A 141,238-nucleotide genomic window follows, 5' to 3' on the forward strand; every position below is an offset into this window, starting at 1 on the left:
GGCCCTTCTCCCTGGCCCTAAAGCCCAATCACTCCATCCTTGGCTAACAGTTTTCATGAGTCATTGTGACCAAACCAACCTTCCATCCCAGAGTGCCCCATAATGAGCCATCCCACCTCGGTAGGACCCACTTGGGTAGGCTGCCCTGGTCCAGTCTCCTAGAGTGCCCTCCCTCCACACTGCCATGTTACTGTAGGAGCTGTGGCCCAGTCAACACTTCATGGGAACTTGTAGGACACTGCGGGATGAACACAAGACGATTGTGGAACTCTGTATTTCACAACAAGGAGGGTGGAGGTGGACAGAAAATACATTTGTTGCATTATTGTAGGAACATGGCTACATCCCAGGGATACCAGAGTACAAGGATTTGTGTCTCAACACAGGGTTTCTTTACAGTGCTCAACTGTCCCTTCTAAGCACCCCAGAATACCATGGACCTGACTGGCTGAGGCTGGGTTCTAGGCCTGTGGCTGGCTGGGGTTGGGGCTGGGTTCTAGGTCTGTGGCTGGCTTGGGCAGGTGGCTGGGCTCTAGCTGACCAACACATGCAGGCACTGGCTGTGCTTCCTTGGGTTGGGATGTGCACGTGCATGTGGCTGGAAAGAAGGAAAAGGTCATCTTCTGATTCATTTATGCCAAGCTCCCCTGGACCAGTGGTGGCCAAGGCCGACATCAGGCTGTCCCTCCTGAGAACCAGGCCAGGCCACAGAGGGGCTCAGGCCAGGGGAGGGGAACGCCCACCTTTTACTAGGTGGGCTTGTCTTGCCCCATCATACCCCTATCCAGCACAACTCTGGGCAGATGATGCTTAGGACAGAAATGAGCAAAGGGAAGAAAGTATTGGGCCTTATACACAGAGGCAGGGCCCAATCCCTGGCAGGAAAGCGGGGCGAGGAGCTGACTCTCAGAACCAGTATTCAGAGACAAAGATGTGGACATTGACCACGTTGCGATGAGAGACCATCCCACCCACCACATAGTTCATTTCCAGCTTGAGCGTGGCATAGAAGGGGCCCACGATGGGACGGACCTGGCGCACCACACCTGCCAAGAAACCAGAACAGCCAGGTCAGCCAAGATACCTGCCCCACCCCCACGCCCCAATGCCCAGTGCCTGGGCAGGATGCTGAGAACACAAGGAAAAAGTCATTCCTGTTCTGGGGATCTGACATCTCCTGGCTTTCCTGCCTCCATGGGGCAGGGGTGTGCTTTTATTGACTGAGCAGAGGGTTTGACAGGCAGCTGGCCTCAAATCCAGAAGGAACTGAGTTCAAATCCTGCCCATGATGCCTCTCAGCCAAGGGGACTATAAACTGCAGAGGGCACTGACCTGCTGCCATGGAAGGACTTTCCTCCTTCAAAAGTTCCCTTTGCTAAAGAAATCAGTCCCAGGTTAGGTCTCCCCCCACCCCAGGTTTGGAGGTTGGATTAATTCATTCAAAAGGAAGTGCCCCTGGACTCAGGACAGTGGTACCATGGGGACCATGAAGGGGGCAGGGGGATTCCCTCAAGGGTATCCTCCTGTACTTGGGCTCTGGGGTCGCCCCCTGGGCTGTGATGGGCACCTAGGCCCAGCCCTTCCAAAGTATCTCCTGAAAGTGCCTTTGGGGGTGCATTCCCTGGTAGCTCGCCACCTGGGCCCTTGAGCCAAGGTGGGCCTGTTGGGTGAGTCAGCCCTGAAACTGATAGCCTTTCCCTGAGTATCATCCCAAAGAGTAATAATTGACTGTGGACACCATCAAAGGCCACTAAAGCAGGTAATGGTAGGCTGGAGGCCCAGTGCCTCAGCAGACCCTTCCCCCTGGGGAAGACCTTTGGTCTGGAAAGCTGGGGGTGCCTCCTCTGGGCCATCAGTAAACTGGCCTCTACTGGTGATCGGGCTTGGGGTCTGGGCAGGTGGGGCATCTAGGGGGCTGGCTTCATGGGAAGTGGGAAGAATTGTGGGTATGGAGTCAGAGGGTTGGGCTTCAAATCCTGGCTCTGCTCATTACCATCTGTGTGACTTCAGGCTTTCCCTTGCCCTCTCTCCGCCCTGGGTTCTGTCCAGGGAAGGGTGTGGCTCTGAGGCCCCATCTAGCTCTCAGTCTGGGACCCTGTGGTCCTCTGAACCCACAGTCCATGGTTTCCATGTTCTTTCCCAACAGCTGCCCTGGGAAGAAGACCAAGTGTCTCTTTTTACAAGGGAGGCACAAGCTGAGGACTGGCCCAAGGTCACCTCTCTGGGGGTCAGCAGGTCCTTCTTGGATCAGATGAGCACCCTTCCATAATCCTCCAGCTCCATCTTGGGGGAAGAAGAGAGCCCTAGGCCTTGCTGCCTTGAGGGATGTGTTCCATGGAAACCCCTCCCTCTTGGCCTGGCTTTGGGTCCCAGAACTCCAGATTCTCAGAGCAGTAAGGGCAGTTTGTCTGAGCCCTCCAGTAGCAGGAAAAGTCCCTCCACACTAGACCAGAGAGGTTGTTGTTATTCAGACTCTGCCTCCATGATACCTTTCAAGAAAGCTCCTTCCACGGAGGGCAACTTTGGCTGCCATCTGCCTGCCTAGAACCTCCCCCAATGTTGCTTCTTCTGCCTCTGAGACCAAGCAGCAAGAGGTTGACCCCTCATCCACATAGCCTGCCTGGTGGGTGGGGGTGGGTGGCAGACAGTGGCCATACCAGCCCTGACCTCTTCTCCAGGCTGACCATGCCCAGCCCCTTCCAATGGTCTTCCCAGGGCATGGCCTCTTTCACCCTGCTTCTCATCTTCTCTGGAAAACTCCAGGCTGCTCAAGTCCTTTAAACAGATCACCCACCAGATGGGAGCTGGCCAGGACTGAAGGGCCTGCCTGCTTCTGGGAGGGCAGGACGCTAGACCAGCCCACCTAAACTTGGCACAGGAGGATTGGCAGGGGTGGGTGGTGGTGGGGAGCCTATCTCCCACTGTGGGTCCAGCTCCTCTCCCTCTGTGACACTGACCCTCCCCTGGGGCAGGCCCTGGTAGCTGACTTGGCAGCCAGCCGTGGAGAACTGCTCCCCCGTGACTGGTCGGAGAAAGCTCTCGCCTAATCCTGAGGATTTGGCGTGAAAGCCTCACAGAGCCAATCCATCAGCACCGGGAGGATGGCTTGGCGGCTGTTTTCAGGGGGAATTTCTGAATCAGGAAGTGAGCACCGGAGTAATGGAGCCTAATCCTTGGCCAAACTTTCGGAATAAGGTGGGAGGAAAGGGTCACAATGGCATCTTTGACCCCTTTCAGGGTCCTGATTTTCCAAAGCCTGAGGTTGGGCCCAGGAAGATTGATTATGGACAGCAGCCCGAGGTAAGCAGGAGTCCCAGCAGAGCCCCACAGGGTGGCCCAGGCAGCCGGCCTCTCCCCTGCAAGTCTGGCTGGCTGGCCCGCAGCCTCCCTTTTCGTGGCCCTCTTGAGAGCACCGCTGTCCATTCGGCCCTGGCTCTCTTCACGCCCTCTGAAGGGGCCTAACCACAGAAGCCTTGGGGCTCAGGGTCCAGACTCCAGGAGAGTGGCCCTGCCCACTTCCAAGCCAATCCAGAGGCTTGCAATTGGTGGGCCCTTCTCCAGGTCCCCAGCACCTGGGGAGGCTTCATGGCCCAGGGCTGGGGCCTGGGGCCTGGCCCTGAATCCTGTTCCCCCATTATCTCCAGTTGGAGCAACCCCACTGCTGCCTCCTTATCTTCTACGGCACCTGGGGGCTCTACCCCGAAGGGAACAAATTCCCTTTCCCACATCACTCAGTGTCTCATCTTCCCAGGGATCCTCAGGATCATGTGACCCAAGAGGATCTAGTTCATGAAGCCCCATCAGCATGAAGGGGCAGAATCTGAATTTGAACCTGGACCCTGGGACGCCCAAACCAGGAATCTTCCTCCTGCAGAATGCTGGTTGGAAGGGACTGTCCAGGTCATCTGGCCCAACGAGGAAACCTCTAGACAGCCTGGCTGGTGGTCAGCGGCCTCTGCTTGGGCTCTGGAGTCACAGGAGCTCCCTTTGCTCTGCTACTTACTGGCCCCAGCTTCCTCCCCTGTAAAACCGAAAGGCCTTGTTCCAGCCCCAGAACCACAGGGTACCTGAGCAGGAAGGGACCCTGACTGGTGGCCTGCCAGGCCTCTCCAGCTCTAAATCCACGGTCCCATGCTCTGTGTTGGCAGGACTCTGGGAATGGAAAGCTCCCTGACTTCGGAAGAAATCCCCAAAGTCTGGATGCCATGAGTGAGAAGCAAGGACCCACAGTGCTTGGAGGTCCACGGAGCTGGCTCTGATGCTGGCCCTGCTGCCTTGGGAAGGCTCTTCCTCTCTCTCTGGCCCTGAGGTCTCCCTTTGCTGGTAAAACCAGCTCGCCAAGGGTGATTTCAGCTGCAAATCTCCCTGTCCAATTTGTAATGAAGTCCCTTGATCTTCCTTCCCATAAGGGCTGCCCCTGGGCCGACCCCATGGAGTTCTGCCCTCTGGGCCAGTCCAAATGCAAGGCAACCAGGATTCCCAGAGGAGGAGGTGAGGTCAGAGAGTCTTACGGGCATGGGCAAAGGCCCTGAGGCAGGAGATGGAGAGTTGTGCCTGGGGAAATTACTGGGTTTTGACTCTGCTACGTATTTGCCCACCAGAGGTAAGGCCCTCCGAGGTGGGACTCCCCAGAACTGCTCTGGAGGAAATGGCGGGGTGAGCTTCTCTCCCAGGGTTGCCTGAGGCCAGTGTTGAGGGCTGGGAGGCCATGAGTGGATGGGCAGGGACGGAGCAGGGAGAGCAGCCTAGGAGCGGCAGCGGCTCACAGACAGCATGAATGGGCTGCAATTTAGCCAAACGTTTGGAGGCTGGGGCAAGGAAGTCATTTGTGCCGGGAGAAAGAGGTAATTAGAACTTTAACAAATGAAAAGAAACGTTGGTCTCATTCTGCATTCTCGATCACTTCAGGAAAAGCCCCGGGGTCTGAGAGTGAGGTGGAGGCACATATACTTGCACATGCGGTGTTCCGACTTCTTTGGAATATGATACTTGCTTACTGAGGGAGGAGCAGGGCAGCTTCAGGATGGCGTTTGGGGAGCTCTCCTCTGTACACAGATCTCTCGCTTCGGTGCCTTTGCCCCAGCTGTTGCCTATGCCTACAGCGCCATACCTCCTCACCTCCTCTTGCTGGAATCCCTAGCTGCCTTCACGACAGGGACCACCTTCCAGACGAGATTTCCTGGGCACTGATCACTGAGTAGCCTTGAGCTCATGGGGCTGGTGAGCAGGGATTCGCTGCAAGACAGTGAGAATGGATTCCTGCTTCAGGTAGGCACCAGACTCATCCCTTCCAGCTCGGTAATCCTTGGCAATCTCCTTGTAGGAGTCATGTCGAGGAAAGGAGGTAATAATGGGACAGGCGTTCTCATGAGGCAGCGGCCGTGAGGGGACGAGGCTGGCGGGGTGAACGAGGAGCAAAGGTCTCACTGCCGTCCACACTGGTCAGAGTGCGCCTGGGCACCTCAGGGCTGTAGAAGGGATGAGGGTCCTGAGGAGGGCAGTGACCAGCCTGGGGGAGAGTCCCCAGCTCTGGTAGAGCAGCTGGAGAAGGCTCAGGTCAAGCCTAGGAGCTGGATGGTGACCAAGATTGTCCTGGGGAAGACGCATGAGGCCCACTTAGACTGAGATGGAAGCATGTCCCCAGGTGGAAGGGCAGCCCTGGGAGGCGGCCAGCTCCCTCTCCCGTGGGCTGCTGCTCAGCTTCAGTGGAGGTGGGGGCTTTTCCAGGTCTGTGGTGGGCCAGCACACCCCGGAGGTTCCTTCCAGCTCTGGGATTCTGGGGCATGCTGGCTTAGATTTAGATCACGGCCCTGTCACTCAAGAACTGTGTGACCTCGGCCTTAGCCTTGCCTCATGGATAATGAGGATATGAGGAGCTTGGACCAGAAGACTTCTGGGGTCCCTCCCAGATCTAAATCTTTTGACTATGATGACTGTTCCCTGTGTGGTCACAGTTTGGGGTGGGGGTGATGGAGGGAGCTGCTGATCATGTAATGGTCAGTCCAGCCTGGCTCTATACCTCTCTGACAAATGGGTCTGAAGGAGGGTGCTGCTGGTCACTGTGACCTCTGTCTTCTAAGACCCCACCCTCTCTGACATTTCCTCTCTCTCCCCAGAACCTGAGCCATTGAGGAATTCTGCCCAGTGAGTGAGAGGGACGCTTTGTGATAGCCCGATAACACCAAGGCCACAAGCTGGATGCTGTGCTCAGGCTGGGGCCAAGATGGCATCCAGCAGAGCATCTGGCTGGGGCGGGAGGCCTCAGGACTCAGAGTGGTCAGGCCTCAACAAACTCATTCACTTCCCACTCTGTGGACCTCACTTCCCTCAGCTGAAAAATGAAGGTTTGGGAGTAAATGACTTCTAAGGTCCCTTCTGGATCTGCCATTCCATATTCTATGTTCTAAGGTCACAGGAAAAAAAGGATTTTGCATGTACAGCTTGCAGGAGCATTAAAGGTCATTACTCCAAACCAAGCCCTTTATAGAAGAGGAGACTGAAGTCTAATGGGGACATCTTGGCCAAGAAGACAGAGGTGGTCAATGGAGAGCCAAGGTCTAGGCCGAGCACCTCTGAATCCAAGACTGTGCTCTGACATCCCCTGTTCTAAGCTCAGCTCTGACATTCCATGTCTCCAAGATTCTTTTTAAACTAAGTATCGCTCCAAGGCAAAATATGGACTTTCAATAAACTGAGTATCGCTGCAGAGAACTCCGTGCTGAGGAATTCATTTCTAATTATTATGTCCTAATTAACTCTTAATTCTTTCTCCATGACCTAGGATGGCCATGGGGGGTGGGGTGGGTTTGGAGTCAGCAATGGATCAATGGTACCTTGGTCTTCTATTTATAACAAGGAGACCCATTTGCAAACTTGTAAAGTTGCTGCAAATGAACCTTTGGCCAAGGCTGGAGACCCATTTCCTTCCACCTCCAAAGCCAAGTTAGCAGTAGCAGGTTTTACAGGCAGAAGAATGAAGCCTTTTCCAGTGAAGGGCCAACGTTCCCAATGCCACTGTATGGACGGGAAGGTGGGGATTTAGTGGTCCAACAACACCCCCTCGTGGCCACATTCCAAAATTGTACCAGAGGGTGGATGGCAGATTTTCACGGAATTCTGATTCTGCTCTCAATCCCCTCCGGCTCTGCCATCCTCTGTTCTAAGGCCCCTCCCAGCTCTCACATCCCCTGTTCTAAGGCCCCCTCCCAGCTCTCACATCCCTAGTTCTAAGGCCCCTCCAGCTCTGACATCCCCTGTTCTGTCCTTCTGCGTTCTATGTTCTAAAATCCCTCTAGGTTTTAACAGTTTATGTTCAGAACCTTCCCAGCTTCGACATCACACTCTACACTAGGAAATAATCAGGACAGTTTTTTCTCTTATGAAAACAGATTTTCTATCAATTTTACAAGTGTTTCCCAAACATTTCTACTCCTTTCAATGCAGCATCCCTAGGACTGGGAGCTGGAAGGAGATGGAATTCCTGCCCCCACAGAGCTGACAGTCCAGAAGCACTGACTTGTATAACAAGAAACCTTTTCAATAAGAGGACAAAGCTGTTGAGACTTGAGTCGGACCATGAAGGGCAGCTTGTTGTAATCAGGCTCCTGGAGGAGCCTGCCCATGCTGCCTGGCAGCTTGGCATGGTCAGGATTTGACAGAGCTGGACAGATCCTGGGGAGGCACGAGGAAACCTGGAAAATGTACTCACCCACAGTCATGCCATCCAGATACCGCTTAATGATGTCAAAGGAGTCCCTGAGGTTCCCTTCAGTGATGTCAAAGATGATGTCAGCGTGGTTGGCCGGGTATGCGGGCGTAACAGCCCGAAGGAAGATGATTTCTGTGGGTGAGAGCACATGTCAGGGGCAGGCAGAGACTTTGAGCAGAGAGGAAGAGAGAGGAGACAGGAGCAGAAGCTGATGGCACATGCTTTGCAAGGAAGAACTCATGGTAAATGGCCCTGATTTTCTCAGTAAAATAAGAGGCAAGGTCCTCATGTGGGAGGGAAGGCAAGGAGAGCTGTGGGGAGTTACAGAATGGAGAAGAAAGTTTGAAATGGCTTCAGTGGGGAGTGAGATAAGGAACTAACGAGGGAGGACTAAAAGAGTGAGGACCCAGGTGAGATTAGATGAAACACCTCTGCAGTGAAGCCAGGCTGCCCAGCCACGGCGTGACTTCCTCCCTCAGCCACATGCAGTAGCTCATGAGAAGGAGCAAAAGAAACAGGTTGGGGCTGAGGCCAGACAAGGGATGGAGAAGGGAAGTGAGGGCATAGGATCTTGTGGATTTGAAGTGACCGCTACAAGGTCAACACTGGGTGGATCTGAAGTCCAAGTGGGGAGGATGCCTGACAGAGCACTGAGGCGGAGAACAAGGGGTGGAAAGCTACAGTCGCCAAGTGTTCACGAATGAAGGAACACTGAAGCAGCATTTAGAATGTGCCGGATAGTATGCTCAGCCCCAGGCTACAAATGCGAAAGCAAAGACAACCCCTGCTCTCCAGCAGCGGGAGACAACCCTCCAAAGGGAATGGTGGCCAGAGGGGCTTCAGGGTCTAGAAAGGAGCAGAGATGGCAAGTGAGCCATAGGGGAACAGACTGACACACCCCCTTCCAGGACTCTGATTATGATGCCAGCCACAGAAAGAGGGTGTGGGGGTTGGGGAAGGCTGGCACATACCCTTCCCAGGCGAGGCAGCTAGCTGGGATGGCCAGAGTCAAACGAATATGGATGTGGCTGGTGTGATAAAGGCTGCCATGGGAAGCACTCACTCCCTGAGGAGGGCAGGGGAAGGGATGGAGGGCTGGGCTGGGCTGGGCTGGGGTCAGGAGGTCAGGAGGTCAGGAGGGAGATCCAGCCCTAAAGGACTAGCCATGGAAACAAAACTTGTGGGTAAGGAATGGTGAGATCCAGGGTGTGCCCATCCCTGAGTGTTGCTGAGGCTGAGTGAGGACATCCTTGGACTTTGGGGAGGTTTGGCAGTGGGAGCAGCATGTGGATGCCCTGGTAGAAGAGTGGGAGTGGTAGGGGAGAAGAAGATGGTGAGCCAGGGAAGGAAGCCCTTGACTTAGTGCCAATGCACCCAGATCTCCTGACATTCCTTCCTGTGCTCTTTGGTGCAGTAGGAAGAACCTGGGAGAAGGAATCAGGAGATCTGACCTCAGAACCCCAGCCTTCACACTCCCCACCCCTGCCACCTCCATCAGGCTATAGTCTGCCCAGGAGCAATGCTAAATGGTCCTAGTGGTCAAGCCCCCAAGGGCCCAATCCCATGACTTACCTTCAGGGCGAGTAAACTCTCGGAAGGTGGGCAAGGAGATCACCGTGTGGGAGATAGTGTGGACAGGGTCCAGAACACAGGTGACATCATTGGGCCGACAAGACTTGATACAACGCACGGTGTCTGTCTTCTCGTTTCCGATCCTGGGAGAGACAATAGCAGAGAACATGTTAGGTTGGCAGAAGTAGCCAGGGGAGGGACGGGAGAGGGGTGAAGGCTAGGACTGAACTTACAGTCAACAGATCTGGGTTCAAATCCTGATTCTAACAAATTGACAGTGAGTTGGGTCCACAACTGAGCAGGAAGAAAGGGGTGGGCTGGAAGAAATTGCAAAGCTCCTTTAATGACTCCAAAATTCTCCCCGAATCAAACTTTGCCCATCTCTTTAATACCAGTGTCCTACAAGCATTGTGGTATGTCTGCGACTCATGAAACATCCCAGTCTCTGAAGAGCTGAGAGTAATCCTCACTCAGAGGGCATCAGAGAGGGGCATGGTGGGCATGAGCAGGCTGCAACACAAAGCAAATGGGTATCTATGAAGTTAAGGATGACACCCAAAAAGTGTACGATGCAAAGAGGATCATGTGTGCCATGTCAAGAGCAGGGAGTCATTAGTGGAAATTGTCTGTGTTCTCTCCTGTCCTCATAACAGGAGAGGGTGAGAAAGGGCCCCCAAGACAACCTCATGGAAGGGCATAGCCTGGGATTGGCCCTCATGGATGGAGTGGGAGCTGCATCCTCACTGTCTACATCCACAGCAATGGTACCAGAGATCCAGCTGAGGGTCTAAAGAAAGAGGCAGCAGGATCTCAAAGATTAAAACAATTGAGAATATTGGACCAAGGGGATGGAAAGGTCTCAAGAATAAAATTCCAACATGAGCAATTCTGACAGCTAAGAGAATCAGCCTCCAGAGACCAGTGGGGCTAAGCAGGGATCAGTCTACTGGATTTTTGAGGAGTCATTTGTCCATCCCAGGATTTCTTAGATAGATATAACCTGAGGGTGACTGCTAAAACAGCATGTCCTTGAACAAGAGTCCACTCCACACCATCCCTGATGAGATTTCACTAAATGATCTCCTGTGATGGGGAGCTCATTACCACTTGGAACAGCCAATGGTATTTTAGCCTAATTCTTGCTGCTAGGAAGTTTTCCCTTGAGTCCGAATCTGTGCCCTCTGAACTTCTATCCTTGCTCTGAGTTCTACACTCTGGGGACAAGCAGGTTAAGTCCCGTCTCCCTTTCATGAGATGGCCCTTCAGATTTGGACATGGGTCTCAATTATATATCCCCAATTCCCTCAAGGAGTCCTGGTCAGGCACAGTCTCCAAGCCTTGCCTTCCAGGTGCACCTCCTCTGGATACAGTTCCATTCTTCATTGTCCCTCTTAAAGTGCAGCACCTGGAACCAACCACAGTCCTCCGGCCATCAGCTGAGCCAGACAGTGGCATTGCCCCCTCCCTTCTTGGACACTACGTGTTTGTTGAAAAGGAAGATGCCATGTTCTTGTTCAGGAATTGTAGGTGCCTCACTGTTTGGAGAACTCCTCTGATATCATAATGTCTCCAAGCTATATCAAGTTTGTCCAGTGACATAATCCTGAGTTGTTTAAAAATATTTCTGCCTGATCTACCTTATTTTAACCACTGTGTGGACACCACAACATTTGCCATCATCATTGCAGAATACAGCCAGCCTTGGTAGACACACTCAGTCTGCCCCCAAAGAGTCTATCAGGCTGATTCTGCTGGCCAGAAGAAGCTTGGAAAGGGGGAGGGGTTGCCTTTTCTATTGGGGATGCCTATACTTTGAGTCTTCTTCAAGAGGCTCCAGTGGAATGTCTGTCTACCAGGGGACTCCCAAGGGAAGCTCAGTTTCCTGCATGAAGCCTGCCTCATAAACACTGTAGTGTCTGCATGTCTCATTGGGAGCCAGGAAACATTATTGTTACTTCTTACATCACAGAAATCCATGTGGACAGACCAGATGGTCCACATCAGTGATTATGGTCTAGTACCTAGCATACAGTTGGCTCTCAGTCAATGCTTGTTAATCGCTTGGTTGATAGCCTGTCAAACCTTCCATAGAGTATCTACTCAATGCCCTGGGTGCAGGGGGGTTGGGGTTGGACTGGAGGCAGTGAGAGGGGTTCTTTTGATTATTTTATTACTCCATGGATCACACTCTGCCTCTGTTGTCCTTCCCACTTGCTGCATGACCCCACACCATCTTTTCCAGTTGTCCGTGCCCTGCAGAACATCAGGCATCTTTGGTATAACCGACAGTCATTAACAGAACAGAAGCTCCCTGAGGGGAGGGGCTGTCTCACTTTTGTGCTTGCATCCACCGCACCTAGCACAGTGCTGGGCATGGAATACACACAGCCATGAGTGCTTGGCCTGGGCACACATGATCTATCCTCCCCCTCCCCCACTGTTGGTCCTATCCTATCCCCAGAATTCTGACTTCAGGGCAACAACTGTCCATAGCATCACCGGAGGAATCATGCTGCCATTTGTCATGTATGATAGTGAAGCTACGTTCAAACTTCTCCATGCCTATGCCTCCCCAAGCAACCTGCTCCAGCATCTGAGGAGGCTCTTTACGCTTTATTTACCAAAGCAGGTGCTGATCAGCACTGGTATACAGAATTCCCTCTCCTGGGAGTTCCACTTACCAATGACATCACAGGTCTGGCCCAAGAAAATGATGTGGACATGGTGACTGATGGAAGGGTTCCTGGTAGCTAGAGGCAGGCCATCTCCTATCACCAATCACAACTTTTGTAAAGTAACTGTCAGGACAGTAGGTGCCAAAAAATGAGCTGGGTCAGACCCAGACCAAGAAGGAAAATTGAGAGCAGGTGATGGAGGCTGGCTACCCAGGCATGTCCCAGTCCTGTTGCAAACACCTGGAAGACACCTCAAACTGGACCCGAGAGCATCACTAATGGCCTACCTGGCCACTTCCCCACCTGTCAAAAGCCTTTAGGAGAGTCACCTCTCTTTGCCCAGATGGAGGAAGCCATCAGGGATGGTCACCAACAGCCTCCATCTCTCCCATCTCACCATTAACTGAAACAAGTAGGGCAAAGCAGATCCCACTGGGCCATGGCTCTGACAGGGATGACCTCTGTTCTTGGGCCCTTCAAAGCTCCTGATTCTAAAATGCCCAACTTCTTCACCCTCTTCCTGAGGACACATTGTTCTAGGGTCAGCCTGTCTCTGCAATGAAGCCCAGAACTTGAGGCTGAGCCTGACTGAATCCTGCATAAAGAACCACAGTGAGGTGGGGGGGGCGATAATGTCTGCCCCACCCCATCACTGCTGCTGCCCAGGACAGTAACCATCTCACTCAGGGACTAGAGAGGTTGGTCTGGCTTGGATGATGCCAGTGAAGGGACATCTGGGGTCAATCGTTCCATTCCTGACAGAAGGATAATTAATGTCCTTTCACCGGCTGTGCTCCCATAAAGACAATCAGCAGCTGGCTACCACACCATACTCTGAGTAGTCCTGGAGAGTGGGTCACTCTAGACCTCAGGTCCTCATCTTGCCTATGCAATCAAACCACTATGGTTGGGTTTTTTTTTAAATAACTTTAAAGGCTCACTGGAAAACAAAGTAAATGTCCATCAGTCTGGGAATGGCTAAATAAAATGTGGTATGTGGATGGAACAGAGTATGACTGTGCTGTAACAAGTGATGTGTTTGATGAACACAGAGAAGCATGGGAAGAGTGACATGAACTGATGCAGAGGGAAGCCAGCAGAACCAAGAAAACAATAGACACAATAATGATATGAATTTATGCTATGAAATTATAATGACCAGTAAGGAACTTCCCCGGGAGGGCCACACACTCCCGGCTGGTGATTGCCCCCACCCAAACAATGTTTCTAGAGAGTACCAAACATCGCTTGGCTCCTCGGCTCCACCGACCTCCTCCAAGGCCTCCTTGCCAATCACCCGGCTAATAGTACCATCCTTCCCCTTTCTTCCCCTCTCCACTACAGTTCTGGAACCATGAACTAAGAAATTAACTGCCATTGTTCCTGGACCGATAGTGTTAATCTATTGCCCTTTGGTTCCACTCACCCTTTCGGTAATTTTCCATACTAAAGTCCCTCACTTTGGTCACCATTCCCCATGTGTGGTTCCTCCCCCCACCCCCATCCCCTACCCCATTAGAATGTAAGTTCCTTCATTACTGTGTCTGTTCTGGGAAGATGGGAGGGGGCCTGTTTTATACCTTGCTCCACTTTCTCCTCACTTCATCCATCTTTCCAACTAAGCAAAAGAGAAGTGAAAGTGAAATCTCCCTTCCCTCCCTAGGATCAATTGGGTCCCATTTTGTAACAGTTCTTCTTGGATTTTTTCCTTTAACTGGCCGATCAGAGTCTGCCTGGTCTCCTTCAGCCCAAAAGAAAAAAAAAGTGCTCTGGTTGATAAGTCTGAATAGTTCTAATTGAGCATCCCTTAGAGAAATCAATTAGAATAAACTTCTCTTCACCTGGGCCTATTCATTTCCCTTTTCATATTGAAAGGACTTGGCTTGAGGATGGGGGTGGGGGGATGTTTTGGACAATGAGTCGAGAGCAAAACAGAAGAAGCAAAAGTCATTGTGTGAAAAATGACCTAAAAATGCTCCTTTTATAATTCTGACTTTGTTTCCCTGGATATCAGTGATTGAAGAAATACATACATTCCTCATAAGAAATAAATGAAAGTTCCTGTATTGTTAGACAACGAACGCGTGTGCACACACATGCATACACGCACAAAGGAAAGAAAGCATGTAAGCTCCTCGAGGGCAGCAGGTGCTATATTTGTGTTTATATCTCCATCACTGAGCATAGATTTGGCTTAATAATTGTTTTTTTTTCATTTGTCCATTCCATTTGGCCCCAAAGAAAAGAAATGAGAAGTGGGCAGGGGGGCGGGAGTTGGGTCTGAAACACTATAGATAACATCAGACTTGTGTGATATGTTGCTTAATTTTGCGAAACTGTTTCCCCCTCTCTTTTTAATTTTTTGTTATAAAGAATGGCTCTCTGGGAGGGAGAGGAGATCAGTGGTGGGGGACAGATACATTGGGAAATGCAGGTGTTGCAACACAAGTTAGCAATAGAAAATCGTTTTTAGCAAAAAGGCAGGATTACACATCAGACTCACTTTTAGCACATGTTCCACTGTGGCCTCTGGATTTTCCTCCCCCAACCCATTCCCTGGTTCTAGAAACAGGAGACATGAATCTAGCTAGATTCTGTCGGTAGGCAGATACCCACATCACGAAGATGAGAGTTTCTTGAGAGCAGGGATTTGAGTCAGCTAAACTACAGTGTAAGCAGAGTGCTTCTTTAAGTCTTCAAGGGTCACATTAGTGGCAGCTGTCATCCTCTATGTTGTTACCATTCCCCAGGTAGGATGCTTGACACACAGTAAGAACTGGCCACAAATATGGGCTGAAGTAAATGGAACCATCCCCATTATCTCCTGCCAAGAGCAGCCCTAGTGTGGGACAATGCCGGACGTTGGAGATGTTTATTCACAGAGATGATGTCTCTGGAGTAACCACTGGCCATGTCCCTCTTTGTTCTGCTCGAGCAGAGCTTCAGCCACTCTGAGCAGCAATTCAATCCAAGCTTTTCTTAAGCACCTACTGTGTGCCAGGAGGCAGTAAGGATGCAGAGAGATATTTACATTCTACCAAGGAGAACATTCGAATGGGCCAAGTGCCCAGTCCAGGAGGAGTGGGATTAGCGATGCTTCTGCTGCCCTCCATTCTCTTGGGGAAACAGGTCAGCTAGCGACAAAGTGCCTTTCGTGCTGAGAGTGAAAAAGGGTCTCCATTTCAAATTATCTTTTTCTAAAAGAGAAGGTGAGGAAATGAGAGCCCAGCCTAATCTGATCCTCAGGAGGAGGAAAAGGTTTATTGATGGGACCACAGAAGTCACCACAGAGAATAAGCACAAAACCCCAGACTGTCCAAAGCACCCACATTGACCTTTTCTTCAATGAATCATCGATCACACAAGCTGTGGAACAACAGTTCACCTAATGGCTGAGGAAACGAAGGCTAATGATCCTAATAACAAAATACAGACATTACATTTTGAAAGTGTCAAGATAGAGCCCCCAGGGATCCCTCCATACAGATAAGCAGCCACAATTCCATCTCAGTTGGACACCACTGCTGTATGCCATCCTGCCTCGCCTCCCCTCTACACACGTTCTTTATATTTTTCTGAGTGACAGTATATGTAGTGGTAAAAAGGCAAGACTAGGAGTTAGGAAGACTCGGGTTTGAATCTCATTTAATACCATGGCTGTGAAACTTGGGGTGAACCTCAATCTTAAAATAAGGGGGTTGGACCAAATGGCTTCTAGAAGTCACTTCTAGCTGTGGCAAGACTTGGAGTCAGCAACACCTGAGTTCAAACCCTGCCTGTGTGACCCTAAGCTAGTCTGTGTGCCTCAGTTTCCTTGTCTGTAAGATGAGGGGCTGGCCCAGATGAGTCCCTTCCAACTCTAGAATGAGTCAGTCTCCCATTATCTCTCTAGACCCGCTCCTCACATGGAACATGAGAGTGAAATGAGGAGGTGGTCTCTGGAGCTGTGCCCAGGTTTAAAACGCTGTCATTTTTATTAGGAAGAACAACAGATTCTGAGCTCAGAAAGGATTCACCCAGAGCCCCTTCTGATCGTTCCGTTAGTAAGCCCCACCTTTGGTCACCTCTTGGCCCTTGGGCCTCTGCTGTTTTCTTGATCTAAGCCCCCGTGGGACCTGGGCCTGCACCTCCTTAAGTCAGCCACATGACATTAATTATTATTTAATGTAATGTAGCTCTGTAAGGTTTACACGCAGCATCCCCTCGGCCCCTCAAACAAGCCAAGGAGCTAGCTGCTGGAATGATGCACATTTTACAGGTGAGGAACCGACTGGTTCAGGATCACACAGCAAGGAAGCATCAGAGCCGGGATTTGACCCCGCTTCCAGAGCTCCAGCCCTCTCTCTCCCCAGGGCTCCCACCCCACCCCCAGCACGGAGATGAGCTGCCCTTCGGCAGGCTCTGCCTGATAGGCGCACGCTCTGGGCTACCCTGGGCAACTAGAAAGGCTCGACTTGACCACGGGTCCGGGACTGGACTGGATCTCGAACCTCTCAGCCCTAACCTGGCTCCGCCGGCACCTACGGGTGAACAGGGCATCTCCCCAAGGCCGCCCCTACAGGGGGGACCCGCGCCAGTGGAGTCCCAGCCTATCCAAGGAGGCAAGGCTGGAGGGGAGAGGGGAAGAGCTTAAGGCCGCGACTCCAGGTCCAACTCTGCGAGCCGCTGGATGGCCTTTGGGGCAAGATGCTATAGCTTCTCTGAGCCTCGGCTTCCTCAGAATCCTCGGCCTGCCTCGTCCCAGGGCTAGTGTGAAGAGGGTTCTGTAGACCTTCACCCTAATTCCGATTGGCGATGAGAGTTCCAGGGGCAGGACGGGGCCAAAGGGCCACACGGGGGATGGGGTTTGGGGGAGGACGGGGCACTTTATTAATCCAGAGGCGGAGGGCGCGGGGGGGGGGGGCAGAGGTGGGGGGAGGTGCCTGTGCCTGCCAGCTCAGCGCTCAGCAGTCACAAAGATATGAAGCTTGGCCACAAAAGTGTTCACGGCGCCGTGCCGGAACAGCTCCATCTGCACCGTGAGGAGCAGGTCCCGCGGCTCGGGGATCGGCCTCTGCACGGCCACCACGCCACTGTGCGCGGCCACTTTGTGCGTGGTGAAAAAACCCTCCTCGTTCCCACCGGTGATGGTGAAGAAGACGCGGTCCCCAGGGACGGCGCTCGAGGGGCCCATGCGGAAAATCACAGCCGGCACTTGGATGGTGGTGGGGAAAGAGAGGTGGTAGTGGGTTATTCTCAAGGGCAGCCTCGGGCATTCCTGATTCTCATTACAAGGTAAGCGCTCGCAGCGACTGCAAGAAAAGGAAGAAGACAAAGAAACAGGAGGGTTAGCGCTGGAGGAGCAAGCGAGGCAGGCGGGGGAGGTGGGGCACAGGTTGGGGGCCGCGGCTCAGGGTAGCATCCAGAAGAGGCAGGGGCCGGAGAGCGGGCTTAGGGGCCTAGCCTCCCTGGCTTCTGGCACTGCGGGGAAGACGCCAGACGGCCAGTGAGAGGAACTGGCTTCCTAACTGCACCTGGACGAGGACAAGGCCAAGGCTCCTAAATAGTACGTGGGGCTGGGCTAGATGCCACCCGAGGTCTCTTCCAGAAAGAAATCTAGGACCCCAGTTCCTCTGAGCCTGTTCCGCTGGTGACGGAGGACTGCCAACACTCTCAGTACCTGCTGAGGGCTCTTATGAGAGGGAAGGGACCTGGGGAACTGGGGCCTTGTAACCATCAAAACAACACCGAAGTGGGTGCGGCTTCAGAAACTTAGAGCAAGGAACGTCAGAGCTAGAGGGGCCTTAGGACAGAGAATGCCAGAGTGGGGAGGAGCCTTTGCACCCAGAATGTCAGAACAGGGAGGGGCCTTAGAAGAGGGAAGGTCAGAGTTGGGAGGGGCCTTAGAACAGGGGATGTCAGGGCTGGGAGGGGCCTTAGAACAAGGAAGATCAAAGCTGGGAGGGACCTTAGAACAGGGAAGGTAAGAGCTGGGAGGGAAATTAGAACAGGGAAGGTCAGAGATGAGAGGGGCAGGGTTAGAACAGAGAATGTCAGAGTTAGGAAGGCCCTTAGAACAGGGGATATCAGAGTTGGGAGGGTGCCTCAGAACAGAGAATGTCAGAACTGGGAGGGGGCTTAGAACAGGGGATGTCAGAGCTGGGAGGGCTTTAGAATAGGGAATGGCAGAGCTGAGAGGGACCTTAAAATTCATTGCTGTAATTAGGAAGGACTCCAAAGATCACCTCTCCTAATGTCTCCCTTGTTTTACAGATCAGTAAAAGAGGAAAAATGACTTCCTGGAGATTCCACAACAAATGAATAGCAGGGTCAGGACAAGAACCCAGCTCTCCTGATGCCACTCCCCCAGTGTGCCTCCCAAGTGGCCCATGCTGCCTCTGAGGAAGAGTTAGGAAGTCAGGAGCTTCCCCACAGAGTGGGGGACCAGCCCTTGTTAGCTGTGCCAAGAGAGGTCAGGCTGCTTTACAAAGGAGCTCTTTTAGAAGGCCCCAGTTCCCCAAGTGGTAGTGTATGAAAGGGGCACAGAGCAAGAAATACGGAAAGGCAATAGGTCTGATCACTGTCCTAGAACACGGGCTCCTAGAGGACCCCAGAGAGCACTTGCCCCCCATTGAAGGCCAGCCCCACACCCCCTCCCTTAATAACCAGGGTCTGCTTCAGGCCATATCCTTTGGGTCTGGGAGCAAACTCTAGCTAGAGAAAGGGACAGGAGAAAATGGAAAGAGAAAAGGGGGAAGGAGAGAGACCAGAGCCCTGCAGGATTCAGTGGATACTATGGGGTCCCCAGACCTGGTCACCATAGACCACTCATTCACCGAGCATTTATTAAGCACCTACTGTAGACAGGACTCTGTGGAAGACACAGATAAGAAGCTGCCAGCCCCCCCCCCCCCCCCCCCCCCCCGCCGCCTCTGAGACTCTTACGGTCCAGAAGAGAAGGTGCAAACAAGGATTGTAATCAGGACCGAGACACATCATCTTTCACTGCCATTGAAAGTTTATCAAACATTCCCCACAACAATCCTGTGAGGTAAGGAGGGAAGGCTGTATTGTACCCACTTCACTAATAAGGAAACTAAGGCTCTGAGAGGGAAGGGACCTGCCCAAGGTCCCGAACAAGAACAAAAGTGAGATTCAAATCCAGGACTTTCCCATTGACCCCTGCCCAGCGCCTCTCAGTGAGCGAGCTCTCCCAAGATTTTGCCAGGGGCCTCACTGGGTACTGGGGCCACAGAGACAGCAGCAAGGTGGTGCCCCCAGGGAACTGACATTCCCAGCAGGTGGGGCCCAGAAACACCAGGGGTAGCTGGGAATCAGGGACCCCTGGGGCATCTCTGGTGTTTCAGGTGCAGGAGCTAAGACCTGGGAGCATGGCTGGAAGGGAGAGGATGCAGTGGGTATGAGACCCTCTTGAAGGGAGGATTGACAGGGCTTGGTGGTGGATGGGACGGCCCCCCCCCCACTGGCCTCGGGGAGGGGGAGGGGAAAGGACGTTGCCAGGCCCCAGAAACTCAGTTGGAGGGAAAGGAGGAAGTGACTTTGGCTTTAGATATGCCAAGTTCAAGGGGCTAGCAGAAGAGACAGGTGGGAGAAGCTCACTGGTAGTTAGGCAGGTCAGGAGCTGGGGAGCCAAATGGGGGCTGAGTTGAAGGTCCTGGAAATCCAGGTATGAGAGGCCCCACCCTCACTCAAACACTAGTTAAACACCTGTTGTGGGCTATTCACCAGGCTTCCCTCCTTAATTCTTTTCCTACAAAAAGCTATTTCAAAGATGCCCTTAAGGGGCAGATCCAGGAACACGGAAGGGCCATTGTGGAGCATCCAAGCTTAATTGAAAATAAGAAAAGCTTCTGGACTGGCCATTAGAACACTGGGCAGACATGTGGACTGAGCTGACAGGTAGTGAGATCCTCATCCCAGGAGGTGATCAGGCTCAGTGGAATGCTTGTCTTCCACTGAGGCTGGAGAGGCCTAGAGGACAGGTTGACTGGGCTGTCCTCTTCAGTCTTCATTAGCGCTAGAACTCCTGCTAACCACTGCTAGTGGTCAGAGGAGACCATAGATGAGAAGGAAGAACCATCTTCATAGCAGTGTAGAAGGAACTTGAATGTACCCCTTGGTACAATTACTCATGAGTGGTTATCAAGAAAGATACATTCACTAATTAGAGTCTCAGAATAGCAGAGCTGGGGGGTGGGGTGGGGGATGACTTCAGAATGAAGAGCAGAGTAGGGAGAAACCTTAGAAGGAGGGATGTCAGAGCTGGGAGGGGCCTTAGAACTGAGAATATCAGAGCTGGGAAGGCTGGCTGGGATGGGTTGGGGAGGCCCTGGGAGGCCTTGGAAAGCAGTGTGGCACACTTTATACAAAGCCATACTTTGGGTCAGAGGACCCCGGCTCTAAAGTAGAAGCGCTGTAAGAGGGCACCTTTTCCAACCCCCTCATTTAACATATGGGAAAACTAAGGCCAGGCACAGCAAGATGACATCATGGTTTCACAGGTGATAATTGTCAGAGATGAGATTTGAGCTACATGTTTGGACTGGGGAACTGGGGAATCAAGAGCTCTGGGTTTGAATCCCGACTTTCCCTCTGCTCAGCTGCACAACTGTGCACAGGTTGCTTAACATCTCTGGGACCCATTTTCTTCACCTAGAGAATGGGTTGGGAGAGTAGGGTTTGGACCCGAATGGTTCCTTCCAGCCCTTCATTTGTGATGCTACTGGGTGAGCACTCCGGGTTTCCTGCAGGCTCTGGGAGAGCAGCGCCAGAGGGCGGTGATGGACACCTAGCAGAGGCTGCCTAGGGGACCACTCCCTGGGGTCAGGGAAAGGAGCGATCCTACATGAAGTGTTCGAGCTCTCAGCACGTTTGGGGATAGTGTCAGGTCAGCCGGGCTGGTTCTCTGGTGCATCATTTCATCATCTGGCCAGTAAGTGGCGCTGCTGGCAAGAAAGCTCACGGTAGCGGGTGAGGCGGGGAGCAGGGAAATACGGGTTTGGGAAAGTGTAAGGATAGAAACAAAGTCTGGGAAGTTCCAGTCCGAAAAGACTTTGACAACTATGTAACGTGGAGGCTCGGACCCTATGAGGTCCATGGAGTATGAGACAGAATTGGAATAGGAAAGGAAGAAAGAAAGAGAGACAGAGAGGAGAGAGACAGAGACAGAGAGGGAAGGAGGGGAGAGAAGGAGGGAGGGAGGGAGAGAGAGAGAGAGAGAGATGGGGGGGGAGAAAGAAAGAGAGACAGAGAGGAGAGAGACAGAGACAGAGAGGGAAGGAGGGGAGAGAAGGAGGGAGGGAGAGAGAGAGAGAGATGGGGGGGAGAAAGAAAGAAAAGAGGGGGAAAGAGGAGAGAGAAAAGGGAGAAAATAGGAAAGAAAAGGAAGAGAAAGAGAAAGAAGGGGGGAGACCAACAAGCTGCTGTCCTTGTACTCTGGTTTCTTTAGCTGTAATATGGGGGCAGAAGCATTCTCGGACACCTACTAATCTGAGCCCCTTATCCTATCCCTCCCTGCTGGCTCTTCCTGCAGTTCACTCCTTCAGGGGCCACGGATCTTGGGGTTCCCCTTAGACTTCTCTTTGAGGTAAGGTAGAGGCTGTCCCAGCCCAGCCACCCTTCTGCCACGCCCTCGGGCAGAAGCTGGGTGCCCACAGTGAGGGGTCCGGAGGGCTGCTCACATTCCTACAGCACCTTCAGGCTTGCAAAAGCGCTTCACAGACTATAAAATGTGAACCTCCTGTGAGCTAAGTGCTACAGAGAGCCTCATCCTCATTGGACAGGTGAGGAAACTGAGGCTCGGAGGCTTGTCCCAGGTTACCCAGTAAGTGGCTGGGATGGGTACAAACCCCCTCCCCCACTATATCACACAGCAGCAGCAGCACACAGCCCAATGGAACCCAGAGCTAGAAGGTCCTTGGGTGTCACCTTGGGTCCGCTTGAGGAGTGATCTCCCGCAGGCCAGTACAGCAGAGCAGACCTGGATGTCTTCTGGCTAACACGGACGCCTGGTCCAGCCCCATTCCAGAGGTGCCAGGACTTCAGTGACCCCGTTAAAGCTCTCTGCCATCCTTCCAAATCCTCATTTCTCCCCTAGGTGGCACCCCGGGGGTTCGCGTTCTGCATAGTCCCAAGTTCAAACCCAGGCTCAGACACTTACTAGCTGTGACCCTGACCAAGTTCATTGTGCCTCAGTTTCCTCATCTGTAAAATGAGAATAAGAATAACCCTTCTCTCCTAAGGTTGTTGTGAGTATAAAATGAGATATTTGTGCAGTACTTTGGAAAGCTTCAGGTGCTTTATAAATACTGCTGCTGCTGACCGCGTCCACCACCAGCTGCTGGGAGGGTCTCGGGGTTCTTTGGGCCAGCCCCTTGGGGATTCTATTGGTTTTAACTATTCCTTAGTGCCAGGTACAAAGACAGAATTGGTTGGGGGTGTGTAGGGACAGGGGAGGTGCTGCTGAGAATTTCTGGTGTCCCATGAAACCCCAGAGCACAACAAGCCTCCTAGGAGGCATTAGACCTGGGAATGCCCTTTTTTTAGAGGACCCTCCCTCACTCCTTCACTCCCTCCCAGGGTTAGTAGGAAGAAAATGCTTAACAATCCTATTATAGTATATCAATACAAATTTGTTTTTCCTCATCTTTTCTTTGCTATTCATTCCTAGCATCGTTCTAATACGTCTTCCATGCAATTCCTCCCCTCCCCCACTGACAAGGGACAAACCCCCACCCATTCAGAGCTATGGGGCTAGTTTTAACGACCGCCAGCATGAAGGAAACCCTGGGGCTGGTTTTGGTGAGTTACCTTGTCTTCCCAGAGGCCAGGGGTGAAGGCAGAGGACCCCAGACCACTTCTGTGGCTACCTGCTTGCCATGTGGCCATGTTCTTGCACCGGCAGATAGAAGGCCACCAGCATTTGGGGCCAACTACCACCCACATAAGAGGTCTCTCCACAGAAAGAAGGGATCCTGGATGATGAAAGTCACCATGGGTAAATGGAAGAAGTCTGGGAGTCCTGGGGAGCCCAAGGCTCTCCCTCTGCATTGGCCTCATGGGGTTACCCAGGAGGGATGCTCTGTGAGACTATGTCTGCTCACTGTCTCCTCTCCTTCATCCCCCATCCTCCCACCAGGTGGCTGATAGTAAAAGGAAGCTGCATCAGGATAGCTTCTCTGAGTGGAGGCTTGCTGAGCTCTTCTCCAGCTTCAGGAGGGCACCAAGTACCTACCAGCCGGTGGCAGTATTACCGTCATTGTGCCCCAGAATACTGGAACCTCCATGAAAGTCATAGCCCCGCTCCAGACCAGGTTAACAATCCATACAGGACAAGCAAAGTGGATGAGGACTGTTGATGTGCTTTTCTATGGAGTTAGTTCATCAGTGGCCTTATCAAAGATGCACTGGTGGTTACAATTGTAGAGAAGGAAGAGGAAGAGGAGGAAGGAGGCCAGGGAATTTGGATCCTTGAGTTCATGGGGGGAGGATATGAGAAGGCAGAATGTAAGACTAGAAAGGGAGGAGGGACCAAGTTGGGAAGAGCTTTACATGCCAAAGGGAAGACTTTGTACTTGTTCCTTCCCATACTTTGCAGGGCAGCCTGTCCAGCCTTCTTGGCATTCCACGTCCACTACACTATTTCTCCCTCCTTCCTTTTGCATTAGCCAGCCCCGCTCCCATAAGAAGCCAGTGAGTCACATGGTCAGGCATCAGGAAAGTAATGTCTGCAGTTGTGTGTAGGAGAAATTAGAGGGGTTGGAGACCTGAGACAGGGAAACTCACTAGGGGACTGTTGGGTAGGGGTGATGAGATGTTGTAATGAAAGAAGTGACGTGGTTTGGCCACAGATCATAGGCGTGGGCTGAACAAGAGAACAGACCATTGGACGGACGGATGGCCCTAAGATTGAGAAGTTGGGTCCCTGGAAGAATGGTGGTGCCTGGGACAGCCAGCAGTCCTCCCTCAGTTTCCCTTTCTGTAAAGTGAATGACTTGGGCTACAAGGTCTCTAAATGCTTTGAGCCTGTGACCGGCAATACCAGAAAGGTGGCCTCAGGCAGCAGCCTGAGCTCTGGACCCCAGGTCATATGCAGACCTCAGAGTTGCAACCACAGCCAGACTACCTCTAGGCTTCATGGTGGTAAACAAGTCAGAGTCAGATGCCCTGGGAACAAAGCCTGATATTTTCAAACCCCCAAGCCCCAGAAAGACTGGTCCAAGATCAGCCTGCCAGTGAGGGAGCAACAGCAGTCATGAGGAAGGGGGAGAACAGCCCCTGACTCTTGACAGCTTGGGGAGAAAGCCTCTCCACCCACTGAGGGGTCCTAGGGCCCCAGCCAGCCCTGAAGGGGCTTCCTAGAGGGAGGGCCCAGACGGCAGAGAGGAATTGAGGTTAAGGCAGAAAGAAACAGTGAAGGGTGTTGAGAGGGAATGAACAGTGAGGAAAATGGGACACCCAGTGGAGACTCTGGCTACCTTCATCCATTGAGGGCCAGGCTGGTGGGGGCTGGGACCAGGAGCCAAGGCCTGTGGCTGCCCAGAGCAGTGTGGGAGCCCAGGAGCTGGGGACAGCAGCCTTGAGCAGTCACCTTGGCTCCTTCTCAGGCCCAGAAAACAGAAACATCGGCAGCTACTGTAGTGAACAAGGGAGAGGCATCCACCCTGCTCACTTTACAGGGGAGGGAACTGAAGCCTGGAGTGTGAAGGAACCAATCGGCATGGCCCAGATTCCGACAGTCTCCTGGCTGTGGGGCCGGAGCTCTTCTCATGAGCTTCCGATTGTAATTATCCCTTTGGTTCCCCTTAAAGTGTTTCTGAGAGCCATGCTGTGACTTCCCTGGGATTGGTTTCAATTCAGCTTGATGCATTTATGAAGTGCCTGCTGTGTACAAGACCCTGTGCTGGGGAGGTGGGGAGGGAATCAAAAATGAAATTGGACAGTCCCCCCACCAAAGATTCATGATCTAGTGGGGAGAGGACATTTACATAGACATATACAGTAAAGATTGGCTGAAAAAGGCAAATGAGACACAAAGGCTAGAAATATGAGGGAGAAAACCCTTTTAACTGGCTTTTGGTGGCAGGAGGGATCAGGGAAGACTCCATGGAGCAGGGGGCCTTTGACATGAGGTTTGATGGGCCAGCATCAGGACTGGCAATTTCTCTGGGGTAGACCAATGGCACCAAGCTCAAAGAGAACATTTCAATCTGATCCAGGTCCCATTGGACAGAGTCCGGCGCTTGCTGGGGCTTCCTGTTTGACTGCTCTGGGGCAGGGACGAAGCTTTCTCTGCCAATGTGAGATGGCACCTTCTATGAAATCTAAACATCTTCAGAAGTTGGCCAGAGCACTCAGGGGTTAAGGCCCAGCAGGAGCCCAAGTCAGCTTTCCATAAACTACACCATGCTGCCTGGCCTGCCTCTCATCTTTAAAGGATTGTCAGAAATTTACCAGGTGAAAGAGGAAGGGCATCTGAGCTAAGCAAAGGTGTGCAGTCTGGATAATTATGAGCACATATGTAGTCAAATGCATCTAAAACAGTGAATCTTCACCTCGTGTATGCCATCAACTCCTTTGGCAGCCCAGGGAAACCTGCAGCCCCCTTCTTAGAAGAATGTTTCTAAACACATGAGATGTACCAGATTGCAAAGGAAATCATTTCTATTTTTTAAAGATGTCATTTTTTCTTCATCGAAGTTAACAAGTCTCTGACATCTATCTGCAGACCCCTGCAGGGGGGCTGGGGTAGGGATCCCCAGTTAAGAACACACATGGAGTGAGTATTAGGAGATAAGACTGAAAGGTGCCAGTTTGTGCAGGGCTTTGAATACAAGGCTGAGGGGCTTGAAGTGGACCCAGCAGGCAACAGGGAGATTTTGAGAAGGGGCCTGCCAGGCCTGACCAGATCATCAGACCTTTCTGGGCATGTGCTATCCAAGGATGTCAGAGCTAGGAATCTCCCTGGTCACCACTAGGTCACCAACTGGTGCTTAAAACAAGCATTGGGGCCACTCTGAAAGTGTCTGGTCCCTTTGGGCATCAACCAACCAGAAAACACTCATAAAATACCTCCCACAAGCCAGGTACTTTGGGTCCAAAGGCAGGAAGGAAAGAGTGGCTGCCCTTGGGGGATAGAGCTGTGGGCCATTGTGGAATTAAAAAGGGAAATCAGGAGAAATTTGGACAACGTTTATCTCAAAGGGCCTGGGGGAGATGAGGCCCAGGCAGGCCCCAGAGACCCTCAGCTAGCCTGAGAAGGAGACATGGTCTTGTTGTCCCGGATTCACAGATCTAGACTGAGGCGAGGGACCTTCTAGGTCCGTGGAATCCAACCTGTCCAACTCAACACATTCAATCAGAACTCATTATCCTGGCCCCAAACCTTCCTTCTCCTCTTCTTTGGGCTCGGGCAGCCCCGCCCTCCCTGACAGCCAAGCTTGAATCCTCAGTGTCTCCCTACTCTACATGAGCACTGTCAGGTCTTGTTTCTGCTTTCCCATCCTCTCTCCCATCTTCTCCCTTCTCTCCATCCACACAGTGGACAGCCAGTGCAGGCCCCATCCCCTCCCACCTGGCCCACTGCAGTGGCTGCTGAGTGGGGTGTCTGCCCGTCTTGGTCTCTCCCCACCCCAGTCCATCCTCCATTCGCCCACTAACATGGTTTTCCTCAAGCCCCTGCTCAAGAAGCATCAATGGCTTCCTATCACCTCCAGGACTGAATAGAAAAGCCAAAGGAAAGCCAACCTGGCTTTTTCCTACCTTTCCAGAGTTCCTGCACTAGACTACCCTCCCCAGGCTGTGTCTACACTGGCCTCCTGGCTGTTGCTCCCGAATGACACACCATCTCCTGACTCCAGGCCTTCTAGGTACATCCCTCTTCGAGCCTGGAATGCCTTCTGGAATCCCTGGCTTCAAGCCTGGACTCCAACCCTGCCTTCTGCAAGGGTCCCTTTCCTGCTCTTCCCCAGGGCTAGTACCCTGCCCTGGGATCCTTCCCACGGACAGACACTCCCATTTACATCTCCGCTGCAGGGACTTGTTTCCAACTTGTTTCCCTATTAGACTATGACCTTCTTGAGGGCAGGGACCATGTAAGTTCTTTCTTTGTAGTCTCAGTAGCTCAAAGTAGGTGATTCCTATGTGTTTGTTGACTGACTGGCTGACTTGACAGAGAGGAGGTGATCTGCTCGAGGTCACAGAGTAAGTAAGGGGAAGAATTTAAACCCAGCTCCCCCCACTCAAGACCTGCCTTCTTTCGGTTACATCATACCGCTTTCTCCATATATTCACCGGGACCCCAAATTGAATATCCGAGCGAACTTTTCCACTGGGAGAAGAATGAGCTTCTCAGCCCAGACGGCGCAGGAAGGGATTACATGGGCTTTCTCACATCAGCCCATCCCTGGGGAGTCACCGGCCCTGAGCTGACACCACTCCACCACCACCACTACCCCCAGGAGTGCCCAGGTACTCACGTGTCGCCAGATCTGCGATAGTTTTCGGGGCAGTCGAAGGAGAGACAGCGGAAACCGCCTTGGATGTTGAAGCAAGTGGCATTGATGGAGCAGTTGTGGGTGCCTGCAGCACACTCGTCGATGTCTGTCGGGGGTACAAGAACATGAGCACAGGACGCCTTCCTGGGATATCCCACCTTCGGGGACCCTAATGTGCTCAGTGGCCCAAGCCCAGATCCCTGCGCTGCGCTACTGGTTGCAGCATCCTGCAAAGAACAGGGCTGGCACCCAGCCTGGCACAGAGTGAAGCAGCCACGGTGGGGCCTGGGAATCAGATAAGCCAGGCCTGCCTCCAGCACTGGCAGATCTAAGTAAAGCTTCCGATACCCTCTGTCTACAGGGTGACCCTGGTGTGGAGGCAGACAGACTCTCATAGTCCCTTCTGCACTTTAAGTGAGCTTCTTCTGAAGCCTGCTCAAAAAAACCTTCCTTTTACCCTGCATTCCAAAATAACGGCCAGTTGCCCTGCCTCCAGCCCAGCCCAGCCCAAAGGACCCCTCCCAGGACTCATTAAGCTGGTGCTGGTGCTGGGCAGGAACCCCCACATGGTTCCACCTCAAAGCAGTCCTTTCGTTCCCCAGGCCCTGAGGGGGTCTGAAGGAAGAAGTCTTATTCCTTGGAGTCACAGGGGGTATCTCTGAAGTTCCTTGACCAGCTGGGAGAGAGAACCTTGGAAGGTGTGGTAAAAAGGAGCTGGATGGCTTTAGGACAATGGTTCTCCAAGCAAGTGCCCATGTGCTACACAAAGCTAAGTGACTGTGGTTCTCTCTTTGATGGAGCAAACTGTTGACTGAGCTGTTATCTAACCTCTGGAACCTCCCTCAGTCTTGACTCTGAAATATTCTGCAATCAAGAATCCTACAAATTGTGACTTCCAAGTAGCTGGGCTAGGGCAGTGCACCCCGATGGCTTTTGTTCCTTGGACCTCTGCAACAAAAACAAATGTGGTGTGAACCCCCGGGGTACCTTAATACACAACTCATAATGTTTTGCAATTATTTACTGCTTAAGACACCATTAAGGAATTTTTAGCGCAAACCTCTTAGAGCTTCAGTCAAGAACCCCCTAAGGGATTCCCAAGTCACTGAATGGGACCCTCTGTGCTAGAGAGATGTCCAAGGGCATAAGGAGACTCTGTCAGGTTGGATATTTTTCCCTCTAAGCAGAAAAAATACTTAGGATAATATTGGTTAATAAAAACACTCATTCGATGCCTCCTTCTCAAGGACACTGGCTTAGCACAGTGAGAGCACATAGTGGGTGCTTCATAAATAGGGCTCCTCCTAAGGATTATTTTCTCCACTTTCATGGGACTTGGTCTGCTTCAGGACTATGTGGATCTGTGTGGGAGGGTGAACAAAGAGGAGGAAGACGCGACACCTGGAACAAAGGTCTGAGCCATCCCCAGGGCAGCTTCAGTAGTTAGAATGTTACAGTCACAGAATGAGTCCAGTGCCCCTTTAGGACACTAAGCCAGACTGAGAAAGAAATAGAAGCTGGAGCCTTTATTGGCTCCCACCTCATTATTGTACGCCCTCTCTGCGCCTCGGTTTCCCTGTCTTGCTCATTTCTACGGCCCCTGGAGTCACAGGGACCTTATTGGAGTCATGGAACATTTGAACTGAGGGGGTCCCTAGAGATCACAGAGCCCTACAACCCTCCCCAGCCCATGTTTTGTCAATGAGGAAACTGAAGCCCAGAGATATAGTGACATGCCCAAGTTCACACAGGTAGGAGGTGGCAGTGCCAGCACTTACCTGCCAGGCTCCAGACACTTAATTGAGTAGGTTTGAATGGGAGGGGCAAGAGGAAGAGGGGGAGGGGAGGTAAGGGGAGAGAGAGAGAGAGAGAGAGAGAGAGAGAGAGGAAGAGAAAGAGGAGGGGGAGAGACGAAGGAGGAGGAGGAGGAGGAAGGGAGGGAGGAGGGGGAGAGCACAAAGGGCCAAGGGACAGGAGGAAGAGCTGGGCTTAGAGGGTCCTTAAAACACTGGGTCAGCGTTCCTTGGCCGTCCTCTGGCTCCTTGCCAGTTCTCGCAGACATACCTTGACAGCTCCGCCCGTTGGCAGCCAGCCTGTAGCCGGTCGATGGGCAGTGGCACTGGAAGCTGCCAGGCACGTTGATGCAGCGGTAGGAACAGATGTGTCCTCCAGTGGGCAGAGCGCACTCATCGATATCTGCCGAGGACAAGCCTAGGATCATCTCTTTGTTAGGAGCAGAGGCTTCCTCATCATTGTTATTGTCATTCCCGAGGCAGCTTGCCAGGGTTGAGTACCAGGGGCAGGATTTGAACCCGGGTTTTTCACCTCCAATTCCAGTGATGTTTCCCCCAGCCCATCCTGCTTTGCAATAGAGGCTACAGGGAGGCAGATTTCATTTCAATATAAAGAGAAACTTCCTAGCAGTCATCACTACAGGTGACGCCAACCTCTCTGGACTTTGCCAAGAGCCTCCTTTTTTCCATTTTATGGTGGCATGGGAGAAGGGAGGGGAATGGTGGGAAACACAAGTGACATAAGAAAGGAAGACGATCAATCCAAATTTATTAAAAGTAAAAGAATGGGGGTGCTCCTTTGCCCCGCTCCCCTCCCCCCTCCCCACCCCTAGCTCCCAGCAGAGTGGGGGGCTCTGGAGCTCTGAGGGAGGGAGGATCTGGGCTTGGGGCAGGGATTAGGGGATAAGTGAAGCCCCTTCCAGCCGAAGGTCTGTTAACTTAAGGTAAGGACCAAGATGCCACTTCCCCAAGCCACCAAAGTGCCAGCGTCACCCTGGACCCTCCCTCAGACACATGTGCCACGGACTGCTGTGTATGCCATGGCCTGGGTCCAGGCCAGCCCACTCCCACACCTGGAGCTTCTGGGGGGGCAGGCCCTGGTCTGCTCCCTCAACATACAGCCTAGCACAGGCCCATCACCTCCTGACTAATCAGTGGGTTAGTGCAATGGATGAGGAAGGAATAAGAAACCTCTTGGGTAGAAATATGTCCCAGTGGATGTCCAGCAGGCCCTTTCCCACTGGCCCCTGGGCCAGGCAGCTTCCTACCTTCACATGTGACCCCATCCACATCACTGAGCTGGTAGCCCCGGCGGCAGTAACACTGGTAGGAGCCGTACACATTGGCACACTCCTGGCTACAGGGGCTGCTGCTGCATTCATTCAGGTCTGGAAGAGAAAGAGACCCTTCAGGATGTAGGGAACAAGGGGGAGCCCAAGCATTTAGACATCTGTCCTATGGGAAAATATGAACTAACAGCTGCCTCCACATCGTAGATAGTGACACCTGGGACAGAGCTTAGAACACAGAGCATCAGAGCTGGGGGGACCCCAGAATATAGAAAGTCAGGGGATGGGAAGAAGCTTAGAACATGGGAAGTCAAAACTGGAGGGAGCCTTAGAATACAGAATGTATAGTGTCAGAGCTGAGAAGAATCCTAGAATATGGAATGTTGAGAGCTTAGAACACAAAATATCCAGAACTGGGAGGGAGCTTAGCACCTGAAATGTCAAGAGTTGGAGTGGGGGGCTTAGAACAGGGGATGCAGAGCTGAAAGGAGCCTCGGGATTATCTGGCCAAACCCTCTCAGTTTTCAGAGGAAGAAACCAAGGTCTGGACAATAGAAGCCATTTGCCCCATCAGAGTGGAAGCTGAGGGTCTTGTCACGATCAGCAGCTGCACCTCCCGCCACCTGCCGGGCCTGTGCCTGGCTGTTCTCTGTTGCCTGCCAGCCCTGTCCCTGGTAGGGAGAGATCCTTTGTTTTGTACTTGGGAACATGACCCGGGTGCGGTGGTGGGCAGAACTGGCCCCAGAAGACGTGGTCAGGTCCTCCCCCTCTCACCTTCACATGATCTTCCATCAGAAGAAAGCTTGAAGCCCACCGTGCAGCTGCAGTGGTAGGAGCCGGGGGTGTTTTCACACTTGTGGCCACAGAGACGCCCAGGATAGCGTCTGCACTCATTGATATCTGGAAGGAGGGACAGGAAGTGGGACTGATGGCCTCTGCCATCATCCTGGGCACTATGGGATGACTCCCTGCCCTCGCTAAAGTGCCTGGCACCCTGGGCTAGGAATTGGGAGACCCGTTCCAGCCTGGAGTCCGTGAATCACAGGGTCTCAGCACCACACAGGTCCTCCTGTGGCTATCCAGTCCACTCCCCACCTGAGCAGCAATCCCTTCCACAACAAGTACCCCACTTGAGGCTTCCAGGGCTGGGGATGCCAGAGCTCTGGATCTCAGGAGCCTCATCTGGCAAATGCAGCCTGACTCTATCAGCCTAGCAAGGGTGTTGAGAGAGAAAAGTTTAGGGCAAGAAACACTACAAGAACTGGAGTTGAGATTAAATCCAGAAGCACTCATGCTGCAGATGGGTCCTCCTCCAATGGAGGCCAAGGGGCTGCCTTCTGCTTGGTGCATGAACCACTTCTACCCTACTTAGCGTGGCCTCCTCGGTCAATGTCAGAGGTCACAGATGTCCGAGCCACAAGGCGCCTCCAAGGTCATTTTAGGCTCTTTGTGTCCTCAGTAAGTCAATGGGCCTCTTGGACTTCATTTCCCTCTCTTTATAAGGTAAGTGGACATCTGAGAACCTCTGAAGTCCCTTCCAGGTCTGATGGATGATGTTATGGTCTAGTGCCATTGTGTACGATGAGGAAAGTGAAGACATGTCATGTCAAATAAAAATCCTTCCACTGAAACTTAGAATTAGCTCTCTGTTAACTAAGAACCACCTGGTCCACCCTCCTCCTGAGGAGACCGAGGCCCAGCTAAGTGACGCAGTGGAAATTCTCCCCCAGAGAAGGTCAGAGCTGGGAGGACCTCTAGAAGGTGTCTGGTGCATAGTAGGTGCTTCACAAATATTTGTTAATTATCTGTTGATGTGTGCCTGGCCCTATGCTGAGCTAAGGGCTGAGTAAATGAATGGAAAGCCAACTCTGGCCTCAGGGAGCTCTTGTCTCATCAGGGGAGACAACATGGACCGAGTGGGGGTAAGTGAAGACAGAATGTGTCCAGGATGAGCACTGGGGAGCGCAGGAAGGAGGGGCAGGGGACTCCGGCATCGGTCCAGGATCCTTGGCTCCCAAAGTGCCTGACATCTACCCCTTCACTGACTCCTTCACAGCTCAGTGAAAATGGCGATGGGGCCGTGTTTATCTTCCCCATTGCATAGATAGATGATAAACTGAGTCTCGGAGAAATCAAGGGACTTGCACAAGGTCACACAGCTCAGGCCAAAATGTGGACAAAGATCTTCCCATTTCAAGGCTAAGCTGCCTGTCCTCTGCCCCACCCCGTCCCCACCAGGTCTCTGGGGTCCTCTGCTTTCAGCCTTTCCCCTGACCAGTCACAAACACCAAAGTCCTTTACTGCCAGGCTCAAGGCCAGCTGGAGGCCAGCTGAGCACATACCTGCACAAGTCCTGCTGATTCCATCAAAATAGTAACCCGCCTTGCAGTCACAGCGGAAACTGCCCGGTGTGTTTATGCAGAGATGTCCGGCTCCACAGGGTTCTGAGGGCGGAGAGCACTCATCCACATCTGGCAAGAGAAGGTGGAGTGGAAAGTCTGGTGGTGTTGTTGGGCTCTTAAGGAGGGGAAGGGAGGGAGAGGGGAAGGGGGAAGGGGAGGGGGAAGGAGGAAGGAAAAGGGAAAGGGGAGGAAGAAGGGAGAAGAAAAGGTGGAGTGGAAAGTCTGGTGGAAAGTCTGGTGGTGTTGTTGGGCTCTTAAGGAGGGGAAGGAAGGGAGAGGGGAAGGGGGAAGGGGAGGGGGAAGGAGGAAGGAAAAGGGGAAGGGGAGGAAGAAAGGAGAAGAGAAGGTGGAATGGAAAGCCTGGTGGAAAGTCTGGTGGTGTTGTTGGGCTCTTAAGGAGGGGAAGGGAGGGAGAGGGGAAGGGGGACAGGGAGGGGGAAGGAGGAAGGAAAGGGGGAAGGGGAGGAGGAAGGGAGAAGAGAAGGTGGGAAAGAAGGGGGAAAGGGAAGAGGAAAAGAGGAGGGAAAGGAATGGAAGGAAGGCCTTTTGGAGCATGGCTTTGAAGCTCTGCTCCTGGTGGGAATTTCCCCCCTCCCAAGCAGTGGCCGGACCTGGGCAGAGCAGGCCGTGGACCACAGCGGCCCTCCTCATACCCACCTACACATCTCGTCCCTTCCTCATTGAGGTGGTAGCCACGGCCACAGTTGGGCACGTTTTTCTGGCAGGTGTAAGAGCCCTCGGTGTTGATACAAGTCTGCCCAATCGGACATGGAGCGTTGATGCTTAAACATTCATTGATGTCTAGGGTGGGGAAGAAGAAAGGGCAGCCTGAGTGGGGTCCAGGGAACCTCTCAGGGAAGGGCCCGTCTCTGCCTGTCTTTCACAGTCCCAAGCAGAGGAGGCCCCGAAGTGCAGGAGAAAGTGCGCTGGTCAGAAGCCCGGTTTCCAATATGGCCCGTGTGACCTCAGACCAGGGCCTCAGTTTTCCCTCTATAAAATTAGGGGACTGGGCTGGATGGTTCTGAAGTCTCTTCTGGCTCTAGATCCCACAGTCTCCCAAGCAAGACCCCAAATCCCTCAGAAAGTTCAGCCTCAGTAGCCCCACAGGACAGCCAAGTGAGTGAAAAATGCCCAGTCACATGCTAATTAATGGCAGAGCCTCGACTGGAACCCAGGTCCTTGGACTCTGAGGCATCCAAGATTCTCCAAGCCGGGACGGTCTCCCCAGAAAGATCGGAATCTAAATCAAGCAGAGAGAAACCACCGGCCGCAGAGACTTGAATAACTGGTGGCTCAGGGCAGAGGAGAGCCCTGGCTCAGCTTTGAGAACACCCCACCTTTTGTGGGCCTGTTTCCTCCAATCTGGAATGTGATATTGGACTAGATGGTGGCTAAGGCCAGTTTGAAGTCCCAAGATCCTGATGCAGCAAGAAACTTTGAAAAGACACCCAGCCCAGGGCAGCAAGGAGCCATCCCCAAGTCTGTTCAAGCGATCTCCCGTCACCTTCAGTCCTTCAGTGACCCAAGAGGGAGGAGCTCTGGGTGAGGGAGGGGTTTGATAATGGGCATTGCCAGTGTAGGACTTGATTACAAAAAGTCTCTAGCTACAAGGGAGCTTAGAACAGGGGATGTCAGGGCTGTGACAGCATCATGCAGTGTCTTCAGTCCTCCTTGACCTCCTCCTGAATGCCCCTCAGGCTCTTCCTTAGAGGTGTCTACATCCTCCATTTTCTCTATCTTCACTCCCCAGTCATCCTTACCCATCAGCCAGACCATGAGGCATGGTGGCCAGGCCTGACCCCCTCGAGCCCACCTGAGGTCAGAACAGGCTTGTGCAGGCTGGGCCATGGCAGGTCTTACCAATACAGTTGCCCAGTGCATCCTGGATGAATCCACTCCTGCACTGGAGTTTGGGTCTGCAGCGAAAAGATCCCGGAGTGTTCTGACAGATAAAGGTGGGGAGGCAGTTGTGAATTCCGGTATCACACTCATCAATGTCTGGGATGGCAGAAAAAACAGCAACAAATCAAGGGTCAGGAAGATGCTGCTGCCCCCTCCTCACCCTTCCTAAGATGCCTCCAACTGGCCGGCTGTCTTTGTTTATTCATTCAACAGTCACCAAGCACTCGGGGCATCTGTTTGGGGAGACCCGGAGACCAAGCCTCTCGTGTACAAAGTCGCAGCATCTTAAAGGATCTCAAAGGATCTTACCCGTCAATTGGCCAATGAGGAAACCGTGGCCAGAGAGATGGCCGGACTTCCCCACAGTCACAGAGCTGGATGGGAACTCATGCCCCCTGACTGGAAGCCAACCCCACCTTGCCCCAGATGCCCCTAAATGAAGCTTTCAGGTGATGGGTGGAGGAGGGCAGTGGGCAGGCAGAAACAGGGGCCAAGTTGCTCCTTCACCCCCTTTGAAATGACCATGGATTTTCTTTTTTTTTTCACCTCCTACATAATTCAGGCAATAATTTTTGCCAAGAAGAAAATTTCTTTGGAAAGTGTTTGCAGAAACCTATACAGAGAAAAAGGAGAAAGAAATAGGTTTCTGATGAAAGAAAAGCCATCTGACCTTTAAGGAAGCCAGAAGATCTGAGTTCAAATCTTGCCTCCATCCCTTGCTCTCTGAGTAACCACAGACAAGGGTCTCCACCTCAGCTTCCTCCTCTAGAAAGTGAGAGGGTCCCCCCACCCCCACCATGGCTTCTAGCATCCCCTCCAGCTCTATCTAAATGTCTTGTGCCAGGAAGGCCATTTTTGTCCTGTCTGGAAGCTCCCAAGGGAGAACCACACTCAGATAGTTCTTTTGTTATTATTGTTGGCACATTCAGTGCCTCAAATCTATCCCAGACCATTGGAGGTAATCGGGGCACCATGGGAGCAGCATCCATGACATAGCCAAGGACATCAAGCGTTGTGCTGGGTCCCGAGAGGACACAGTTAGGGAGAACTGCGGATGTGAACTGTCTAGTGTGTGCAAGAAGGGAGGGGGAGATGAACCCCAACCCGTGGAATGCTGCACCTTCAACTCTGCTGAGTCATATGACAGCCTGAGGGCTGGGAGAGGGAGAAGGGCTGAGCTGGGCACTAGACACAAGGAAGGCTTGCACTGAACCTCAGCTCATCAAACCTCAGCAAAGCCGTGGGAAGCATCTGTCCAAAGGATCCCCACTCCGACCTCCCCAACAAGGGCTCTCCTGGAGAGGGAGCTCCCGCCCTACAGAGGCTCCTGGTCCAAGCTGCCACGGGACAGTTTTCTTGTCAGGGAGCAGAACTGAGCCAGCCTCCAACTCCCTGCCAGCGGCACTAGCTTTGCTGTCTGGGGTCAGGCCAGACCCTCTTCCCAGCAGCACCCTCAGATGCTAAGAGACAGCGCTGCCAGCCTCCTTTGTGTCTAAACAGCCCCAGTTCCATTAAGCATGCCTGCCTCTGACCAGTCTGTGGGCTCTTCCCTGGGGACAGTGTGCGTCCCAAAATCAGGTAACCAGAGCCAAACAGCCTCCCCGACGTGCTGAACGGACCCCTCTGACCCCATGACTCTCCTATGGCACCCTGACATCCTGAGGCCACCCCTCTGGACTCTCATTGAGCTGGCAGACCCTGAAGGTCCCCCGCTCTTTCACAGAAGCCTTGTTGGAATCACACCTCCCCCCATGGAGGGCTGCTGTCTGCCCTGCTACGCCTTCCTGGGATCAGCTCATTTCCCAGCTCTCTCTTCCCTGGGTTAGCCATTCAGTCCCTGCCAACTTGGTGTCATCTGCAAGACTGACGCCTGCCTTGCGAGCCTGGAACATCTTGACCTTGTGTTATGAAGGGCTGCCCCCAGGGCTAGCCACTCAACCTCCCCACCCCTCCCCTCATCCACAAGGATCAATCAGTCCATCAACAATCATTAATTATGCCTCCCACTGGATGTGCCAGGTGTTAGATCTGGCAGCCATTGGGGCTGCAAAGACAAAGGATGAAAGAGTGATGATGGGGGAAACTGCTCCAGGCATGGTGGGCACACAGGCCCAGGGGACAGATACATCAGGGCAACATTGGCAAAGCCAAATCTGGCTGGAATAAAGAGAACATGTAGGACAGCAGGTGAGGGAAGTACCAAGCTACAGAGATCATTGAATGACAAGCTCATGGACCACGAGCCGTCAAAGCCTCCCTCTGCCCATGAGAAGGGCAGTCATTCTGACAGCATCTGAAGAAGGGACTGGAAGGGGACAGGCTGGGGACCTACGTGATTCTAGCCACTGTCCGAGGGGAAGAGAGGGAAAGGACAGGCAGGGTAGGAATGGGAAGGAGGGGGCCAAGGGGACCTTGTGGTAGAGGTCAGGAGGACCTGGCCCTGAGTCTCAGAGGTGCAGGGCTCAGCCCAAGCGGATTCTGAAACTTTGAGCCCAGGTCTTCTCCACAGACCCAGAAACACAAATGGAGCCAGCTCTGCCTTTCTAGGAGTCTGTGGTCACTGACATTAGTAGGCTCATCCTGTTACCAGTAAGAGGGTGGTCTCGTATTGTACAAGCAGTATCTGCTTGGCCCTTTCCAATGCGTTCCACAGGCTATTAGACGAAATGCCCTGGCACCCCTCGCCGTCACCTCCTGCTGATGATGCTGTCATTGGCGGGTACCAGGATCTGGCCCACAGTCACACAGCACAAAAAAACTTCACTGGGGGAGCACTCTGGCCTGCTCCCCCCCAAGCTGGTTGACTCCCCACTACTGCAGTCACCCCAAGGACGGGACCTACCTTTGCAAGTGTTGTCTTCCATGAGCTCATAGCCTGTCCCACAGCTACTCTCTCTTTGACAGCGAAATGATCCCACTGTATTGATGCAGATTTCCCCAATTCGACAATTGTGCGTTCCAGTAATGCACTCATTGGTATCTGGGAAGGACCAAGGAGCAGCAAGTGGTAAGACCATATAGGGATAACTTACAAAAACCAATGGAACTTTGGGAGATACTGGGAGGAAAGGCAAGAGGTCAGAGTGGACCTGTTCCTGGTGCCTTCCACTAGAATGGTCAGGACAAGCCACTTGGTGGCCATAAAATCCATGTTTTTTTTCCTCCTAGATTTCAATTGGCTATTGTTGGTCATGTGACTTCAGCGAAAGTCTTCCTGAGGAGCCTCCATGGGCCATGGCTGTGAGCATGGGGCCACAGGGTGAGAGGTGGAGGATCAGCTGTGATCATGTTTCAGGCACAGTGGCCATGCTGGGCCATGACAGTGTTGGCCGCCAGATCATGGATCTCCGGTTTTTAATAGAACAACTCCAGCAGATGGTCTAATGCCCAGTGAAGAGGCTGATTGGTGCAGCTGGAGAAAACATGAGACCAGGGACCCTTAAGTAGTAAGGAAGCTTGACTACTCTCTGGGGCAAAGGAAAACGGACAGTCCCAGGCAAGACAGGCCATGACACCAACAACCCCAAATCCTGGGCACCCACAGCTCTGGGGTGGATTACCTTCACAGGAGACCCCGTCAGGCAAGAGCTGATAGCCCACAAAGCAGGAGCAAACGACTGTGCTTCCCGTGTCTCGGCACTGCTGAGTGCAGGGACCCCCTCCTGAAACCCAAACAGAGGCGTTAGCAAACAAACCCATTTCCCTAGATCACACTGTCCACCATCTTGATTTTCTTTATTCATAACAATCATGATAACCCAACAGCCTTGTGAGGTCAAGTATCATTATCCCAATTCACAGATGAGGGAGCTGAGGCAGAAAAGGCCAAGTGACTTTCCCACAATCACATAACTACTACAGGTTATGCCTCAGGCTTGGATTTGGGTCTTTTTACTGGGAAACCACTCCCCTTAGCTTGTCTCTTATGATAGCATATATATATATTTAAAATATTAAGAAATAAATCTTTTTTCCCTAAAGCCCTTTCCAGACCTGGGAAAAGCCACTTGGAAAGGTAAATGATGGGTTGAGGACCAAAAGGCCTTTCATTAAGTCAGCAGACTGAATGGCCATCTCCTCTCCTGAGGCTGATCTATAAGATGAAAAGGTTGGATCATCCATGTCTGGGGAGGACAAGGTCACATTCTCACCACCAGCGTTGGAAGCTCCTTGGGGAAGGAGCCGTCTTTATCCATCTTTACCTCTCTCCAGCTCCCTAGCACAGGGTTTGGCACATAGGACAGTTAATATAAGAGCAGTTGAATAAATGAGTAAATGAGGGAATGAGTGAATGAATGGATAAATCCCTAGTCAACAGACGTGTGCTGAGTGCTGGAAATAATGGAACCTTCTTCTGGGGCTGAGATTCCAAGCGGCCTAAGATAGGGTCCCTGCCTTTCCTGGGCCTGGAAGGATGGCCCCCATACCTAAAAAGAGAACTCCCAGAGAGAGGGAGGTGAGAGAAGCCTGCCTGGAAGAAGAGGACCTGAGCTAGCCATGACAGCTGGGCCAGTGATGCGGGCCACAGGCATTCATTAAGTGCCTACTCTGTGCCAGGCACGGGATGGGGGGTTGGGCTTTCCCTAACCAGCCCTGAGGAGCCAGTGAGTTTATGGGTGTTGCCTGTGTCTCCTACACTCCCACCCTGGAAGCAATCAGAGAACCAGCCCTGCTCACACACATACAGTAGGCAGCAAATAAGTGCTTGCTGAATGAAGGGCTAGGAGGAATCTGCCACCTTCTCTCACCTCGGCATCTGTCATGCAGATAAGGGTCTTCCTGGTCCACAATATCCTCCTCAGGAATTTTAGCTGTAGAGGGAGAAAAAGAAAAAGAACCCCAGAAATTAAAGGCAGCTCTCCCCCACTGGACCCTTGTCTTCTGAGAACAGAGCCCAAGGATACCCTCTTTCTTAAAAAAAAAAAAAAAAAAAAAAGAATTTTAAAGATCTTGGGACCTGATCTCACTTGATCCAATCCCATCTCTTTAATTCAAGACAATTCAATAAATATTTTTAAGCACCTACTATGTGCTGGACAGCTGAGGTATGGTCGTGTTTAAATGACTTGTCTCAGGTCACCAGCATTGGAATCCAGGACCTCTGACTCTAAGACTGGGTGCCTCCCACGGCAATGAGGGGCTTCTCTTTAAAGATGGGGTTGGCGGGTGGATCGATGATGAGATCATTTTCAAACGTTAGTATTTCCTGCCTATAATGGGCTATGCCCTGCCCAGCCAGATCTTTCTATGCCTCAAGCCCTTCCTTTGATGCCAAGGTCACCTCTGCTCCAGCTCCAAATAGGAGGGATCTTGGCCTCCCAAACTGAATGAAAAGGCTGCTGGCCCTCACCTTCAAAGACGATTGTGAGGAGCAAACATTGGAAAGGCATTTCTAAGAGTCTCGCTGACCCCAGAGCACCAGGTAAATGTCAGTTTAGGCCCATCCTAGGCATATCATCCGCTACTGATTGTGGGGAGGGACCGTGGCATGGAAGGGCCCTGCCTCTACCACAAACCAGCTGTGTGACCCTGGGCAAGTCACTGAACTTGGTGTCCCCAGGCTGCTCTCGAAGATGCCAAGGTAAATAATGGTCATCAGTCCAGACAGCAGAGGCCACCACACCAATGGACTCATAGGGACAAGGGTGCCCCATCCAACCACACCGCCCATAAATAATGAAGTAAATGAATGAAAGAACTAATGAATGAAGAAACAGATAGACAGACAGTTGGACAGACAGATGGACAGACAGACAGACATTCAGACAGATAGACAAATAACTAGCGGGTTCATTGGGCATCATGCAGAGAGTTGAGGTCGGTCACACAGTGAGTCTGAGGGACTGAATGAGTCCCCCAGAGCTCGGGACAGGGCAGAGGCGGCCACGGCATGAGGAGAGAGCATTACCGGTGTCCGAAGGCACCGCGACGTCCCCAGGCGCCAGCTCGGGCGTCTCCTGGCCCTTGACGCAGCATGCCCGGTACACCAGGCCGCACTGGTAGCCGATCATGAGGTTGTACTCGCAGCTCTGGCCTTGGGCCTGGGCGGCCTTCCCCAGCAAGCAGCAATGACAGCATTTCTACCAACAACAAGGGAAAAGGTCGGCGGAGGCTTCCGGAAAAGAACACGGAGCGGCGTGGCCTGGGGGCGGGGGGGCTCCCGGGCTCCTCTGCAGGGTCCTGGGCCAGACCTAGGACTTGAGTCTGAGTCCAGGGCTCTATCTATCCACCAGCCTAGGCTGCCTCAGAGATTGGAGCACAGACCTTGGAGGAGGGAATGGGTTCGAATCCTGACCCTTCCATTTCCAGGTGTGCTACTTTGGGCAGGTCACTCCTGTCGGCTTATCTGTAGATCAAGACCGCTGGACTGGATGACCACGAGGGGCCTTCCAGCTCTAACCCTACGACCTAGAACTTTCTCTCCCAATAAAATGCCCAGAAGGCCCTGGGAAGAACAGACTGCACAGAGGAGAGAAGGGGGATCCAGGGGAAACAGCTGGAGACAGCGGGTAGGTGCTGGGTCGAGGGGATAATGGACACTGATGCTTTGTAATCACAAAGGACAGTTTCTCCTCCTTTCTTGTCCACAGAGTCTCCTCGGACGTCTCATCATCGTGGGCCCCGCCCCTCTAGCCACTGAGGGCAATCCTCGCCAGAAGGGAGCCACAGAATCCACCCAAAGCCTCTGCCCCTGGAGTCGGGGCCACACCGGCTGAGATGTTTGCTTGGGAAAAAGCATTTACTCAAACCATAATCGCTTCAAATGGGAAAATTGACTTCAGGAGAAATTGATTTCCCCATCCCACATTCCCAGGACTCAGCCAACTGGACTCAATCTAATTTTCCAAAACTTATTTCCTCTTGGTCCCAATTCATCTTGACCCACAGTAGGAGGTAAGGAGTAGCTGAAAACATTCGAATGTTGGTTTTCAAAAACAGGGATGAGGGCAGGCCCCATGGCTGAGGACACAGCTCCCAAGAGATGCCTTAACTGACCTCCCTGAGACCTACAAGCACAAACTCTGAGAGGATCTAACCTCCCATTCCCCAAAGGAGTCTCTTCTGCAGACTCCTGCACAGACAACTAGCCAGCCTCGTCCTCATCACCTGTATGATGTGGAGCTCACTACCTCCCAAAACATATAAATGTTAAACTTCGGGGAAAGGGGCAATTTGGCTTCAGCAGGGCAGAAGCAACGAGTTTAAAGTGACCTTGGTCTCAGGCTTGACTTCTGCCTTGCTGACCCTACGAATTCAGTCCTGGGTTGGAAGCGAGCTTGTTACCTCTGAAGGTTAAAGCTGTCCTAGCCAGAGAGAGCCTGAGAAAGAGCACCGAATGCCACCCCAAGAACTGGGCACCAGAGACAGCAAACAATGAACTTTTAGAACAAATTCAGGTAGAACGTGTTGGAATGACAAACTCAAAGGGGGACCCTCAGGATTTGGGGGAGGGTATAGGGCAGATATAGAACAGCAACATGTCCAGTTATCAGTGTTATTCCAGGTCGCTGTGCCCCTCACTACCTGAGAAGCAAATACCCATCCTCTCTGGGCCTCACTCACTTTCCTCGTCTGTGAAATGAGGAAAAGGAGACAGACAATCTGGTAGGCCCCTCCTAGCCCTGCCATCCCCTGTTCTCAGGCCCCTCCCAGCCCTGCCATCCCCTGTTCTCAGGCCCCTCCCAGCCCTGACATCCCCTGTTCTCAGGCCCCTCCCAGCCCTGACATCCCCTGTTCTCAGGCCCCTCCCAGCCCTGCCATCCCCTGTTCTCAGGCCCCTCCCAGCCCTGACATCCCCTGTTCTCAGGCCTCTCCCAGCCCTGCCATCCCCTGTTCTCAGGCCTCTCCCAGCCCTGCCATCCCCTGTTCTCAGGCCCCTCCCAGCCCTGCCATCCCCTGTTCTCAGGCCCCTCCCAACCCTGACATCCCCTGTTCTCAGGCCCCTCCCAGCCCTGACATCCCCTGTTCTCAGGCCCCTCCCAGCCCTGATATTCTATAATACAGAATCACCATCTCAGCATTTGATCAATCATCCTCGAGGTGGCCGTTTCTCTCTAGGTCCTTTCTCACTGACCTTTTCTGGAGAAGATTCAGCCCCCTATAAAGTCAAGACTTGGACATTAAGATGTCCTCAGCAGGATCTAGAGTGTGGTCTATCAGCACAATCCCAAGGGGAGCTGGATGAGTGTGGGGGCATCAGGCAACATGTGGGGTGTCTCCCCAGGAGCCAGGGATGCCAGAGAACCTGGAGTCCTGGAGCTGGAAAGGAGCTTGAGATCATGGCATGTGGCCGGTGTCCCCTGTTGAGAGTCCCAGATGTGACCATCCAGCCTCTCTTGGGGTGGCCTTTGGAAGCAAAGCCCTACAACCACTGGCCCACTGTGGGCAGGATTGGTGCCAACCCTCATGAAGCTCTTCTGGACAATGGGACAAGTGCCCCTGTACCTCTTCTCACCCAGCAGAGCCCAGAGAGGGAGACTCTTAGTTCCCTTCTACTCCACATTGGCAGAAACAAGAAAAGGGGTCTAAGGGATCTTTGGACCTTTGTGCTGGCAGCCTCCCTGCAGGGGACGTGGTCCTCCCCTCTCATCTTCCAGAGAAAGAAACCCCCCAGGAGGGGAAGGGATTTCACTGAAGTCACACAAGGGGTGTGACTTGAACCCAGTTCTTCTGATGCCAGAGTCACCAGGGCTCAGACTATCTCCCCCTGAATAACCCCTGACCCTCATGACTACAGATTCAGCTGGCTAGGGTCCCCTCCTTTTCCTAACCCTACATGTGTCTGGCAATAGCAGGACAGAGAACAAGACAGGAGGTGACAGTGGCCTGGCCTCAGCCGTTCCTACCTCTACGGGTCTAAGAGAATCATGGGTCTGAACCAATTTCCAGGAATACAGCTCAGGCCTCTTGACCTTGGCCAGCTCGGGCACTGGACACAGGAAAGAGAGAGAACTGTGGTCCCTGAGGCTGCCCCAGGACAGGGCAGGAAGGGAGAGAGAGAAAGGGGCTCAGGAAAGACGGAAGGAAGGAAGGAAGGAAGGAAGGAAGGAAGGAAGGAAGGAAGGAAGGAAGGAAGGAAGGAAGGAAGGAAGGAAAGAAGGAAAGAAGGAAGGAAAGAAGGGAGGGAGGGAGGGAGGGAGAGAGGGAAGCCTCACGGGCTGGCTCAGCAGCAGGGCAGCTAGAGGATGGCAGGGAGGGGAAGGGGCTGCTTACCTTGATAAACTTGGCTTCGAAGCTGGAATTGTCATGGTTGGCATCACAGCTGTCACCCTCATGGGCCACATTGATGCCCGTGGCACAGTGGAGCTCCTCCAGGTGACTCTGGCAGCACTGCTCCTGCACCATCCTGCCAAAGGAAATGAGGGGAGGGAGGGAGGGGGTGAGCACATTTATTAAGCACCTATTATGTACAGTAGTACATAGCACAGTGCTAAGTAATTTAAAATATTATCTCCTTTGATAGGAGATACCAGGAGGAGGGCACAGGTCATGTAGGCACAGCTACTATAGTCCCAGCTGAGCCTTAGAACAGGGGATGTCAGGGCTGGGAAGGAACCTAGAACATGGAATGTCAGAACTGAAACCGGCCTTAGAATAGGGAATGTCAGAGCTGGGACCAGGCTCACCCCTTTCCTCACTTCCCCCCGCCCTATGAGCTGAGGCTGTGGGACTAAATGACCTCCCCTTCCAATCTGAACATTCTATTGCCCTGTGATTTGGAAAAGCAGGATGATGACGCTGAGCTCTGAGCCTCAGCTCGTCCACTAGCCCGCTGCCAGCTCTTTGAGGGGCTGCCTCCCTGAGGCTAGGTTTTCTCACTTGTAAAATCTATAGCCAATTAACAAGCAACCATTAAGGGCCCATGTGCCAGGCACCAATCGAAGAGAAGGATCGGTAAAGGCAGCTAAAGTTCTAGTGTAGGTTGTTTATCTTCCCGATCATCTGTTAGTGATTAAACACATGTGCACACACAAGTGCACACTCACACACACTCACACACGTGCACACATCCTCGCATATGACCTCTCTCTGTATGTCTCTGTCTATGTCTCTCTCTCTCCCCTCTCTCTCTCTCTGTCTCTCCCTCTCTGTGTCTGTCTATGTCTCTCTCTCCCTCTATCTCTCTGTCTTTGTCTCTCTCTCTCACACACACACACATGCACACATCCTCACATATGCACTCTCTCTGTATGTCTCTGTCTCTCTCTGTCTCTCTGTCTCTCTCTCTCTCTCACACACACACACACATGCACACATCCTCACATATGCACTCTCTCTGTATGTCTCTGTCTCTCTGTCTCTCTGTCTCGCTCTCTCTCTCTCACACACACACACATGCACACATCCTCACATATGCACTCTCTCTGTATGTCTCTGTCTCTCTGTCTCTCTCTCTCTCTCTCACACACACACACACACATGCACACATCCTCACATATGCACTCTCTCTGTATGTCTCTGTCTCTCTGTCTCTCTCTCTCTCTCACACACACACACACACACACACACACACACACACACACGCACACGCACACACCACGTAGACCAGGGGCCCCTCTCAGATTCCTTGCTTGGAGCACAACAGTGCCCTTCAATCCACAATCCCAGCTGGCTCCCCTTATCTGATGGTCTTTGAATCATAAACATTCGATCTTCCAACATCCCAATAATCCGAGTTTCCTGTTTTTCTCGCCTTTGCTGGCCTGCCTCTCCTCTGACTCCTCAAGAATTTGCTACATTCGACTTTCAGTCTCCTTGATCAGGGCTGGGCCCCAGAAGATTGTCCTTAGTGCTGATACATGGTGGCAAAGGGTCCTGAGCAGGAATTCTCTCCAGCCCAGGGTCTCCTCTGGAGTACCAGGGAATTGGGGGGCTCATCCCTCTTTTTCTGGAGCAGGCGAGCAGGGGAGAAAGAAGGCTACCTGAGGAATCCCCCCTTTTCGCTAAGTTTTTCCCCTATAAACCTGTAATTACATTATATAATCATTGCTCACGACTATTACTGTGTTGCCTTATGTCCCTCGGTCAGTCAGGAAGCCTTTATGAAGCACCTGCATGTGCCGAGCACTGTCCTAGGTGCTGAGAACGCAGACAAAAGAGGGACATTCCCTGCCCTCCAGAAGTTTACCCTGTTCCAGGAAGACACACCCATCTAGGGCACTGGTGGCCCGGGGAGGAGCTTTGGTCTGGAGAGACACAGGAGAGAAGAGGGAGCCACAGGGCAGTGACCGTTACACCTGGTGGGGGCGGGGGGGGGGAGCATACCTGCATTCCTTGGATTCCGAAGCGTAGGGTACGGAGCAGTCTCGTTTCTGGGTGGCCAGCCTATGCCCATCTGCACAGCAATCTTCCATCAGAACACCTGCAGTCACTGCAGGGAGGGGGAAACGAGTGAGTTTGGTAGCATTTTGCTGCCTGTGTACATTCCCAGGGGACAAGCACAGGAATGGGGGCATCAACTTTTGGAGGACAGATGATGTCCTCAGCGCTGGGAGTCCCTCCACTGTCGCAGGCTGCTATCCCCTTATGACTCCTTACACTGTTTTCTAGAGCTACTTTAAAAGGTCCCTGCAACTATGCCCAAAGGGCTATAAAACTGTGCATACCCTTTGATCCAGCAATGCCACTGCTAGGTCTACATCTCAAAGACATCCCAAAAAGGGGGGAAAGACTGTACAAAAGCATTTATAGCCGCTTTTTCTGCGGCGACAAAGAATTGGAAATGGAGGGGAAGCCCGTGCATCGGGGAATGGCTGAACGAGCTGTGGTATATGACTATAACGGAATATTATCGTGCTCTAAGAAAGGGTGAGCAGCATGATTTCAGAACAACCTGGAAAGGCTTACAAGAACTGATGCATAGTGAAGTGAGGAGAACCAGGCAAATGCAGAGTAGCAGCAATATTATTGGAGGGAAGAATTGTAAATGACAGCTCTTGTCAGCATCACAGTGATCCGAAACAAACCCAAAGGACTCATGATGAAGCAAACTATCTGCCTCCAGAGAGAGAATTGACGTCCTCAGAATACAGACCAAAGCAGGCTATTTTTCACTTTCTTTCTTTCCTTTTTTTTTCTTTTATTCAAGTCTTCTTGTACAAAATAACAGTTATAGAAATGTTTTACATAATTGCACATGTATAAGCTATATTTGATTGCTTACTGTCTCGGGGAGGGGGGGAAGGCAAAGGAGGGAGGGATAGAATTTGGAACTCAAACTTTAACTAGAAATATTTTAAAAAATTTTAAGGTCCTTGCCCTCAAGGAGCTTCCATTCTCAGGCAGTGATGGAGACAGGTCAGTAAAGGCTGTTGAAGGTCACAGCAAAGGAGCTGAAAAGACAAAGTCTCTTTGGAAGCACATTCCACACTGAGGGGGATGTGCCAAGGTACGTGAGCAGAAGCCTCCACGACGTGCTGAGGAACATTGAGGAGGCATGTTAGCCTAGAATGGGGCACGCCCAGAGGGTCAGCAAGAAAATAAAATGGGAAAGGGTCGCAGAGGGAGAGCTTTCAATGTCAGCCCCTGCCTGGGTTCTGTATTTCATCCTAGGAGCCATAGGGAGCCCCTGTGGATGTTTGAGTCAGATCCGTGTTCTGCCTGGAAGCTGGTAGACCTCCACAGACTGGGGCCGGGGGTAGGGGAAATGCCCAAGCTACTACCCCTGAGAACCACACTGGGGACTGGAGTCTTGGGCTGCACTCATCACATGCTGGTTGCCTCTGCGACCTGAACACAGGACTGAATCCTGACGTATACTTGCTCCAATCAACAGTGAGACCAAATACCAGAGCTCCTGGCCACCCCAGAACCCCAGTTCCCTTCCAAACACGTGAATCCAGTTCTTGGAGCTCAGAGATCTACAGAAAGCCAATCCTGAGGATTCCAATGACTCCCCGACAAGGCTGAGTAAGGATGGCTCCCCATGCCCGTCATGAGCATAGCAACTGCCTTGGCTCTGAGGCCCCCAGGCCAGATCAACCGATTAAGGGGTCCTCATCTGTGCCACCCTATGCTCACCCCACTTCCCCAGCACTCATGGGACCAGTCAGGCTCGAGGCCATCTGCACCAGTCCCTCCTCTTGGCTGCAAACAATGCCCAATCTCCTCCTATGTGCTAAGTTCTGGGGCTGCAGAGGCAGAAGACAGTCCCTGCCCTCAAGGAGCTTAATGGGGGTGACAACATGCAGACAACTCTGTACAGACAAGCACCAGATTAGGTAAACAGGAGGAACCAGCATGAGGAGAGGCAGAAGGAGGGATTGGAGTGAGCATGAGAGGCCGGGCCTTTTCAGAGCCCCCTTTCTGGGGGCCCAAGAGGGGGAGTTCTGCCTGTCTTACTTCAGTTCAGCTATCTCCGGATTGTCTTCCCATTAGACTGGGAGGGCAGGGGCTGTCTTCGGCCTCTTTTTGTGTCCCCAAGGCTTAGCAGAGTGCCTCATGCTTCCTAAGGACCTTTTCAAACCAGCCCTATCTTTGTCCTGCTTGGGTAAGTGCCAAGGTGGCCCAGGCCAGCCCAGGTCCCTGCCTCCAAGCCTAGTGCTCCTGTCTGTCCTCGGCTACCAGCCCCTAACCCCCAAATCTGCCTTATTTACCCTTCTTCTTGGCACAGTTTCCCCAGACAGCTGATGTGGGAACCTGGAGAGTGTTCTCACAGGTTACTCGCCTGCTGGGGATTTCTGGAAACTGACCATTCCCTTCTCAGCGGGCCTTCCCAAGCTTGGAACAGAACCAGTGTGACATTTTCCAACTAATGAAGGACTCTTCAGGGGCCAAGTTGGGACAATCCCTGCATGGTTGTGGTTGGCAGCCTTCCTGGGGGGAGGGCTGGTCTTAGGCAGTACTCGTGGTGGGCATCTCAGGACAGAGGACAGCTCCCCAGGGAGCAGGGCACGGTTAGGTGGCTGTCTCCATCCAGGGAGGATCCCAGAGTTTTGCCTCCAAGCCCCACATTCCAAGCTATGCCCACTGTTGGTTGCTCATAGGGTGTCAGGGGTGGGGAGGTGAGAGAGTCACAGATGCTAGTGCTGGACCAACTGTCCCTGATCTTGGGGCTGTGACACCTGGTCTCCAAGCCCATCTCTGCTAACTCCTCTCTTCCCTCCTTGGGATTCAGTCTCCTTCTCTGTAAAGAGAAAGGTGTGGCCTAAGTGGCTTCCATATCCCTTAGAACTCTAACTTCCATGATCAAGGTCCCCTGCACCACTCCCTCCTCTTGGCAGCAAGCAATAACTGAGCAGCCTCCTTTTACAGAGGAAGAAGCCACAGTCCAGGGCGGGGAAGGAAGGCCACGGAGCGAGTCGGGGGCAGAGCAGGGTTTGGGCAGCGGGTCTCCTTCCTGCCAGTCTGCTCTGTGCAGGGTCCTGTGGCCATCTTCTGGAGCAGCAGAGATGTTTGAGGCAGAGGCCCAAGACAAGGAGCGAGACAAGAACCATCTTTAGTGAAGCAGGAGGGGGCCAGGTCGGGCCCTTCTCCTCACTGGGGGTTGGATGGGGCCCAGCCCTAGTCAAGGAGAGAGGAGGCATATGGTCACTCTCCCAGCCAGCAAAGCCAGAGCTGCTCTGGGCGTGGTGTTGTAGAAACATTAGAAAATGATTCAGGCACTTCACACTTGATCCCCAGTGGAACCACAAAAATTTGGGTCTCCCAGGGCATCGGGAGCCAGAGCCAGAGATGGATGGCAAAGACCCCCTAGCAGCAGCCGATGGCCTCTGCAAGGGAGCAGTCATGGCCAGAGGCCTCCATAGGGTGGCAGATGAGAGAATCAAGGCTCCATAAGTCAGCCTGAACAGAAAGAAGGCAGGACTAGGAGCCCAAGGGCCCGGGTTCAAAATCCTGGCTCTAGAGCCTTGAGCATGTCCCAAGCAAGATAGACGAGATGACCTAGGGAGCCTGTCCCAGCTGGAGCTAACCTCAGCTCTGCTCACTCATGCCCTGACTCTGACCCTCAGTCTCTTCTTCTCCAAAAGGAAAGGGCTCAGTGAGATAAGCTACCATCTCTGGGATTTTGTACAAAATGATCTGGTCAAGATTGGCTCCACTTTGGGTTTCACATCATAAAAAGCAGAGATGGGCCCTCTAGTGCAAACCCTCATTACTCATGCCTGGACTATCACTGTAGCTGCTTGTTACGGTGGGGGGGGGTCTGCCCACCTCAAGTCTCTCTCCCCTCCAGCCTATGCTTCATTCACCCACCACAGAGACTTTCCTAAAACACCAGTCCAACCATGTCACCCCCCTACTCCATAAACTACAGTGTCACCCTATTACCTCCAAGAGCCAATACAAGATGCTGTGCTTAGCATTCAAAGACCCTTCCTCCCCTTCCAGTCTTCTCACACTTCACTCCCCCAACATGTTCTCTTCGATCCAGTGACCCCCGCCTCCATCTTTCAGCTCCAGGCAATCTCCCTGGCTCTGTTCCATACCTGGAAAGCTCTCCCTCTTCCACTCTGAAGTCCTGGCATCTTTCAAGTCCCAACTAACCCTCACCCCCTCGCACCTTCAGGAAGCCTGCGCCAACTCTGCTTTCCCTCTTTTAATTATCTCCTATTTTTCCTGTATGCAGAGTACTTTGTATATTTTTGCACATTGTCCACCCCATTAGATTGTGAGCTCCTTGAGGTCAGTGACTGTCTTCTGCCTCTTTGCCTGGCAAATACTAGGTGCTAAGTAAATGTTTATTGATTGATGTTAGAATTTTGCCCATTTGGCTTAAAGAATATTAAGTGGCAAAGCTTTCCAAATGCTCCTAGTTAAGGATTGCTCCAGGCTGACTTCATCAGGTCCTGCCAACACATCAATCTAACCATCCACACTCGAAAAACAAAGTGGATGAAAAACACCCTACAGTACCAAGACTAGAGTAGCAGCTGGACAGGGAGGCTATTACATGAGTGCATAAGAACATCTCTGTGGAACAAATGCTGCAGATGAAGAACACAAGAAGAAACTAAACTGGATGAACACAGTGTTTGGAGTGATCCCAAGCTGCTCGTTACCACGGAAGTCCAACTGCTTAACTCCAGCACTCTCTAGCACCACATGGCCATGAGTCATGGAATTGCATAATGTCAAAAGAATAGAAACTATAAATTTACTCAAAGGATGAGTGAGAAGCACAGGCAGGGTTTAAAACAGCTGTCGTGGGGCACCTCCCATGATGACAATGGTGGGCCAGACATGGTAGGAGAGCCCAGGATAGACCTCCCTCAACTACCAAGAGAGCCAGAGGAAGACCTTCCTACTCCACTGCGTGACCCTGGGCAAGTCACTCAACCTACCCTTCTAGGCCTTGGTTCTTTATCTGTAAAATGGTGTTGCTTCCAGCACCAGACCTCAGCTCCTAGGAGCCTGTGTGGGGTAGATTCTCTATGCGGGGTTTATGGGAAAACATGGATGAAAATCCCCATATGGGCCACAGTCAGCCTGAGAGAAGGCAGGACCCCTGCCACCAAGATCGCCAGCCCAAAAGCCAGCTCCTTTTTAGTGACCCAACACAGGTCACTCCCCTCCTTAACAGTCTCTCGTGGCTACTCTGGCTTCAAGATTCTGATATCAATGCATCTTCCCCATCATCTTTTGGAAGCCCTGCCTCCCTCCTGGAGGCTGCCTGAGGGCCCCTGCGCCCCACCCTTGCCGAAATGACTTCGTATATATTTTGTAGCAATCCATCTCAGTGTGTATCGCCTCCCTTTTTTCATGGCTTCCATAGTAGGTCTAATTAGTCACCCTAATTCCAATGGGGAGGGGACGGGTTGCCCTGAAGAGAGAATAGATTTCATTTTTCCAAATATCAACAAATGCTGTGTGTGGGGGTGGGGGGACAGGTTGATTCCACCCTCAGTCATTGATTAAGAACAGATGTTGGTCCAGCACCGAGCTTTGTTTACTGGGTCCGAGGCCAAAGTCAACACAGAGACTAACCTTTGAGCAAATGCTCCTTGGACACAACGGATGAGACAAAGGAAGAGGCAAATGCCAGACTCTCCGTGGGATGGATCCCATTTCACTGCTGCATCTAACGTCAGCTGGAAAGTGACCAAAGCCCATGACTCCTTCACTGCTGCCCTCCTTGCTCACCCAACTTCAGTGCAGGTGGGACCCAAAGAGTCGTGTGAGACTGACAACCATAGGACGGAATTAGGGTTAGCACTGGACCCAAAGTCAGGAAGAGCTGAGTTCAAATCCACCATCAGATACTTCCTGGCCAGGTGATTTTGACTGAGTCACCAGTCTTTGCCTGCCTCAGTTCCCAATCCACGAATAAATAAATAATGATATCTACCTTCCTGGATTATTGTGCCTTCGAAGCCTTACAGCATGATATCAATGCATGCTACTGTTATGTTTGTGAATATCATTATATAAGACCCTAATTGAGACAGCCCCAACACACACAATTTCATGATAGGGGATCAAAAACTCCAGAACATACAGGAAGGCCAGAGTGGAGTGGCGCTGCCTCTCCAGGGAAGGGAGGCTTCACAGGAGAATGCCAATTGAGAGAAGGGAGAGGAAGGAGGGCAGGGAAGAGATAGCCAAAGAAAAGGTCACCCCCCCACCCCCTCCACCCCCGCGCCAAAGAAGAAAGAGAGAGAGGGAAAGGACCCAGCTGGACAACATCTCTATTGCAGTTCTTTGTTGTAGTTCGGGAGAACTAGAAATCAAGAGGTTACCCATCTGCCGGGGAGTGGTTAAGCCCGTTATGAAAGGTAGTAGAACACACCACCGCCATGTAAGCAATGATGAAAGGGAAGGAAGACTGAAGTTCACAGGATTGAGAGAACAGTTACACAATCAATTGTATAAACTTGGCTCAGTCACAGCCTTTCAGACATGGCCAATGGGGAAAATTTATTTTGTTTGATAACTTGCTGGAAAGGAGTATTGGGGAGGCAGGAAGAATTGGTATGAGACGGGGTGGGGGTAGTTATAGCGATGCCAAAAAAAGGGAAGACAGTATAAGGGAGACATTTAAGGAAGACAGAAGAGCTCAGGAGTTTTGGGGCCAATGCAAATAGTCAAGCTGGTTTGGGAAATAACACACTGAGTGGAATATGTGCATATATACATATATACACACACACACACACACACACACACACACACACATATACACACATATACACACATGCATGCATGTTCGTATATACACAATACATATATGTGTGTGTATGTGTGTTTGTGTGTGTGTACACAAGCTTTAGTGGACTGATGAATTTTTAGTGGAATGATGAAAATCGAAGCTTCATATACAATTCTCTTTTTCTGTTCTTTCTATATGGAAATGTCTGTTGGTTGGTATTTGTTGAATTTAGAATAGCAAAACAATATACTTTTTTAAATGTCCTTTACATTGAACTGAAGCCTGCTCCTCAGTAACACCTGGTCTGGATGTTGGACCCACTCCTTCCTTCTGCAGATACTGCCCCCTTCCAGAGAATGCTGGGGGTGGCTGTCATATCTCCCCAGCCTGCCCCTGCCCCAAGTCTTTTCTTGTTGGCATCATCTTCCAGGGACCTGGTACCAACACCCCCTCAGCCCAATCCTGGTCTCTCTCTTCCAGATGTGCTCAGCTGGTTGCTGTTTGTGCTAAAATGTGGCCCCCAGAATGGAGCCCAATACCACAGACGCTGTCTGACCAGGGCAAAGCAGAGTAGGACTCTCGCCTCCTTTGCTGAGAGCTATGCTTTTGTTAATGTGACCAAATATTTCATTAGCTTATTGGCAGCTGTACCACGGTGTTGGCTCATTCTGTGGCTGGAGCCATCACGTCCCCTCCCCTCCAGGCCTCTTTCCCATGGCCACATGTCCCTAGCCCTGCTCTCATCCTGCCCTTCTTAGTCATAGAAGTCTCAGTTGAGCTCATCTCTACAATGGCATTGGTGCCCTGGACTTTCTAATGGTCCCTTCTGGCAACCAATCCAATGGTCCTATTTCTCCTCTCCCAGGACCCTTTCTGCTCTCCTGAAGGGCTTCTCTGCAGATTGACTTGTGTAACCCAAGCAGAAGACTTTGTAATAATCTAATAATCCCTCCTAAATTCCAGCTTGTTAATGTTGGCCTGTCAAGAGCTCCGAATCTTGCCTCTATCCCACAGCCTATTACTTGGCCCTCTGGCTAAAGATGATGATGAGGCTCAGGCTGGGAGCCAATGCTATCAGGAGACCTGCCCTGAGAGGCAGCAGTGGGGCTGGGATCAGGGTGGAAGTCAGGGGTCACGGAAGGTGCAATCATGATTGTCAACAGCATTGGCACCACCCAAAAGCCAGAGCTATGTCCTCAGGGTTTGTGGCCCACACTCCACCGTCCACCACAGGGCCACCAGTGACCCTTTGCACCCCCTCCCCAGTCTAGACCATTCTCAAGTTCCATAAGTCAGCCCTCTATATCCTCCATCATAAAAATATATATGCATATGTGTACGTGTATACATGCATCTACATACAGACACACGTATGTGCATATGTGCGTGCATGTTTGGGTGTATATGGTTGGATAGATGGTTGGACAGATGGATGGATGGCCTAGGACAGGACCAAGGACAGGGACCATTGGCACAGATCTAAAGACGGGTGTGATCGTGATAATAATAGCTGACATTTCTCAAGCTTTTTATGGTTTGCAAAGCACTATCCATGTATGTGGTCTCACTGGATCCTGACAACAGCCCTGTGAAGTAGATGCTATTATCTTTACTTTACAGGTGAGGAAACTGAGGCATGGTGCAGTTAAGTGAGCTAGTGCAAAAGTGTCTGAGGCAGAAGGTGAAGAGAGGCCACTTGACTTCTCAGCGCCCCTCCCCCGGCCCCTCCCCTGACCTATCCAGGTAACAGTGACCGACCAGCCACTCGAGCTCTCGGGCCAGTGGGGACTTGAATGGCACAGATAAAGCATTGGGCCTGGAGTCAGGAGACCTGAGTTCAAATCCAGTCTTAGACACTTACTAGTTGTGTGACCCTGGGCAAGTCATTGAACCCTGTTTGCCTCAGTTTCCTCATCTGTAAAATGAGCTGGAGGAGGAAATGGCAAATCACTCCAGCGTCTGCCAAGAAAACCCCAAATGGGTCATGAAGAGTCAGGGAAAACGGAAACACTGAACAAAAAAGAGAAGATATGTCCCCCGCTGGGGTTGTTTTTCTGGCTTTCTCAGCGGGGTTGGTTGGAAGAGGAGGTAGGGAAGCAAAACCTTCATTGAAGAAAATTAAGCTCTCTCAGCCTCAGTTTCCTCACCTGTAAAGTGGGGAGAATGATGCCAGGGCTGTCAGGAGAGTTCAGTGAGATATTGTACATGAAGGGCAATGAAACTGGTGCTAGAAGAGGCTCTGGAGACCATTGAGCCCAATCACTCTACCCACTACAGCCAAGTAGAGCCAAGGCAGAGGATCCCAAAAGTGGGCTGGTTTAAGAGTCCCAAGTCCTGGGTGTGAATCCCAACTCCATTCCTCACCACATTGTTGGGGGTGTGGGAGAAGGAATTGATAAATTAGGCTAGGACCTCAGAGGCTCAATCAATAAGCATTTATTTAGTGCCTACTGTGTGCCAGGCACCCATGCCATATGCTATTGATGCAAAGACTTTCTTGGATCCCTCCCCACTCTCGCCTTCCCACCCTAAGGATGCCTCCACCTTCCACCCTAGCCCAGCCATTCTCACTGCACACTGGCCCCCATGGCCTCCTCTCCTGACTTCTCCATTGGCTTGCCAGAAGCTTGGCCCCTGTGTGGGCACCCTCCACATGCACATCGCACACACGTCACACACATCACCTATGCTACATCCGCCACACACATGCACATATACATGTACCACACAGCCACACAAGTGCACCGTATCACACACCACACTCACACTACACATGTCACAATGTGTGACACTCACATACATGCACATGCACATGTACCACACTCACATACATGCACACATTATACATCACATATCACATGCATATATTACATGCCACACACATACTACATATACACACCGCACATGCATATGGACACACCACGCTCGTATCACACAGTTCACACACATTCACACACACCTATTCCACATCACACAAGCTCCCCCCACACACACACCCTTTTCAGCTCCCTGTTGTATGTGTCTTCTGCCATTAGAATGTAAGCTCCCTAAGCATAGAAACTGTCTGTCTGTGTTTATCCCCAGTGCCTAGCATAGTGTCTGGCACCCAGTGAGTGCTTAATAGATGCTTTGTGACACCATCTAAGGTGGAACTGAATCCACCCCTGGCCTTGAGGCATTGCCACTTTACAAGGATTGTCAGACTTTTAGAGCAGGAGGGCCAACCTGGCCCACTGCCACAATTTTACAGATGAAGAAGCTGAGAAGCAATGACTTGGCAGTGGTCAGCCAGCCAGCCAGGAAATCTCTGAGAGGGATTTGAACCCAGGCCTCCTTGACCCGAAGTCCAGCAGTCCTCAGGAGCGCTGAGATCACTTGATCTCTGAAGGGCCTGACGCTCCTGTTCAGCATGATGAATGGCTGGGCAGTGCCCCAGGTCAGGACAGACACTGAGTGGCCCATCTGTTTGTTGGTGATTTGGCGTGTCTCTGTTCCACACAAAGACAGCTTAGTCAAATGGTAAACATCTGCAAAAAGAGCCCTCCCTCTCTCCATCCTGAGCCGGTGAATGCAGAGGTTCTGAAAAAGAAAAACGTCTCTTCCTGACCGATGGATCCTGAGGCTTTCCCAGGCTTGCAGACCAGGGTAGGCCCATGATTCCACCCTTAGAAGAAGTGACTAAGCTTGCACAAAGCCTGCCCTGGGCCCAGTGTGGGGCAAAGGAAGGAGCAGAGCCCCGGGGCCTGGAGGTACTGGCTCTGGACATCACCGGCCAAACAACATCCCCTCTTGAAGCTCCCAGGGTTCACTGAGCCCATCCAAAGGGAGGCTCTCCCTGTCCTCCTAAAGCTTGAAGTCGGATGAGGGTGACCTGACCTACATCAAAAGAGCAGGGCAGAAAGTGGGCCAAATACAGGACAGAAGTGCCCAGCAAAGTCCTGGGGAGGGAGCGCGGCAGGGCAGACAGAGGGAGGGCTGGCCATGGGTCAAGAAAGGAATCTCCTGGCTGGGGGACACCAGGATGCAGCTCAGGCATGATGCCCCGTTGGGCTTTCCCTGCGCCGATGATGTCATAGCTCTGCTCTCCTTACCCCTCCCCAAATTATTGTCTTATGAAGCTGAAATATGAAAAATGACCATTTTCTCAATCTTACGCAGGAAGAACTGCAAAGTTCTAAAAAAGTCCAGGTGGAAAATACAATATTGATGACACCTAGGAAGGCGGAGAGCTAAGGCAGAGAACAGATGGGCCTCCTACCTATTCTGCTGGGGGAAGGGCAGTGAAAGAGTATTTCTATAAACCTAGTGCGAGTGAAGCATGTACAAATCCTGTCTCATTGGATCCTCACAACAATCCCAGGAGGTGGGGGCTGTTATTATCCTCATTTTACACCTGAGGAAACTGAGGCAGAGGGTGAGTGACTCAGGCTCACTCAGCTAGGAAGTGCCTGGGGGAGGATTTGGACTTGGGTCTTTCTGTCTGGGGGCCCACCACTCTGGACACTTTGACACCCTCTAGTGGCCTTGGTGCCTATACACATGGGCTCCTCCTTCCTTAGAATGGAAGCTCCATGGAAGCAGGGACTTGTTCTTTTCCTTCAGAGCGAGGTGCCTGCACACAGTAGGCACTTGGTGAACACTTGGTGGGTCATTGATGGAGCTTAGAAGAAAAACTAGCTTCTATTTAATTCATCAAATTAAAAAAAAACACTTTGCAAAGGATTTTATAAATGCACATTCTCATTAGGTTTGGGCAAGTCACTGCTTTCTGGACCTCATTGGCCTCCTCTGGAGAAGAAGGGGATGGGAACAGATGGCCTCTGACGACCCTTTCCACTATGAGTCTATGATCATGTGATTGTATATGACAATCCCGCAAGAGAAGCAAACAAAATGCCATCAGACTGAGAGCTGGAAAGGACCACAGGATAGAACCAATCACCACCCACTAGTGAAGTCCCTACTAAGGGCCAGGCACTGGCTCGGTGCTGGGAATACAAGAGCAAAGAATGATGCCGTCCTCACATAAGGTCTTCTGAAGGCAGCTGAAGGCCCCTCTCTCTGGGAATTACTTCAAATAATTGAGGGTGATGAAGATGGGAGAAGGTCTGCCTTCCTGAAGCATCTGGTCCAAGGTCTGCATAAAATTTCAGCAGGTAGAAAGGGAGCTGGGCATCCCAGGAGAGAGGGAGGAAGGAAGGAAGGGAGGGAGGGAGGGAGGAAGAAAAAGTCTGGAGGTAGTGAAGTCCAGTACATGTACAAGAGACAGTGTGCAGTCAGAGAGAGCAGAGGCAGCTGGGAAATCTCTAGGAGGGCCTTGAGTGGCAGACCGAGGGCCTTTAGTGGCAGACCGAGAACCTTGGACTTCATTCTCTGGACAAGGAGATTAGGACCAGGGGAGGCACCTCCCCCATGCCTGGGCTGATTTTCAGAACTTCTCCAAGCACAGCTGAGGGCTTAGTTGGGGGTGGGGTAGGGGTGGCTGGGGGGCTCTGGCCACAGCAGCGTGGGTCAGGGTCGCAGGGCCAGCTGCTCAGCTGAAGGGAGGAGGTGCCACCCCAGTGAGAGAGGTGAGTGGCTCCTTCCTGGCTCCTTTATAAAGGATTCAGGTTCTTTGATCGTCTGCGGCTTCAGGCATAGCAAGGGAGGACCAACATCTGAGGAGAAGAAACCAAGCAGGAAGTTGGCTGTTCTCTTTCCTGGCTGCCCCCCAGAGCCAGGTGGTTGGTGAGGTCAGAGAAGAGCCACTAAAGACCCTGAGGAGATGACAGCCAGCTGCAGGGAAGGCAGATTTAGCAAAAGGGGCTCCTTCAGCCTAGCGGGAGGAGAAAACGAACAACTATCCACAAGCCTCAGTTCTTAGAAGGCAGGAGGCCATAGAGATTGTCCAGCCCGACTGCCCTAGGGCGAAGGAGGAAACTGAAGCCTGGAGATCGAGGCTGGTTCAAGGCCACACAGCTTCAGCTGTGCTGAGACTCTGCCCAGGCCCCCTGACTCCTCACGGATAAGAGCTCACCTCTGCAGAATGCCTCAGGTTGCGAGTGGATACATACACGCATGTATGTGCACATATATAGACACAGACACACATGTACATATGTGTGCATATACACATGTCCTCCCATCTGAACCCCACAATAGTCCTGTGAGGCAGGGGCTATTATTAGCTCCAATTTGCAGTTGAGAAAATGAGGCTTGCCCAGGGTCATGCAGCTGGGGAATATCAGAGGTAGGTTTTGAACCCAAGCCTTCCTTCCCCAAGCCTGGCACTCTACCACCACACCATCATGAAGGAGGAGAGAGGAGGAATTTGGACTTGGTCATTGACCCCCACTTGCTGGACCGAGGAGTGCCCCTGCAACTTTAAAGGCCCAACTTTAGAATCAAATAAACAGAAAGGGAAATCGCCCTCTTAGATTCATTGGAAGCTGCTGGGTCAGTCTTGTCACTCCCCCTTCCCCTGAGTGACCCCTCTGGGGGCACAGGGTTGCTCATGGGCTCTGGGCCCACCAAGGTGAAGGGGTTGGTCAAAGTGAACTCAAAGGTCCCTTCCAGCTCCAACCCATCATGCTAGCACATTACTTCAAGAAGGCTTTGGGTGAAGTCATCAGTGTCAGCAGGTGGCTAATGAAAAGCAACCTCCCATCACCCCCAATCTGTCCAGGGCTCTCAGACCTCCAGGCCTTGAGTGTTAGCTAAGCTCCAACAGCGTATCCCAAGGTGCACCACGCCATGGGGAGCAGCTGCCTCCACTCAGCCTGGGGATGGAGGAGCGGCTGAGCCAGAGAGTTCAGAAAAACACGCAGCCAGAGCCCCCTGGAACATGAGCATAGCCAGATACCCTTCCCCTTTGGCTGTGGCCCATCTGGGCCGACCCTCTGCTGGATTCATGCTTGGTCTGCTCCAAACAAAACCATTTGGAGCAACATCCAAGCCCTCTCTACTCCCCCTGCAGCACCCTAGGCCCTGGAGCTGGACCAAAAGCCCTCCCCTTTCTAGAGTGGCCAAGAAGGAGGAGACCCCCTCTGGCACTTGGACAGGGCCCCAAAGCCAGTTCTAGCCAGTGATAGTGGAGAATCTTCCAAGGGGCCCCCAGAACCACCTAGCCCAACCTCTTTCTTTCAGCTCAGTGGGCTGAGTGTGGGCTCTGGAACCAGAGCATCTGGGTTCAAATCCTGTTTCTGACATCCCCTGATGGCCCTGGCCAAAGCTCTGGCCTTCTCTGGGCCTCAGTTTCCCTGTCCTTAGCCCTTGATCTTCAGCATTTGGATCCAACCCTGGATGCAGAAAGCTGAGGCCCCAAGAGGGGTAGGGATTCATCTGGTGTCAGGAGCAGAGCCAAGTGCCTGGGGTCCTATAAATCAGGGCTGATGTGTACAGGCAGACCCCACTCAGCACCGTTAGTTGTTTCCATGACGTCTGGTGAGCGGATGTCACCAGGCTGTTGGATCCGGAGGCTGAGTGGGGTGTTCCAAGCTCTGAGTCTGGCTATCTAGCCACTATGCTGTCCTACCTCTCAGGAGAGGTGGGGCTGTAGCAGAGAGAAACGGAGCGCTGGCCTCAGGGTCAGAGTGTGAACACAGCCCTGAAGCCTGCCTGGCTAGGTGACCCTGGGGACACTTTATCTTTAAAATGGGGATAATGAGAGCCTCAAATGTTCTCTGAAGCTCTTTGCTAGATGAGGTCATGCGTATCAAACACTTCTGAAAGGTAGAGCCAAATGAATCGCAGAATGAAATCAGTATTAAGCATTAGCAATGCCCCTGGCACTGATGGCCCTGGTGCTAAGGAGCCACAGAATAAAGAATGAAAGCTCTTGGAGGGGAAGGTGCATTCACTTTTGTCTGTGTTCCAGAGCCCAGCAGGGTCTGCCACACTCAGACTCGATGAAGGTTTGTTCAATGAATGAATTACCTTCCAGTCCCCCTGCTGCCTTTCTTCTTGGGAAGCCCCTTATTAAGAACAACAAATATTGTCCCGTTCTCGGGGGAGTGGGTAAGCTGGAGGACTTTGTGGGTCCCCTCACTCTGTCAGACACTAGGATTCAAGGTGGAAAAGCACAAAGCTTGGTTCAAGGGGCAGAGTTATCCGGTTTAGCCAGAACATAGGGGTAGTAGAGAGGAATAACAGGAAAATAAGTCTGGAAAGTAGGGTGAGGCCAGCTTGTAGAAAGCCTTGAAAGCCATCCCAAGGAAGCTTCAGGGGCAGAGGAGTGGCATGAAGATGAATAGATAATACTTTGGCCCCATCTATACTATATGGCAAGGTTGGAAGTCATGGCCATGTCTGGCACATAGGAGGTGATCGACTGCTTGGTGAATTAATCAGTCATAAAACACCATTGTCCTCTCGTCCCCCACTGCCCTGATACTCCAGTTCAGCCTGACAACAAGGATTGCCTTGGCTGGGTATCTAGAGCTCAAGTATCCTTGAAGGCTGGGTCTTCTCAACAGGTTTTCAAAGCTGGAAGGAACCTGGAGACTTTCTGGGTTATTTACAATCTCTGGGTTTCTGCTGCCTTCACCACATAAACAGCTGTCTGGCATTCACAGAGTCTTTGAGATTATCTAGTCCAACTCCCCCTCTTGACAGATGGGGAAACTGAGGTCCAAAGTGAGGGAAATCTCAGTGCTGAGGAAAAGAGTTGGGATTTGACACCATCTCTGCATCCAGATTTGACGCTCTGCCTATCACATCGCACCATAGCCCGAGGACCACAAAAGAACTAAGCTCTGAGACTGATTCTATTCAGGGCTCCACACTGCTTCTCAATGATTTTTAAAAGGAAAAATCAAACTGCTGGGCACCTCTATCAGATTTATCACACATTTCTATCTGTCAGTTCCCCTTCTAGACTCTAGGATGAAGGGCCTGGAACCTTCTCTAAACCAACAACCCGGCTGTGTGAGCACCAGCCAGCCCCCAGCCCTGGGGTGGGGTTTGGGGCACTGAGTACATCTCACCATAGTGGGGAGGGTGGGCAGTGAGCATCACACACCAACCAGCCCCTCCACCAGACAGCTCACAGATCCCAGGCATTCAAAACCTTTTCTGCCCAGGGACCATCCACCCCAACTCATCGGCAAGCCTGGATGGTTAACGCAGAACCAACGGCATTTTTGAAGACCTGGAGGTGCTTGCAATGTGCCTTAGCAGGATTTCATGAAGCAGACTGGTTTCCCATCCTGGGATCACCAGACTTGGAGACCCGCCCCACCTCCAGCCTCACCCCCCAGGGGCAAGGTCCCACCTCAAACTACACAGACCCAAGCCAACAGATTGCCTGCACTCCATAAGCATTGATGGGGGTAGGGGGAGCACTCCAGCAATGTTGCCTCGAGGGCTGACAGCCACATGTTTCCCAGTAAAGTCCTCAGCCTTTGTTCTCTCTCCCACTTCCCTTTCCTGCTCTCTGTAATCACATCACTGAGCTGGGAGAACATCAGAAGCAGGAAGCCCCTAAACCCACAGAAGCTCCCCCCACCCCCATTTCTCCATGCTGCCTCTCAGGGACCCTCCCAGAGCCTCAGGGAGCCGGTGCTCACCTGGGGCATTCTTGCTGTTTCTGATAACTAGGGGCCCCCTCCCAGGCCTGACTGGCTGCCTAATGGGCATCTGAGTCCACTCCCACCCAACGTCATGATTCCAAAAACGAATGGTGTGTCAGTGCAAGAACCGGTTTCTACCCCCAACCATGACCCTTAGGAGCTAAAGTGAAGTGGGTAAGTCACTCCATTTTGGGGGCCTCAGTTTCCATGCCTATAAAATGGGGAGCAGGGAGCTCAGATGAGCTGACCTCCAAGGTCCCAGCCAGCTCTCCACCCAGCCTGTGATAGTATCATTCAGTCACCAGCTGCTTTCTCTCAGCCCTGATGCGCTCTGCCTTGCCCAGATCATGTTACCAAGCTTTCTCTGAGCCATAAATTCTTCTACCACAGCCAAAAGGAATGTGGCAGCCCAGAGACCCAGGCAGCCCTTGGCCACCCACTTTCCAAACACCCCCAGCCTGAACTGGGCCAAGCTATTCTCTCTTCACCAGGTTTCAAACAATTCCATTCCCAAGGGGACTGAACAGGAAACATACCAACAGGGGATGGTCTTACTGGAATATTTATTTTGTTGGAATTCTGCATGATGTGATTTCAGCTGGGCACTGAGCACTAGGAACAGGGTGCTAAGGTAAAATGTGGGGTGCTGAGCTGCACCTTGCTGCAAACTGTTTGGCCTGCAGGGACTTTAAAGCAGCCAGAAGGTCCCTGTGGTTTTAAGGCTCTTAAGACCCGAGACCCCACAACACAGAAAAAGATGGATGGAGGTCTGGGCATAGTTCAGCAGCCCTTCATTTTAGACATAAGGGGACTGGGGTCTGGGGAGATGAAGTGATGGCCAAGGTCACGGAGCATCAGAGATGTGATTCAGATCCAGGGCTTGTGACTCCCTCCAGAACCAGTCAGTTCTCTTTCCACAGGGTCAGGCTGCCTTCCAAGAAGGGCTTCCTGTGTGGCATAATGGGCTGCCTCCACAAGATGGAGAGTCACCTCCTATTGGGTGAAGGTTGACCAACCACTACTGGGGTAGGTTCCAGAGGGGACTGCTGCTCAGGTAGAGGTTGGTGTCTGGCTCTCAGCTCTCCCGAGGCACATGGGGAGACACCTTCTCAACACCTGGAATGGGGACGCCCTCCCTCCCCTCCCTGGCCTCTGACCCAACCTCTACCACCACCCCTTCTGGCAGGGTCCCCCCACCCTCCAGGCCACACCTTGACCTAGGAGGCTGCTTTTGGCACACTTCTAAGGCCCCATAATACCCACTGCTGGGTCTCCTAGTAGACTCTAAGCTCCATGAGGACAGCAGCTGCATAGTGCCTTGTACTTGCCCCATGCTGCCTAACATAGCCAACTAGACCTGAGAGGTCTTTTTATCAATGTCTGGCAGCAGCTGGGGGCCAGGGTCCAAGATCTGGAACCAGAAAGAAGCTTAGACTATGCCTGGATCACCTCCCCATAGGCTACAGAGGCCCAGGATAAGGAGATGACTTGGCCAAGGTCACGCAGGTAAGTGACAGAGCCCAGATTCAGCCCCTGGGCCTCAGACTCAGAGGGTGACGACTGATTTCCCTCTGTATCCACAGCACCTAGCCCAAAGCCCTTAATTAGAGCATATTGTCCACTGATACGCCAAGAACTGCTGCTGAGTCCAGGCAGGACAATGACCCGGCCAAGGCCACACAGGCAGTGGTGAGCATGAGAGATGGATTTTGAACCCAGGTCCTAGGCCTCCACCACCAGGGAGGCAGCATATGGTATGGAGCAGGAGGCTGGTGTTATGCCCCCTTCCCAGCAGTGAGGAAGCCTCTTTCCGGGATGTCAGTGGACTCAGTAGGTCCAGACACCTCCAAGAAAGGATTCCCAATTCAGAGGCTTCTTGAATTCTTTTGAAATGGAGGTATTAATACAGGGTCACTTGACGCTCTGGGCAGAACAGAGGAGGACCCAGGTCATCCCATCTCATTGTCTGGCCCACTACTGCCAGGCTCTGGGCTCCTCCATCATTCCTCCCTCCACTGAGATAGGTAGGACCCTCCTGGGACTCCCTTGGTCTCCATGAGGCACTAGGGCCAAAGGGGCCCACCCCATGGTGCCCAGCTTCCTGTCCCCCACTGGGCCAGGCCTGAAGTCATCCTACCCTGGCTAGACCTGGCAGAGCTTGGAAGTGCCTCAGCTCTACACTGAGGCTCTGGGGGCTGGGAGAGGAGGGGACTTTGACTGTCTCTGTCAGGGTTATGTAAATACCCGACAAAAATCAATTCCTAACAGTTCAGCTCTTTGGGACTCTTTGGGATCCCTGCTGTCCACTCTTCCAGGCTTGCCTAATAGCTTTCCTGGTAGTTTGGGGGCCCCACCAAGAGAAACATCCCCCAAGGCCATAAATGGAAGATGGGGGGGGAGACATGTCCTTGGGGTGAGCTACCAGTCTGCCCGGAGGTCAGGCCTCTGACTGGTGAGGAGAAAGCCTGGGATGGGGGAAGGGTACAGAACCTTCTCTATGACCCATTTCTCCAGTGGCCAGGCCCAGCAGCTTATGCCAGAGGGTGGAAGCCACTGCCCATTGCCAGGCGCCTAGCAAGGCCACCTCAGCTGCCCGGTCTACACAGCTCAATTTTTTTTAAATACGCGGTAGAGCTGAAAGGGACCTTAGAGACCAGGGAGTCCACTCCCTCATTTTACAGATGGGGAAACTGAGGCCAGAAAGGGGGAGGGACAGGGAGAACCACGGCAATTCTGAAATGGAAAGTGTCTCGATAGTCATCTAATCTCACCCTGTCTAAGCAAGAACCTTTTAACGAGTGGCTGGCCATCCAGCTCTGCCTGAAGACCTCCAGGGAGGCAAAGAATGGAGGCCGGGACCAGTCCTGGCTCTGGAGCCGGCCAAACCATGTCAAGGAGTGCCCGAGTGTGGGTGCTGCCCAGGCTATCCCGGAGAGCTGGGCTGGTGTCTCTTGGACGGACAGTTTCTCTCCCTAATCCTCCCTTCTTTCACAAGCCTTCTCTCAACCCCAAGTGCTGAAGGCAGGGCTGCAGGATTACACATAAGGAAAATGAGACTCTGGACAATGAAATCCCACCCATTTCCAAAGGCCACAGAAACAGGGGAAGAAGCCAGAGCCTCAGACTGAGCCCCGGGCAGCCCCCTTCCTACTCCTGCAGACCTGGACTCCCCCAATAAGGAAGGAGATTCTGCCAGGATGCCCACTGGGAGGAGAAGGAAAACACGTGCTCTGTCCCCCAGACTCTTGAGCCCCTCCCTTTTTCTCCCCACTCCCCACCCCGTCCCCAGGAATGGTTCTAGTCTCTGGCTTTAATTGCTTTAATAACCACGCTAGAGCTGGGGACACTGCAGGCAGGACCCCTGGAGAGGGGCTGCTCCCTCCCTCGCCGTGGATTTACAGCAGAGAAAAGGGAGGGTGAGCCAGAGGAGAAGGGGCCCCAACATCGTCTCTTCTGGCCACGGGACAGACACCCACATCGAATGGAACCCTGCGTTCTCAATTCCCAAGTCTTTTTTCACTCTGCCACAGTAACCTGGGCATTAGGATGAGTTAGTGAGGAGGTGGAAGAAGAAAATTTGGAAGACGGAATGGGGGTGGGGGTGGGCTGAAGTCACCTAGTCCAACTCCCTTTTTGACAGATGGGGAAACCGAGGCCGGGAACAGGGAAGCAATATGCCGAGGTCACATAGGTGAGAAGAATGTCTCTCTCTGAAAGAAAGCTCTAAGAAAAGTGAGGACTGCCGAGGGGTGAGAGTGGATGGCGAGCAATGCGATAGGAGGGAGGCAGGGAGGCAGAGACGAGGCCGGAAGCCCTTGGGCACCTGGGGTGCGGGGGGGTGGCGGTGTCGACGGTTTGTGCCAATGGCCTGAGATTCCTAAGGGACAGGGCAGGACTCCAGAATACAACAGGACCGATTACTGTAAGGAACAAGGGACCGGAGCTTAAGAGGGATCAGAAGCTCCCTAACTCTGTAGTGGCAGAGAGAAAGGGGGTGCGAGGGGAGCCCACAGAGGGGCTGTAAGAGGGAGAAGGGAGAGGCGAAGAGGCTGAACTCCCCGGCACCGCCTCGTGCCCGGCTCCCTCTCCCCACCAACTGCGCTCTGGGGGCGGCTCGCGCTCCCCCTTACCTGGCCCCCAGCCCCCCAGCCGGCCCCCGCTCCTTACCTCTGGCGGCCAGCAGCGTGACGAGGGCCAGCAGCCCCAGCGGCGGCGAGGTCCAGGCCGGCTTCATGGGGCCCAGGACACTGGGAAGGGGGTGAGCCCCCTGCGCGCACAAAGGGCTGGCTGCACAGGGGCAGCGGCTTCTCCTCCTCCTCCGGCCGGCGGCCCGGCTCCCGCTTCTTCCTTCTGGACGTGGGGGGCCGCGGAGGGCCAGCGGCAGGGACCGAGTGGGAGTGAGTAGGTCACTTGTGTGTGTGCGTGAGTGGGTCACTTGTGTATGGGAGTGTGAGGACGTAGGGGTGCCCAGAGGTCCCCGGGCCGCCCGCCTGCTTCTGTCCTGAAGAACGACTTGCCCCGCTCCTTTTAATTATCCCGCCTGGAAGCGCTCTGGCCGGAGCCCAGACTGGGCTGGGGGGAGCCGGAGATAGAGAGGGGGAGGGCAGGGCAGGCGGGGGGCGGGGCGGGGGCGGGCTCAGAGCTGGAGTAATTGCAGCAGGCCGCTCCGGGCTGGATTTCTGGCTGGCCGTCTCTTTCTGCCTCTCCGTTTCGGGGTTCTTTAAAAACAAACAAAAAAATTACTTTTTTATCTCTCCCTCTGCTCTGTCTCTCTGTCTTCCTCTCTGATTCTGCCTCTGTCTTGTCTCTTTCTGGGTGTCTCAGTCTCTCGGTCTCCCCTTTTCTCTCTTTCCCTCTCCTGACCCACTCTTCTCTCTACTCAGCTGTTCCTCTTCCCTCCCTTCTTTCCAAAAGTGGAGAGGGGAGGGGGTCTTGGCTGGAGTTTCTCCAAAGTCCCCCCACTCTACTGTGCCCCTGCCAGGCCTAAGTCTGAAGGCTGCTCAAGGCTCCGTCAGGACGCCAGACTCCGGGAACCGGCTCTGAGACATATCCCTCCATGACCCAAAGTTCCCTTTGCAACGTCCATTATAACAAGTGATGGCCCAGCCTTCTGCTTGAAGATTTCCAGTGATTGGGGAGTCCATTCCCTTCCCAGAGGTCCCTGCCCAGAACATCCCCTCCCCCCCACCTTGGAAGGAGCACTTTGCCCCCTCCGAAAGTCACTTATCATGGGCATTGTTCTGTTTTCTACTTATCTGTCTTTGTGCCTTATCAGCCGCCAGACTGTGGGCACCAGGAGGGCAGCGACCTCCTCTTATCCATCTTATCCATTTCTCTCTCTCTCTCTCTCTCTCTCTCTCTCTCTCTCTCTCTCTCTCTTCCTCTGTCTCTGTCTGTCTCTCTGTGTCTCTATCTCTCACTCTGTCTCTCTCTATCTCTCTTGCTGTCTGTCTCTGTCTGTCTCTGTCTCTCTTTGTCTCTCTCTCTGTCTCTCTGTTTCTCTCCTCTCCTCTCCCTCCTCTCCCTCTGTCTCTCTGTCTCTGTCTCTGTCTCTCTCTGCCTGTCTCTCCTCTGCCTCACTCTCTCTCTCTCTCTCTCTCTCTCTCTCTCTCTCTCTCTCTCTCGCCTGTCTCTTTAACTGTCTCTGTCTGTCTCTGTCTGTCTCTCTCTTTCTCTCTCTCTCTCTCCCCGCCCCCACACCTCCCTGAAGGTGGGACAGCTGATTATTGACTCTCAGCCCTCAACCTCTGACCTCTGAGACCAGAGGTCTCGCTTTCTTTTATACTTTGGTTAACAATCAGTAGACACCCTAGCAATTGCAGGGCCAGAAGGGGAGGGCATAAGCAAATAGGCAAAGAGGAAACCTAATTAGCACTTTGCGGGGGGTGGGGGGGGTGGGGGGGGTGGGGGGGGGAGATGGGATAATTTTCCTGAGAATCCTAGAAAGCCAATTACAAATGTCATTGGAACACTTCATTGCAGCGCTCTCTGGACAGCTGACCTCCAGTCAGTCTAGCATCTCCAACTGTCTGCCAGACATCCCGAACTAGATGTCCAAATGTCTAACAGTAAACTAGTTAGTTCTCTTCCTAAATCTCCCCACATCCTACCTTTCATCCTCCCAGTCCCTCAGGCTCCCAATCTAGGAGTCACCCTGGACTCCTTGCTTGCTCTCTCACCGCCCCCCCATATCCAATGTGGTACCAAAGCCTGTCGATTTCACCTTTTCAGCATCTCTCCATTATGCCCCCTTCTCTCCTCTGATGTGGCCCCCACCCTGGTACAGACCCTCCTCATTTCTGGACTGTTGCAATAGCTGCTGGGAGGTGGGGGAGGTCTGCCTGCCTCTAGCCTCTCCCAGCTCCAATCTGTCCTCCAGTCAGCCACCGAAGCAATTTTTCTAAAGAGAAGGTCTGATCATGTCATATACCACCCCCACCTCAATAAACTCCAATGGCTCCCTATCACCTCCAGGATCAAATACAAAATGCTTTGCTTGGCATTCAAAGTCCTTCCTACCCTAAGCTCCTCCTACCTCCTTCCACCTTACTCCTTGACAGGAATTCTCCCATCCAGTGACGTTGGCCACCTGGCTGTTTCACAAACAGAACATTCCATCTCTCAGCTCTGGGCATTGTCTTGGGAGGCTCTTCATCCTCTACTCTGCCTACTGACCGCCCTGCCTTCCATTGAGTCCCAAAGGCTTCCTCCTACAGGAAGCCTTCCCCAACCCCTCTTAATTGTAATGCCTTCCCTCTCTTATTTCCTATCCTGTATAGAGCTTGCTTTGTATATATCTGTTTACATGTTGTCTCCCCTGTTAGACTGTAAGATCCTTGAGGACAGGGACTGTCTCCTACCTCTTTTTGCATCCCCAGTGCTTAGCATAAAGCCTGGCACATAGTAAGCACTTTGGGTTGTTGTTAAATCATTTTTCAGTCATGTTGGACTCTTCACGATCCCAACTGAATGGTGCAGACATTGGTCCTTGGGATGCAATGAGGAGAGAAATGGAGGGGGGTGGGGAAGAGAAGGGGCAAAAGGCCTCATTGGCAGTAAGGGGGAGAGGAAAGGTCCGTGAGGGGCCCTGGGCCAGTCAGGCATCGAGCTACAGCAAGAGAGATGGACCAAGAAAGGGGGGACCAGGGCTGTCACTGCCTCTTGTCCTAGCCCCCTACTCAAGTTCAGGAGAATGTTGTCTGTCTCAAGGCCTCAGGGAAGGAGGGTTCTGTGACCTTGCTGAGCAAGCTGGCCTCTATCTTTAATGCACCTCCAACAGAGCCAGAGCATTCTCTACAGCACGACCTAATCTAAGTCCCTGCTTGAGACCCAGCCCCTAGCCTTCCCACCAACCTGGGTAATGGGGAACAGCTGGCCCCCATATTTGCATAGCAGTTGTTCACAGGCCTGCCACTGAACACACCACACACACACACACACACACACACACACACACACACGCACGCACGCGCACACATGAGATGTCTAAAGTTGGCCTTGGGCCCTCTCTGCTTCCTTCCTTGGGGATCCTTTCTGTGGGTATGTGAGACTCCCTGTCAGGAGTGGGAGGACCCACTCAGGGAATGTGTTCCCACTCATCCCCCACATCCTGGGTCTCTTTCCAGCAAGGAGTTTCCGGAGCTGAGCTCTCCACAAATCTGTCCCACAAAGGCTAGTGGGCAGGGTCCAAGCTCTTCCCCCCTTGGCCTGCTTTTCCTCAGCACCCATTCCCTCTTCATTCTCAGCAATCTGACTCCTGCCCACACAACTCAACTGAAAGAATGCTTTGGGAAATGAGCAACTACTACGTGCCAAATCCGATGGCCTGTGCCCAAGCCGCCTCCTTCTCGACCTGTCTGCAGTGTGGGATGTTTCTGGCAGTCTCTGCCTCAATGGAAGCTCTTCCCCACCCTCCTTCCATGAGGACACTCGGGCCAGACCTCCAGCCCTTTTGCATCTTGCATCTCAGAGTTCACCTCATCTAATGTCCCTCACTTCATTTGGGGGAGCAGGCCCAGACTCTGAGATTTCATCAGCCTCAGGAGATCCCTGTTGGTGAAACTACCCACTAGTGCAACTCAGCCCTCCTCTTCTACTTGTCTCAGAGGCTGCCTGGATGCTCAGGGTCACATGGCCAGGACATGTCACAGGCAGGTCTCCAGACAACCCCAAAGTCAGCAATCAAAGCACCTGGCCTTTCCTGCCCACCTCCTTGTCTTTCTTCTATCCCCTAACTGTGGCCCTTCCTTAATTCTCTCTTCTCCCAAACAACAGCCTTGCCATTCTAGTTCCCTCCCTGCACATCCCTCAGCACCCCCAACTCTGCAGTCACTGTGCCCCCAAATATGCCCTTCTGCCTGTCTTTCTTAATTGGCTTATGTCACCTCTAGCCTCCCAGGCCACCTTTGCTTGTGTATCTCACTTGCCTCCCACACCCAATCACTTGTAAAGTTCTGCAAATGCACCCTTCATAACAATTCTCGATACCTTCTTGACTCCTTCACCTCCTCCTTCGGCACCTTCACTCTACCCAGCCAGGCATCGTTAAAGAGATAGTTCCTGAGCATTTGGAAAAGAAAGCGGCTCTCATGAGGCTGAAGGAGGTCCCATCAGGCAGGGCAGGGCAGGGCAGGGCAGACCAAACTCACCAGCCTCATTTTCCCCATAAGTTTACTGGTTTGCAGGATTGGAGGGATGCTGGAGATGTTGCTTAATTGGATTTCAAGGAAGCATTCCACAATGTCTCTCATGAGCCAGAGATCTAATCAGCTGCATGGATTTGAAACTGCTTTGAGTGACTAGACCCAAAGATGAATGCAGCATCCACTTGGAAGGAAGTTTCTAGTGGAGTGCCCCAGAGATCTGTTGGTGGCCCTCTGCCATGAGTCAGTCAGTCTATAAAGGAATGTTCATTGACTGGCTGACTAACTCTGCTTTGAAATATATTCCTCAAAGATTTGGACAAAGGCATAGATAGTATCTCTGTCAAGTGGGCAAGTGACGGACAGAAGGCTGGGAAGGAGAGCTGCCCCGCAGGATCCCTCTCAGGCTCTTAGAAGATTGGAACAGGCCAGAACACTGAGTCGGAGCAAATAAAATGGCATTTGGGAGGGAGGATCTCGAGTCCTACACTTGGGCTCCCAAAACCAGAGGCAAAGAACCAGGTGGGTGGGGTGGGTCTACAGGCTTGGTCCCCCATTGCCCCAGGAGCAGCATGGGGGCGGGGAGAGATGCCATGAAGAGCGTGGTTTGAGTTCAGGGAATGTAGGCATGGCAGTAGCTGAAAGCATCCCACACGAGTGGGTCTCCATGGAGAACACACAAGTCCCAAGCCCCGGTGGTGATCACTTCCAGCCTCTGATAAGCCTTGCAGTCAGAAGTTAGCATTAACTCCTCTCTGTGAACAGTAAACCATTTTTTGTTCTCTGGGTAGACAGAACAGCTGGTCACTCTCTTCTAATGAAGGCCACTCCCATTGGCAATTGTAAGCCTTTGCTCTCATCAGATTAAAAAAGAACCCTATTTGTTTAGGAATTGTAAAAGCTATGGGGACTTCTCTGCTAGAGAGGGAGCCTTTGGCCTCCTTCCTTCCATAGACTGTTCCAGTGTCAAACTGACCAATGCCAGTTAGGCTTCAATTAATGCACCCCCAGCATCATACCCTGCACTTTAACAAAGATGAGGAATGTATTCCTACCCCATGGCCAGCAGAAAAACCAAATGTAGAATAGACATCCAAGATTAAGTGAGAGAGGACATTGGGGCTGAAGGGAGCAAGGGGCAAACAAGGGGTATGGGGCAAATGCTGCTCATCCCAAGAAGACCAGAGTGAAAAAGTGTGAAGGGTCTCTAGAGGGTGCTGGTAACTGGTTCTTAAAGGGGGGGTGGGGAAGCAGTCTTGCTGGTTACACATCCACTGCCTGACCCTTAAACACAAACATACATCAACTTTGAAAAGGTAGAGTTTCACAATTGTTGTAAAACCACTGGTATGTTTTTTTATAAAGCTTAGCTGTCCTATTTCTCCAACCACTGTGTGTGTGTGTGTGTGTGTGTGTGTGTGTGTGTGTGAGAGAGAGAGAGAGAGAGAGACAGAGACAGAGACAGAGAGACAGACAGAGACAGAGGCAGAGAGAGACAGAAACAGAGATAGAGACAGAGAGATAGAGACAGGGAGAAGGAAGGGAGAAAGAAAGAGAAAGAAGGAAAAAGAAAGGAAGAGAGAGAAAGAAAGAAAGAAAGAAAGAGGAAGGAAAAAAGAAATTAAAAGAGGGAAGGGAGGAATAAAGGAAGGAAGGAAGGAAGGAAGGAAAGAAGGAAAGAAGGAAGGAAGGAAGGCAGGAAGGCAGGCAGGAAGGCAGGAAGGAAGAAAGGAAGGAAGGAACAGAAGAGGTAAGGAAAGAAGGAAGGAAGGAAGGAAGGAAGGAAGGAAGGAAGGAAGGAAGGAAGGAAGAGCTTTTATTCAATATTTACTATGTACCTCTGACCATGCAGGGAAGACACAGATACCAAATGTGGGGTGGTCCCCTCTCTCAGGAGGCTTCCATCCCAGCAGGGAGCCACCACTAGGAAGGAGAGGCTCTTAACCTTGGCTCTTCATGGCCACAGCCCTTCTCAGCTGTGGTTCTTCCCTAAGGCTCAGTCCTTGGTTACAGACTGGCCAGCTGAGTGGAACTTGCCCCTCAATCTTTGGACGGCACTGAATCCTCTTTCCATTTCACAGCTCAATCTCTTCTAACATCTGCTGTGAATGAATACACTGGGCGACAGGTTCATTGCAGCCTCTATGCACTCCTCTGAGCCCAAATCATTCCTCTTCTCTACAACTTCCCTTGACTCCCCATTGCCCATGGAATAATGCATAATCATTTCTACTGCTAACAGTGAAGGTCTTCTGGAGGCTGGCTCAATCCACTTGTGTAGCTTCAGCAATAAGAGAACATTGGTAACTTTAGGGGGGGATTCTTAGTTGAATTACAGGGCAAGAAGCCAGATTGCAGGGATTTCGAATTCAGTGAGAGGAGGCACCCAGCATAGATGTTTTTTTCAAGGAGTGTAGCTGAGAAGTGGAGGAGAGATGCAGGATGATAGCAGGGATGTGGCGGGGGCGGGGGTCAAAGAGTGAGGGTTATAAGGATGGGGAGCCATAGGAATATTTATAGGCAGAAAGAAAAGAGCCAGTAGACAGGGAGAGAGTAAAGATGAGTGAAGCAGGGGATGGCAGGAGAGGCAGTCTGCTGGAGACAATGGAGGGGACGACTAATGGAGGGTATCCATACAGAGGCCTCTCTATGTGAGACAGAAGTAAGGGAGGAGATAGTGTGGGTGGTGTGACATGAGGAAGGGAGGAGAAGGAGCTCTCAGTGGATGGCTTCAGTGTTTTAGGTAGGGTACAAAGTGAGATCCTCAGCTAAGGGGGTGGGAGGAGGGGAGCCATGGGAGGTGCTGTGGAGAATGGGAGAGTGAGTCACTTGAGGAGATGCTGCAGGGAGGACCTGGACAGCAGGGTTGTATGATAGGATAGGGAGCAAGGGACTCAAGGGCAGAGGAGAGTGTAATGACTAAAATGTCCACACTTTGACCCAGAGATTCTGTACTAGGCTTATAGCCCACAGAGGCCATTGATAGCCACATAGCCCCAAATATTGATGGCAGCACTTTTTGTGATAGCCGAAGAGATGCCCATAAATTGGGGAATGGCTAAACAAGTGGTGGTCCATGAATGCAATGGAACAATGCCATGCTGTAAGAAATGACCAACGGGCTAGAGACAGAGAAGCCTGGGAAGAGTCATGGGACCTAATGCAAGTGAATCAAGCCGAGCCACGAATACAATTTACATGAGAACCACAACCATGTAAATGGAAAGAATGCCAATGCCCCAAAACAGCAAACATGAATGTAACAAGATTACAAACCACAAACCTGACCCAAAAAAGAGAAAGGAGAAGAGGCATCACTCTCCCCTGTCCTTTTGCAGAGCAGGGAGGTCCACACTTAGGGAGCGTGATATAGAAGCTCTGACTTTTCTGATCTACCAATCAGTTTTGCTGAATTTTTTTCTCTAACAATATTTGATGTATGGGATGGCTCTTGGGGGGATGCTAGGAGAAATTTTGGTGATGTAAATTTATAAAGTTTATGAATTTTCATAAAAAGAATTGCTTTGGAACAGTAAGAAAAGAATAGAAAGAAGTGGAATTATGGGAAATTATAATCAAATCAGCGAATTTCAGAACTTATGAATATGGATGTGGAACAGCTTTGTGTGATGACCACATCGAGGGCGTAGCCTCTCTGGGTGTAGCTGGGGGAGGGGTGGAGAAGGAGGTCGAAGGAATGGAGGAGACTGAGGAACCTGGAAATGAGGATGCCCTTATGCATGTTGAGATTCTCCCACATAAACACATTAAAGAGGGTTTTTGGCCCCTCCATGCCTTAGTCCGAAAACCTGGGTCCAAATCCAGCCTAAACAGGTTACCAGCCTCAGCTTCCACTTCTGTAAAAAGAGGGACTGAATCAGAGGACCTCTGAGAGCCCTTCTACTTCAAAGTCTGTGATTCTACAATCTTAATAAATAGAAGAGGCCAAGATGGCGGCTGGAAAGCAGGGACTAGCGTGAGCTCCCCGCCAAGTCCCTACAAAAACCTATGAAAAACTGAACCAATTCTAGAACTGCAGAACCCACAAGATAGCAGAGGGAAGCAGGGCTCCAGCCCAGGACAGCCTGGATGGTCTCTGGGTAAGGTCTATCCTGCACAGAGCTGGGAGCTGAGTGGAGCAGAGCCCAGCATGGGCGGCGCGGACCAACCAGACCAGGAGCCAGGCGGAGCATGCCCTAGCGCCCTGAATCGGTGAGCTGCAGCAGTTACCAGACTTCTTAACCCACAAACACCAAAGACAACAGAGAAGGTTAGAGGGAAAAGCTGCAGGAGTGGAAGGAGTTCGTGGTTCAGCCATCACCCTGGGGGCAGCGGAAGTGGGGCAGCTACAGAACTACAGCTGCAGTTGCTTGTGGCCCCAGGCCCACCTGGTGGGAGGAATTAAGTGGCGGATCAGAGCAGGAGTGCAGAGCCTGCTGAAGATCTAAGTCCAGTCCGGGTTGGGGGTTCTTGGGGAAGGAGGAGTGCTGGTATGGCAGAGCTGGCACATCCCCCCAAGCTTGGAACACAGTTCTCTTAACTCTACAAGCAGTCATACCTCGCTGAAAAACTCAAGGGTCAAGTTAGTTGACTGGGAACATGGCCAGGCAGCGAAAATGCACCCAGATTCAGTCTCAGTCTTTGGAATCTTTCTTTGGTGACAAAGAAGACCAAAACATACAGCCAGAAGAAGTCAACAAAGTCAAAGAGCCTACAACAAAAGCCTCCAAGAAAAACATGAACTGGTCTCAGGCCATGGAAGAGCTCAAAAAGGATTTGGAAAAGCAAGTTAGAGAAGTAGAGGAAAAATTGGGAAGAGAAATGAGAAGGATGTGAGAAAACCATGAAAAACAAGTCAATGATTTGCTAAAGGAGACCCAAAAAAATACTGAAACATATACTGAAGAAAACAACACCTTAAAAAATAGACTAACTCAAATGGCAAAAGAGCTCCAAAAAGCCAATGAGGAGAAGAATGCCTTGAAAGGCAGAATTACCCAAATGGAAAAGGAGGTCCAAAAGACCACTGAAGAAAATACTACCTTAAAAATTAGATTGGAGCAAGTGGAAGCTAATGACTTTATGAGAAATCAAGATATTATAAAATAGAACCAAAGGAATGAAAAAATGGAAGACATTGTGAAACATCTCATTGGAAAAACCACTGACCTGGAAAATAGATCCAGGAGAGATAATTTAAAAATTATTGGACTACCTGAAAGCCATGATAAAAAAAAGCTTACATATCATCTTTCAAGAAATTATCAAGGAGAGCTGCCCTGATATTCTAGAACCACAGGGCAAAACAGAAATTGAAAGAATCCACCAATCACCTCCTCAAATAGATCCCCAAAAGAAATCTCCTAGGAATATTGTTGCCAAATTCCAGAGCTCACAGATCAAGGAGAAAATACTGCAAGCAGCCAGAAAGAAACAATTTCAGTATTGTGGAAACACAATCAGAATAACACAAGATCTAGCAGCTTCTACATTAAGAGATCAAAGGGCTTGGAATACGATATTCCAGAGGTCAATGGAGCTAGGATTAAAACCAAGAATCACCTACCCAGCAAAACTGAGTATCATGCTCCAAGGCAAAATATGGATTTTCAATAAAATAGAGGACTTTCAAGCTTTCTCAGTGAAAAGACCAGAGCTGAATAGAAAATTTGACTTTCAAACACAAGAATCAAGAGAACCATGAAAAGGTAATCAAGAAACAGAAATTGCAAGGGACTTACTAAAGTTGAACTGTTTTGTTTACATTCCTACACGGAAAGATGATGTGTATGATTCATGAGACCTCAGTATTAGGGTAGATGAAGGGAATATGCATATATGTATATATATATATGTTTATGTATATATATGAATATCTGAGTGTGTATGTATGTATATGTATATATATATATAGAGAGAGTGGGCACAGGGTGAGTTGAAGATGAAGGGAAGATATCTAAAAGAAATAAAATCAAATTAAGGGATGAGAGAGGAATATATTGAGAGAGGGAGATAGGGAGAGATAGAATGAGGTAAATTATCTCGCATAAAAGTGGCAAGAGGAAGCAGTTCTGTAGGAAGGGAAGAGAAGTCAGGTGAGGGGGGATGAGTGAATCTTGCTCTCATCAGATTTGACCTGAGGAGGGAATACCATACATACTCAATTGGGTATCTTACCCCACAGGAAAAAAGGAGGAAGAAGATAAAAAAGGGGGGATGATAGAAGGGAGGGCAGATGGGGGTGGAGGTAATCAAAAACAAACACTTTCGAAAGGGGACAGGGTCAAGGGAGAAAATTCAATAAAGGGGGATAGGTTAGGAAGGAGCAAAATATAGTTAGTCTTTCACAACATGAGTATTGTGGAAGGGTTATATATAATGATACTCATGTGGCCTATGTTGAATTGCTTGACTTCTTGGGGAAGGTGGGTGGGAAGGGAAGAGGGGAGAGAATTTGGAACTCAAAGTTTTAAAAACAGATGTTCAAAAACAAAAACAAAAGTTTTTGCATGCAACTAGAAAATAAGATACACAGGCAACGGGACGTAGAAATTTATCTTGCCCTACAAGAAAGGAAGGGAAAAGGGGATGGGAGGGGAGTGGGGTGACAGAAGGGAGGGCTGACTGGGGAACAGGGCAACCAGAATATACGCTATCTTGGAGTGGGGGGAGGGTAGAAATGGGGAGAAAATTTGTAATTCAAACTCTTGTGAAAATCGATGCTGAAAACTAAATGTATTAAATAAAAAAAAAATAAATAGAAGAGAAGAGAAAAGAAGAGAGAGGAGGAGAAAGAGGGAAGGAGGAGAGAAGGAGGGGGAGAGGGACAGAGACAAAGACAGAAAGAGAAGGAGAATTTCCTGAAAAGAAATGCTGGCCAATTCCCACAGAGGCCTGTGGGGTTTCAATGGTTTGTTACTGACTGCTTCAGCCTATGGACAGGGGACTAAAAACGAGATTTAAACTGCATAAAGAGGTCCTTCGTTGGCTCCCGATTGACGGATTCATGACAAATGGCTGGGTTCCAAATGCCAAACTTTGGCAAGAAAGTGTTGCCATGGAGACTCAGATCCCCAAACGCCTTCTTTGACGGTGCCTCTCTGGGCAGGAATGCAGGATCCTGCCCAGAGAACCTTCGAGCACCCTGCTGGCCGCACACTTCATCGAGGTGAAGACAAAAATCCCTCTAATGGAGCCGTTTCCCCCACTCCCCAGCCTGCCAGACACAGACCATCTGCTCGGCGTTCCCATCACGGTTGCGTGTGTTCCTGTGATCTAAGCCTGATGCCAAAGAAAGTCCAAACCATACTTTTAAAGTACTAATGGAAAATGAAACAGGTCATAAAGATAGGAGGCCTGCTTGAAAGGCTCACATCCTAAGAGCTGGCGCCCTGGTCCCACATGCCTTTGTTAAATGAGGCGGAGAAGGATTTTTGGAACTGTTGGAGACTTCAGAAGAACTGTGACATCATTCAGGAAGGTCCGGCTCCCTGTCTGCTGGCCAGTGCAGATCACAGCCCCTCCAATCTGCCTCAATTTTCATGGCCAAAAAAATCCAACCCCTGGTGACCCACCCAGGGTGAACGAGAAATATGCAGTGACTGCCCCAAGGTCACCTAGGCAGTAAGAGACAGCCAGGACTTGAACCTGGCAGCTTCCACTCTGCCCTTCCCCAGGCTGTTTTCATGGAGATCACACTTTACATTGATGCAGTTACACAAGAAACTTGAAACAAGAAACTCCCTTGTCTTCTTCCTTGGTTCTGGCTTCTGAACAAGGCAGCAGAATCCCTGAGGACAGAACTTGCACCTTCTCCTTCTCTGGAGACCCCCATGGGGCCTGGCACAGAGCTGGGTGCCCGGGGGCTAATGGAGGCTCTTCCTATGAGTTGGGCCAACCAGCCCTTATCCAGGCTGCCTGGTTACAGCTGGACTCTGGAGCCACGGAAGAGGGCAACCACAGGCTGCCGATGCCCCAGGTGTGGTAACCAGAGCATCATCCCTTTGGATCCCCAGCAGGCAGGGCCTGCCTAGCCTCTCCCCATTTTACAGAGAAGGGCACTGAGGCCAGAACACTGATGTGATTAGCCCCAAGGGAGGAAATCATTCCAACAGTCATTTATTAAGCATCTGCTTTGTCTGAAGCTGGAGTCAATGCGACTTGAATAAGAATTAGAATCAGAAGACTTGGGGGAAGCTAGGTGGCACAGTGAATAGAGTCAGGAGGACCTGAGTTCAAATCCAGCCTCAGACACTTGACACACTTACTTAGCTGTGTGACCTTGGGCAAGTCACTTAACCCCAATTGCCCTGCCTTCTCTCCTGCAAAAAGAAAAAAAGAATCAGAAGACTTGGGTTGGGATCCTACCTTTGTTACATGGGCCATGTGAGCGTCACCCTTCATTGGCGGGAGGGATTTCCTCACTTACATGGAGCTGATACAGCCACAGCAGCGAGAATGTGGGGCCTGGAGTCAGACGATTCCACGCCATGTGACCCTGAGCCTTGGCCATCTGCTTTGGTCATCTCCCTGCTCTTGGCCTGGCTTCTCTTCCTCCATCATCTGCTAGCTTTCTACTTACTAACTCTTCTTGCAGATGAGGTGCTAAGCCCATCTCCACCCCCCACCAAGGCTGGAGGGCAGTGTGGGGGCCTTCATCCATTTCTCCATTTGGGGGCCCTGAACTAGTTCTAGCTGCAAGCCTTGGTGCCTCCCGTACTCACTGGAGGAAAGGGACGGCAGATCGTCTCAGGCACAGAGACACAGATGGGTGGGTGCATTCACCCAGCACCCCCAGTGACTCCCCCAAAGGCTCTGAATGCACCCTCTGTGCCTCTGCCTTCAGCTCCGCTCTGCCGAGGGCCTCTTACTGACTGCCCACAAGCATAGTTTCTCGGCAATTCACCCTCAAGTCCTCCCTGTGTCTGGAGTTTGAGATTCAGGCTTCCGTGGGGGGCACTGGTCTCAGACAGGATTCAGGCTATGGGTGTGGATCTTTCCATCACTGCCCCTGATGAGAGGTGTGGGGGATGGGGGCTACCTTCAAATCCTGTCCTGATGCTTCTTTGGGTTCAGCTTCCTCATTTGTTAAATGAGGGGGTTGGAAGAAAGTCAGCAAGGCCTTGGTCCAAACTCAGCCCCTCATACTTATTGGCCAAGTGACCCTATGCAAGTCACTTCTCTCTCTGAACCTCAGCTTATCCATCTGCAAAATGAGGGTAATCATACTTGTAATGCCTCCCATCACATCTTTGATGCTGAGCGCCTCAAGGCAGGGAGGGGGGACTGCCTTTTGCCTCTTTTTGTATCCCCAGCACTTGGCACAGTGCCTGGCACACAGTAGGCCCTTAAGAACTGTTTATTGATTGAGTGATCATTTTTTGTAAGGATCAAATGAAATGCTGCAAATATGAGTCTGTCAGTCTGCAAAAGGCCTATGGGAAGCCTCTCTTGATCCCCTCGGGTGGCACCACTCCCTCCAAACTCCTCAAATAATGTGTAATAAAAAGGCCTCAGAACCTGGGATGTCAGGGTTAGGAGGGAACTAAGAACAGGGGATGTCAGAGCTGGGAGGGAACTAAGAACAGAGGATGTCAGGGCTAGGAGGTAATGAGGAGCACAGAGGCAATGGGCAGGAGGGAGACAGGATCAGACCTCCCATTTAGGAGAACCACTTTGGTAGCTGACTGGAGGATAGACTTGAGTGGGGAGAGAGGGGCCAGGGAGACAGCCCTGATCAGCCACCATAGCCATAGGCCAGGTGTGAAGTGAGCACAGAAAAGGGGTGGAAATATCACAAAGGTAAAATCAAGATGCTTTGCTAACTGATTGGACACGGGGTGGGGGCTGACAGCACAAGTGACATCTCAGCTATGAGCCTGAAGGGCTGGGGGGAGGGCCGCAAGGAAACATAATGAGGTCTGTGTTGGATGTGCTGAATTTTGGCAGTCTTTGAGATTTGGCAATTAAAAGTAACTTCAGAGAAAGTTTTCCACTGAATGATGAGGTCAGAAGCCAGATTGTAGAGAGTTAAGCAAGGAGTAAGAGGACAGAAAGGGGAAGCACATGGTATAGACGGCCTTCCAAGGAGGTTAGCCATGAAGGATAGGAAAGATCACAGTTGGTGGGGATGGAGGGATCAGGTAAGGACTTTTTGAGGATGGGGGAAACATGGGCATGCCTGTGGGCAGTAGGGAAGCAGGCGGTAAAGAGGGAGACACTGACTGTTAGTGAGAAGGGTGACAGAAGGGGCATTCTGGTTCGTTGGAGGAGATGGGCTGGAAGGTGACCACCTGAGCAGGTAGAGGCATTAGCCCTGGTCAGGACAAAGGCCACTTCCTTGTGTGAGATAGGGTGGAGGAGGAGAGAGAGGCAGAAAGCACTGGAGTGATAGGAGAGGAGGAAGTGTGGAGAAGAGGGAGCTTTCAGTGAATGGCTTCATTTTATTTTCCGTAAGATTCTAGGCAAGGTTCTCTGATGAGGGATAAGATTCAGAAGAGCTGAGTGGGATAGGCAGTTAATCTGAGGGATATTAAAAAGATTGCCTTGTAGCAGTGAGGGCCCAGCTGAGATTTTGTAACATAAATGTATAGTGGACCCCCTCAGCACAGCTTCATGATTTTCTCCACCTTCAATCAGCAGCATGTGTAGGAGCAAAGATAGCACATGGTGGGAGTGATCCAAGGCTGAGGGTTGGCAGGGCACAATGGCAATGTGATGAAGGGCTTAGAGATGGCACAGAGGATGGCAGATACTTCCAGGAGCAGTGACCAAACAGCGACTCCAAGGCTGTAATCCAGTTTTTAACTGATTCTGCCCTCTCAGAATGCAAGCCTTTGGAGAAGCTTATTCCTCTGAAAGAGGAAGAGAACAAAGCTGTACCCACTGGGGCTATAACTGGTATTACTTCTGTAGCCCTAGGCCATTTGCATGAGACTCTCCTCATTGGTAGAGAATGATCATTCAATATTCCATCCCTGAGCTTGACAGAAGAGAGATCCCAGTCTTCTGGCTTCTGGCTAGGAGAGAGAAGACAGGAGGTTCTAGATTCTCTTTAGGTTCCTGAAGGGAGAGAAAGACTCTGGGAAGAAGTGTACGTGGAGGGGAGCTGGAAGTCTCCATCATGGCCCTTCTCCAGCTTGCTACACTGGAGACTTTGGGAAATTTCCCCTCTGGTGAGATCTGGGACCCTCTCTTTCGGCCGAACTGAGACATCTTGCCCCCAGTGGGAGAAGGTATTGACTCTGTGTATTGCCTGGCACACCTCTGATTTCTGTTTGCCACCAGCTAGGATAAATGGGCTTCTTTGCTATTTGTCACATGTTCATTGTGCAACTACCATTTGGTGGGAAGGGTGTCCAGCCTTGGATCGGTAGCTTGGGGCACTCCTTCCTCATTAAGAGATAGTAATCAGCAACGAAGCTTGATCCTTCAAATCCTTTTCCACAGATTAACAATGTCTAGGGGCTGCAGGGGTAAATATCATGCTAGCCCAGTACGCCCCTTCTCTAAGGAGAGCAGAGGGCAAGGGTCCCACCCCCTGCTTCCCCCTCCTGGCAGGAATCCGAGGTTGCCTTGGAGGGGGTGAGGGGAGACAGAAGAGAGATCTAGCCATGTTCCCTGTGAGGCACAGTGAGGCAGCCCATGCAGACTCCCCTGATACTTCTCTTACTTTACTATGTATTCCTGTCTCTGTTAAATGGCTCACTGTTTCTCTCACTGTTCTTGGCCTGGCTCTTCCTATAGTCCATGTGGAAATGAGAGGCCTGAGGGAACTTCAGAAGTTCCTAGTTCTCTTATCGGGCCAAGATAGAAGTGCTTAGCACCCCACTCCCACCCCTATGCCACACTGTTTGAGAGCCCAGAACGGGTAGGAGCTACAGATGACGGGTCACAGATAAGAGGAAGCTTGGAAGGTAGGGGCAAAGGGCCAAAGCTGAAAGGGACCTCAGGGCATAGAACAAGAAAGTCAGGGCTGGTAGGGGCCTCAGAAGCTGGGATGTCAAGGCTAGGAGGGAACAAGAACAGGGGATGTCAGGGCTAGGAGGGAACCAAGAACAGGGAATGTCAGAGCTGGGAGGGAACCAAGAGCAGGGAATGTCAGAGCTGGGAGGGAACCAAGAATAGGGGATGTCAGGGCTTGGAGGGGCCTCAGAACCTGGGATATCAGGACTAGGAGGGAACCAAAAACATGGGAGGAAACCAAGAATAGAGGATGTCAGGGCTCGGAGGGACATCAGAACCTGGGATATCAGGACTAGGAGGGAACCAAGAACAGGGGATGTCAAAGCTGAGAGGGAACCAAGAACAGGGGATATCAGAGCTGGGAGGGAACCAAGAACAGGGGATATAAGGGCTAAGAGGGAACTAAGAACAGAAAATGTCAGAGCTGTAAGGGAACCAAGAACAGGGAATGTCAGAACTGAGAGGGAACCAAGAACAGGGAGTGTCAGAGCTGGGAAGGACCTCAGAACCTGGGATGTCAGAGCTGGGAGGGAACCAAGAACAGGGGATATCAGAGCTGAGAGAGAACCAAGAACAGGGAATGTCAGAGCTGGAAGGGAACCAAGAATGTGGGATGTCAGGGCTAGGAGGGAACCAAGAACAGGGAATGTCAGAGCTGGAAGGGAACCAAGAACAGGAGATATCAGAGCTGGGAAGGAGCCAAGAACAGGGAATGTCAGAACTGGAAGGGAACCAAGAATGTGGGATGTCAGGGCTAGGAGGGAACCAAGAATAGGGGATGTCAGAGCTGAGAGGGAACCAAGAACAAAGGATGTCAGAGCTGGAAGGGACCTCAGAACCTGAGGAAGGGTCCTCATAACCTGGGATATCAGATCTGGGTGGGGCTTTGGAACACAGAACACAAGTCTGATGGAGCCTTAGAGTTGGGAGGATTCATCTGGTCAATGTACCTCATTTTACCGAAGCCAAAGCTGAGGCCTGGGGACGGGGTGATTGGCTAAAGGTTCCACAGCCAGTTCATGACAGGATAAAGTGGGGCTTTTGTTGTGGAGCCTGTATTGGGCTCCCTGGGAGGGAGAGACCCTGGCTAGGATATGGTCTTCCAAATGGGCCTGGGTGATAAAGGCCTGGCCCCAGGGTCTGGGAGGCAGAGTATGGCAAAACCGAAGCACAAAAGGCAATGCCTTTTAAAAATCCAGCCCAGACTGTCCTAAGTAGCACAGGAAGTCTGGATGTGTTCTGGGGTTAGTGTGGTTAGGAGGGTGGGGTTATCTTCTTTTCCAAGGTCTGACTCCAATATTTCAAAGAGCCATGATTTCACTCAGTCCCTCTCTCCCTGGATGTAGCCTCCAGTCCCCTCCCCTAACACACATATGCCTCATTTGGCTGTTTCCTGAGCTGCTGTGCCCTGCTGGCCAACTCCACTGGGCCCTCCCCCTGTCACAGTGCGGGTCACCAAAGGAGGAAGGCTAAGCAGAGCTGCTGTAAAATCAGGAGAGGGGGGAACCAGCAGGGACCACAGCCAGTGGGCAAGGCAGGCAAAGAGAGAGTCAGGAGACTGTGGCTGCTGCTGCTTGGCACAGCGAGGGCACCAGGCTCTCTTCTCCGAAGCTGCCTTCAGACACTAGGTAAGAGCAAGGAGAGCCAGGACTTCAGGCTGGGCTGACTTTCACTGGTCCTCCCATTGGGATAGTTGGGTGTGTTCATGAAAGCCAGGAGAGAGCCCTCTGAGCCAGAGCCCTGGGCATTAGGGCCCCGGGTTCCTGGGTTGTTGCCCCTCAGAGTGTGAGTCCACCTAAGAAAGGCGGGTCTGCGTCACCCCCTAAATTACTGCAAGAATGTCAACAGAATTAACAAGGAGACACAACAAAACTGGAGGCCAGTGTAACAATCATCCTGCCTCGTGGTCTAGGTTACACACAGTTTCAGGTGGAATGTATTTTGTACGATTTGTGGGGAGAATTTATTGGGAAATGACCATGTTGTCCCTCCTCCATGTGCTGGCCTGTGTTGCACACTGCCTGAGGTCTTGGGCATAGAGAACCCTAAATCGCTGATCATGTCAGAAGAGGGGCAGCAGCTTAATCTCCACTACCCACTCCCTGCCCCGCCCATTCTGTAGCTGCACCTGAGTCAGAGGGAGGCACCCCAACATGGGGCTGTTCTTAAGTTTCACACTGTAGGAGCAAAGATCATACAACCATTTGCCACAACAACCATTTCAAGGGGCAGCCCAGGGAATTGAGAAAAACACTGGGGGGAAGTCTGGGGTCCATGTCTTCATCTCCCTACTAGCTATATGACCTCGGGGAAGTCTATAAACCATTCTGGGCTCTAGTTAGCTCATGTGGAAAACGCGTGTAATAATTTGATGTCCCTCTTCTCAATCCTTACAGATGCTGTCAGCCTTGTTCATCATCTTTAGTAAAAGCCTTGATTCCCAAGGACCTCCCAGCGGAGCCCAAGCTTTGGCAGACGCTACCAAGCTGGGAATTCTGTGAAGTGGGGCCCACAGATGGGCTGTGCTCCTCTCTGGTCCAGGACTCAGCCCTATTGAATGCCACAAGGTGAAGCACTGTGGCAAAGCCTGTGCTAGGACTGTGAAGAGCAAACGCAATGACCTTGGGACCCTCCAGGAGTCGTGTCCTTATGCAACCTCCAGACTTGAGGAAGGAAAGAGAACCCTTAGTTTGGAAGAGAAGCTAAATTCTCTCTGATACAAGGAGTAAGTTAAGATCATAAATTTAGAACAGGAAAGGACCTGAGAGACCATCTGGCCCAGCCTCCTCCCTTCCCCTCTGGCCTCAGTGTTCTTATCTGTAAAATGGGGGGGGGGGCGGTGGGGGGGGTGGAACAAATGGTCACTCGAGTCCTTTCCAATTCTAAATCTCAGGATTATTATACCTTTTACGTCAACAGCAACAAACCCAAACACTTATTCTGTGCTTTACAGTTAGTTAAAAAGTAATTTTATAAATCCCTAGACTGTGAGAACCAGTCAGAACCTCGGATCATTGGTTCCAGTCCCCTCACTTGACAGACACATCTCTGATTCTCTGTCTCCCGGCCTCAGAACTCGGCATCTTTCCAAAACATGGCCACTCAAAATAAGATCACACCAAGTAAGGCCAAAGAAAGCAGGCCTCATTATGTCAATGCTTCCAAAGATCCAGACTGTCCCAAGAATGGCTGTGGCCTTGCTGTGGCCAGTCTACTGAGAAGCCTGACTGAGTTCAGACTGCAAAACCAGAACCTGTCACTAGCCACCCCTCCCGGATCCCCTAGTCTTCTTAGTGCTAACAGAAGTTTCCAGAGCCGGGGTCGCTGCCTGCCCACCCAGCCACCGCCCAACCCAGGACATCTCTGAGGGGGGTAAGGAAAATCGAAGAAGGACCCAAGAGGCCAGATGATGGAGCCAACACATGCACCCAGCTCCACGAATAGACACAAGTCTGTTCCATTTGCACATAAAATCCTTTAAAAGGTCATTATTTGGCACAAAACTTGTTTTATTTAGAGCAAAATGGGCACAGGAATCTCAGGGTTTTGATGGTTTCCCCAGCTAGTCAAGAAGGAACATAGAACAGGGCAGACCCAAATGGACCTGGAGAAAAGAGAAAGAGAAAGCCAACCCGGCCTCTGCCCAGCAAAGCCCACTTCTGTCTGAGTAGCGTCTTCACGAATTTCCATTTGAACTTTGGCGCCCGCAGAGTGTGCCAGACCAGCCCTGAAACCCTGACTGTGAGATGCAGCAAGAAGAGGCTGGGAGGGAGGGAGGCAGTGGAGGCCCTGGGCTCCAAAGCGCTGAGATGTGCCTCCCCAAACCACTCCCAGTGGTGGCTCCGCCCCAGACTGGGCTCGCTCTCCCTGATCTGTCCTTTCCACCCTGTTACCAATCCAAAGTGTCCCGAGGCTAAGCTAACTCAGCCGCTCCAGAAAAGAGAAAAGCTCGCTCTCCTCCCCCAGCACAGGCGCTAATTGGGAACAGGTGAGTGGAGACGGGCAGAGGCCGAGCCGGGATGCCTGCCGTTACCATCCATCCTGTGGGATCAGACAGCAGCCGGGCAAATCGAATTCTTCTGTGCCGATTTCAACACTGTGCCATCTGACCAGGACCAGGCCGAGCACATCCCATCTTGCTTCATGGAAGAGAAAATGCTGAAAAGTTGGGGAAGGAGAACAGGAGATGCCTCTGGGCACACGCCCTGCTCCTGGCTTGGTCGGTGCTGCTTTGGGGCAGAGGTCCTCCCAACGAACACAGTGCCTCCTCTGAAGCAGATCGACACCCATTAGCTCTAGCGAGCTGCCCAAAGCACTAAGACAGGACTCGAACCTATATCTTACTGATTCGGAGGCAGTCCTCCATCCCTTAGGTCCGGATGCCTGCCTGCACCCTCAGCGCCTCTCACAGCCCAAGTGGAATTCAGTTCAACACCTCTTAATGGACGCTACACCACATGGGGGGAGGGGCGAGCACGTTAAAGCAATCTGCCTGGCGAGGTCCATGGACCAAACCCCCCAGCATCACGTTTGCAGTGCATAAAATACAGGGAATGACAATACAGGCCAATTTTGGTGACATACAGACAAGAAAACCAAACCAAACCAAGTTCCCAGAGGCCCGGTCAGTGCCCTGGATCGGCAAAGAGCTGCTGCATGAGTATGCTCTCAAGAGGAGTAAGGGCCTGTGAACAAACAAGAATGAGCCCGGGGCCAGGAGGGCCCCTGGCTAGGTGCCCACAGAGTCCCAGGCGTGCTCAGGCGTAGAGACACGGGCACGTTTGGAGGCAGCAGGGAAGCAGCCTTAGTAACTGTTTAGCAAGCTTTCTAATTAATGACGGTGATGCCGATATCATACATGATCAAACGAGGACGAGTGAATGCAGGAATGCTTCCATATGTGCTTGGTAATCCCCCACCCCCCACCAGTGTTTCCAGTTCCTCACCCATTCTCAGAGGCAGCTATAGGACCAACAGTACTACGTACAGTGGCAGAGCCCCAATGTACCAGGGCCCAGGACCTGAATTCCAGTGCTGATCATGTCAGAAGAGGGGCTGCTCCTAATACTCCATGTGTGACATGGGCAGTCCCACAACCTCTCTGTGCCTCAGTTGGCTCATTTGTAAAATGAAGCAAGGACCTGATAGCCTCTGGGGCCCCTTCAACTCCAAATCTGGGATCTCACGTTGATGTTTATTGGAGCCAACACCAAGATTTCTTTGCAGCCAGAACGAATTGTAACGAGTGAGCACATATGATCCCAATTGTTTTTCTTGGAAGCTTTGACCCACTGCCTGAAACATTCTTGACCTTTAAACACATGCACACACATGCATGCACATACACAGAACACACAAGCAAGCAAAGCACACACAGGCACAATACAATGTACGCATGTATATGCGTGCAGATACATGTATGTGCCCACAAGTAGTCCCCAGTAATGCCCACAGCTCACGAACCCATACACACACACACACACACACACACACACACACACACACACACACACCCTGCACACTCTATGGGCTCCTCTTCACTGCAGATCAGTAAACAGAGGCAGCGCACTTGACTTTCTCTTGGAGATATTGTCCAGGTAGGAGATGCTGATTCAGGTCTGGGTTAGCCTCCAGAATCTGGAGGGTCCTGCCAGTCAGAGGTTCTGGAGTTTCAGGCTTTGTGATTCTGGCCTAGAAACCAGGTTCTGGTAACTGTTTCTTCTGTTTGGTTTCCCAATCTTGGGGGCATTTTCCTTGTGATTTCTTGGCTTGGTTCATTCTGTTACCAGGATCACAGAATGGCTGAAGAAGGCCTAAGCTTTAGAACTGGTGGAGACCCTAAACACGCTTCATACCATCCTGCTCATCCACATAAAAAAACTGAGGCAGTGAGGAAGCAATGAGCTTAGATCAAGCCCTGGGATTCCTCCCCATTTGGAGTGGTTTAACATGGGTACGGATGGCACTGTCAAGAGGAATCCCAAATTCTAAGGCAGCTTGCATTTAGGATTAGGAAGTCTCAGGCAAGAAATGGACCCTCTACAGTCCATCACTGCTCCCCCCATCTGAGCTCTGACATCCCCTGTTCTAAGGGCCCTCCCAGCTCTGACATCCCCTATTCTAAGGGCCCTCCCAGCTCTGACATCCCCTGTTCCAAGGGCCCTCCCAGCTCTGAACTCTACAGGTTCATAACTCCAAGGATATGGAAGTTATTACTGGATTGTATGGGTGTTTTTCACTGTGTGCCTGATAAGGGCCTTTTCCTTGGATCTTTCCCACAAGCCCCTCATGGCCAAGGGCTCCACTTCCTCCTGGTTTTACAGCCTCTGTCCTCCCTCCAGCTCCATCCCATCTTCCCCTGGCTGGAGACGCCAAGGAAAGCCCAGGATTTCGACACACCCTGGTGATTGATGGTGAAAGCATCTCCAGGGTTGTTTCCCCACTTTGCCTCCTTCCAAGAGAGAACCTCAGACCCAACCTACTGCTCGGCCACAATGTCATTTCCAGTCATTCCACAGATAACATTTGGTTCCCATTATGCAGAGATACTCCCCTAGACAGGGCCATCAAAACGGGATCTGCAGCTCGACCAAAACAAGGTCATCTCCAGCACTTGGCAGCTTGGGATTCCAAGAAAGGCCATTGGAGTGGTGGAGCGGGGTGGGGAGGGGGAAGGCAGGCCCCTCCAGAGGTGGCCTGGTCATCTGCACCTTCCACCAGAGAGCATCTTGAGCCTTTGGGCTGGGGGTCAAGGGACCTTAAAGCTTGCTCAGGTTCTGTCCCTGACTTGCTGCTGACCCTGAGAAATTCACTCACTGCTCCTGCCTGAGCCTCATTTTCCCTGCTCCAAGATGGCTGAGATTTCTACAGCTCTGACCTTCTAGGTTCTATGCTCAGAAGTTCTAGATGGGACATTTTATGTCTTCTACTCTAAGTCCCCTCCCAGTTCTGACATTCCCTGTTCTCTGGCCTCTTCCAGCAAGGAAGGAAAAAAAGGAGGAAAGGAGGGAGGAAGGGAGGAAGGAAGGAAGAAAGATGAGAGAGAGAAAGGGAGGGAGGGAGGGAGGAAGGAAAAGAGGGAGGAAGGAAGGGTGGATGGAAGGAAGAAGGGAGGGAGGGAGGAGGGAAGGAAGAAAGGAAGAAGGGAGGGAGGGAGGTGGGCAGGAGGGAGGAAGAAGGAAGAGAGGGAACTGGGCTAGACTGAGAGAGATTCATCCCCACATGGCTAACCACCATGGCCAGGGGCAGTCTGCTCAGGAGTGGGGTGCTCTGTAGAATTTGGGCCACAGGTCCAGATAGGTCAAAGTCAATGTTTTGACCTACCTGTTGCCAGGCCTTTGCCCCTCTCAGGAATGGTGGCCACCACTGCCAGGCCACTCTTGTAGAATTGTCACAATCTACAGCAGGTTCTTCAAAGACCTTTGAGCTAGAACACATAGAGAGACATGGGATGGCCCTTCCCCCATGGCTGCCTGAGCCCTGCTCTCCCCCACAGCCCCTGAAAGCAGCCGTGATGGACACCATATGGATCTCCACACTTGCATGTGAGACTGGCCAAGCTGGGGGTCCCATCCAGCCAGTGTGAGTGAGGGGGAACAGCCTCTAGATCCCTTTGAAAAAACCCATCCTGCCTCCTGGCTCTACGCCAGCTGCTTGACGGGAAGGACAGATTGGAGGCGTGGAAAGGGCTTCAGCATCTGAGGGGGAAAGCAGCCCAGTAGGGCAGGACCTGCCCCCTCACCCATCACAGACAGAGAGGCACACATGTGGCACGTTCCACTTGCGTGATAACACGGATTCCTGAGATGGCAATGCTGTTGTGATTTCTAAATGTCAGAGGTAGCCCTCCCCAAGGTCGAACTGCTAGAAAGTGTCTGAGGCAGGACTGGAACCCAGGACTTTCTGCCCTGGAGCCTTGGGGAAGGGGATAGAGACCCAGAGAGATGAGAGCTAAGGGCTCTAGCAGCTCCACCCTGAAGACGGCCTTTCCCAGCAGGCCCTGAGCCCTCTCCACCCCAGGACCAAAGCTTCTTTCCTATGGATGGTAGAGATTGAAACATGCATATGCATTATTAAACACCTACTATGTGCGAAGTAAAGTGCTGGGGAAATGGAAGATGAGCCATGAGACACAGGCCCGTGGGGGCAGCCATGGGGGAAGAACATGGTTTTAAATGAAATCCAAAGAGCTTGACTCGAGCTGTGCCTCTGTTCATACCCTAGTCAGTGCACTTCTCTGTGCCTCAGTTACCCCATCTGTAGAACAGGGGCGATACTACCACCTAATACAAATAATGGGCCGCTAGGGGGTGCCAGGCCTAAAGTCAGGGAGCCTCTTCTTCCTGAGCTGAAATCTGGCCTCAGACACTGACTGGCTGTGTGATCCTGGCTGAGTCATTTCACCCGGCTTGCCTCAGTTTTCTCATCTGTAGGAGCTGCAGAAGAAACTGGCAGTATCTTTGCCAAGAAAACCCCAAATGGAGTCATGAAGAGTTAGCTACAGCTGGAAAACAGCAACAAAAATGCAAAAAATCACCTGCCTCCTTCACTCAGGGACTCCTCAGGTGCCTCCTCATGCCAACAACTCTTGAAGGCTCTGCCTGATGGACCACAAGCTCTGCAAGGCCATGCCTCACTGGAGAGGCTTGAGTGTGCACCTGGGGCCAGTCTGCCTAAGTGTGGAGGCCATACCCACAGCCAGCCCAACCACACCAACGTTCAAGGCCCAAGTAGTGGAAGGGCTGCAATGTGTATCTGTGGGGTAAATGTCCACGCTATGGAATGATGGGGCCTAGGCAACAAATGCCTCTAAGACTTGTGGTGGTCATATCCATGAAGGGCCTGCTGGTCCCTGAAGCCTTATAAAGACCCTAGCCGTGACTATGGTATGATATGTGATACGATGATATAACGTTATATTATTTTGTATTGTGTTATTTATATGTGTGTGCGTGTGTGCTCGTGTGCGCGTGCATGTGTGTGCGTGTGTGCGCGTGTGAGTGTGTGCGTGTGAGTGTGTGTGCGCGCGCCCACGCATGGATGCTTCTTCTCTCCCCAATTAGAATGCCAGCTTCTTGAAAGCAGGGGTGGTTTCAGTCTTTTCGTGGATGTTTAATTGGCACACAATAGGTTCCTGCGGTTGGTTGACTGAACTGGGATCATGGATGTTTAATTGGCACACAGTTGGTGCTTGTGATTGGTTGACTGAACCAGGGTCATGGGAGTCAAAGCCAGAAAGGGGTTTTAGGGATCACTTCATTTGACCTTCCTCCCTTGACAGACCAGGGCACTGAGGCCCAAGGGTAGGAGGAAATGACTTGCCCCCAGTCTCCCAAGGACTCGGTTGCCAGCTGGTAAACCGAGGGCCCTTCCCCTCTGCCAGGCCATCTCTGTCGTGAGGGATCAGAGGAAGGTCCCACCAAATGCTGTCCCATGGGGAGAGCCGGAGAGCATGAGCCCCCTACCAAGGAGAGGCAGAGACAGGGGAAACTACTGGGAGTCTCAGGACCCTGCTAGTCTTCTCCACCAGGCCCCTCCCTCACCATTGGACCACACCTCCCTAGGCTCACCTCCTCTCCTGGGCCCCAGTCTTCTCTTTTATGAAGGGAGGGGTTGGAGTGGGTGACCTTGGCTCCTTCCATCTGTGGCCTGCTGTATTAGGAGGGCAGAGTTTATAATCTCAAAGAGGATCATAAACATGTCTGAAAGGTTCGGAACCGCCGGATATAAGAAACTCTCAAAGTAGAAGGTAGAAGAATCAAAACATATATGTAGGCTCCACAGTAACCAACCCATGAACCAGCAACCCCATTTTGATATATTGATCAAAAGCTTCCAGGCCCAATAAGTACGCCTTGAAAGAGTAACCAGGAGGCTACAGAGAAGCATGATTGCATAAAGCAAAATCATGCTTCCCCCTCTATGGTAAAAAGATTACCCACTGGCCTGAAGTCTTTGTTCAGCTTCCTCCCGTAGGTCAGCCCTGCTACTGGCAGCTCTTGCTTCAGCTGTGGCTGTGGCTGTGGCTGTAGCTGTAGCTGTAGCAGCCTCTGGCTCCAACAGGAGCTGCTTTTAACCATCCAGCTTCTGCGGGGGTGTAAGGTACGCCAGGGAAAGCACAGGTTCTTTCCATCAGCTTAAGCAAGGTGAAGGGGTTGACCGGGAAAGCACAGGTTCTTTCCATCAGCTTAAGCAAGGGAAGCAAGGTGAAGGGGCCGACAAGCTTACTCCAGTCCAACATACAAACAGCATTCAGTTCAGGGGAAAAAGCCAAACTAGTCAAGGGCACTTGTTGACTAAGTGCTAAGGAGCCCATTTTTGGTTGCCAACACACTTCTCCACCCCTTGTTATAGGATACATAATCTAATCAGCCATGTATCCTAGAACATACATTGTGATCCAATTACAAAGGAAACTAAAACATATCATTCATAATAAAGCAAAACATATCATTTGGTGACATTCCTAAATATTGGTTTATGATTCAAATGTGATCCACCCCTAGGTCCCAGCAAGATAATCTCTTCAATCAATCATCCCCAAAATAATTATTAATAATTCAAATGTCCACCCCTAAATCCTTGTATCCATTACATAGGATCAATAATATCATAATAATAAAACAACATAGCAAAGATAACACAAAATAAGTAAACATAGAACACTATCATCATTCCCACCTCCCCTTGAATGATTGGGGCTCAAAATCTTGGGGTAAGGGGTGAAGGTCTCATTTTCCATAGCTTCTTCATACTGAAATTGGATGTAGAGATGGCCCTGCCCCAAAAAGTCCCATTCCAGAGGTCAGTTCTTTAACGAGCTGGCAGGAATTCCAAGAATGCTATGCGCTTAGGCAGTCACCAGAAAGTGCAGGGTGCTTAAGCCTAAAGGAAACAGAACTAGCAACAACGTTAGCCAAAACAAAGGACAAAAAGAGTAGACAAGTATGGACTATTATTCTTCAAATAAAATCATCTCAAGTTTGGTTGAGATTTCAGTTATGCAAAGATCCAACATCAGAGCCAAACTCAGGTGGGAAATGTTTCTTTTCAAAAGGAACATAATAGGGAAGCCAAGAGGATCCCACCCTAGATAGAGACTAAGATTGTCCTCTCAGCCTTTCCCCAGATGTACAAGGAAACACAATGGGAAAATTAAACTAAGAGGATCCCATCCTAGATAGAGACTAAGATTGTCCTCTCAGCCTTTCCCCAGATGTACAAGGAAACACAATGGGAAAATTAAACTAAGAGGATCCCATCCTAGGTAGAGACTAGGATTGTCCTCCCAGCCTTTCCCCAAATGTACAAGTTTTCATCTGTTAATCACACAAGGTCACCTTCACTTTGAGTGGCTTGTGGGCTTGCAGGAGCAGTTCTTATTTCCCTATCTCTCCTGTTATCAAGTCCTTTATCTCTATACATTCTATATAATTCATTGGTTGGAATTCCATCTATCATTTCAAAACCTACCCCTGCTCTCAATAGAGCAGTAAACATTTCTTTCCTTGTTACTCTATTTTGGCGCCAAGTTTGCTGGTTATTCACCCTTCTCTCTCAAGGAGATCTATCCCTTCCCCAGTCACCTAAGTCATGTAACTGTAAAATCTTATTTATCACTGTTGTAAGATGGCTCCCTACTTCTCCAAGTAATAAATTCAAAATTAGTTGTTTATAAGCAGGGGGAGCTGTCCTAATTATTAAATTCCTATGAGGCAGTCCCATTGGATCATTGTAATATTTGTCTGCAGTTCCTATCATAATGGCAGTCTTCATCACCTCCTCCTTTAGTCTCATGATACAATCTCTAAGTGAATACCAGGGTCTGTGCTCAGTGGGCCACATAGAATCAGTAGCATATCTCTTATTGCATCCCACAGCGGCTAATGCCAACAGAGTAGTCCTGCTATCACCATCTCCTTGCTGATGATGTTCCCTAAAAGCTTGTTGAACTAGAGGATCATGGCTGATACCTATGAATCTCATGCAGTCTGTCCTATCTACTGATATTCCACTGGCCCCTTGATCACTGAGTCTTACCATCCAAGATATCAATGGTTCTCCTATTCTTTGGCTGAATCTACTCAAAATATCTGTGACCTCTTGCGGTGAGAAATCTTCCTGAATTTCCCTTGTAACTGAATCTTCACCTCGGGTTTCTGTCTTCCTCCTTTGTATGGGTCGAGCCCTTGTCTGATCATTTAACCATCTCCTATTCTCTGTGTGAGGGACATCCTGAACCCCAGTAGTGTTTTGTGCCTCAGCCCCTAACATTGTCTCATTTTCCCCCCACTCACTTCCTCTGCCACCATGGCTAGGACGAAGCAGGCAGTCAGGCTCTTTCTGGGCTGGGTTGAAATGCACTCTGGGCTTTTTTGGTCTCCTGTTGCTCTTAGCCACATTAATAGAAAAGTTCTCATTTGAGTCAGTTTGGTCTCCTGCTATCTGAGATTTCCCTTCTTGCTGTGGGGTAGGAGTGCCCCCATGTCTTTCACTTAATCTCAATCTTTCGTATACTAGCCGGTAGGCTGATAACACTATTCAGCTTTGCCTAGATAGTGATGCCCCTGACTGAATCCCAACTTCTTGTAAACACTTTTCCAAATCCCTAGGATCTCCTCTCCGTAGCCTTGGTTCCCAGTTTTCACAGGGTCCAGCTTTTTTAGCCAATTCTTTTGCTAGGGAGGAATAAAATGGATCCTCCCATCCTGGGATATTCATCTCTTCCTCTGAAATTGTTCTGCTTCTAAATAGAGATCTTATACCTAGCAATCCCATCCTGGTCGCCAAATGTATTAGGAGGGCAGAGTTTATAATCTCAAAGAGGATCATAAACATGTCTGAAAGGTTCGGAACCGCCGGATATAAGAAACTCTCAAAGTAGAAGGTAGAAGAATCAAAACATATATTTAGGCTCCACAGTAACCAACCCATGAACCAGCAACCCCATTTTGATATATTGATCAAAAGCTTCCAGGCCCAATAAGTACGCCTTGAAAGAGTAACCAGGAGGCTATAGAGAAGCATGATTGCATAAAGCAAAATCATGCTTCCCCCTCTATGGTAAAAAGATTACCCACTGGCCTGAAGTCTTTGTTCAGCTTCCTCCCGTAGGTCAGCCCTGCTACTGGCAGCTCCTGCTTCAGCTGTGGCTGTGGCTGTGGCTGTGGCTGTAGCTGTAGCTGTAGCTGTAGCAGCCTCTGGCTCCAACAGGAGCTGCTTTTAACCATCCAGCTTCTGCGGGGGTGTAAGGTACGCCAGGGAAAGCACAGGTTCTTTCAATCTGCTTAAGCAAGGTGAAGGGGTTGACCGGGAAAGCACAGGTTCTTTCCATCAGCTTAAGCAAGGGAAGCAAGGTGAAGGGGCCGACAAGCTTACTCCAGTCCAACATACAAACAGCATTCAGTTCAGGGGAAAAAGCCAAACTAGTCAAGGCCACTTGTTGACTAAGTGCTAAGGAGCCCATTTTTGGTTGTCAACACACCTGCATGTCTGGAGGGCACCAGCCATAGAAGCATGGTGCCAGGGGCAGGAGGTTGTCCAGTCCAGCTCTGCCCAAGGAGCTGTCCGAGGTCCAGGGTAAGCCGGGAGCCAAGCCAGTCTGGACCCTCAGCCTCCTTGCGCCTTAGGAAGCACAGCCCGCTCAGTCACTGCTGTGAAAAAGTGGTGGCTTTTTCTCTTTGTGGGGTGGGAGGAGGAGATAGGAGGGAGGAGATGGGGGGCTTCAGGTCTGTGAATTCATTGGGCATAGGGATCTGGAAACTCTACACTGAATCCAGCTACAAACTTTTGATAACTTTTGATAATGTCCAGTCTGGGAGAAGCGCTGTTGAGCAATGAGAGGCTCAGGATTTGAACTCAGGGCTTCCAGATGGAGGCGAGCTCTGCTCATGGCTTCTCTTCTCTCATTTTGTCCTTTGGGGAACGGGCAGTGCGGGCCAGGTTCTGCTTAGAGCAGGGCTGTCATTAGCCCAATCTGCCAGCAGAGGGGGCAAGTGGATCAGCATCTGGTCCTTGGGTCGTTGCTGACTGTGGGGTTGCTGAGCTGGGTAGGATTGATACAGCCCTTCTCTGGCCTCCTGGGCCTCTCAGTCTGTTAATATGCACTTAGTAAGCACCTCCTAAGAGCCAGGCACAGTACCAAGCGGCAGGGACACAAAGACAGGCAGATGACAGTCACTGCCCACCAGGTGCTTACATTCCATGTCGAGGAACAACACATTCCCAGGCCATCAACACAAAACCTCAAGTATCTCTGGAATAACAGGGTGAGAGGGATGGGAATTCCCACCTGGGGCCCCTCTCCCACAACGATCCCTTGGGGTAGGTGCTTTAGAATTATTATTATTTAGGATTACATCTGACAGATGAGCGAAGTAACATGTACAAGGTCACACAGCCAGTTAGCTTCAGACTTTCTGACTCCAAGGCCTGGGTTCTAGTGGCCCAGCTGTGTAGTACCAACCCTGTCACGCAACATTCTGCCATCTTGGGTCACTGTCCTCTGATCCAACATGGTTCCACTGGCTCCCTGTGCTTCTGTGGGTCCCACTTTTCCTACTGGTGTATCTGTTTAGGCTCAGTCTTGGAGTTTTCTTCTTCCTGGAACTATTTGGTAGTTCAGTCCCCCACCCTTCATTTTCCTTATCACTCACTTCCTGACTCCTTCCCCTCTGAGTGTGATTTCCTTGGGGGCTGGATCTCAAAGCATCTCATCATGCTCCTACCCTAGGAAGATCATGGTTCATCAGCCTAGGTCTCCACCCCCAGCTGATTTTGGAGGGACAGAACTGGCCCCGTGGGTTGCCTCATTCTTCCTTCAGGCTAGGTGGAATGCTGCAGAGCCCCCACCCCCAGCCCCACCTGGTGTCCTGTGTCCAATCACTGCGTGGTCTAATCAGCTCCCAAGGATTTGATTACCATCTTTATGCTAACAATTCTCAAGTCTAGCCAATCACCTCAGCCTCTCTGCCAACCTCCAGTCTTGTATCTCCAACTGCCTTTCAGATGTCTAGAACTGGATCAGAAGTCATCATCTTTCCCCCTAAACCAGCCATGCCTACCTTCCCCTTTACTACTGAGGGCACTCCCACCCTCCAGGCTCTCAGGGATGCACCCTAGGTGTCATCCCGGACTCCTCACTCTCCATCAGTCCAATACACCTCCTTCTTTCCTGATACTCCCACCCCCTGATGCAGATCCTCATCACCTCCTGCTTCCGCCACTGCAGTAGCTGCTGGGGGCGGGCTCAGCCCACCTCTGGGCTCCCCCTCCAGTCACTCCTCCATTCAGCCACCAAAGCGATCTTCCTAAAGTGCAGGATCACCTTCCCCACTCAATAAACTCCAGTGGCTCCTTATGGCCACCAGAACCAATTATAAAATGTTCTGCTTAGCCTTCAGAGTGCTCGGAGCCCGGCCCCCTCCTCCCTTTCTGGTTTTCCACACCTCTCTCACACATGCGCTCCTCCGTCCAGTGCTCCCAGCCTTTGGCTGCTCTGTGAACAAGCCCCTCCACCTTTGGGCATTCTCTCTGCCCATCCCCCAGGAACTGTTTCCCTCCACCCATGCTCCCACTACTGAACTCCCTGGCTTCTGGAAGTCTCAGCTAAATCCCACCTCCTCCAGGAAGCCTTCCATACCTTCCCTCTGGCTGTTATTGCCTATTTACCTTGAACTGAGCTCACTCTGCAGGTCTGTTTGTGTGTTGTCAGACTCTTAGCACAGTGCTAGGCACACAGTTGTTCTATCAATCCCGTTCAACTCTTTGTGACCCATTTGGTAAAGATAGTAAAGTGTTTGCCATTTCCTTCTCCAGCTCATTTTACGGATGAGGAAACTGAGGCAAACAGGTACAAAGCAGGCACTTTATACTTATTGACTGACACAAGTCCTTGCGTCTCATGGCAGGGGATGGCCCAAGGCAATGTGTGCACACGACTGCCAAATATTTGTTCAGGGAGCTGGATTCACACTCTGGTCCCAGCCTCACCGCTGATTCTCTGTGAGCATTCACTCTCCCCCCTCAGGATCTCCATAAAGAGGGGACTGACCATTCTGGTCAGACATCACCGGGGGTGTTACGAAATGGCCAATGACCTGGAGTTTGTGTTGTACTGGGATGGACTGGAGGAACAGAGAATGTTTAGCCCTGAGGAGAAGCTTGAGAGATGGGGGGAGCTGCCAAGAGGCCCCCACAGTGAGGACTGTTTTCGAGTGGCCTGGGGTTCCTTGGAAGGTGGCGAGCTCCCCATCCTTGGAGGTCCTCAAGCCTAGGTGTATGGTAGAGGGGCTGGACCCTGAAGTCCCTGAAGTCTCCCCCGAGCTCTGTGGAAACAAAATTCCAGAGCAAAGAAGCTTCTAGGAGGAGGAGGAGGGAGCCAATTGGGGCAGGGGCACAATCCTGCAGAGCTGGGGGCTTCATCGATAACTCCTACTCAGGGGCACACAGTCATTCTGAAGGCTTTTCCCATCTTTGGCATGGCCCCATGTCAGACCCCCTGAAACGCCAGCATTTTTATTAGAGAGCCAGGGGTCTCTTTCCAGCTCCCCCAATGTCTATCTGCCCATGGAACCTTGGGCACATCACTGAACCTCACTAATTAATTCCCTGCTTTGAAACCTGGAGACAAGATGGTACCCGGAAGAGTCCTGGGCTTTTCAGTAAGCCAGGGGCCCGGGTTCAAATTCCTACCTATGACAACCTCACTGACCCTGTGCCTGTCACTGCCAGGTTGTGGTGCTCAGTTTCTCAGGGCTGGATGGTGGCCCTGGGGTCCCTTCCCATTCTCAACAGCATGAGCCCAAGGAGGAAATCTGGAAACCCTTGAAGGCCCTCCCCCACACTGAGCCTGCTGTGAGACGCCCCATGGCTGCTTTTTAAAAGATAAACAACGGACTGGGCGGCCGTGTCTGGAAAGTCACTTTCAACACAGACTCTATTTACAGGCCTCTGCCAAGGGTGAGAACACCCCTGGGCAGAGGCCTGGGTGACCTCAGGCCTGAAGAATGTGGAGTTTGTCCCATTTCTTTAGGAAGCTTTAGGAGCTGAAGGCCCCGAGCCAGACACGGGGAATTCTGCTGTCACGTTGGAGCCCAGGACCCCTGATATGGGGCAGGACCGAGAGCAGTGCCTGTCCAGCTCCCCCTGTGGCCTGCCCATGGTAGGCCTAGCTCTGGTCACTGGCCCTGCCCAGCTGGATGGGGCCCTGAGACTTGAACTGGTCTTTGGGGCTATAAGGAGATAGGACATGAGGCCAGGAAGAGCTTCCCCTTAGCAAGGCCTCCAGATGGGCTTCCCATTAACTCTGGCCTTCATGGCCATCCCGTGGCCTGCACTGAACCTGGACTCCAATTCCTCCTTCTGTCTCTGTCCATCCCTGGTGTGCAAAATGAGGGGTGGGATGAGAACCTGAGGTTTCTTCAAGCTTGAGAGCTGTCTGTGTGACCTTCTCATTCACCTCTGTCTCAGTCAATTGCCAAGAACACCCCAAGAGGGAGAAGAGATAGGGAGCTGGGGTAGAGAACATGGAATGGCTGGGAGGGGCCTGAGAACAGGGGATGTCTGAGCTGGGAGGTAGCTTAGAACACGTCACAGAGTGAATTAGTGACAAAGCTGAGACTAATAATCAGCTTTTCTCCCTCCTAGTTTAGAGTTCTATCTACTAGACCCCATGTTTTCCTATTAATTCCATGTTGCATTTGTTCATTTGAGTCACATTTGCCATGCCCCCTCCAGCACTAAAGAGGTAGATAAGAGGTTTTGCCACCAGGAGTTTTCTGTGGTTGGAGAGAGAGGAGGCTTCTTCAGAGCCCGGGCACCAGGAGGTTTTAGGGAGACAGATACCCCCAGACTCTGGCCTCAGTTCCTGGCAGCCCCTGCCTGGAGAGAAACAGCCAAAGGAAAAGATGTGGCTTTTATTGTTTTTTAATTAAAAAACAAGTTCTCTCGAGACATCCAGAAAATCAGTGGCTGTGTCTTCTTCCTTATTTACTACTTGTATTAAATTGTGTGAAATATTGTGCGGTTGGGTGATTAACGTAGAATTGCTCCTTGAGGTAATCTTGCCTAGAATAAAACAAACCAGATACATGGACAGATATTGGGGTTTGGGGTTCTCTGGAAAGGGCAAAGAGGTAACAAACAGACACACCAGCCCACCTGAAATGTCCGCGTGTTACAGATGCATCTCAAGGACATGGAGATGCTTCAGTCTCTTAATGAGATCCTACCTCCCCCAGAGGCCGATCTAGTAAGTGGAAAAATCTCTGCAGCCCAATGGGCAGGTTTGTAGCCGAAAATGGCACATGGGGCCCTGACCTTGGGATGTTGGGGAATTAAAGCACAAAATCGTACTCATTCACTCCGATGCTGCTAAGCGTGTCTTTAAATGATTCTTTATAGGTTCCTGTGGTGTGTACAGAGGCCACCTTATCATGGAGCTTAAAAAAATAATGGAATATCTAAATGTCAGAGCTGGGAGAGTCCTTGGTGCCTGGAAGAGAGGATGTCAAAGCTGGGAGAGACTTTAGAGCCTAGAACAGAGAGTGTCTGAGAGACCTCAGAACCCAGAACAGAGGGCATCTGAGAGACCCTGGAGCCTAGAACAGAGAGTATCTGAGAGACCTCAGAGCCTAGAACGAGTATCTGAGAGACCTTAGAGCCTAGAACAGAGGATGTCGGAGCTGGGAAAGACCTTGGAGCCTAGAACAGAGAGTATCTGAGAGGCCTCGGAGCCTAGAACAGAGACTATTAGTGCTCACAGAGACTTTGGAGATCAGTTAATCTGAGGCCTGGAGGTGCTAAGCTTGGTTCTTATTGTGAAGTATTCGTTCTAATAATTTCCTTTGCCATCACCTGCTGCCTTTCCCTATGTGCTGCTGAACAGGGTCCACCCATCTGTGCAAAGGTGGAGAACTCCAAGTTTTTCTCCCAGCCCACAACCTGGCCCCCAAGTCGTCCTCTGTGTCTGTGGGAACCCTCCAGGGATGCCATAACAACAGTCATGGTAGCCACACTCTTTCTGCCAACAGCAGTGCTATCACTCTCTTGCAGTAAGGGCTCTCCTGGCTCCACCCTCTGGTGCCAAGCAGAATGCAGCTCTCCCCTCCACCCCAGGCTCACCCTCATCTCTCCGCTTGACACAAGGCCTGGAAGGGCCCTCTCAGCTCCTGAGCCAAGACCCTCCTGCCCTGTGCACATGGAAGGGTTTTCCATGAAATGTAGGCTTGGGATTTTTACCACGAGCGGCATCATCTCATTCGGCCCCCAACTCCTGACGTAGGCAATGTGACCACATTGGGTTTGGAGTCAGAAGACCCAGGTTAGGGGGTCCCTGAAGGCAGTGTTCACCCTCCTCCCCTCTGGCCTTCTCTCTCCAAGGTAAAAGCCCCCTTCTTTCCACAGAGGCCCATATCCCTGGGTCTCCAGGCCTCCCACCATCCTCCGAGAGAACTCATCTCCCTGGGCCTTTACTAGAGTGAGGTGCCCAGAAGTGAACCTGATTTTCCAGATGACATCTGGTCAGAGCAAATGATCCTGGGACTATTCCTGCCCCCTTCTGGATCCCTCTGCCTCTCTTACCACAGACCAAAGTCACATGAGCTTCTTAGGGGGGTGGGGAAGAGGGGCAGCAGGACATTATACTGCTGACTCATATGGGCCTTGTGGTCTACTAGGACCCTCAGTACTTTTCCACAAGAATTCTTAGCTCCTTGTCTCTCCTCCCTCTTTCCCATCTGGTCTTAGTGCAGCTCATTTTTTTTTTTGAAGCAAAGTATCAGTCTTTTTTTACCAGCATGAAGGGGCAGGCGGCCTAAACCAGATGAGAAATACTAGAGGGGTTTCTTTCCCCCACTGTTAGGCTGTAAGTCCCTTGAGAGCAAGGACCGTTATTTGATTCATCTCCAGACGTTTAAATGTGACTGTCACCAACCCCATGAGGGAGAGAGTGAGGTCTAAGTGTCCCTGCTCTACAGACGAAGAAACTTAGGCTCAGAGAACACAATGTGGTCTCCACTGCTGAAACCAGAGTTCTTGCACACCTTGTCTACTATTCCCCCTCCCTCTCCCTCCTGTGAGGTGCTGATGGATGGATGGATGGATGGATGGATGGATGGATGGGATGGCTGCATGGATGGGATGGCTGCATGGATGGATGGCTGCATGGATGGGATGGCTGCATGGGTGGGATGGCTGCATGGATGGGATGGCTGCATGGGTGGGATGGCTGCATGGATGGGATGCCTGCATGGATGCACATGTCTCTGGATGATCCCCTCCCTCCTACCACACACATACCCACGCCCCCCCACACCCACACATCCTAGCCCCTCCCTCTAGCCCACTCACATGTCTTTATGTTCCTGAGCCAAGTTCCGGTTCTGGTTATCCATGGCTCGGCGGAGCTCCCGGCTGAGTCGCTGCTGCTGCCTTTCAAACAGGAGGTTGGCTCTGGCCGCCTGGATTCGCTGCCGGTCCCAATCAAGGTCTCGCTGCCTCTCCTCCTCTCGCAGCCTCTGCAGGGTCATAGGAGAGCTGGGGCCACCTCATCCCAGACATCGGGCACCCCTAGGAAAAGGAGAGATGGCCGGGGGGGCAGGGCCAAGGTAGTGTTTGCAACTGCCACCCTCCCTGCTCTTTCCCCCTCACCTTCCCCTTCTCCCTCTTACCTTCCTCCCCCACCCCATCTTTCTAGACAGAAAAGCTGATAGGGGGATCAATGAGGAGGACACCCAACAGGTGTGCTTTAAAGGCTGGGTCTCCATTCCAAAAGGTTCTTGACGTTGGGAAGGACCACAGGGACAGGGAAGAGAGAAAAAGCCAGGGAGCAGCTGGGTTGGTGCAGCGGGCAAGTGGGCACAAATAAAGTATGAGGCCGGAAAGGCCATGGCGAGACGCAGAGGGTCATGAGTGTGTCAAGGAAAGGAGTCTGAATCTGACTTTGCCAGCCATAGAACAGAACAGAGACACGGCCAGGTTCTTGGCCCAAGAAGCTTATTCAGCAGGGGGGTGGAAGATGACCCGGATGAGGAGGAAGAGGAGCCAGACAAGGAGAGGAAGAAAAGAGGGTCCCAGAAGAGCCTCTGAAAAGCAAAGAGCTGGCGGGAAGGCTGGAAGGAAGCAGAGACGAGCAGTACATCAGCTCTGAATGTGGCAGGTGGGACTTGTAGAAGAAGGAGGAGGAGAAGCCAGCTGAGCCTCAAGAGAGGCAGTCTCATGGAGGGGCTCCTTGCCCTTGGTTCTTCTGAGTGTGCAGAAATGCCCGCTTCAGTTAAATAGGTCATGGCAAAGGATAAGACTATTCTAGAGAAATTAAGCTGTTCAGAGGCCATGGCAGTCCCCACCTGGCAGGGCTGGGGAGAGGGGTTGAAGGTCCATCCTGTGGTGGGGGAGCAGGATGGGGGAGGGTGGAGAAGCCAGAACAAGGACCCACTGGCCATGGGAGATGAGGGGAGGAGGCCCGCTCAGGGAGAGACCCTCCAATGGTTCTCTGGGCCTCCTTTGGCTGACTCTGTCCTCACTGAGCATCTCATTTTAATGTAAGTCATGTTACTTGATCTGCTCCCCTGCTCCCTGGACCAGGCTCCGGGAGACATGACCCAGAGGTTCTGTCACCTCCCTTTTTCAGGTAGAAAAACCGAGGCTCAGAGTCTCCTGCTCAGTCTGGTAGGAGTGAGGACTGCCCAGGGGCCAGGACAAAGAGAGGGAAGGAGAAGAGGGGGAGAGGAGGAGGCCGGCACCTGCTTCTCATGGATCTGCTGCTTCTGAAACAGCCAAATCTCCTCCAGCTGCTCCTTGGTCATGCCCTTCCACTTGTAGGGGACCACCTTGTTTGATCCCAATAAGCCGGCGGCCTGCTGTGGGTTCTCAGAGAGGAAGTCACTCTGCAGGGTGCTGGTGATCTCTGCCATATTGTCTTCCTCCTCCTGTCTGCGCTCACGCCTTTTCCTTTCCATCACTTCGAGCATCTGAAAGATGCCAAAAGGCGGGCAGCCTCATGATGGCCAGGGGCAAGGGACAGGGCTCCTGGGCCCTCTTCTGCCACTCGTGGCCACCTGCACTCCAGGTCTTTAACTGAGTGGGGTCCTCGGGGTCTTGTCCAGCACACAGCTCTTAAACTGGGGAGGTTTGAGAGGCTGAGAAGAGGGACAGCGGCTAGTCTTCACTTTGTTGGACATGAGATCCTCAAGGCCCTTCCAGGGGCTGTGCTGCCCCCAGCCAGGAGGCGGAGATCAGCTCACCTGGTTTTTGTTGAAATCCTTCACTGTCTTGCACACCACACGTTTAGTGGCCAGTTCCAGCTTCTGAAGGTCCCTGGCAGTCTGGTCAAACTCCAGCCTGGTCTTGGTGAAGAGGTCCTCTGAGGGAAAAAAACGCCCATGGTAGGAGTGACTGGGTGTGCTTTCCTCCTGACCACTGCATGAGCTGAGAAGGGAGGGAATTATGACTGCCCTGACCTGATGGAGGAAGGTCACACAGCAAGCTAGCCTGGACCAGGACTCGGAAAACCTGAGAATGTGGAAGCTGAATGAGAGCTGAGGGATCCTGCAAGAGAGACCCCCAGACCCCACCCCTCTGGCCCTCCTCCAAGGCCCACCCCCAGCCACTAATGACCAGTCATCTTGTTAAGCACCTACTATGGACACAGAGATGCAACCCTCCAGAAGTCAGTATTAAGCATGCATTAAGCACCTACTGTATATCAGGCCCTGCTCTCCAGAATGTCCCAGGCTAAGGAAGGCTCCCCTGCTTCATGGGGGCTGGAACCTCCTGCTGGCCTCAGATCACCTGGTCCAGCTCCCCCACTTCACAGAGCAAGACAACAAGGCTCTGAGATGGGGAGGTACTGGCCCAGGGTCACCAGCTAGTGCTTGTCCAGGACAGGACTCGAACCCAGGCCCAGAGAACACGGAGCTACCACGGCATCCTACCTGAAAATTTGTGGTCAGCCAGCGCCTTGTTCCAGGTCCTCTGCTGCTCTAGGGCCCACTCCCGGTTCTGCTCCTCCTGGGCCTTCTTCCTCTCTTTAGCGTTCAGGTCCTCCCCCATGAATTTCTGCATCCCAGAGATGGTGTTGGAGGTGTCCTGGTCAGACACACGAGCCGGAACAGCCTTCTTTAAGGCCAGTGGGTCAGAGAGATCAAACTCCCGGCGACTCTCAGGCTGCTGGAAGGTCTGCTGGAACTCACTGATGGCTTTCTGGAGCTCGCGCCTGTCCCTCCGTTGACGCTGGTCTAAGATGCAGGCTATGTGGTCATTCTGTCTCATCTCTGCACCTAGGCAGGGCACAGGGCATCACAGGCTCACAGAGCCAGGACGCAGCTGAGGGAAGGGCTGGCAAGGGGCAACGGGGGTGGAAGAAGCTAAGGAGAGACTCCAGGAGGTGTCCGGGGCAGATGGAGGATCCCAGCTCAGAACCAGAGAGGTGTCTTTGGCAACCGTCCCCACAGAAGTGACCCAGGAGGCCCTGGCATAGGCTGAGGGATGAGGCTGGTGGGGACAGGGAGGAGAAATACCCCCAGAACCCTCAATCACAAGGACTCGGGGCTGGAAGCCCTCAGAGGTCACTGGGCCACCCCAGACCAGCACAAGGGAACACCAGCCTGCGCCCGGTGACCTCTGGAGGCTCTGAAAGGCCAAACCCTTTGCTCTCACTGAGCTGGCTTTTGGCATCTCTCAGAACAGCTTGGTGAGGGAGAGAACTCTTAAAATGAATGAGTTCCAGTTGAGAGTAGCGTGACACTGGGCACACCTGGGCAAAGCCCCTTAATGTCTCTGGCCTGAGTGTCCTTATGTGTAAAGTGATGGGAATGGGCCTGGATCCCACCCAGGGGGCGAGCTGCTTTGGCTTCTTCCATATAATGGGGCCAGCTGGGGAGGGGGTTCTAATGACCTTCCTGCAGGTGAGGCCACATGTCCTCCGAGGGGCACAGACAGACCAGAATGCAGCTTTCTGCAGATGGATTTCTCCTTTTCACTTCCCCAGCGGCCCTTGCCTGAGCTAACCAATGATCGCCAGGAAAGGACCAGTTCTAAGACTCTCACGTATGGCTCATGGACATCGTTTGGAAACTTTTTTTGGAGAAGGGGGTGGCTGTAGGTTCTGAGTAGTGTATACGTGCTCTTGGACCAGGCTGTTACAAGGGAAGGCCCCCAGATGTGTGAGGAAGGAAGAGACCTGGAAATGACTGGTGCGTCAGACTTCCCGAGGTCATCTGAAGGGAGGATGAAGAGAAAGCGTCCTGAGGCTACAAGCTGCTATGTCCTCATAGCCCTTGTGGGCCACTCACCAATCATCTCGTGCTTTGCTTTCTCGGTGGCTTCTTGAATCTTCCGATCTTGAACCTGAGCGGCCCAGGCATTATAATCTCCCTATTTGGAAAAAATCTTAGAGTTACAAGACATTTGGCTCCATCGGTAAGGATTCCCCTTATCAAACTCCCCAGCTTTCTTCCTGTGCCGTCCTGGTGGGCTCCTCCCTCTTACTCTTGGCGCTCGGACTTGGGCCACGATGTCCACCTGGACATGACTATCCACTGATAGTCTCTGGGGGCTGGGTCTCTGCCCCCGTGCCTCAGTTTCCCCCCTGCAGGATTGGGTCTCTGCCCTGCCCCGTGCCTCAGTTTCCTCTCTGCGGGGCTGGGTCTCTGCCCCACCGCGCCTCAGTTTCTGCCCCCCCCCCCGCGGGGCCGGGTCTCTGACCCCGGGCCCCAGGCGAGCTCACCCCGATCAGTCGCTCCCGGGCGTTGAACCAGCGGCTCTGCTGCCGCAGCTCCGCTTGCCTCTTCCTTTCCAGGGCAGCCGCTTCTTTGTAGTCCTGGGGCTGCACCACATTGCTGGACCTCACGGGCATCGTGGGCAAGGGGTGCGACCCAAAGGCCAGGAAGCGGACCGAGGGAGCTCCGAACGAAGGAGCCAGTGAGCGGCTGAGGCAGCGGGAGCCCGGGGGGAGAAGGATGCTTCTGCGTTCCCTTGACAACACCAGCACGCACGCGGTTCCTAGGCAACGCCTCCCAGCGTCTTCGCGAGGGCGCTCCATTCTCGCCCCCACCGCACGCTTCTCCCCGCGCACGCGCACACGTCCTTCTGGTGGTCTCGCGAGAACTGCCTGCAGCCTCCCTCCCTCCCTTCCGCCGCCGCTGCTGCCACCGCCTCCTTCCCGCGTTTTCCTCTTCATAGCTTCCGCCGCCATCTTGAGCGCTCGACGTGCCCGGGGCCGCGTCCCGCCTCGCCGCCGCCATGGGCCGCCTGGACCGGCTGCTCGTGGAGAACTTCAAGTCGTGGCGCGGCCGCCAGGTCCTCGGGCCCTTCCGCGGCTTCACCTGCATCGTCGGCCCCAACGGCTCCGGTGCGGGCGCGGGGAGGCGGCTCAGGAGGGCCCGTGGAGGAAGCGGCGAGGCCGGGCCGGGGGTGGGGGTGGGGATCCTCCATGAGGATGGGGGGGGAACTGAGGCCGAGAGGGGGGAAACCGAGCTGAGCGGCCTGGCGGGGAGGGGAACGCGCGGGGGAGAGGGGAGGGGAACCCGCGGGGGGGCGGGGAACGCGCGGGGGGAGGAGGGGAACGCGCGGGGAGGGGGAAGGGAGGGGAACGCGAGGGGAGGGGAGGGGAACGCGCGGGGGGGGGGGGAAGGGAGGGGAACGCGAGGGGAGGGGGAAGGGAGGGGAACGCGAGGGGAGGGGAGGGGAACGCGCGGGGGGGGGGGGGAGGGGGAAGGGAGGGGAACGCGAGGGGAGGGGAGGGGAACGCGCGGGGGGGGGGGGAGGGGGAAGGGGGCGGCAGAGCAACGCCCGGTGACGTCACCCCGCTCTGCCTCCCCCAGGGAAGTCGAACGTGATGGACGCGCTGAGCTTCGTGATGGGCGAGAGGCCGGGCCAGCTGCGGGTCAAGAGCCTGCCGGAGCTCATCCACGGCGCGCACGTGGGCAGGCCCGTGGCGGCCAGCGCCAGCGTGAAGGCCGTGTACGTGGAGGAGGGCGGCGAGGAGAAGAGCTTCTGCAGGACCATCCGCGGTGCGGGCCCCCGCCGGCTCCCTCTGGCTCCCCTCCCCATCTCCCCTCCCTCCCCCTCCTCCATCTTCGTACCCCTCTCTCATCTTCCTCCTCCTTCCTCCCTCCCCCTCCAGCCAGGGGCTTTGTCCCCAGTTTGCATTCCTTGATCCGAGTGGGCCCACGCCGCTTGGATGTGTCTGATGTGTGTGTCCCCAGGGCAGGGGCTGGTTTGTGCGGGCACCTCTAAGGGTGACAGGCGTACTCCTGCTGTCCCTCGTGGAGCACAGGGAGGCCCTCTCCCGACTTGTCTCCATATCCCCCGGTAGCTAACTAGCAGAGGAGCAACGTGGCAGAGGGTGGGCTCTCCCGGTTTTGATCTGACCCCAGCTGAAGACTCCCAAGGTGTTTCAGGGTTAGGCTTCCGGAAGGAGATAGCCTAGGTACGCTTTGTCAGCTTGGATGAGGTGCCCTGGGGAGGTCACTGTTAGCATCCGCTGGTCAGGACAGTGAGAGGTCACCAGGGTACTTTGGCACTTCCTCCTTCTGATTGGATAGGGACGTTTGCCCTCAGTGTTGACCCTGTCGACCCTGTTCCTCGTTCCTGCGGTGGGAGGCTCTCCGTCTGGCTGGCTTCCCATCCGGTCACATGCAACAGGTGCATCTCTGCAGCTTCGCTGCCCAAGCATCTTTTGCATACACCGCCCTAACTGAGCAGTCTGCTTGTGACATTTTTTTAAATGGTCTTAGGCTTGACAGTGTATAGCTCAGCTGTAAAGGCCCTACAGCCACCAAGACAAAGAACCAGTCTCATTCCAGAAGACAGTGCAGGGTCCTTGGAGTTCCAGGTCCAACTTCCTCATCCCCCCAAAGGCAGGAACTGAATTAACACAGGAAGGATTTGGCCTTGCTCTGCCTGAATCCCTTGCCTTCCCCCTCCCCATCCTGTCCCTTGGCTACACTCGCTACCGGGGTGCCCCAGACTAACATTACGACCTTTCCCAGTAGTAAGATGCTTGTCTCCGAGCATCCCTGCCCTCTGCTGCCTCACACACCTGAGATTTGGGTATCTGTTTTCTTTGTGTTGAGGCCAGGTGGGTGTGTTGCCTTGACCTCATTTTTCAACCTGGTTCAAGTAGTGAATATGGTAAGACATTTAGAAGACTTGGTCAGAGTCAGTCAGAGAAAATGGGTTGTGGAGGTCTGCCCACATTAGTGGGTCTAGCATCTGCCCGCTTTATCAGGCCACTTTGGTGGTTGTAAGTAGGAATGATTTTAGAGAAACCTTTAATATTTATTGGACCAACTGTATCCAGTATTTAGTTTGCATTGCTTGTAACTCCGTTTTTATTTCTTCTAGGAGGGTCATCAGAATTTTATTTTAATGATAATCCTGTCAGTCGTTCTGTCTACATAGCAGAATTGGAAAAAATTGGCATAATTGTCAAAGCCAGGAATTGCCTGGTTTTTCAGGTAAATAAATAGCTATGGGGCAGCTGATGCTCAGTTTTAAAAGAATAAGCTTAGCTAGCAAAACTAGGAAAACAGCTTGTGGAGTGACTACAGGAGTGTAATTAGAAAGCGGGCTAAAATCAAGTGGAACATTGTGTCTGTGATGACCAAGCTTGGCCCCGAAGAGGAGGTGAGGCCATGCCCCTCCTTGCCAGGGGTGCAGAGCGCCGGCCACACTGGAGGCTAGTGCTTGGTGGGGGTGAAGGGGAGGGGTTAGTGGGTTAAATATTCAGAGATGGCTGATGCCCAAACCAAAGTGTGTACTTCATCGGGGCTACCAACACAGGCCTGCTTCCTTGGGGATTCAGCCCCCCCCCCCGGGGGGGGCTGTAACTTGCACGTACAACGGTTTGTGGGTCCTCTCCTCCTTGTTAGATTGAGCCCCTGGAGGGTAGGGACCTCATGTTTGTCTTTTGTGCCTTTCATGGGTCCTGGCACCCAGTAGGGGATTAATTAAATACCATGAGCCAACTGTCTGATGTGTCTCATTCTGTTTCAGGGTACGGTAGAATCCATTTCAATGAAAAGACCCAAAGAAAGAACTCAGTTTTTTGAAGAAATTAGCAGTTCAAAGGAGCTAGTTGAGGAGTATGAGAAAAAGAAGAAAAAGGTACAGAAAGCTGAAGAGGATGCCCAGTTTAATTTTAATAAGAAAAAAAATGTGGCTGTTGAACGCAAACATGCAAAATTAGAGAAGGAAGAGGTGAGTGACAAAGTTGATGTCTGTGTTCCTGATGTGGCCTCTTTGTGGAATGGGCTGAGAGGGCGGACCTTCTGTCTGGGCCATGGTCAGTTGTGGAGCAGACCAGCCCTCCTGGAGGGCATGACCCTTTAGAGCCAGGGAGCCCTGGGCCCGGCCTGACCACCCCTCCTGCCTTCTGCTCTCCAGGGTCCATGCTGTGCTTGGATGTGTCTGATGTCAGCATCCCCAGGGCAGGGACTGGCTTGTTGCAGTCTCAGTGTGTGTGCGCGCTTGGTGCTTCATACAGTGATGGGCACACACACGTCCTTCCTGGAGGTCAGGGAGACCCTACAGAAGCACAGCTTGTCAGAGAGCAGGCTCTCATGTATTAACATTTTGACCTCAGGCTGAAGACTCCTGGAGTCGTCTCCTTGATTGCTTTAGGCCTCCTTGCGTTTTCAGTGGCCTCTGACTGCCACCTCCTTCGTCCCCATGGTCCTTCAGGCTTCTATTCCTGCCCCTTGTCAGCCTTAAAAACCACTGAATCACTGGGTGCGAAGGCCTGTTAGAAAAGGTCACCCCTGGGCAGAAGCAGGAATGACCTCAGCAGTATCTCTGAGGCAAGAATGAGCCAGTCCTCTCTGCCCGCTGGTGCCTTCCTGTGACTCCTGCCCCGGAGCCAGTGCTGGGTCTGCCAACCTGGGGTCGAGTTACAGGGAGCTCCCTCCCACTGGGTCTGACAAGGGCCAAGCGCTCATCACTGATGGAGCCTCAGTAGGCAGGCCTCTGTCTGCTGCCTTGGTGTCCTCCACTGCAAACCGAGGCTCACCGTGGTCCATCCTTAGCAGGGAGGGTGTGAGGGGCCAGGGAGATGATCTTCTTTCTTCTCCCTCCCTCCCTCTTTCAGTTTGGGCTCCCTCAGCTCCCGTCCCTCAGCAGTGCTTGGCCTGTGTGTCTTCTCTTTCGAGTGAGGGGTTTGGGAAGGGAGGGAGTGGGCAGGCTTAGACAAGGCGGTAGTGTAGAAGACACCAGGCCCTGTGTGTGGGTCAGTGGATTGGCTTTGGTGCACTCCTGGCCAGGTGGGTGGCTGTTGGCTAGCCTTCTCATTCAGTCCTCACAACAGTCCTGAGAGCAACTGAGGCACACAGGATAAATGACTCACTGAGGGTGGCCTAGCTAGTAAGCGTCTGAGGCTGAATTTGAACTCTGGCCTTCCTGACTTCAGCATTCTGTGTACCAGGCCACCTAGGAACCAGAGAAATACATGAGGTTGTCTAAGTATAGCTTATGCCATGCATAAAGCAGGGAGATGTATGTTCGCCATCAGGGTTCTCCAGTGTCCTGGAGGACATCCTGCCCCCAGCTCCAAGGGACTGGCCCCCTAGCTGTTCCTCCCACATCTTATCCCCCTCCCCCACCTCCTGCGTCCCTGGTTTCTCCCCTTCTTTGGAAAGCTTCCCCTAGCCTCCTAACAGAACGGCCTTGTCTCTGAGACTAGACAGGTTTATTTGCACTGTGTACCATGTGTGCATGGTTGTTGGCATGTTCTCTTCCCCCTTAGACGGGAGACTCCTCCCAGACAGGCATTATATCCCTCCACATGCCACACATGTGTCCTGAGACTTTTATGCTCTGGGACGTCTACTTCGTTCATCAGAGAACTTGACACTCTAGGGGCCGAAGCGAAAACTCCTGTGGGCAAAGTGTCTTCTCCCTGAATGCCTTGGTAAACAAGAGAGAGAAAGGCAGGAACGAAGATATGAATTGGACACAAGACCAAAAACCCGGAACCACAACAGATCAGCCACAAAGTGGAAATTCTGAAATTCAAATACTGGTTAACAAATTTGAAAGAAAAAAACCTACTGGTAAAACTAGGAGCTAGTCTATTAACAAAATAGATAAGCAGCTAAAATAATTAATGAAAGAAAACTAAGTTTTTTATATAAAAATGAAATAGGAAAATTCACAACCAATTAAAAGGAAGCAAAGGACATGGAGACTCTATACTGGCCTATAGTATAGACCAATCTCCCTAGTAAACATTGATACAGAATAGGTTATTAGCAATTAGGCGGTAACATGTTAAAATGATCATGCATTATGACCCAGTTGGATTTATGCCAGTAATACAGGGTTGGTTCAGGATAGAAAGTAATGCAAACATCATAGAGCGTATTGATTAAAAAAAACTGCATCAATAAATAAATGCCGAAAAGCCTTTTGGCAAAACCTAATGCCTGTTCCTGTTAAAAAATACTAGAAGGCATAGGAATAAGTGGATTTTTTCTTATTTTGGTAATTAATAAAATCTAGCATTTTTATGAAGCCTACTGTGTGCCAGGCACTCTACTAAGCACTTTGCAAGTCTGATCTCATTTGATCCTCACAACAGCCTTGGGAGGTGGGTGCTAGGATTATCTCCATTTTACAGTTTAGGAAACTGAGGCAGCAGCAAAGGCACTTGGCCTGGGCTACACAGCTAGGAAGTGACTGAGGCTGGCTCCAAACTCGGGTCTTCCTGACTCCAAGCCCAGTGCTCTCCATGCTGTGCCACAGCATGTCTATAATGGAGAAAAGTTGGCGGCCTTTCTAATAATAAAGTCAGGACGAAGCCAGGATGTCCATCATCACCACCACTCCTTGCCGTGGCACCAAGACAAGGAGAAGAAGCCGAGGGAACAAAGAGAAGAAAAGACCATGGCTTTTTGGGTCAAGAGGACCCTAGAGTCAGTGGAAATTTAATTGAAACAATGAATTTAGCAAAGCTGCAGGAAAGGCACGTGAGTTCACAGCCTCTTTGTGCTGTCCTCAAATCCTGGCAGAGAGAGGCATTCCATTCCAAATTCCTAGAAAGAGGCTCTGAGATCCTCTCCAGAAGCAAGTGGAGGCAATCCCCAAGCTTTCTGTAGAAAAACAAAGATGGTACCAAATAACGGGAGGAAAGTCTTCCCTCACGGGAGGCAGGCCGCTGTCAGCTTCATGACAGTACTCCCGAAAGTAATTTACTTAATTTTCCTACCAACTGTCAGCTACAAATGGTAGTAATAGAATTCATTTGGAGGAATAAGAGGTAATGAATCTCAAGGAACTGACGAAAACAAGTGAGACAAAGGGCTCAGGAGAGCTAGATCTCAGGAGGCCTGGCAGTTTGAAAATTGCTGTCTGTAGGCACTTCCTAGCTGTGTGATCCTGGGCAGGCCATTTCACCTGCCTCAGTTTCCTCATCTGTAAAGGGGGCACAATAACAGCCCCTGTCTCCCAGGAGATGTGTATAAGTGGCTTTGCAGACTGAGAATCACTACATAAGCAGGCTTTGGATGGAGCCAGCATTTTCTCACTGCTGCCTTTGGCCCTCGAAGTTCAGAGACCTGCCACACCCAGCACAAGGCTTGACGTGGTTTATCTGCAGTCTGGGGGCCTTGCCCTCCTTCCCAAACCTCAAGCAGTTCCCAGATCAGACACACCTCTGGGCCATTTGACGGTTTTGTCTAAATCTGGACTCTGTGCTCCCTTCTGGGGTTTCTGTGCCTGTAGATGACCTCTTTATTTTTTTAATGGTAGTCTTTTCCAATTACACGTAAAAATAGTTTTCAGCAGTGATTTTTTTATAAAATTTTTAGTTCCAAATTTTTCTCTCTCCTCTCCCCAAGACAGGAAGCAATCTGATATAGATTATGCAATCATGTTAAGCATATTTCCACGTTAGTTATTTGTGAAAGAAGAAACAGAACAAAAGGGGAAAACCATGACCCTCCACCCCAAACAACAGAAAAGTGAAAATAGTCTGCTTTGATCTGCATTCAGACTCCGTAGTTTCTTCTCTGGATGTGGATGGCATTTTCCATCATGAATCTTTAGGACTTGTCTTGGAACTTCGAGTTGCTGAAAAGAGCTAAGTCTGTCAAAGTTAGTCTTCACACAGTGTGGCTCTTTGTGTATACAGTGTTCTCCTGATTCTGCACCCCTCACTCGACATCAGTTCATCTAAGTCTAAGGTTTTTCTGAAGTCCTCCTGCTCATTTCTTGTGGAGCAATAGTATTGCATTATATTAATATGCCACAGCTTGTTCAGCCATTCCCCCGCTGATGGGCATCCCCTCAATTTCCAATTCTTGGCTTCCGAGAAAAGAGCTGCTAGAAATGTTTTTGTGTGTGTGGCTCCTTTTCCCTTTTCTTTGATCTCTTTGGGACACAGCCCTGGCAGCGGTGTTGCTGGGTCAAAGGGCATGCACTGCTTGTTGCCCTTTGGGCAGAGTTCCAAACTGCTCTCCAGAACGGCTGGCTCATAGACGGCCTCTTTGTTAGGCGGGCCATGGGCTCAGTTTGCCAGAATGGCGACGCTCACATGGGAGAAGCTGGAGCATTGGAGGGGCGCCTTCACTCGCTCCCTGCCTTTTCCTTTGCTCCTTTCTGGCCTGGGGCAGACACCCCTCCCCCATGGCCCCCATGACATGTGAACAAGGACTGGGGTTTTCTCCTCTTTTGGTCTGAGCACCAAGTTTATAAGGTGCCCTCCCTCCCTCCTCTAGTGCTGCCTTACAGCTCTTAGCACTGCACCTGGCACACAGTAGGTGCTTAAGAACTGTTTGTTGACAAACTGATGACCCTGAGGGTCTCTCTCATCTGGCCATCAGCTCTAGGGTCCTCCAGGTGTGTTTTATCTTTCTTAGCACCCCAGTTGTATTTAATGGACTATCCAGCTAGCATTTTTGTGATGCTTACTGTGTGCCAAGTGCTGTGCTGAGCGCTTTCCAAATATTATTACATTTGACCCTCACAACAGCTCTGGGAGGGAGGTGCTGTTATTATTCCCATTTTACGGGTGAGAAAACTGAGGCAGAGGTTGGGTGACTTGACCCGGGTCGCATAACTGTCTGTGGCCAGGTTTACCTGACTCCTGAAAGATGAAATGAGATTAGCTTTTACAAAGGAATATTTAATCCACAGATTTAGCAGCTAATAAAGGCTGCTGCTTTTGCATCCTGCTTCCCTCCCCCCTCCTTAACCACCCACTGGCTATCCCCCCTCCTGTGCAGCCTGACCACTTCTGCCTCCTGTGGATCACTTCATTCCTTGCCTTCAAAATCCTCAGGGGCTGTCCGTTGGCCACAACCCAGTGAACCCCCTCGTGCTGGGCACCGAAGGGCCTCGCCACTCAGCCTTGGTTCTTCCCGCTGCAGGCCCAGAGTGGACCTCTGTCTCTTAAGGTTCCTCCTGTCCTTCAAGGCCCTGTGCCAGTGTCCCCTTTCCCCAACACCCCAAGATGAGAATCTGCTCTCCCTCCTCAGCTCTGGGATAGTGCCTTTCCTGGCTCTTTCTCCACCCTTAGAGCATAAGCCCCTGAAGGGAGGCTGCACCTAGGGCCTTGTGAAAGTGGTGCTTAATCAGTGCAGTGTGAATGATGTGAGCCTCTGTTGGCTTCTTGTTTAGGAGACCCAGGCAGATACACCAGGACAGGATTGCAGGAGAAACTGGAAAGTCAGTTATAGGAAGAGGTGGGAGGGGGAGACCCTTAATAGTGGCTGAGAGTCATTAAAGTAAACCAGAAAGGAGCTCCAGAGAGAGGAGAGGGCAGGTGAGGAGTCAGAGCGCATGGAGGAGCCTCCCTGAGCTTAGAGGGAGACAGACAGGAATAAGGAATGTCTCAGGAGAGGCTGGATGGGGTGAAGCGGCAGCAGGTGTCCTGGGCCCCCTAAGGCCTCCTGTGGTTTTTCCCTAAACAGGCTGAGCGCTACCAGGCCCTCCTTGAGGAACTGAAAGAAAAAAAGATTGAGCTGCAGCTTTTTCAGCTTTACCACAATGAGAAAAAAATTCAGTTTCTGACCAGTGAATTAGATGAAATGAACAAGGAATTGGCTGTCACAAAAGAGTCCCTTTCTGTTGATGAAAACGTAGTGAAAAGCAAGAAAAAGGACCTTGGAAAGTTAACCAGAGAGCTTCAGCAAATGGAAAAGGAAATGAAGTGAGTTGTTTGTTTTTAAAGAGGCTACACATGAGCTTAAAGGAAGGGTGTAGATCCCTTGAAAGCAGAAGTTTTTAACTCCCCGCCCCAGCCCTGGCATGGAGATAATACGCCGGGAGGGAATCAGAGGCAGGCTGATGTGCCCGGGGTCCCACAGCTCATAAGGCCTCGGCCTTGTTGGGAAAGCAGACTTGACCCTGACCTTGCCACTTCCTCCTGCCCCCGAACCTCCACAGAAAGCAGGCAAACGTGGCTTCTCTTCCCAGGGCTCTGGAGGCCGTGCTGAACCAGAAGAGGCCCCAGTACATCAAGGCCAAGGAAAACACCTCCCACCACCTCAGGAAGTTAGAGACGGCCAAGAAGTCAGTCCGGGTCAGTGAGAAGCAGTGCGCCAAGCAAGAAGATGACATCCAAGCCCTGGAAAAAGAACTTCAAGACCTAGACAGGACCTGGAGGAATTTTGAGAAGCAGGTCGAAGAAGAGAGACTGCGTCGGGGGAGGGACATTGAGCTGGAAGCCAGTCAGGTGAGAATGCAGCCTCCTGAAGCCTCTGGGTTAGGCTCTCAGGGTTTGCTCTGGGGGAGAAGAACTGGCTGAAAGATGAAGAGGGAAATGACAGCCTTAGTTCCTAATATTTTTTTACCTAGTAGTACATACTAACTAATCTTTCCATTTATAGGGCCTCTTTGGGCCTCAGCTGTAACCCGAGGTCATATAAATCTACAGTTAGTAACTCTCATCATTTGGTGTGCTTGAAAACTCTATTAACAGGATTCACCTTTGTTGCCAAGTGAAGTTTTTCTAAGATTTGATATCTTACTCTTTATTCTGATTTTTCTCTCCTCGTGAATATAAACAAAATTTTTCTCATAGCTGTGTGTAGCTGTATAGAAACTTAGATAATATTTAAATGACAGAAGGGAAAATAAATGAATTTCACACAGGAATAGGATGAATTAAGAATAGGCCCAAATTTGGAATGAAAGTGATCACTTGCCCGTTTACATGAATAATGAAAAGATTTTCCATGCAGATCTCTTTCTCTACATTATTTTTGTGTGTAATCTTCCAAAATATGTGATATGTTTAAGTGCCCAAATGTGATAGTGCATACGATAGTATTTATTATATTCGGGGGGCAGCGAATAGGGCACTGTGCTTGGAATCAGGAAGACTCATCTTCCCAAGTTCAAATCTGACCTCAGACATTTCCTAGCTGTGAGACCCCCTGTTTGCCTTGATTTCCTCATCTGTAAAATGACCTAGAGAAGGAAATGGCAAACCACTCCAACATCTTCACCAAGAAAACCCCTAACAGGGTCACAGGGAATTGTGGGAGTTGGGCCGGACTGAAGTGACTAAACAACAACAAGAAGTTTATATTCAAATACATACACAGAACTACAGATCTCTAGTTTTGCACAATTCACTCACCGAGGCCACGCAGTGAGAGTTTGGCTTGTCTCATCTTTGGGGGATGTCGGCAAAGACTTGAAAGTTTTGTTTTGAATAACTGAGTTATCCAAGCTGAGCGTCTCTTGAAATATTCATTTTACATCTGCATTATTTCATTGGGCAAAGGTTGCCAATAATTGCAGAACCTGTATACAGTCTTTGTTTTTTTATAAGATTAGTTATCTGCTAGGCAAAGACGTTATGCTTTGAGAATTTCCTGTCCTGTCCTTGTCCTACCCCGTCTCTCATGGAGGGCACCATGTTTGAATGCTCTTTATCCAGCTGGATCGGTACAAGGAGCTCAAGGAACAAGTGATCAAGAAGGTGGCAACCATGACCCAGCAGCTAGAAAAGCTGCAGTGGGAGCAGAGGGCAGATGAAGAGAGACGGGCATTTGGGGACAGGAGGCGAGCGGAAGTCCAGGTAGGCCCCAAACCTGGATCGTCATCCTGTCACCCATCATTGACCCAAGCCCACCCATTTGTTAGAGCCAAGGAATCCCAGAGCACGGGCAAGCTTGCGGGGAGGTGGGTAGGAGATCGTTCTGGTGAGACTGGGCCTCGAATCAGCTCCGAATTCAGGGAAAGGGAGAAGACATTGTCTTCTGCCCTGCTGCCCCTGACTCTTAAGAGCATTGCTGAGTGACCTTGTGATTCAGGATGCCTTTGGGAATTGACTTCTGAATGTAACCATTATTCATTTGTACTACAATTTCCATTAGAAAATGTATCTCAATGTCCAGTCAAGAAGACAAGGGGGTCAGCCCCGAGGTAGGGTTCATACTTGAAGACGTTGAGAATCTCTAACTTGGCTGTGTGAATACTTCCCTCCACAGTGAAGATTGCAGCCCCTCAGTAAACAGGTTTCGTGGACCTGTTGTGTGCAGGCCTATAGAAAGGTGGCTGCCAGCGATGCCCTGCCCTTTACACAGGGAAGGAAAAACACACATGGCTCCAAGTAACTAGTCATTGTCAGCGTGGTCAAGAGTCCTGGCAGCTGAAAGGGGCTCAGGACATCTCAGTGGAGGTCTGCCCTCCCGGAGAGACCTTGAAAGGATGAGGATTTGGACCAAAGATGGTCATGGGGATAATCTTCTAGTGGTTAAAAGTACTTTGTAGAGGCAAAATATGTATGGGTGTCACGGACCCCATGGACAGTCAGACAGTGATGCCTGTGTAAATGTAGAAAATAAAATAGATAGGATAATAAAGAACACCAAATCTCTTGAAATAGAGTCATCACACTATTTAAAAGCCAGCAAGTTCAGGACCCCTGGGTCAGGAATCTGCTCTAGGGCACAGAAGAGTGGTAGGGTTGGCATAGAGAGGGTATGAAGAGCAATGAGGGGGACGTGAGGTGGGAGAGAAGGCGACTTGAGAATGAGGAGAGGTGGGCCAGAATGCTGGGCTCTGGCTGGCCAGAGGGAGCTTCTGAAGGCCTTTGGGTTAGGTGGATGCGGTTCTGGCTCTTGGATGGAATGAGGAGAGCTAACCTTCAAAAGAGAGAAGACCTCAGAATTGAAATTCCCCTGAAGACATTTAGACGTGGGTGATTCAGGAGTTGGGAGCGCCTCCTGAGACCATGGTGCAGGCAGCCAGCAAGCCTTTTAGGCCCGATCTAGGCCTGCTGTGCACAGTGCTGCTATTTATCTAAGGTCCATTTGTAGATCCCATGATTGATTTTAAATTCCATTTGCTCTTTTAGGGAAATTTAAAGCAAATAAAGGAACAAATAGAAGACCATAATAAACGCATAGAGAAATTGGAGGAGTATACAAATGCATGCATGTAGGTATAGAAACAAATGTGTTGTGTTCTTGTTTGTTAGAGATTTGGATGGGACATGTACCAGCCCAGGAGGATCAGGCCCTCTTCCTTCTTCCCCCTTCTTTCTCCCTTTGCAGCAGAAAGTAAATGAAGGTCATGCCATAGGGTGTTCGGGGGAGCCCCCTGCGGCTGCTTTCCAGAAGTAGAATCCCTTCCTCCTTGGGGAGACAGGTCCGGGATAGTAGTCAGGAGACCCAGAAGTAAATCTTGGCACTTCTCCTCATCAGCTGTGTGACCTGGCCTCACTTTCCTCATCTGTAGGTGGGGCTTAGCATGTCTCGTATGACCTAAGCAGGGATTTTTGTGAGGAGCAGGAGAGGTGACCCATGTTAGAAGTGTGTGTTAATTTGTTCATGGGTCCTAAAGGGAGCGAATGGGGGCCTTTCCTGCTAGTTATTGAATTATTGTGTCATCTTTCAAAGAAACACAGCTCAGAAAAATCCTAAATTCTGAGTATTTGCAAAGCACTTACATGACAGGGTCATAAAGACAAGTCCCTCCCTCAAGGACCATCTGGTGGGAGGGGAGAAGGAGCAAATAGAAGGTGGTAGGGGCAAGTGGGCTTTGGGGAGAAGGCACTGTGTGCCACCTCTCTGATCGCTCAAACTCAGAATGCTTTGGCATTGGAAGGGCCCAAAATAAGTACCCTTTCCATTGTCAAAGAATAATTACACTTGGAAAAAATTTTAATTTTTTTAGTTTTAATTTTAATATTTATTTATTTTGATAAATATTCCCCAATTACATGTTAAAAAATTCTTTTCATTTTTTAAAATTTTGCATCCCAAATTTTCTTCCTCCCTCCTGCCTTTCCCCCACCCCTTGAGAAAGCAAACCATATTATATTGATTATGTATGTGAAGTCATGCAAAACATTATTCCGTATTAGCCATTTTGCAAAAGAAAACACATGCACATTAAGCCAAGAAAAAGGAAGTGATCCGAGTCGGCTTCAATCCACATTTGGTCTGTCCGTTCTCTCTCTGGAGGCAGATAGCGTTTTTCATCATGGGTCTTTTGGAATTGTCTTGGATTGTTGTAGTGCTGAGAATAGTGGAGTCACTCACAGTTGATCATCATTTGGTATTGCTGTCACTGTGTATGGTGTTCTCTTGGCTCTGCTCCCCGTTTCTTCTAGCACAATAGTTTTCCATCACAATCAAATATCACAACTTGTTTAGCCATTGCCCAATGGAAGGGCATCCCCTCAATTTCCAATTCTTTGCTACCACAAAAAGAGCTGTACATATTTTTGTACATGTGCATCCTTTCCCCTTTTCTTTGATCTCCTTGGGATACAGACCTAGGAGCAGTATTGCTGGGTCAAAGGGCATGCAGTTTTATAGCCCTTAGAATATAGTTCCAGATTGTTCTCCAGAATGGTTAGACTAGTAAAGAGTGCTTAAGTTTTGATCAGATAGTGACAGGAAGTAGTATTTGTGGTAAATATAAAACAAAATTCTTAACTATTAAAGACATCCCAAATTGGGAAGGTAAAGAACCCCCCCTCACTGGTGGTTTTCAGCTGGTAGCCAGATGACCATTGGTCAGGGTGCTGTTTCCATTGAAACTAAATACTCTTGGCCACGACTTCCAACTCGTTGGTGCAGTCTGGGTTTGAAAGCCCCAGCGTACTTATAGTGACCCTGTAGCTAACCTGTCCCCCGCCCCAGTAGCACATAATGTCATGTCGATGTCCATTCCCTCCATGTTGTTGGCATCCAGTGATTGTTTGAAAGAGAAGACACAGCAGGAGCAGGCCCTCGTTGAGGAGATTGAGCAGTCCAAGGTCAGAATGGCCGAAGTGAACGATGAATTGAGTCGTATCGGTGGGGAGTTACAGAATGCGCGCATGGATCACCATGAAGGAAAGCGTCAGCAGAAGAGAGCCGAGGTTCTGGAGTTCCTGAAAAGGCTTTATCCTGAGTCTGTGGTAACTAGAACGTTCCACTTAAGCCTTTGGAGGAATTAGATTGGGAGCCTTTTGGTTCAGTGGGGAAGACAAAGCGAATCAAGAGGTAGATGTGTAGAAGCCAGGTGGAAGCCACCTGGGCTGGCAGGGGTGCCCTCGAAGTCCCTGGCAGTGCTGTGTTCTCTCAGGGTTTGCTAGTGTTGGGAGGACTTACCAGCAAACCTTCTCCCAACCACCAGGTGGAGGCATATTCCCTCTAATTTACTGAAGATATCTTGTAACTTTCCCAGGGTCACATGGCGCTAGGAAGGGTCAGAGCTGGGGCTTGACTCCCAGGCAGGGTCTCTCCGCTAGACCATATTGTCTCTTGGATAAAGTCAGACTTGAGTATCATAAAAGACCCATGACTTCGTTAACCACCAGTACAGATTGCAGCCCCTTTATGCCTTTCCTAATCTTCATGAGTTGCTGTGGCCAAAAAATAATCCTCTTTTGGTGTCCAATTTCCTGGGGTTGAGTCTCTCAACTTGGCCAGGGTGGCCTCATTGGAAGAGCCAGTCTCTTGTTGGGTTGGTCCTTGAAGCCTTTCTAGCAGCTCAGGGACTCTGCCATAGCCATTGAGAACCCAGGGACTCCTCATCACGAGGAGCACATCACTGGGTCTTCCTGAGCCTAAAGAATAAAAAGCTCCACATGGATTTCCCAGAAGGCAGTCCTTATGGCAGACCATTTTCAGTAAGCTGGAGGATTTTTCTGGACTCTTCTGAACCTGCTTTTATTTCAGTTGCCTTGTTTAAATTTTAGGCAGTTTCTGAAACATTTGGCTTCTGAAATGACTGGAGTCACCTTTTGAGGCTCTTCATTGTGTTCATTTAGAGAACTTGAACAAGTGCAAGATGCTGGTGACATTTGCAAGTCCACGCTTGTAGCCAAGTCAAGGGGTTTTTGTTGTTTTGAAAATGATATATTTGTGCTTTTCCATGAAGCTGAGTCACATGCTAAATCTTTGTGTGCTTTTCTCTCCTCGTTTTTGGACCTCCTTAAGTTTGGCAGACTCCTTGATTTATGTCATCCCATTCATAAGAAGTACCAGCTTGCTGTGACCAAACTCTTTGGTAGGTACATGGTCGCTATTGTGGTAGTTTCGGAAAAAACAGCAAGAGACTGCATCCGATTCCTGAAAGAAGAAAGAGCGGAGCCTGAGACATTCCTTGCCTTGGATTACCTTGATGTAAGTATCTTTAGTAACTCAAGCTAAAGTGGCAGCTTCTTGCTAACATAACCTTTCCACAATAACGTGCTGCTTCTGGCATACCCTCAAAGGAGGGATGCCCACACCGCCTTCCAGCCCAGTCATCAGGGCAGGGCTTTCACAGAACCACAGACTGGAGGAGCTTGGGAGGAGCATCAGGGGTCATTTAAAGACCCACTTGCACAGTACTCACCCCCTAAGTGAACATTCAGGAAGTGCCTACTAAGTGCCAGGCCCTGGGGTGCAGAAACAATGATGTGCCTTCCCTCAAGGGGCTTACATCCTGTTGGGGGAGACAGCATTTACGTACATAGATATACAAAAAATAGACACATCCTAATTTAGGGGGCCTGGGGAGGCGTTGGCAAATGGGGTCAAGAAAGGTTTCGTGTAGAAGAAGGCATGGATGGTGATGAGGGCATGCATTCCAGGTGTGAGAGATAGCCAGAGCAAAGGTGCAGAAGGGCGAGATGGAAGAAGCCATAAGAAGGCCAATTGGGTTGGACCATGGTGTCCACAAAGGGGAGCAATGTGTAATAAGGCTGGACAGGGTGGCTGGGGCCAGGCTGTGCAGAGCCTTGAATGCCAAAGACAGTAGCTTATGTTTGGTCCTAGAGGTAATTGACCAGAGGAGTGATGTGCTTTAGGAAAATCACTCTGCTGGCCGTATGGGGAGAGGCTTGAGGCAGGGAGGTCGTTTTGGAGGCTACTTTAATAGTCAAGGCTGTGGAGTGAGTGAAATGACGGACTGGAAGCTGACCACAGATGCCTGCTCTCCGCACACTGTGTCCACCGGCCCGGCCAGCCTCCTGGCTGAGCCCTGCACCCCGCATGGCCTCACCTGTTTCTGGGCCTTGGGGTAGCCCGTGCATTTGGACCGGGTATGTGTGCTACCCTTGTGATGGGGTGAATGGAAGTTGCTGGAGCAGTCAGTCAGCACCTCCTCCGTCAGCCTCCTCAGTTGGTAGCACGGAGCCCAGCACATCACAGGGTACAGTGAATGCTTACTGATTGCCGGCCCTCGGCTTCCTCCTCTGTAAGACAAGGGAGTTGGTCCAGAAGGTCTCTGAGGGCCAGGACCCTGTAGCCCAGAGGCTTCACAGGGCATTATCTGCCTTTGTTAAAATGAAAGATCGTGTCTCAACTTCTCCTTCTACTTTCTACCTTGTCTCTTACGCAGCTCTTGCTTTCCTTGGCAGTCGCTTGCCAGGGCTCTGACTAGTCAAGGATGCCCGCCAGGTGTGGGATGCATCACATGCTCTTTGTTGCATCTTTCAGATCAAGCCCATCAACGAAAGACTCCGGGAGATGAAAGGCTCCAAGATGGTGATAGATGTTGTGCAGACCCACCTTCCACAGCTGAAGAAGGTCATCCAGTTTGTGTGTGGCAATGGGCTCGTGTGTGAAACCGTGGAAGAGGCCTGGCACGTGGCCTTCGATGGGCCTGAGCGGCTGAAGGTGAGGGGGACCAGCCGCTGGGAGTGGGGAGTGGGCTACACCCAGACGTCATATATGTGTGTGCCCATCTATCCATCCGTATGCACATCTGTGCTTTGGGGGCTGATTTCATTTCGCTGCTCATGTGGATTTCTGGGAGCGGTTTTATGTTCGTGCCTCATTGGCCCCTGGCACCAGGATTCCCCCCCTTGTACCTTGATACCCCCAAGCATGGGATGGCAAAAGAGGGCAGAGGTCAGCCGGCTCCTCGTCAGGGTTAGAGGCTGCCCTGCGGGTGGACAAAGGAGCCTCCATTACCACTTGAGGGAACGTGTGACCTGCTTCTTCTTGGGTGGAGGTTTGTTCAGCGGGAGGATCCAAAGGGGCTGTAGCAGAGTTCTGCCGACAAGGCACTAGGTGAGGGTGATGGCCGCCAGGAGCGGTCTGGTCAGCATGGCCGGCAGAGTCCTGGTGTGTGTGCACGCGCGTGCGTGTAGGTGGCTCTGGGTAGCTGCGGGCGTGACTTCCTGGGTGTTACAGGAAGAGGAGAAGGCAGAGGTGGAGGCAGCTACCAGGGCATAGACCAAGGGTCAGGAAGTCTTGCCTCAGGCCCTCACTGGCAAGTCGCTTCACCTCTCTTCTCCTCAGCCTCCACACCTGTACAGTGGGTCCAATGGCACCACTTGCCTCCCAGGGCTGTGCCAGGGATAGAAATGCCATTATTGGGGCAGCTAGGTGGCGCAGTGAGTAGAGCACTGGCCCTGGAGTCAGGAGGACCTGAGTTCAAATCTGACCTCAGATACTTGACACGCTTTCTAACTGTATGACTTTGGGCAAGTCACTTAACCCCAATTGCCCTGCCCCCCCCCAAATAAAAACAAGAGGGAGAAATGCCTTTGTTATCATTTTTCTCTGTGGCTCATTTTGCTTTTCCTTTAAACATCTAGATGCTGTGCCATCGGCGCCTCTGTAGTCAGTGTTGATGTCAGTTGGCTAGGGTGATCTCTCTTTGTCCCACCAAGTCTGGCTTTGCCTTTGCTCTGTCCGAGATCACGATTGCTGCTCCCTCCCTTTAGATGTCAGGGGAAGCTCCGGCCTCCCAGTTAGCTCTGTGGGTGTCGCTCAGCTTCAGGGGCTTCATTGGGTTCTGCTCCCCCGTTCTAGAAGCTGGTCAGCTCACATCACCCCGATGCCCAGCTACACTAGCTAAGTGTTTGTTCCCTACATTTCGTTCTCTGATGCTTTTCCTGTTTCCTGCCCCTGTCTGGTGATTGGGGAGGAGCACCCCCCACCCCAGGTCTGATGCCACCTGTTTGCTCTTCTTGCTTCCCTGCCTCTCTTCTCTTTCCTTGCCCAGAGCCTCATCTTAGATTCTTACCCTAATTCCACTCAAACCCTCTTCATAATCTACCCTTTTCAGTTACACTTTGTTTTGCTTGTGACTCATCTCAGGTTCCCAAACCTTCTTGGTTCTCTCCCTAGTGTCTCAGTCATTTTTCACAGTAGCTCTAGGCCCAAAGAGGCACTTCACCGTGCCATGACTAAGTGGTCAGGTTGAAGCCCTGGGAGTACCTGACATCCTGCCCCTCTCCCCTTTCTTCCTCTTGGCTTTTAGGCTGAAATGTCTTTTTCATCCCTTATGATTGCCCACAGATAGTTACTTTTTTGATTCTCTGGACTCCTGTGTTTGTATTTCAGAGTTCTTCTCAGATCGGGTCTTGTCATCGGGCATTTTCTTTTTCAGGCCTGTTTTATATTCACTTTTGCTGGGTAAGTTATTCTTGGTGGTCAGCCTGATTATTTTCCCTTCGGGGATGTCATATTTCAAGCTTTCTGCTGTGTAGTGGAGAGCTAAATACGTATTTATAGGCTGCTAAGTTCTGTGTAACCTTGTGGAGGGAAAGGGGGAAAGTACAAGCTTCTTTAGCATTGAGTACCTACTGTGCACCAGGCACTGAACTAAGCTCTTCACAGATTTTATCTCATTTGATCCTCACACATCCAACCAGGTAGGTGCTGTTGTTATCTCAAGGAAAATAGAGGTTAAGTGACTCACTTGGGATCACACAGTGTATTGGGAATCAAGATGGGCTCTTAGCAATTATTCAACCTAGTGCCTTTGAAAAGTTTGGCCTTTTTTCTTGATTAAATTAGGAGACCTTGATAACCTCCTTGCCTTGGGGGAAAGCCTAGTTTACATGGGTTTGAATGACATGTTTGTGGCATCAGAGGCTTTTAGACCACATGGGTTTAAGTTGCATTTTTGTGACGATTTTAGGTCACTTGGATGAGTCACATGTGTGACTCTCTTTTGACCCTGAACAAGATATATAAACACAGAGGTTGGCTTTCTCTCTCGGTGCTCTGAGCCACAGCAGGAGTGGTGCGTGACTCTAGGCCAGCCATTGTCAATAGCTCCCCAGCTTTGATGTTGATGCTTCTCTGGTAACTGTATATTGTGATTTTGTCAGACAGAAATCTGTTGATTCGTGCTTATCTGCTCTGTTTGTATTTGCTCTGAAGTTCAGGGTACTGGCTTTAACCCCTGAGCTGAGTGAATGATATTTGTATGTTGGATTGAAATAAAATTGTTAGCCCCTTAATGTTGCTTTCCTTGGTAAAGCAGATCAAAAGGACCTGGGCTTGCAGCATTCTTCTTGTTGGGCTTGTGTTGGTTTTTCACCCCCACAGCAGCTGCTAGCCACATTATTGCAACACACAGTTAGTATTTGAGGCTGGATTTGAACTGGGGTCTTCCTGACAGTGACTTCTGATCAACACTTTAATACACCTGCACCCAGTGGTGTGGCATCTCAGTACAAAAGAGAAAAGTAAACTGATCTCTAGGGGAAAATAGGAAAACTGTGATGTTCACCTCTCAAGCCTAGACCAGTGTAACCAAAATCTAAACAAGGAGTAAACACACTGGATAGAATTTAGAAAGGTTAGCTAGGATAAGAACAGAAAAGATTATCAGGTCACCTCTACAGCCTTAACCAGGGATCATTGCATAAAAAATCTCACAGATATGTGCAGAAAAACAAAAATATCAAACATACCCTTTACAACCACAACACAACAAAAATTCTGTTCGTTAAAGGGCCTTTGAAGAAAGCTTTAGAATTAATTGGAGACTAAGTAACATAGTCCTGAAGAATTGGTAGGTCAAGGATCATATCATAAACACAGTAGAGAATTTCATCCAAGAAAGTGACACCGGGAGACAGCAAACCAAAACTTTTGTGATGCAGCCAAACCAGCCCTGGGTGGGGGGAAATTTCTATCTCTAAACACTTTCAATGCAAAAGAAAAAGAACATGTCAGTTAATTGGGTGTGTAACTAACAAACCCCAGAAACCTAGAAATAAAAAAAAAATCTATCCTAAAAAATAGTAATTCTGAAAATCAAAGAAAAGATTAACAAAATTGAAAGAAAACAAAGCAAAACATTGATTTGATAAATAAAACCAGGAGCTGTTTTTTGAAAAATCAATGAAATAGAACATAGATTAGTCTAATTTATTTTAAAAGGGAGGAGGTACCAAATTACCTGCATCAAAAATGAAAAAGGAGGCTGGGGAAGCTAGGTGGCATAGTGAGTAAAGCACTGGCCCTGGAGTCCGGAGGACCTGAGTTCAAATCGAGCCTCAGACACTTGACACATGTACTAGCTGTGTGACCTTGGGCAAGTCACTTAACCCCAATTGCCCTGCCCCCCTTCCAAAAAAAAGAAAAACAAAAATGAAAAAGGGTAATTTACAACAAATGAAGAAATGAAGGAAATTAGAAGCTATTTTACCTGTTGACAATTTAAATGAAGTTGATGAATGACTGTAAAAATATCAAACAATAACAAAACAAGAAAGAATCTAAACAACCTGGTAGAGAAATTAAACCATAAATGAATTCCCAAAGGGAAAAAAGACCCTAGGACCAAATGGATTTATAGAGTATTTCTAGCAGGCATTCCAGCATTAACAAACTATTTGAAAAATTAGGAAAAGAAGAGAGCCTACCAAATTCCTTCTTTGGTACACATGCAGGATTGAGACCCAACCAGGGAAGAGCAAAACAGAAAGAAAACTTGCCAGTATACTCAGTAAATATTCACCCCAAGCTTTTAAATAAACCGTTAGTGAAAAGGACACAGCAACGTGGCAACAAAGATCTTTTACACCTTGACCATGTCAGATTCGTGCTGGAAATGCAAAGTCGGTTCAGTGTTAGGAAAACAGTAGCCTCTATCCCATTCTGTGACTTCAGGATGGGATGAATGGCCAGGTAAGAAGATCCCTGGCCTGCAAATCAGAACACTGGCTCCTGCATCTGTTACGGCATGGGCCCATTCAGTCACCTGCCGAGGCCACAATCTGTCAAGCCGTCCATTCCCCAAAAGGAGGATGCCCGCTTAGCTTCCACTTTGGGACTACCATGAAAAGAACCGCTAGAGATATTTTTGTTTTCAGAGTGCCTTGCCTCCTTTCCTTGGTTTCTTGGGGGTGTATCTGGGCCCAAGGTACACACATTTTAGTAATGTTTGGGGCACAGCTACCAAATTGCTATCCAGAGCATCCGGACCTATTCCCAGCTCTACCAGCAGGCAGGAGTGGACTGTTTTCCTTCCAACATTGGTCCTGATCCTCTTTTGTTTTTGTTGCCGGTCTGACAGGTATGATTTCTTCCTTACTCCTAGTGTGTCTATGATGTGATGTTTTAAAATTAAGTCATGTGTGTTTGAAGTTCGTCTGGGTGTGTGACACTCCAGACTGCTTCTTGTCCTCGCCTGGCGTTGTGGAGTTCTCTGGACAGGAAGCCTCTGCGTGTTTGCTGCTTTCTGCTGCCTCTTTTCAAAGCCAGGGCTGTCCGTTTTACGTTGTCACCCTGAAGATTGCTGACCCATGTGTTTCTCGGCGGCAGCTTGGCTGTTATTTTCCCAGGTCTAGCAAATATGCTTTTGGGGGTCTGATTGGTACAAGCCAATGAGTGACATTAGGTAGTATTGTCATTCCTTCCGTGTTGTCTCAGCTTAACCACGAGCACTTAATCATTTGTTTAGTTGGACTTTATTTCTGCAAAGGGTGTTTTCTAGTTGGAATGTTGGTAGATAAGCTTTCAGATATTGTATAGCTTCTGCACGTATTTGGAATAGAATTTCTCTTTCTAGCTCTTCTGTTCAATTTTGTTGATTGTATGTAGGGATGCTAATAATTTATTTCACATCCTGCAAATTTGATAAACTTGTTGATTATTTCATTTAATTTTTAGTTGACTCTAGAATTTTCTAAGTACACTTTCATTCTTTGCAAAAAGCAATAATTTTATTTCTGCTTTGCCTGTGTTTATTCTCATTACTTCTTTTCACTGTCTTATTGCTAGAGGTATCATTTTAAGCACCATCTTAAATAGTGATGGTGATGGTAGGCATCCTCACTTTATTGGAAAGGCCTCTTTCTGCATTGCATATGACATTTGCTCTTAGATTTAGGTAAATACTATTTACTATGTTGAAGAAAGGTCTATTTTTCCCTATCATTATTGCAATAAAAAGGGCTGTTGAGCTTTGACTAAAGTTCTTTCAGAATTTATTCATGTAATCATTTGGGTTTGTTTGGGTTTTTTTACTACTAATATGGTTGATTACACAGTCTTCCTTATGTTGAATTAACCCTGCATTCTTGGAACATAGTCATAACGTATGATCTTGCTAACGTTGCTGTTGTAGCTTACTTGCTGGTATTTTATTTAAATTAGTTTGTGACTGTTCATTAGAACTGTTACTCTGTAGTTTTCCTCCTTTGTCTCTCCCTGGCTTCTGTATTCAGACCATATGTATCTCAGAAAGCTATTAGAAGAGTACCCTGTTTTCTTAATATTGCAAATAATTTGGGTAGTATTGGACTCGGTTGCTCTCTGAATGTGTGATAGAGTTGACATGTGCATCCATCAGGTCCTAGCATTTGCTTTTTCTTTATCCCTTCCTCTCTTTCTGTCCCAGGCTGGCTGCCAGTCTGCACCAACATGAGTTTTCATGTGAGTAGTTTCCCACACTGATGACATGAAGGGTCTAGACCTAACACAAACCACAGTTATTCTGTGTCCTGTCCACACCTGGGCATCGTGACATGCCACCCCCCAGAGAGGTGAGAGCTGGCTTGGCCTCTCGCTAGCCAGATGGCAGATGTGGTCAGCATCCTGCAGGGATTTCAGTCGTCTTTGTGACACTGTTCACATATCTGTAAAGTGTCCAAGGTCAGAGTTGCGTGGGTAGGAAAAGAAAAGGCATTCAGAGTGGGTCTCGCTGGTCTTGAATGTGCCCCCTGAATCCAGCTCGCTCCTTCCTTTTCTATTGAACTTGGGGTAAGAGGCCACCTCGTCCTCCCGTGCCCCTTTTCTCATCTTCTGAAGGCCAGCCGGTCACCCTGGGCTGTCTCTCCACATTTTCTGTAGGAACATTTATGTGTTGAGACAACTCACAGCTAAAATGTGTTTGCATTTACAGACAGTAGCTCTTGATGGAACGCTGTTTTCAAAATCTGGAGTCATCTCTGGAGGGTCGAGTGACTTAAAACTCAAAGCACAGCGCTGGGATGAGAAGGAAATCAACAAACTGAAGGAAAGACAAACCCAGCTCATCAGTGAGTTAAAGGTGGGTGTGCTCGTTCCAGGAAGGGCTTTTCCATGGAACATTATGGGTGACCCAGGGCTGGCTCCATGGGGGGCAGGAGTGCTGCAGTGTGGTGGGCCTTCACGTGAGGCCTCCTTGGCACACAGGACATAGAGGAGCTTAGGGTGATGCCTTTTCAGCCGGTGGAGTGACTTGGGCTCCCATGGAGGCAGGGGGGACTAGAGAGGTAAGGGTTGGGGCACATGTGTGTGTGTTTAATGGCAGTTGAGGTGTGTGAAACACACATTGAACAAAGCACTACAAAATATAAGATGATTTTTTTAATCAATATTTCTCTTTTCTAGGACTTAATGAAAATCCGACGCAAAGAAACAGATTTGAAACAAATACAGGCTTTGGTACAAGGTACTCACACCCGACTCAAATATTCTCAGAATGAACTAGAGATAATTAAAAAGAAGTACCTGGCTGGTTTTCACAAGGTAAAGAGACAGAAGACATTCAGAGTTTTTCAATGAGTTGAGCTTGTTTTCTCATAGATTCCGAACAGAAAAAAATCACAGAACTCTACCTGAACAGGAATTCCCTTTTGCTGCCCCTCTAGGCAGCCTATCGAGGCTGGGTAACTCCCAGCATCCTTGGACGGCTCCTGTCTGTGCTACTGTAATAGTCAGACATTGGGCTCTGAGGCAGACCCTGCCCAATGGGTCTGATCCCTTTCCCCAAGGCAGCTCTCCAGGTGCTTCTCTCCGGGACCACTAGACCCAGCTCTTGAAGCTGATTGTGGCTTGGTGCTCTTGTTACCTCAGAACTGGACGCAGGCTTCTAGGTCTGGCCTGACCAGGACAGAACTCGGGAACCCTCACCCCCGCCTCATTTTAGAGTTTATGTAAAGCATCATTTAGGCAGCTCTTTTTGAAAATGATTGGTGGTAAACTGAGTCGGGACAAAGTGTAGGGAATGAGGCACGTACTGAGTTGAGCTTTTAATTGGCTTACAAAATGAATTCCTATTTAGTTGAGGGGGGTGTCACACATATAGGGCTTGTGGACATCAACTTGGGTTGATTACTCACTCCTCTCCAAGGAAGGCTCCGATTCCTGTCTGGAGGGAGCTGCATGTGGGGACCACAAGGCTGGCCCTTCCTCCTCCCCTTAGGGAATGAATACCAGATTAGAATCCTCTATCTGACACTCCTTGGGAGAGTGACTTTTCTAGTCACTAACCCTTAGCCCAGGCTGTATCCAGAGGCATAATACTGCATCACTCATTCAGCCAGGCTAGTGCCAGACAGAAATCAGACACAGTTATATAATGTACCAGCTAGTAAGCACAATGAATGGGCTGTTCCACTGCAAAGGAGATAGTTTAGTTCCAGAGAGAGAGACCCTCATCTCACCCCAGGAGAAATTCACCTGGGTCTCTGGGGAGGCAAATGGGTACTTGGGACATGCCAGAGGTGCCCGCTTCCCACCCAGGGAGCCCCACACCAGGTGCTGCTCCCTCCTCTAGGAGCTAGAAGCCAGAAAGAGCTGTGGCCACTGCCCCATGACTGTTGGGTCATCATTCTGTCCCCGACTGAGGAGAGTCTTAGTGTAGTCACTAGGCTTGGACCCAGGTTACATTTGTAGAACTGAACCTCCAGACCCATCATGGCCAGATTCTGTGGAGCTAGCTCACCATCCACTGTCATTGAGAGTGAACACTGGTTCAGAGTCCAAGGGGCCGCAGACCCTGGAGCAAGGCAGTGCCTCCTTGGGCTTCTTTGTGCCATGGGCCTTTGGATGAAGTGGTTTCCAGCTCCCTCGGAGCCCTGATATCCTGGGGACCAACTGTGTTCTTAGGCTTTGTCCAGCTTAGATGTTTAGTCACAGGTCTCATTCAAAGCAGTCATCTCAACAACTGACAGTATCATGCTAGTGTTGCATTTAGTAATGGGCACAATACCTCATGGTATTTTTATAGACTTGAAAACCTTGACTTAAATTGCCTTATCTGATGACAGCATGATCGTTTGGCCATTTCCGTCTAATGGACCGCCCTCCCTGCCCAGGACCCCTTGGCAGTCGGAACTGAATCGGCTTCCCTGCTTGTGGTTGCTCACTCCCTTTATAAGACCCTGTGCTGCTCAGGTGTGTTACACACAATGTAGGAAACATGGAGCCTTTGAGGGCTGTGTCAAAACCATCTTCTTCCTCACAATTAGGAACAATCCCAGCTGCAAAGTGAATTACTGAATATTGAATCACAGTACGCAATGCTGAGTGATGGCATCGAGGAAAGAGCGCGGGAAATCACCAGTTTTCAAGAAAGGATAGATAAGGTGATGAGTCTTCTGTACAGGATGGGATAGCAAAGATGCTGGTTCATTTCTGTGGTATTGGGGAAATGGCGTTGGATGAGGAAAGTAATCTGCCCCCCAGCCAGCACTTACTGAGCGCCTGCTGGCAGCCAGACACTGTGTTAGGTGTTAGAGACCATTCCTGTCCTCGAGGGGGTTCCATTCTAGTGGGGAGGCTGGCAGCCCTACAGAGTGTGCGAGCCTCAGGGTGCAAAATGAGGCCATTGCAGGGCTCTGCTTTGTTCCCCCATGTTCCAGTGGTAGGAGAGAAGATAATCTAAGAAAGGCCTTCTGGTGGGAAGACAGATGTAACTGTCACTGTTGGTGTCCCACTCTAAGTCTTGGAAGAAAAGAGCATAATGTAATTAATGAGAAGTCAGTGTTCCAGAATAGCCTCGATGCCCCAAGACCTGAAATACCGTGTGACCTGGGCAGGTCACCTAACTTTCTCATGTGCTCGGCATCTCTGGGATGATAGGAAGTAGCAGAGAAGGGCCAGCCCACATTCATGCTTTTTCCCCTCCAAGTTTCCTGGGCCAGTAAAGTCACAGGCCCAGGCCCTCTGCCGCCCTTCTTGTTAGTGTTATCATGAAAGCCTTTAGGGTCAGCCCAGACACTGTTCTTTCATCCTTATTCAGAACGGGCTGAGCAGATGTCATGAAATTAAAGGAAGAGTGAGTGAAATCGTTCATTGAAACTGCTTCTATTTTAGTGATACACAATGAATTATCCGCCTGAATTGTATTCAAATTATTTAAGGTGGAAGATGAAATTTTCCATGACTTCTGTGAAGAAATTGGTGTAGAAAATATCCGTGAATATGAAAACCAGCATGTGAAACAGCAGCAAGAAATCGACAAGAAGAGGTACCCTTTTCACTCAGCCCTTACTTTTCGCATAAATCCCTTTAGCAGGAGCCGTGTGTGGCAGGGGTGTAGCAACATTCTGGCTAGTAGCTACTGAGGCTTTGTAAAACCAACAACAACCAGCATACAGAAGGCCACTAACACAGGTTCTTTGATCTGCTTTACTGAGGAAAGTAACGTTAAGGGGTTAACAGTCTCACTTTAATCTAACATACTAATATCATTCACTTAGTTCAGGAGGAAAAGCCAGCAACCTGAACTTCAGAGCAAATACAAACAAATTACAAACATATACAACGTAAACAGACCAAATCACAATTCATAGTCACCAAAGAACCAATGGGTCTGGGTTAGCAAAGCCAGGGGGCGGTTGCTACAGCTTGCCTAGAGTCCCACATCACTCTTCCAGTGAGTGAGAGCCCCCAAACAAATCATCTGCGTTTCTTCAAAGCCAGAGGGCTCTTAACAATGGCTTCCCAGAGTCTCCACATCAACATTCCTCCATGAGTAAGAGCCCCCTGACAAAAGTGCCAACCTTTGGGTTTTTATACCCTGTTCAGGGGGAAAGATTCACACCTAATCAGCCAAAGGGTGTGGGCCTGGGGCTTTGCCCCTAGTAAGGCTTAATCAAAGGCCTTTGATTACTTTAGCATTTCTAAAAGAGAAAGCAATAAAAAAAAAAAGTCCCACCTTAATTACCAATACACCGGAGATTTCGGATTCCTTGGTTCAGGTCACCCCGGGTCATGCCTAAGTTCTCTTAGTGGCAGCAAGGCCCTGACCCTCTCTGAGCGATGGTGGTGTTGACACCCCTTCCTCAGAGGATCCTTATAAGGAAAACACTTGACAAAGTATAAAGAACAATGTGGCGCAGGAGGAAGTCATGGAACCAAATCCATCCTCACCCCAGCTGATGTGAGGAGGGATGGCCTTTGGGTGGTGGGCAGGGATGAACATGAAGCTTGACTCCTCACTCCCTTACTACGAGATTCAAGGGCCCAGCCTCTCTCTGAAGCCATCTGCCCTTTGGGAGAGCTAGAACCATCAGGAAGTTTGTCCTTCTGTCATGCTGAGGTCTCTGTCTCTCAGGCTTCCACCCTTTGCTCCAAGCACAATCGTGAACAGTGAGAGCGTGAGAGGTAGAAAGGGGCCAGATGGTGAAGACTGGAAATGCCGTAGGATAGGGGAAGGCAAGGAGCATAGATTGAGTAGCAATTGTATGCTAGGCCCTGTACTGAGCACATGGGGGGATGCAAAGAGGCAGAAGACATCCTTATGCTTGAGGAGCTCCAGTGCTAATGGGCAGGATATCACATAGCAACTATGTATTAGTAAGATATTCACACGCCAAACTGGACGTAATCATCAGTGATTGAGAAAGGCTTCCTGCGGTCAGTGGGATTTTAGCTGAGACTAGAGGAAAGCCAGGAGGCAGAAATGAGGTGGGAGAGAAGTACAGGTATGGAAGAGCAGCTGGAGAAAATGCCTGGAGTGTGGAGATGGAGGTACTGCCCTGTCATAGGACTGGTTTGGGGGTGGCGCAGTGATGAGGGCGTGGACAGGAAAAGGCTGGCCGGGGGGGGGGGGCGGCGAACTTTGGAGGCCAGACCTGTGTGTCATGGCTAAGGAGCTTTTGGAGAGTTGCTGTGACACTGAGTGGAGAGGCTGGCCTCCAGCAGGGACTCGATCTGGAGGACGATGGGACAGCCTTGGACAGTATTATGAGAGGAAGGGGAGAGGGGAGTGTGCTGTGTTTGGGACATGATGAGTTCAAGATGTCAGAAGGGCAGTAGGAGACTGGAGGTCAGGAGAAGTGAGAATCCACAGGAGCTGATGAGATCACCAAGTAAAAGAAGCTGGAGGAGGCCCAGGCCAGAGCCTTGAAGGACAGCCCTGGTCAGGGACCATGACCCAGAGACCCAGGAATGGAGCCTAGGAAGGAGGGGAGAGAACCAGCAAAGTGCTGAAGAGAAGGGGGAGGAAGGGCAGTGAGAAGAGACCACAAGAGGCTCCTGGTCACCCTGGAGAGGGCCATTCAGGTGGGATGTAGAGGTGGGAAGCCAGATCGTAGATAGGGCCAAGAAGGAGCAAGGAAGAGGGGCAGAGGCACAGCCTGTGGACTGCGGAGGGAGGAAGACGGGACCAGGACCTCCGGGGTGGGCACTGGCGCCTTCTCTGCAGCTTCCATGCTGACACGGCTGCCTGACGCACTGTGAAGTCAGGTTACGCTGCCAGCATGGGGCAGGAGGACTGGGATCTGGCTCTTGCTGGCTCTTAGGCCAGCTGCCACATGGGCAGCTCTCTGCCCACCATGTTACACTGCTCCTGCTTGTCAAGCTGTGGGCTGTCCTCCAGAGTCTCTCGAGGGGCAAGTGAGATGGCATGTTCAGACACGTACTTGAGGAAAACTTCTTTGGTGGCTTTGGGGAGGGGGGGACCAGGGAGGTGAAATAAGAGGCATTCCTTGGACTCTGGGCAAGAGGTCAAAGGGGCCTGAATTGTGGGGGCAGGGGGACTGGAGAGGTATTGGGACAGGGCTGCCCCGTAGTCTGAGGGGGTGAGTAACCCCCACCGCCAAGGCTGTGACCCTGGGCAGCTGGGGAGTGGGAGCAGGCCCATCTCCATGCGTTGCTCTCAATATGCCAACTGGCTGTGCCACATCAAGTGTGTAGGGATGGGCCTCGGGAGAGAGTGAGGTGGTCATTGAACCCAGGACCGCCACTGAGGTCACCAGGTGAGAAAGCATTGGAGCAAAGGGAAGGGGGCCAGGACCAGTTCATGGAGGGGGAAGATGCAGGATGTCCAGAAGGAAGAAGCTGGTCACTTAGGGTTGATGGTGAGGCCTGAAGCCATCTGTCAAGGGTCAGGAAGACAAGGAGAGTAGGGAAAGGGCAGCATCAAGCTGCCCAGTTGTTAGCAGCAGTTTGGCAGATACAGGAAGAAGAAATGGAGGCATCCAGTCAGTGAGGGGTTTTTCAGGATGGGGGAAAATTGGGCAGGAGCCAGTGGACAGGGAGAGAGTGGACCAGGTAGTGGGGGCATTTTGCTGGAGAATAGGGCCTGGAGGGGATGTGAGCCAGGGGGCATGTGCCCAGGGGAGGCAGGGAAGGGATAAGACAGCAAGAGCTGGGGGAATGGCCTCAGGCTCTGGTAGGATGTGAAATAGGGCCCTGGTGAGCTTGAAGAGCAGATTGGGAGCGGGCCAGCCCACCATGAAGCTGCACGTGAGGAGCAGTGAAGCAGCAGAGGGTGGGCCTGGTGAGCAGATTGGGAGTGGGCTCGAGTGAGCAGCTTAACTGTACGTGAAGAGCAGTGCTGCAGCAGAGGGTGGGCGTTGGCAAGGCCTCTTCCTTATCCCTTACACCTAATTTGCCTGGCATCGGTTCCCCTTTCTCCAGGGAGACTTTAGTGTCCCCCAGATTTCTGCCCTGGCCTCATTGGGCCCCCTTCCTCCCAGACATCTCACTTACAGCCACAGGTCACCATTTGTCTCCCTGCTCAGAAGCTTCTGGTGACTCCTGTCCCTCAGATAAAAGCCAGACTCTCTGCCCTGACGTGAGGTGACCCCAGCCTGCCCTCCTAGGTGGCTTTCCCTCACAGTCAGGCCTGACTCTCAGTGCTTCCTCTAGCCTTGCTACTCATTTCTGTCTCTGAACTCCTGTGCCACTGGAGAGCCATGCAGGCTTCTAGCAGGAAGTGCCCCCTCCCTCCTCAGTTACTCTTGATTCCATAATCCCCTCGGGGCTTTTTGGGTCTTTGCGTTCTTCCTGGAAGCTGGGACTGCCTAGTGGATGGGGTGGGCGGCACTGTGCACCCTGCCTCAGATACTTGGGGTGTCAAGCTAAGATGATGCCCTCCCAGAGCTTCTGGAAGGACCCCAGGGGGTAGCAGCAAGCCCAAGAGCACCCGGTCAGAATGAGTCAGCGCCCTTCACACAGGAGGGGTCAATGGGATCAGCGGTGGGGATGAGACCACAGCAGGGGCCGTTGTCTGAGGAGTGGGAGGTGGTTACAAGGTACCCCTGCTTTGTTTTCCTAGGCTCGAGTTTGAGAAACTGAAAACTCGATTAAACATTCAGCTTGAATATAGCCACAACCAACTGAAGAAGAAAACAAATAAGGTTTCTGCGCTAAAAGAAGCCATCCTCAAAGACTCCAGTGAGATCGAGAGTCTGAAGGAGGTAACCCTGCGCTACCTTGGAAAGGGGGGGAGGGGGCTTGGAACTCTTTGGGAAGGGCCCAGAATTGCAGCAGCCTCCTGGGCTACCTCGGCTAGCCCATCCTTGAACCAAAATGCCCAGCCTCTGCTTAGAGACCCGCCCTCGGGGGTATCCCAGTACAGTCCGACCCTCCTTGGTAACAGGTGTCCGTTCCACCAGGTCTTCAGTGGTCTTTCCTGCCTTCTTCCACCTGTTGCCCCAGCCCTGTGGGGTCCCCACGTCTGCCCTTCAGACCCTTTAGGAGAGCTGGGGCATCTTTCCCAAGTCTTCTGTGTGGCCCCAGTGGGCACTCCCCCAGAGGGGTAGGTAGCGCTGTTGGTCTCTTCAGGGGAGTGCTGCCTGGCAGAGACCACATGGGCTTCCTTTTGGGCTCACAAGCCTCTGAGGATCCCCAGCCAGTCCCCTCCAGCTGGCCCCAGGCACTAGAATTACAAAGATAAAAATTGAACAGTCCCTGCCCTCAGGAAGCTTCTGTGATGTGGAAGATGGCTGGCATGATCTAAAGACATGTAAAGAGCTGTGTGATATTAATGCATAATAAACTTGAGATGATTCACAGGGAGGGGGGCGGAGGGCGGGGGACAGCTCCAGCAAGTGGGTGGCCATTCAGTCTGAGCCGTTAAGGAAGCTGGGGGCCAGAAGAGGATGCATTTTGAGCACGGGTCTGTCTGTGCTAAGGCACAGAGGTGGGAGGGGGAGTCTCCTACATGAGCAGCAGCAGGAAGGCCAAAGCATTTAGGGAGGGGGTCATATATGACAAGGTTAGAAAGGTGGGCTGGCGCCAGGCCCCAAAGGGCTTGAAGTGCCAGTCAGAGGAGTAAGTGTTGAGGAAATCAACATGGACCAATTGACCTTAGAGGTAATAGGGAGCCACAAGGGTTGGTTGAGCATGGGAATGACATGACCAGACTTGGGAAAACCACTTTGGCAGTTGTGTGAAGGGGGAAGGGAGACCAGAGAGGACACTGCAGATGCCAGACAGATGTGGCAGTGCAGTGGCTGGGTGGTGGAATGAGAAAGCCTTGGGGTCAGTTCAAGCCCTGGATTGTCACTTCACTGTCCCTTTGGTGTCCCAGATCACTCGGAGTGAAAGTGACAGAGGAGATGCTGGTGGGTGTCTGGGGAAAGACTTTCCCTCCCTAGGAGTTACACTGGAGGGCTGGCCAGACCAGGCACAACCCCCAGCCCCAACCCAAGTCTTTTAGATTCATGGTTCTGGAGGGCCTGCACCTTGAGCTCCAACTTCTCACTTCGGGCTGGGGTGATGGTTGTGTGGATGGGCTGGGGACAAGACAGAATGCAGGACTGAGGCCTTTTCTCCATGCAGGTGGAAGAAAGCTGCCTACAGGTCGTGGATGATCTCATGGCACAGCGGCAGCAGCTGAAGGATATGTGTGTCACGCAGAACACTGACATCGAGCAGGCGCAGGGCCAGCTGGAGGAAGCACGCAAGAAGCTTTTGGCCATCAATAGGTAATTGCTGGCTGTACTCGCCAACACTGGGGATGGTTTTCAGATATTTTCCAGGCATGTGGACATTTCAGAGTGACAAAGATGGGCTCATTGTCTGCTCCAGATGTATTTGTGTCATGGGAATAAGCATTTATGTAGTGCCCACTGTGTGCCCAGCACTGGGCTAAGTGCATTAGGATTACAGAAGCCTTGACTTATTATAAAGAAGCTCATAATTTGAGAGTGGGAAGGGGTTCCAGCAGCCATCTAATATAACCCCCACACACAAAATCTGTCTTGGATGCTCTTTTCGCTCTAGGTTTTTGGAGCCCCCCCCCACCCCCTCCAGTCTAACCGCTCCTTCTTGGTCTCCTTTGCCGGGTTCTCCTCTAGGTCACACCCTCTAACCAGTGGTGTCCCCCAGGCCTCTGTCCTGGGCCATCTGCTCTTCTCAGACTGTCTCACTGGGTGATCCCATTAGCTCCCATGGAGGTACAGGATGACTGCTCCCCTGCCCTCCCAGCCCTCTTGGTGGGGTTCCGTCTTCCCTGCCCTTCCTCCTGAAGATGAGCAGAACCTTGTCATCTGCCCTGTCCTTTTCCCTCTGCCACAAACTGAACCTGAACAGAAAC

General features: G+C 51.2%; 3 protein-coding genes across 5 annotated transcripts in view; 1 reads left to right on the forward strand and 2 right to left on the reverse strand.

Annotated features, from left to right (window-relative positions):
- Positions 1-246: 246 nt before the first annotated feature.
- Positions 247-67,042, reverse strand: FBLN1 (fibulin 1). Of its 2 annotated transcripts, XM_036759152.1 has the most exons (17): positions 66,639-67,042; positions 46,101-46,206; positions 44,049-44,181; positions 40,744-40,915; positions 39,584-39,646; positions 38,396-38,497; positions 37,678-37,815; positions 34,794-34,931; positions 33,591-33,734; positions 32,874-33,002; positions 31,306-31,431; positions 30,511-30,630; positions 29,514-29,645; positions 27,432-27,555; positions 9,281-9,423; positions 7,709-7,840; positions 247-1,046 (listed from the first exon to the last, which is right to left on the reverse strand). In XM_036759152.1, exons 1-17 carry the CDS (start codon positions 66,703-66,705, stop codon positions 907-909), a joined length of 2,109 nt encoding a protein of 702 aa, XP_036615047.1. In that variant the 5' UTR covers positions 66,706-67,042; the 3' UTR covers positions 247-906. The 2 variants fall into 2 exon arrangements, with proteins under 2 accessions (XP_036615047.1, XP_036615048.1); XM_036759153.1 differs by lacking the exons at positions 247-1,046; positions 7,709-7,840; positions 9,281-9,423 and adding an exon at positions 15,192-17,246.
- A 34,019-nt stretch (positions 67,043-101,061) lies between these two features.
- Positions 101,062-108,318, reverse strand: RIBC2 (RIB43A domain with coiled-coils 2). The gene is given in 9 exon segments (XM_036760840.1): positions 101,062-101,143; positions 103,427-103,593; positions 104,818-105,045; positions 105,319-105,437; positions 106,009-106,353; positions 107,368-107,449; positions 107,802-108,110; positions 108,113-108,190; positions 108,193-108,318. Coding segments are annotated over 9 exon segments (1,536 nt in total).
- SMC1B (structural maintenance of chromosomes 1B) overlaps positions 108,317-141,238 on the forward strand; it is a 51,644-nt gene continuing 18,722 nt past the window's right edge. For both annotated transcript variants that reach the window (XM_036759154.1, XM_036759155.1), the window contains exons 1-17: positions 108,317-108,425; positions 108,898-109,086; positions 110,423-110,535; positions 111,074-111,277; positions 116,983-117,221; positions 117,488-117,746; positions 118,959-119,099; positions 120,381-120,463; positions 122,228-122,435; positions 123,460-123,645; positions 124,945-125,124; positions 131,603-131,749; positions 132,073-132,210; positions 133,935-134,051; positions 134,829-134,935; positions 138,974-139,115; positions 140,482-140,627. In XM_036759154.1, coding sequence (XP_036615049.1) covers positions 108,317-108,425; positions 108,898-109,086; positions 110,423-110,535; positions 111,074-111,277; positions 116,983-117,221; positions 117,488-117,746; positions 118,959-119,099; positions 120,381-120,463; positions 122,228-122,435; positions 123,460-123,645; positions 124,945-125,124; positions 131,603-131,749; positions 132,073-132,210; positions 133,935-134,051; positions 134,829-134,935; positions 138,974-139,115; positions 140,482-140,627 — 2,708 coding nt within the window. The remainder of the gene's footprint in view (positions 108,426-108,897; positions 109,087-110,422; positions 110,536-111,073; positions 111,278-116,982; positions 117,222-117,487; positions 117,747-118,958; positions 119,100-120,380; positions 120,464-122,227; positions 122,436-123,459; positions 123,646-124,944; positions 125,125-131,602; positions 131,750-132,072; positions 132,211-133,934; positions 134,052-134,828; positions 134,936-138,973; positions 139,116-140,481; positions 140,628-141,238) is intronic.

This window comes from Trichosurus vulpecula, chromosome 5 (genome assembly GCF_011100635.1).
Source record: "Trichosurus vulpecula isolate mTriVul1 chromosome 5, mTriVul1.pri, whole genome shotgun sequence".
In the NCBI taxonomy this organism is placed as follows: Eukaryota; Metazoa; Chordata; class Mammalia; order Diprotodontia; family Phalangeridae; genus Trichosurus; species Trichosurus vulpecula.

Excerpts from the sequence above, each read along its gene's own strand:
- FBLN1 (XM_036759152.1), bottom strand. The coding sequence starts at position 66,705 with ATGAAGCCGGCCTGGACCTCGCCGCCGCTGGGGCTGCTGGCCCTCGTC. Across the intron at positions 40,916-44,048 it reads TCGAAGCCAAGTTTATCAAG|AAATGCTGTCATTGCTGCTT; the intron begins GTAAGCAGCCCC and ends TGTTGTTGGTAG. Across the intron at positions 38,498-39,583 it reads TCTGCATGACAGATGCCGAG|GAGGGGGTCCCTGCACTCAG; the intron begins GTGAGAGAAGGT and ends TTTGGGTTTCAG.